The sequence below is a fragment of the Pseudonaja textilis genome, chromosome 1, assembly GCF_049901715.1.
Source record: "Pseudonaja textilis isolate UNSWEBS1 chromosome 1, rPseTex1.2, whole genome shotgun sequence".
In the NCBI taxonomy this organism is placed as follows: domain Eukaryota; kingdom Metazoa; phylum Chordata; class Lepidosauria; order Squamata; family Elapidae; genus Pseudonaja; species Pseudonaja textilis.
This window is the reverse complement of record NC_141990.1, coordinates 21,679,528-21,803,228: the sequence shown is the minus strand read 5'-3', so window position 1 is coordinate 21,803,228 and position 123,701 is coordinate 21,679,528. Positions and strand designations below refer to the sequence as shown.

Genomic DNA, 123,701 nt, shown 5'->3' with positions numbered 1-123,701 from the left:
TTGCAGCAGAAGTAGCTTGCAATACTCCACTCTAACCACTGCACCAGAGGCCCCTTAACTTAATAACTGCTGACATCAAAAAGACACAGATATTCGATAAGTGATGTGAGCTGCAACTTACAAAAGTCTATGCCTTTCATGTACCACTTTTTGGTTAAGTTGGAAAAGGAAATGACATGGAAATGACCAGACTCCTAACGCATTTAAGTGCAATTTTCTTCTAGACAGTTTTTTTGCAGAGAAGTACAGGTAGTCCTCAACTTACAACCTCAATTGAGCCCAACATTTCTGTTGTTAAGTGAGACATTCGTTAAATTGAGCTTTGCCCCGTTTTACAACCTTCCTTGCCACCATTGTTAACTGAATCCACTGCCATTGGCAAGTTAGTCACCCGGTTGTTAAGTGGATCCAGCTTCCCCATTGACTTTGCTTCTCAGAAGGTCACAAAAGGGGATCCCATGACCTTGGAGTCAACAGGAAAGGTCATAAGTATGAACCGGTTGCCAAGCATCTGAATTTTAATCACATGCTGCAAGGGTTGTAAGTGTGAAAAACAGTCAGAAGTCACTTTTTTTTTCAGTGCCTTTGTAACGCTGAACAGTCACTAAGTGAACTGTTGTAAGTCGAGGACTACCTGTTTATTTTCTTTTTCATGATATAAACCAGGGATCTCCAAACTCGGCAACTTTAAGACTTGTGGACTTCAACTCCCAGAATTCCCTAGCTAGCCATGCTGGCTGGGGAATTCTGGGAATTGAAATCCACAAGTCTTAAAGTTACCCAGTTTGGGGGCCCCTGATATGAACTATAGATTGTTCCATCTCATGTTATATATTAACTCCTCCTCAACTGTGACAGAATGCCTCTCTTACTGGCAGTGTCTTCTTTCACTCTCTTGCTGCCTGTGCTATTCCCAATTGCTCTAAATATTCTGCTAGTCTGAAGTTTTATTTCGAAAGGTTCTTCTTTAGCACGATTTTTATATACTGCCTCTTCATATATAGAGGATCCATTTGATAGCCTGATACATTTTTACCATGTCTTATTCTTATCTAATCCAGCATTCTACTGTACTTCCCAATCATGGCCAGCCAGAAAGTCCACAAGACAAAAAAAACCTTATCAGTTCCCACCATCAGATATGCTACCCTAAAACATGTGGTTCCAATTACTTATAATGCCTCTTAGTCATTATAAACACCTTCACTTCACATGTGTACTTTATCTGTGCTATTTTTAAAATCTTTGTTCAAAGATAAGACAGGCATGAGACACCGCCGTGGCTGGATTTGTATTAAAAGAAAGATTACTGGAAACACAATGACTATATTTGCTCAGTGTGTGCATGTATGTTAACATTTATTCATTTGAGAAATGTATATGCCTCCCCACACTTGAACACCGCAATTCTGGGGTGGTGTACAATAAACAAGATACAAAAATGAAATAATTTCAGTTAAAATTGGCATACAACCATTGATAGTGATTAAGGAATGACATTTATCATGATCCTGCAGGCATGAACTCATTCTGGCCCCAACACCTGAGCCAAAAAAATGCTCTGTTATATCCTGTCTCTTTGGTTAGGTTTTGGCACAGTACATTCTGCTAACCCAGAACATGCATTGTTCGATAATCGGCTAAACATGCTCTAACACATGTAGAGTAATTTACTCTAATAAGAAGTATTCAGATACAGGTAGTCCACAACTTATAACGGTTTGTTTAGTGACCGTTTGAAGTTACAATGGCAGTGAAAAAAGCAACTTAAGACCGTTTTTCACACTTAGCGACCATTGCAAGTCCCAGTGGTGGGATACAAATAATTTAACAATCGCTTTTCTGCCCTAATGATTTCTTCCAACAACCAGCTACCGTACACTCTTGAATGTGAATTATCAAATAAAATCAGCCACTATAAATGATAAATATTAGATGGGTGGTTTTTGCTTTGTTTAAGACCAAGGACAAAACATAGCCTGAGAGTTGCTGGAGCAACTGCACCCAAGGAGCCTCGGTGGCACAGTGGTTAGAGTGCAGTACTGCAAGCTACTCCTACTGCAATTTGGCAGTTCAAATCCCACCAGGCTCAAGGTTGACTCAGCCTTCCATCCTTCCGAGGTGGATAAAATGAGGAGCCAGATTGTTGGGGACAATAGTAAACCTGTAAACCACTTTGAGGGGGCTGAAAGCACTATGAAGCAGTATATAAGTCTAAGTGCTATTGCTATCCTGCTATCGAGGCTCCTGGGAAACTTGATCCAGATCTGATCAGGTCAGTCAGTTGAAAAATATACAGATAGTCCATATGATCACCACCACAGAGGCCAATTTCCATTGCTAAGCAAGGTGTTGGTTAATCCCTGATTTTACTACCATTTTTTTGCCACAGTTACTAAGTGAGCCCAACTTCCCCCATTGACTTTGCTTGTTGGAAGCTGGCTAGAAAGACTGCAGATAGCAGTCACAGCAACCACCTGTTGGCTGCTGCAACCCTCGTAAATACCTGCAGGTTGTCCAGCACCCCAATTTGGATCACGTGACCCTGGAGATGCTGCTATGGTTGCAAGTGTGAGAGGACCGGTTGTAAGTAGCTTTTTTGGGTGCTGTTGTAACTTTGAACAGTCCCTGGACAAATGGATGTAAGTCAAGGACTACTATATCTTTACTGAAAATAGCAACGAGAGAGAGAGATTACCTTTAAAACATTATTTATTAGTCAGGTTTTATTTATTTTATTTTTTTTGGAAAGCAGTTATTGTTCTTCTTTATAAAAAGTGTCCCATCCCAGTTACATCGAAGTGATTAAACATGGAAGATGTGGAGCAGGTTGGCTGGTCATGTACAGGGGTCCCTGGCCAGCCCGTTCATTGGGAGCTGGACGATGTCATGCCGGCGTCCACGTTAGGGATGGTACGGATGCTGTGGCCTGGCCGTGCTAATCCACCCGAGCCTGGCAGCCAGCAGAAGCTCCAGGATTAAGGCTAATCCCATTGGCACTGACAGCTTGGCCTGAACTGCTCCCCTCCAAACAGAGGCAGTGTGTTCAGGGGGAAGGGAAGGATGGCCTGGCATGGGGCTCACGGCAAAACAAGGGGTGTCCTCCCCCCCCACACTTAGATCCAGAGAGAGACCAGGGAAGAAGCAGGGCCAGCTGGCCGACGGCTCCTGGCCCCCCCTCCCGCTTGTGGGGGCAGGGCTCAGGAGTGGGTTTAAAGTGCTCAGGCCGCCCCCTCTGAAAGCAGCCCTCCTAGGCTGCAGCACCAAAGGGCCCCAGGGAGCTGAAGGCAGGGACGCTCCCTGTGGGATGGTTGTAGCACCAGTGAGAGGGAGGGGGGCCAGCCGGGGGGGGGGTGGCAAGGCATGGGGCTGTGTTGGCAGCGGCGGTGGTGGAATCTCTGCTTTTCTCAGGGGTGGGCTGGGGTGAGGGTACATTCGAGACCAGGCAGTAGCACCAAAGTTCATGAGGTGAATGGTAGGCTGTCGGTCTGGGCTACTTCCTCTTCCGGCCGACTCCTCCTGAAATCAGAAGAGAGAGAGAGAGAAAGACAGAATGACCAAACCGTCCAGCAGGTGGCTGATAGGGACCAAGGAGACTTGCCAATCCAGAAACAGGCCTGGGGATTCTGACCTCGGCTTGGGTGGATGCAACATTCTTAACCGGGTTTGTTGAAGGCCTTGCTCTTTTATTTGGACACGTTCGACTTCCAATAGAAGAAAAATTATCTGTAGCTCAAGGCTGAACTGTGGCATTCTTGGTGCTCTCTGAACTTGGTTATTTGTTTTCAGGTATTTCCTTACCCAACTAAGTAGCTTCATCAGTGCCATAACCAAGCAACCGACCAAGCTAAGAGCACCAAGAACTTCATGCATCCAGCTTTAATAACATCAATGTCCTTGGTTGTGTAGGTAGGTTAGTGTGATTTGTACAAACCCAACCCAGGCGATTTAGTTAACTGATGATTCTGGAATTTAAATAGCAAAACCACTAGGTACAAAGAGGAAGTTTGGGTTTCAGATTTTGGTATTGAAACCTGTAGTAGACAGCTTTTATGTCATGGAATAGTACCTGGTAGAATCTGTTCTGGGCTTGGAAACTAAGCAGGGTCAAACTCCCACCAGCTACTCCTGGACCTCTACTGAGGATCCCCAACAACTTCCTTCACTGATTCAGATGACCATTACTGTTTTGGGAACAGGCTGCAGGTGGTGGTCAGGCGTTCTCCAGCTAACTGGACAGGAGCACCAAATCCGTCCTGCGAGAATCAGATCAGCCAATCAGCTGCCCTGACATCTTGTTTCTGACTGGGAGATTCTGTCAAGGGCATGTTGAGTATTAGTCTTCTTCTTTCAACTCAGGGTCAAATTGTTGGAGGCAGACTATCTCTGAGCATGGCAGTTTTGGAAATAAAAAGAAGCAGTAGCTCTCAGTCAAGTTATCTTTCCAAACTATGGTGCCACTTACTTTTGTAGCCGAGTGCCCCCAGGCCTCCATAGGGCTTGGGAGGTTTACCTGTGTGTAGAGAGAGAAAAAAAGAGGGAGGGTCATTCAAAGCTGGATAACCAGTTAACTTGTGGACAATCCTTTGCTCCCCTTCCTCCCCCTAAAGTACTGCTCTTACCTCCATAGCCAGGTACACCTCCACCTGTGAATCCTAAATGAGAGAGAAAATCTTGTTAGCATTGCCCCTTTTAGTCACACACACCCCTTTCCCACTATGCTAAGAATTGCTCAGAGAAATGGGCCCATCTAAGACACTTCTTTGTCAGTGGCTGGATTCATGCATTGCAGTAAGCCATCATTTGCTGAACCATGGTGTGAAAAAGCAAATGGCTGGTTCATACAGCAAGAAAAAAAAAAGGAGAAATTGCAACATGTGCTCAATGAAAATGAAGTAGTTTCTGGCCCTATGAATTGAGGGGATGTAGCCAATTCTCTGGGATGAACTAGCCATGGGTTTAAGAGAACATGATATGAATACAGTAGTTGTTTCATTAACCCAGGTTTAATAGATTACGAGAAACCTGGCCATTATGCTTTGAGTGTTATATCGACTGGGCCAGTCTATTTTCTCTATTAATAACTCCTGGAAGCATTTTGAAGGGGCACTGCTCTGTTAATAGCAAAAGATAATGAGATTGAAGTAGTACACACACTGGGTGAAAACCATCATTGAGTAATTGTTGCCTTCAGGACACAGGCTTGCTACTCTGGCCAGACAAAGATTATTCAGCCCAGAGCCCCTTCCTGCAATTGGGTCTGCCAGGACTTGAGGCTTTCCCTGGACAACATACCTGGGTAAATAGGAGATAATCCAAAGCCAGTGCCAGTTGCTGCAATAGAGGGGAACGGTTGGGAGAAAGCATAAAAAGACTTTGAGAGGACAAGCACAGAGGACACTTGATCCACACAGTTAAATGAAGTATTGGAGGACTGAGGCAGCCAATGATTATGCACATGTGTAAAGAGGACCTTTGCAGTTAGAATACCAAAAGCAGTATTCTAACAACCTACAGAAAGCTATGACTGACTGCGTTTCAGCTTTGTAGGCTGGTTTTATCCTTCCATGGGGTTAGTTTAGGCTACAGTTGTTTAGTGTGATTCCAAAAGCTTGGATTAGCTGAATAAATTGTGGTTAAGATAAGCTATAGATGAGCACATGCAAACCCAGCCAGTGTGCCCCCTGTCATCTTTGTGGAGTTTTTCCAGCCCACTCAACATCATGCAAGTGCAGCTGTGGGCCTGTCAAAGCTTCGGATCCCACTATCTAACATGCTATCTTTCGGTAAAACATTGACTCTTGAGTTCCGTTTCACTATTCTCTCCACTCTCTGGCATATTATTTTATATAAACTTGGATATTTTTTTCTCCTTCTAGTTAAAAGGAAAAAAGAGAGAGAAGTGCAGGAATTTGCTGGCCCTTAAGGAAACAATACACAAGATAATCCACTGTGTTGGAACAAATGTGGGAAGAGTTTGCAGGGTTTCTGAAGAGGCTCAGTCTTTTTATCTCCATGGCTGAGAGTTGGTAGGAAGGAAAGACTCAATAATTTGCTCAATAATAGGAAAGAATGGTATTTTTCCTTTCTTGACTCAACAGCAATTAGAATACCAGCACTGGAATCCACAGAAATAATAAATTAACTTTAATGTTTCTCAACTGTGACAATTTTAAGATGGGTGGACTTCCACTCCCAGAATCCCCCAGCCAGCAATCTTTAAGATGGGTGGGCTTCGGCTCCCAGAATTCTCCAGCCACCATGTTTTAAGATGAGTGGACTTTAACTGCCAGAATTCCTGCCTGACTGGGGAATTCTGGGAACTGAAGTCTACCCATTCTGAAGTGGCTAAGGTTGAGAAATGCTGACTTAAAATAAGTACATTTCCAACTATCCATGCCTAGTAGAATGATTTATCCAGTTATAGAAGTGTAGGGTGAGGATAAATAAAAATGAGCTATTCTTGCAAAACCTCACATCTTTTGTGAACTTTGAACATGGACAACTTCTATGAGAAGAAAGTCATTTATGAGGATATTTCATTTTCTGTTGTTTGGAGATTTGGGAGTCACTTGAACTCTGACCCTCCTTTCTCTTCTGTACCCCATGCCTCCTCCCCTGTTGGTAGAAGCCCTATTTTCTTATTGTCTGGTTCAGGAGTTTACACCCTGGATACTGCAATCTTGGGCAACAGAATGAGAGAAAGGAGAATCATTCCCCGCATGGCCATTTGGTTTAACTACCATAAGGTATTTTATTTGGGGCTGTTTTTGGAGAGCATTCAGAAACTACAACTGGTCCAAAACGCAGTTGTCCAAATCCTTTTAAACTCTCAGTACTGGGAGCAAATGGTTTTGCTGACCTTGCATTGATTGCCAGTTGGTTTCCAGGTCCAATTTAAAATGCGACCTATAAATCCCTTTACGGCTTGGTGCCTGGGTACCTCAAGGACCCCCTTCTCCCATCAGAATTGACCCATCCAATCAGATCTCCCATTTTCAGGAGACTTTTGTGTGTGTGTGTATGAGAGAGGAAGGTGGGGGAAGGAAGGAGGGAGGGAGGGAGGGAGAGAGAGACAGAGAGAGAGAGAGAGAGAGAGGGAGGGAGGGAGGGAGAGGGACAGAGAGAGAAGATAGGAGAGGCAGGCAGTGCTGCTTCTTTGTGGCAGTCCCAGCCTTGTGGATTGGCTCTATGTATATTGGTCTTTTGGAAACTTTTAAAAACTGAATTGTTTCAGAAAACTTTCCCTTGATGTAAACTTTGCCATCTTTATTTCTATTTATGCTATTTGGAGGATAAAACATATGAAGGAATTGGGTATGTCAAGTTTAATGGGGGGAAAAGACTGTGATTAACATGACAACAGTGTTCCATTATCTCAAGGGTTGCCACAAGGCAGAGGGGGTCAGCTTATTCTCCAAAACAGCTGGAAGTAGAACAAGAAGCATTGGACAGAAATTAATCAAGGAGGGAATGACCTAGAAATAAGGAGAAATTTCCTGACATTTCAAACGATTAATCAGTGGAACAACTGGTATAAAGTCTCCAATTTGAGCAGGGGGTTGGATTATAACACCTCCAAGATCCCTTCCAACTCTTATTCTGGTATTTAGTTTTATTGTGTTTGTAGTTGTTTTATTCTATCCTGGATGTCTGTAATCTGAATGTGTTCTATTTAAGCCTCCTAGAGTCTCCTAGGATTGTAGCGTCATAGAAATAGGTTAAATAAATAAAGATATTGTCACTTGAGGCTGGAGGCAGAGGTGAGCTCTACCTATGAGTGGATTATGGCTGAAAGGTGATAGGGAGAAAGATACTTTCCTCATTTGCTTAATAGTATTGCTCCAATTATTTTAGCTGGCTGAAAACCAGTTATGACTTGGCTGATCTTAGAAAACTGGTCAGCATGTGGATGGCAATTTCTTATTAATACCACATTTATTCACTTGACCGGATTTTTTTTTTAAAAGCAACTCTAGACAAGGCAGTGGCAAAACCATTTTATCACACTAAAAAAACTGCAAGGATATAATCATGAAGAACTGGACTTTTTTTTAAAAAAAACCTTTGAATTGGTTTGTACGGGTGCATGAGGGTTAAGGTATTATGAAGGGGGAAAAATTATAGCCCTTAATGGTCATTCAGATTTCCTTCCTACATCCCGAACTAATATTTTTCTATTTTGCATTACAAGGAGCAAAGTTTAAGATCAGTCAAGGATAGATCTAAGCTTACAATGACCCTAAAATTGATAGCAGTGTTTAAAATATAGGGCATGCTAGCTGGGGAATTCTTGGGGTTGAAGTCCGCGCATCTTAAAATTGTTAAGGTTGAGAAACACTGATATAGAATATTTCTACAAATTATTAATTAATGAATTAATTTATAATGATGGACCAAGTTGGAACAGGTGCATCCTCACATTTCCAATTTTGAAAGGATTCGACTGAGTTTCAGGATGACGCAGATGTGGCCACAATTCCCACCCTGAATTGCCCTCCCGCTGCATCCCATCAGATGCATCTTTGCCCACTGGGGATCAGACCTCCAGCTCCGGCACCAGCTCCGTAACCAGGCACGCCCAGTCCAGGGACTCCGTATCCTCCTCCTCCTCCAAAAAAAAAAAGCAGGAAAAAAAGAAAACCTCCATCAGAATCAAACCATATATCTAGTTGAAATGCAATATGGAATATTTGTCTTTCGGACTGACTGCACTTGCATCTAACCAGGAAGGATTGCAGAGAATTGATGCTATTTTGTGTGTGTGTGTAAAAAGGGATTGTGAATTTAAGCTATATGAAGAATTGCCAAACACTCAGTTTAAATCTTGGTGAATTAATCCAGAACTGAATGTAAATTTTTTAAGATTAATATGAATTGAAGAAGCCCACAAAGGACTACAATACAAATATTATAAAAGGCATAAATTTTCCTGACCCTTCAGATGATTTGGATTTAAATTCCCATGTATTTCTTCCAGCAAAGCCAATGACAAAGACATGGGAATGTTGTAGTCCAAAATATCAAAGAGTTCCAGGTTAGGCCTTCTCAGGTCAGTACAGCTAGTCCTAGCCTTACAACAGTTCATTAGTGACTGTTCAAAGTTACAACGGCACTGAAAAAAGTGAACTGATAATTATCAAAGCCTTATAGAAATCCTGAATGTGGCCTACCCACTTGTTGCTAGTTTTGAACATCCTAAAACCCAGTCTGCAGTGCAAGCGTGTCTTAAGAGAGGCCTCTTTTGGCCTTGGCTAATCCTAATTTAGATAGCAGAGTACTGGGCCCACTGTTCTATGGGATCGATTTGGTGATCCATTCTAGATGATCTGAGAAGAGCTACAGGGCAGTCTAAGAAACAATAGTTAACTTAATGGTGCAAAACAGAAATGTTGCAAATAATGGGAAATGATGAAGTCAAGGTCAGGGAGGTGATCAATACTCAAGATCAGGGGTGGGATGCTACCGGTACTGCCTGGTTCTAAAGAACCGGTAGCTCTGAAGAGCAGCAGACACTGAACCGGTTCTGTGTTTGATGCTGTTTGGCCCACCCGCCCGCCTGGGCTCCTACCGGTCCTTTATTTCCTGCTTTTTCAACCTCAGCTGCTTTGCGCGGCACAGCTGAGGTTGAAGAAGCAGGAAAAAAGTGGCTTTTCAAATGCTGCGCACCTGCATGCAGCGCTTTTCAGCTGTTTGGGCGGCACAGCTTAAGGTTTTTTTTACACGCGTGCGCAGCAAAACATAGTCACCGAACTGGTAGTAACACTGGTTGAATCCCACCCCTGCTCAAGATGATCATTTAAGTACCAAAGCAAGACATTTGGCTCTGCCTCTACTTTGGGAATCGGTTCCTCCAATTAAAGAACAGACTTCCAGGATAGAGTTTGGGGAATAACCTGGGGAATAACACTGGGCCTTGCAGATCAGCTGGCAGACAGCTCAGCTGGGCCTAGAAAGCATTCTTCAAGTTTATAACAACAGAACCTGATAGAGCAGGGTTGTGAAACTCGCAGCCCATGGGCCAGATGTGTCATGCGCTGGCCACGCCCACACCTGGTTTAGCAAAGGGGAAAAGAGTTCTGATAGTCACGTGATGCCACCATGACGACGCGAGTTTCACACCCCTGTGATAGAGCCTAAGTGCTTTCATTCATCACACCCTGCCAAACATCACCGTGTTGCATCCTTTTCACATATCAAGACAACTCTGCATATTCTGGAGTGTGAGAAAAGGAAACACGGTCAGGAAGAATCCAGGCCCAGCCCCTATAGCTAAAGACGGAGCCATATACCTAGCTCAGCTCCAGCAGTTCCATACTCTGAACTTACCTGCCACACCAGTTCCACCCAAGCCAGTACCTGGGACACCTGTCAAAGACAGGGAGCAAGTTTCAATGGTGAATCTATAGCAGTTCTTTTCTCTCCCTGCAGACTGGAAGCTTCCCTCTACATCCACTTTCCCATTTTATTTTTCCACTCAAGGAGATGTTTTGTCCAGTTTGCTTTCCCTAATGCAGTTTTTCTTAACCTTGGAAATTTAAACTGTGTGGACTTCAGCTCCCAGAATTCTCTGGGAGCCTTGGCCAGGGAATTCTGGGAGTTGAAGTCCATTCAGCTTAACGATGAGAAAATCTGCCCTAATGGTCATTCTGAGACAGTACAAGAAATTGGAGAACAACTATTTGGGAAGGTAAAGCCTTTGGCCTTTTGAGTCATGAGAATTGCCTCCAGATACATAAGAAAACAAAAAGCTGGGCAGGAACAGAAGGGGTTCTCTGGTGTGGCTTCCATTTGTTTCAGTGGGGCCTGTATCAGGTGAATATGTCAGTGGATAAGAAGTGCCATTTTGGATCAGCCCCATGCAGTTAATGTATGCAGAAATTGCATAAGCCAAAAATTACTTTATTCTAATCTAGTTCTAAGTAACAGCAAAACAAAAAATAATTATTTTGCATCATCCTTTCGCCCTTTGTGCTCCTTGGCCTTCTCGTAGTTAAATGTGCCACTCACTCCCAAATGGTTGTTTCTCTGGGATGATTCATTTTGTACTCTCCCTCTCATTCTCTCTTTTTGTTGTGGTCCACTGGCGGCCTGTAGAGCTGGCAGCAGAATTGGACAGTGGGGAGGAACATGGGTGAGTCCTGGAGTCTGGGGAAGACTTGGACGAGGGATGTGCATCCAACACAGAGATGGAGCCAGGGCCACCTGAGAGTTATGTGCGGATTCTGGGGCCTCCAGAATCTGACATCAGTGAGGCAGAGGAATAGGGGGAACCAGTGTGCGCAGAGCTGCCAGAAGCTGCCAGAACAGTTAAGACAAAAGGGGCGACTTGGGAGTAAGGCTTGGAGATGATTGGCACCTCCCATAAGACATAAAGGAGGAGCAAAGAGACATGAACCATTCTGGTCGGTTTAAAATCTGAAGCTCCATGTTGACTTTGTGCTCTGTTTGGCCTTGTACAGCTAATTGGCAATTAGACGTTGGTAGTATTTCAAGGCAGGTGAAGGTAGGTGCTTATCAGCAATTCTCCCAAAAGACTGTGGCAGACTTCTGTTGGACTATTCATAAACTGTTTGGGACTCATTATGGGCTGTGAATTTTATTTTAACAGTGGTTGAAATCAAACAAAAGGTTTTGGGGAACAGCGTGTGATTGTTACTGTCTCAGGAAGCCTTGGTCAGAACACTCTTTCTCTCTCTTTCATTTTTTTCTTCCTTCCATAGTCATATCGGTCTATACCTATTTCGAGGAGTTAACGTGATGAATTACAAGCATTTTTTAAAAAAATTCTGCAGAGATACCGTATTTAGGTGGTTTGCCTCCTCCTTGTCCTCCAATTATGGGAATGCCTGTGAGAGAAGAGGAAATAATTCCCATCAGAAACCCATTGCCAGAGATAATTTTTGCCTGTCAAAATGGGAAATTGTGAGCAGGGCTGATTCTCTATGTCTAGGAAATTACTCCTGTCTCGGGAAAATCGGAGGATTACAGGTAGTCCTTGATTTATAACCATTTTTTAACAACGATTCAAAGTTGGAACCGTCTAAGATAATGTTACTTACAACCCATTCTCAAAATTATGACTTTCCCACTAGCCCTGCATTCATATAATTACAACTTGGATATGTGGCAACTGACTCTAATTTACAATGGTTGCAGTCTTGCAATCACACGATCCTGCTGTAAACTTTTCAACCAGTTTCTGACAAGCAGAGTCAATTGGGGAAGCCAAATTGGTTTAAAAACCTTGTCATTTGCTTAATGACCTTGTCCTTCATTTAACAACCATGATAAAAATGGTCCTAAATTTAGGTTTGGTCACATGATGACTCACTGAATAACTGCATCACTGAAATTCTAACTCCAATTGTGGTCAGAACCATGGTGGTGCAGTGGTTAGAATGCAATATTGCAGGCTAATTCTGTCGACTGCCACCAGTTTGATTTGGACTGGCTCGAGGTTGACTCAGCCTTCCATACTTTCAGGGTTGGTAAAATGAGGACCCAGGATGTTGGGGGCAATATGCTGACTCTCTAAACCTCTTAGAGAGGGTAGTAAAGCACTCTGAAGAGGTATATAAGTCAAAATGCTATTGCTATAAGTTGAGGACAACCTGTACTCAAGGAAGAACAGACCTGCACCAGGAAGTCTGCCCCCAGGGATGACGCCACCTCCAGGCACAACACCACCTCCAGGCACAACGCCACCTCCAGGCACAACGCCACCTCCAGGAAGGACGCCACCTCCAGGCACAACACCACCTCCAGGCACAACGCCACCTCCAGGAAGGACGCCACCTCCAGGTACAACACCACCTCCAGGAAGGACACCACCTCCGGGCCTGAGACCTGTTGTACCACATATAATGAGTTGTATCTATTTATTTTTAAATTGAGGTGCAGACAGTGTTAAATAAGAAAAAAGACAAGATCAAATATTTCCCATTCTGTCCTTTCACCTGGTTTCACACAGGGGTGGGCTTCAAAAGTTTCAGCAACGGGTTCTCTGCCTGGTTACTGGGTGGGTGTGGTCATGATGGGTGTGGCCTAGTCAGCCTCCTGCACCGTGGTAGCGGGGGGCATTTTCACCATCCCCAGGCTCTGGAGGCTTTCATCAAGCCTCTGGGATGGTGAAAACTGCCTTCCCTGGGCTCTGGAAGCCAGAAATGGGCCCGTTTCCAGACTTCTGAAATTTCCGGGATGCCCGTTTTTCCGCCTCCCGAAGCCTCTATGTGGGCCCTGCACTTACCTTGCATCCAAAATGGGTTGCGTGGAGACTCCTGGAAGGGGTGGGGTGGGCGGAGCTAGCCAGGGGTGGGATTTGATGGTTCACTGAACCAGCCATAATGTTAGCTACGGGTCCACCTGAACCCGGGCAATCTGGTATGGCATAGGTGTTCTATTCCTGTTGGTCCCAGCTTAATAAGGATAATTTTTTTAAAAAATCCTAAAATGGCAGTATATCTCCCTTGCTCTTGCTTTTAATTTCTTTGTGCCTTATCCCTCTGTGTAACTGATTCATACACGAATACTGATACTGTGTTAAAAAGCTGTGCTTTTCATGCAATCATATTTCTGAAAGTTTTCTTTGCCTCATTTCATTCTGACTCAGACAGGCTGTCACTTGACATGGGCATTATCAGTGGGTTTGGTGTTTGTGCAAACCAGATTTTCCCACCTTTTCCTCCGCCAATGAAATATTGATCAACGAGAAACTTTCTGAGTGATGTAATACAGCTATCCCAAATCTAAAATATTCAAGGGCAAGATATACAAGAGAGTGACTCCATACAAAATTTAAATTAAATTGACATTTAATTTCAATAAAATAACATGAATTAATTACCATTACAATTAATAATGTTCCCTGCCAGTCACTTCCAAAAGTAATAATTCAGTTGCAATTTTTAGATGGTTCTGGGAACCGCAGAAGTCACACGTAGCCATGTAAGAAATAGCCTTAAGGTATAGGGTATCAAACTAAGTTCCTAATTTCTGCCTTGCCCAACTCAGAAATGGCACTGTGGAATAGAGCAGGGGTTGCCAACCTTTTGGACCTCAGGGAACACTAAACTCATAATTTTATATCCCGCAGACCAGTGACCCTGGGAAAATCCCCCCAAAAGACTGCAGGAAAATTCCCCACCCTGTTTTCCTACTGATCGATCATTGTTTATTTGGGATTGCAGGATACCGTCTCCAGCTCCGTTCTCAGGGGGAGAGAGAGAGAAAGAGAGACTTTTGGCTTCATGCAAGGAAAGCAGCAGAAGCAGCAAAAGCCTTTCTTTCTCTCCCCCAAACTCCACCAGAAATGAGTCTTTGTGAGATCTGTTGCATTGGCGCAGCCTCTTGGAGGAGGATGCCTTGCAGGGTCCCAAAGACTCATTTCTGGCGGAGTTTGGGGGAGAGAAAGAAAGACTTTTGCTGCTTTCCTTGTGTGCAGCCAAAAGCAGAAGAAAGAAAAAAAGCAGAAAGAAGCAGCCCGGTAGTCAGGCCAGGCACTTGGGGCAAAGTGGGGCAAGTCCCCCCCTCCGCCCTTTCCCCCCTCCCCTCACTACTTCATGTTGTGTGCAATGCAAGAGACACAAGCCTTGTGTTCCCATGGGCCATGTGGGCGGCACAGCCTTGTGTTCCCACGCAGCCTGGATTAATTGCTTTGGGGTGTATGTGCTTTGGGGGTGACATTTCTCTGCAGACCATCAAAATTTTATTGCGGACCACCAGTGGTCCCCAGCCCACTGGTTGGCTACCACTGGAATAGAGGAACCCATAACTGATCTTGGTAATTTGGCATTTATCCTGAAAAGGCACAGAGCCTTTTGTTAAATGGGCTTCGAAGAGAGAACATTATTTTTCCCAAGAAAAGCTAGCTTGGGTAAGGATAGATGCAGATCAAACTCACCATATTTGGCTGCTTTAGCAGCTGCTTTTGCTGCTGCAGCTGCCCCAGGTACTAGGAGAAAGAAGAACAAAAGAATTAAGCGGTCAGAATGGGAGCAAAGTTCAGACCTCTAATGTCTCATTAAGCAGCATTTCTCTCTTTTAATATAAGTTTTTATTTTATTTTTTAACAACAGATCCATCTTCCATTTAAACAGTGTGTCGACTGGATACAAACATTTTGTGCAATAATCAGTACGTAACAATTATAATTATCCTACTATAATATCAATAACTATATTTTTGCTCATTGACAATGGTGATTGAGTGAACTGTTGGAAGATCTGGAAGAACCACATCTGTGTGGTTGCTAACAGTTGATACCAACTTGATGGCACATAATCAGTCAAAGCTGGCTTGGAATAGCTGCAGAAGGCAGCATCTGGAAGCATCTTATGGAATATGCACAATGGCTTTAGGGCAGGCAACTTGATATTCTTTTCCTCCCAAGTAGTAAAAACAGTAGGAAGCGTGGCTATGTAAAAACACAGCAGAAGCAGCAGAGAACTTTTAATGCATTCATTTGGGACAGAATCGGCACTAAAACTCTGTCCCACTTTAAACAGACTGGTGGCTATGTTTTTGTCTTGACTTTTGTTTTGTCCTGTCTTGGTTTGATTTTGCTTTGTTTTGCTTTGGATTTCATTTTGTTTGGTTTTGTCAGGCAGATCCACCGGTCTTTTGAAACACCACGGAGCATGTATTTCATAACAACACTGAAAAAAGGCTGAAAACAGGATCTTTGTCACTGATGGATCCCCGATTTTTTTCCTTATAAACCAGCGTTTCTAATTTCCCACAACACTTAAGAGACGCGGACTTCAAACTGGCTTGCTGGCTGGGAATTTCTGGAGGTTGAAGCCCGTACATTTTAAAATTGCTGAATGGACTAACAGTGCTATAAACAATCCCTCCCTTTCCTGGATTTCCTGCAGCAGTATTTGAAAATCAAAAGGTAATACAGAATATCGCTGCTTTGACGTGCAATGCAGCTTGCCAAATACCCGAATAGGGTTTGCATTTCAGCATTTCTGAACAGGAAAATCGAAACAATCTTGGAGGGGGGGGGGGTCAGTTGTGGAACTCTTTGCTCTTGAAGGCTTTCTTGACCCTCCACTGCTAGCTCTGAGGAGGGTAGGCAAATGTTTGCTTATCGCCGGAAGTATTTCTGCTGCTGGGGAACTCATTGTTTTGTTCCTTGCCATTGTTAATTAAATTTGTAAGTGCATTTCAGTGATTTAGCTTAGTTGCCTTGCATTATGAACTGATTAGAAATTCTGCGGTGTTCCCAAAGAAATACTAATTTGTCTGGGAATAATAAAATAAATATACCGTGTTTCTCCAAAAAGACAACCCACCTTGAAAAGAAGCCCTATCACTTTTTGAGCGCATGAGATCAAATTAAGCCACAAAATTAGCCCTAATTAAGACCCTGCCCACCCCAGGGTGCAGGGAGTGGGGTGAAGCATACAGGTAAAAAGATAAGCTAGGGTGGGGATGGTGGGTGGTGGAGCTGCCCTACTTACCAGGCCTCGCACACCCCGACACATGCCTCACCTTGTTCTGTGGCCGCTTGCAGCCATTCAATCCAGAGCTCTGTTAGCGGCTGCAGAGAGCTTCCGGCAGGCATCTGAAGGTGAAACAGAGGCCGGAACGATGGGGTGCAAGTGGGGTCAAGCGGCCACAGAAGAAGTGGGCCAGCAGTGGGGTCCTGCCGGGAGGGGCTGTCGGTGCCACTGCCGCGAGGTGAGTCAATAATTAGAATCAGGGGTGGGATCTGACCGGAATAACAACTGGTTCAGGGAGCGCATGCATGTGCGTGCACACTACCAGCTCCGGCAAGCATTTACCTTCTCCAGCTGACGAGCGGCACTCAGCTGTGCCATACAAAGCAGCTGAGGAGGAAAATGCAGCCACTAAAGGACAGCCTAGAGCCCAGGCAGCAGGTGGGCCAAACAGCAGACCAAAACCTTGTCCCAGCGAACCGGTTCGGTGTCAACTGCTCTTCGGAGCTACCGGTTCTATAGAGCCGGACCGAAATGGTAGGATCCCACCCCTAGCCTAGCCCCTAGCCTAGCTGTTTTTTCGGGAGATCAAAAGAAAATAAGACCCGACTTTCTTTTTGGAGAAATACGGGTAGCTGGTATTAAATGTTGGCATATACAGTAGCATTACTAACCTCCACCTCCTGGGATTCCTCCAATGCCAGTCACAAGTCCATTAACAGGACTAAGTACTAGGCTGCCAACTCCTCCTCCAGGCACAAGTCCTCTTCCTCTACCTGCTCCTGCTTGGGCAAAGCAAACGTTGTAAGAAAGAGATGGTTTTCTGTTCCACTATGTAAGAGTTGAAGTTCTCCAAGGATGATATTCAGTTCAAAACATGAAGCCTGGGTGCTTTGTGTTTTCTCCTACACCACCACCCTTTTTCACTGTTTGCAGAGGGCTACTTGTATTCTTATTACGATGGTTTTTTTTTTTTTCATTTGCAAAATGAGGCCACTCAATGATGCAGCATTTTTCTGCAATTGTTTGTCCCCCCCCCCCCCTCCCGGCCTCCAGAACTGTGCTGCTAAATGACGCAGTGGTATTCTCACGGGCAATTGCAGGCCTGTGTATTGAAGTAGGTATTTTTGCCCTTCTGCTATCGCACCATCTTATGCAATTTCTCCAGCTGCAAAGGAAAGCCAGATCAAAAGTTGGGCACATCAACTATGCCCCAAACAATGCTTGAGGTGTGATCCTTACAAATAAACCTATTATTTGCCACTTAAACCACTTGTGCTGTATTCCTGAAAATTCTACAGCAGAGGTCCCCAAACTTGGCAACTTTAAGACTGGTGGACTTCAACTCCCAGAATTCTCCAGCCAGCTGGGAGATTTCTGGGAATTGAAGTCCACCAGTCTTAAAGTTGCCAAGTTTGGTGACCCCTGTTCTACAGTGTAGGCCTAGAGCTTTTTATTTATAGCAGAAGAAAGCAGGTATAGTGATGAAGGTTTTGGGCTAGGACAGGTTCAAATCCACCAAGAGCAGGTGATTTTGCCCTGGTGACTCAGACTAACCCTCTTCGGGGTTGTTGTTATGGCAATAAAATAAAGGGAGTTCCCCATGTAGCTTCCTTGAGCAATTGGAGGAAAGGGGGAATAAAAATCTTACTGGTTCGAGCAGTAATAATAACATGCATCAACTTATTTGCTGGTTTCATCATCTTGTTTTTGTCCCCTGGTAAAGTCCCAACTTTTGAGAAAGGTTTGGTGAATGTAGCTACACTTCTATGGCTGTATTCACACACACACACACTTTTTAAAGCCTGTGGTTCTGCATGATATGCGGAGCCACCAATGATCAATTACTAAACAATGTTTAAAGAGAACCAAGGCCATGGATGGTTAGAGACTAAAAATAAAAATGTGAAGCACCTTTTCTGACTCATTGTTCTGACCCAAACCCTTTTCCAATAAAACAAACACGAACCAAAGGGAACAGAAACCTCTTAATGATTTTTATGAATCCCTGGTTAAAAGGCTGCTGCAAATTAATTAACTTTGATAAGCACAAGCCTCGCCAAAACTGTGCGAGGCTGCCAAGAATAACAGATAAGAAATACTTTACAACACAAGAGTCTTCGAATACCAACTTAGGATACTGCAATGTCCACGAGGCTGGAGTTTCAAAACGTTTTTGCTTCCTACAAAGTCTGATTCACAGCTGGCTTTTATCTTCTTGAAGGAGGGGCCATTATCTTGCAGCCTTACTCCCGAGTTGCCCATACTGCTGCAGCTGCTCTTTCCTGCGAGCAATCCTGTGCGCACAAGCACTTGGCACAGGCTCCTCGGAATCTCCTCATCGCTGCTGCCAGTCCCTACAATCTCTGATGGTAACAGCCCACTTCCTAATAGTCCTAGTCCCTCATCTGAGTCCTCACTTTCCTCAGCCATCTGCACCTGCTGCCAGCTAACCACAACACTCATACAGTTTATTCGCAGGTACAAGCTCTTGTGAACTGCATCAAAGGCTCTGTGCCTCTGATAATGTGCACGGCCATTCACAAAAGCCTATGCCTGTTAATAAACTTATTCAGAAAAGGTGCTACCGGATTCATCCTGATTCCTCCCCCCCCCCACCCCCAAAACATAAACTAACATTCATACTGACGTGTATAACAGGAGACAGGAGAGGGATCCAGGACAGAGAACTCTCTTCAGATGCTATGTTCTCTCCAAAGGACACAGTCTCCTTAGAGTAGCAGCCCCCAACCTTTTGGGCACCAGGGACCGGTTCCATGGGGAGAGGTTTTCTCCACGGACCGGAGGGGTGTGGTTTTCCATGCTGCCTGCATCCCATGGATGGGGCTTTGCTTGTTTGTGCAGCCCAGTTTCTGACATGCCATGGCTCATTGCTGGTCCACAGACTGGGGGTTGGGGACCCCAGCCTTAAAGCACAGAGCTGAGTGGTCCCTTAGCCCCAGTACTTCTAACTCAGTGAACAGATTTTCCCCTTAAGTGAGGAATGGACCGAGGCCCAGAAATATGGACTCTTTCATTTCTCCTTGTGTTTAGTGCTCCATTTGCTGTTTATTAATACTGTGCAGAATCAATATAAAAGTGAAAAGGGGACTTTTGGGGTATATTAGCACTCATGTGGCATCTGCTTGCAACTCTGCAAAGTTTAGGTGATGCCCTCTGTAGCTGCAGCAGGACTCTAAGGAAAGACACATTTGGTTTAAAGCAGGGGTGTCAAACTCGATTTCATTGAGGGCTGCATGAGGGTTGTGTTTGCCGTCGGGGAGGGGAGGCGTGAGTGGGTGTGGCTGTGGTGGGCATGGCCAACTTGACGTCATTCATGTCGAAGGCATCTGTGGTGGCCCAAGTGCTCTGCCGGTGAAAATGGGCTCCTGAGCTCTGTTTTCAGCTGCGACGGCCTCCTGCCGCCCTCTGCCAATGAAAATGGAGCTCGGCCCCGCTCCCCCGGAGCTCATTTTTACTGGCAGAGGGAGGCAGGAGGCCGTTGCAGCTGAAAACATAGCCGTGTGTGGCTCTCCTGAACTCATTTTTGCTGGCAGAGGCACCGCGGGCTAGTCCTTTGCTGTTTTTAGGATGGCCCCATGGCCCAGATCTAAGCATCTTGTGGGCTGGCTCTGGGCCTTGAGTTTGACACCCCTGGTTTAAGGAGATGCAGACAAGTACTACAACATGCTTCTGTGTTTCCTAATGTATCTTGTTGCCTCCAAATCTGAAATGCTGCAAAGCCCCAGTAGAAACCATTAGTTGCCTATATTTACAACGCTGCTCTAAATTGTTGGATTGAAGCGACCTTACCATATTTTGCTGCCTTGGCAGCTGCTTTTAGAGCGGCTGCAGGACTTCCTGGAACTGCAAATATAAGAAAAATAAAGATGAGGTCTTTGGATCATCAACCCTTATTTTGCATAGTTCCCCAGTTCATGGCAGGATTGGGAATCACCTCAACGGTAGCCTAACTTCAGCTAAATAACCATGAAACCACACTGCAAACGGAATATGAGTCAGCAGGGTGGTGTAGCTGCCAAAAAGCCAAACAATTTTAGGCTTCATTAGTAAAGGTACAGTATCCAATATGTGGGAATAATACTCAGCTGTACCAATTGTAGGCACCAAAATTTAAGGAATCAGAGGATTCAGAATAGTTTCCTAAAAGGTCAACTAAGATAATAACCTGAAACAAAGAGAGATTGAAGTAGTTAGACATGTTTAAGTCTTGTGAAAAAGAGCCTAGAGAGAAATATGGTACCATGCTTCAAATATCTAAAAAGCGACCCCATAGAAGAAAATTGGTAAAACTTATTCTTTTATCATTACAGACTGAAGAGACATGGAATCATAAAGGAAGTCAGTTTCCAATTGAATATTGGAAAAACTTCCTAAGGGTAAGAACAGTTGAAGTGTGAAATGCGGGTAGGCGTCCCTTCCCTGGATATATTCATCCAGAAACTGGATGCCCACCTTTTAAGAGACGCCTTAACTTGAATTTTTGCACTGAACAAGGATTATTTCATTCATGTATGGGAAAAACTTACATAGCTGCTCATCTGCCAGAATGAATTCTGGGTGGCAAACAGGGTACAATGCAATTCCAATACAACACCCCGCTCCAATTTAACCTAAATGTTGATATGATCAAACCTGCATCCATAAATCCACCACCCCATGTTAGCTCCATTGGATCGTAGCTACAAAGCCTAGGGGGAAAGCCAGGTCTTCACTTCTTTCCTGAACCTGTATCTCTGGGGAAGGGGGTTCCATAAAACAGGCATCATGACAGAGAAGGCATACTTCCAAATTCCCATCAAATCGCACTGTCTCACTAAGGGTCAGGAGCTGGACTGAATGGCCTAAATATACAGAATGTTCCCCACTGTTGAGTTAAACTGCTAAACACCCATTCTAGAGCTGACACAAAATTGGTTGGTTGTGCTGGGTTGTAAGCCGCCTAGAGATGGCTCTTGGCAAGAGGATGGGCAGCATAAAAATTCAATTGGCAGTAATGCTGTGCTTTTATGTTTCCTACATACACAAGAACTTACCTAGTCCGCCAGGTACAACTCCACCAGGTACAACTCCACCAGGTACAACTCCGCCAGGCACAACTCCGCCAGGCACAACTCCGCCAGGCACAACTCCACCAGGCACAACTCCACCAGGTACAACTCCGCCCGGCACAACTCCACCAGGCACAACTCCACCAGGTACAACTCCACCCGGCACAACTCCACCAGGCACAACTCCGCCAGGCACAACACCTCCAGGCACAACTCCGCCAGGCACAACTCCGCCAGGCCTAACTCCACCTGAGGAAAAAAAATATTGAAACAAATAGTCCGATTATATGGACCAATTTGTGTTTTTATCTTCTTTAGTAATATTTGTTGGATTAGGATGAGGTATCAAGTTTATAACTGATGAGTATTATTTCCTCATAAATGACTTAAATGAGGGAATAGAAGGGGAACTCATCAAATTTGCAGATGATGCTAAACTAGCAGGAATATCAAACACCTCAGAAGATAAACTCAGGATCCAAAAATATCTTGACAAACTTGAACAATGGGTCCTATCCAACAACATGAATTTTAATGTGGAGAAAAGCAAAGTTTTACATTCAGGCAGGAAAAGCCAAAGATATAAGTACAGATTAGGTGAGACCTGGCTCAGAAACAGTAACTGTGAGAGGGACACTGGAGTCCTTGGTGGATGATCACTTGAATAAGAGCCAGCAGTGTGCAGCAGCTGCCAAAAAAGCTAATACAATCCTGGGTTGTATAAACAGTATCATAGAATCAAAATCACGTGAAGTATTAGTACTGCTTTATAAAACCCTAGTAAGACTACACCTGAAATACTGCAACCAATTTTGGTCACCATACTACAAAAAAGATGTTGAGACCTTGGAAAAAGTTAAGAGAATAGCAACTAAGATGATCAAAGGCTTGGAGACTAAAACCAGGGGTGGGATTCAATTTTTTTAACAACTGGTTCTGTGGGCGTGGCTTAGTTGGTGGGCATGGCTTGGTGGTCATGTGACTGGGTGAACATGGCTTGGTAGTCATGTTATTGGCTGGGCATGGCCAACTCAATATCACTCACATCGAGGCACCATCTCCTTGCCTGGCCTCTCATGACTGTGGGGATGCTGCAGAAGTCGTAAGTGTGAAAAACAGTAATAAGTCACTTTTTTCAGTGCCATTGTAACTTTGAATGGTCACTCCACATAAGCAAAGTACCAGCAAAGGAGGGGAAAAAAGCTCCAGAGAAATTCCAGAGACAGGAAGTCTAGTTCTGCCAAGAATGTAATAAGGGTTAACGGAGAGGCAGTTTCTGTAAGCAACACCAGAATGTTTCCTTCCTGCCTTCCTTACAGGATTAGGCCAATAATTTCTTCTAACAACCAGTTCTCTGAACTGCTTAGAATGTTAACAACTGGTTCTAGCGAATAGGTGCAAATGGGTAGAATCCCACCCTTGACTAAAACATGAAGAACGGCTGCAGGATTTGTATTTGGCTAGCTTAAGGAAAAGAAGAATTAGAGGCGACATGATAGCAGTATTGTTAGGAATGTAAGTCACGTAACAGTTATTTGGGTTGGAAATATATAAACTAGGATAGACATTTTAATACTATGTCTTTAAGAGAATGCTAAAACTGTAATTGGGTGTGGTTTCTCAAATGGTCATAAGATGGAGCCAGAAACCTGGGTTGTTGAAGAGTGTCTCAGAAAGTCTCAGTGAGTATCTGTTCCTGTTCTGGTGTTTTCTGGAGAGTGTTGCCGTTCCTGTATTGACTGTTATTCTTGGATTTGATGTAAGTCTGTTACTGAACTGTTTTTGATACTGGACTTCATTACTGGATTATCCCTGGACTGAAAAATGACTGCTTTAACCGTGAATGACTTGGACTGTGTTGAACTTTGCTTAACCGTTTTACTGGAACATTTTACTATACAGTGTATCTGTGTGCTAGTTGTGTGTTATTCTTCACCACTCTCACTACGTCTCCCTGTGTGCGCTCATTCTCGTAAGAGGGAATTACCTCAACAAGTATTCCAGTATTAGAAGGGCTGTCATGATGAAGTGGGGGTCAAATTATTCTACAAAGTACCAGAGGGCAGGGCAAGAAACAAAGGTTGGAAATGAACCAAAGAGAGATGCAAGATGGAATTAAGGAAAAGCTTCCTAACAATGAGGACAATTAACCAGTGGAATAGCTTCCCTTCAGAAATCGTGGGCGCTCCATCACTGGAGGTTTTAAGAAAAGACTTATCTGAAATAGTATAGGTTATCCTGCTTGAGCAGGGGGCTGGACTAGAAGACCTCTAAAGTCCCTTCCAGATTCTATTCTATTCTATTCTATTCTATTCTATTCTATTCTATTCATTTGCAAATTATCTCTGTCTCTACCTCTAAAGAGAAAAAAGGAATGGAATGTTCAAGAATTGAAAAACCTCATTGAAGTGCCCCCCTCTGCCCAATTCCTTTTGCTGTGGGAGCAGAGTGCAATTCAGCAACCCAGAAGAATCTTGTATTATCTCCACAAAGATGCTGAGTTTGGTTTTGTGTGTCTGACAAATTTGATTCAGTATAAATGAGAAATACTGAATGAGAAATAATCAGAAGGCAAGATCCTAAAATCCACAACAGTGGATTTCAACTCCCAGAATTCCCCAGCCAGTGTGCTGGCTGGAGATTTGTGGGAGTTGAAGTTTTCACATCTTAAAAGTTGCCAAGTTTGAAGAACATTAATCTACAAGGATGATAATTTTGGTTTAGGAACAAAAACGGGATAAGGGCAGTGATAAACCGAGGGGGAAATTTGAGTGATAAATCTTTTTGATTATGCTTGAAGGATTGTTTTAGTGGGAAGAAGGTGAATGCATTTTGAAGCAATGACCTGGACTCTCAGACAGGTGGGGGATGGAATGAATAAACTTGATTCAGTAAAAGAATTATCTAATGACACAACATGTATATTAATGGTTTATATTAGGTCCAATGAAGATCTTGATTTTCAAAATAATTTAACATATATTTGTCCTACAGAGAGGCTTGCTTTTAAAATTAATATCTATGGATTTTTTATAATATTACATATAGAATATTTTACCAGGCTCAAGGTATATAATTTAATTTGCCTCAGTCAGCAATTTATTTTGCATGCCATTCTGTATGTTTGCTGATGTCTGGCATTTTGAAGTAGATTGTCATATCTTGCTATTCACAAACTCTGTTGCAATGAGAAAAGAAATAGGTTGCATTTTTACCATATGCTGCTGCTTTTGCTGCTGCCTTAGCTGCTGCTGCTGCTGCCGCCGCTCCTGCTAACCCAGTTCCTAATGTGCATAAAAACACAGTTAAGTTACAGGACAGAATCCATACTGGCATGGAGGTCTTCTGCATCTGGGACTACTGGAACCCCAGAAACCCCACCAATACCTGGGATGTTACTGACACTACCTGGGACAATGCCGCCACCACCAGGGACAATGCCACCAGGGCCAACGCCACCAGGGACGACGCCACCAGGGACGACGCCTCCTGGGCCAACGCCACCAGGGATGATGCCTCCAGGGCCAACGCCACCAGGGATGACGCCACCAGGGCCAACGCCACCAGGGATGACACCACCAGGGCCAACGCCACCAGGGATGACGCCACCAGGGCCAACGCCACCTGGAACCCGCCCTAGAAAAGAAATTATGAAATGGGAGTGGGAACTTGGTGGAAACTGAGTTCAATTGCATTGGAAACATAGCAGAAACTCAACTGGACGAGAACTTAGTGGGAACTCAAAGAAGATTCACCAAAGTCCTTGCTGCCTACCAGTCATACATTGGTTTTTGGTTTTTCACTGATTCAAAAGATGTGTTCTATTCCTCAAGATTTTCACTGATCTCATTTTGCTGCCCTTCTATATAGTGTATGTGTCTGTTTGATGTATGAGCCTATTTGATACAGTGATTTAAACCAGTCACTTTCTCTCTGTCCTGGGGAGGTGTTGTGGAGGTTCCTAGATAAAAATCCACACAATACCCCCAGACCACAGAAGTATCTCTGCGTATATAGCAACTACTTCCTGTGCAAGTAGACATAGGATATATTTGGGCATTCAATCAATCCCCGTTTTGCCTTGAAAGCCTGAATCTTGCAACTTGCACATGTTAAGAAAGTCAATTTGATTTTCTAAATTTTCTTTTGCATAATTTATGGTTATAGGGAGGGAAATTTCAAAGTATAATTTCTAGTTTTGTTTCGGCTAGATAACTAGGGGAAGTGTTAAGAAATACGTAATCAATTGAAAACTTTCCTGATTTCAAACATACTCTAAGGCAGGAGTGAACAACCTTTTGGACCTCGGAGATCACCAAACTCATAATTTTAAATCCCACGGACCACTAATATGAATTTTGACTGACGGTGGTTTGTTGACATTGGTGGGAAAGTTAGTTCCATATTCCAGAGCTGCAGTAGTCACAGGACTGGCCCTTTGGTCATCCTGGAGTAGCTGCTCCTCCATCTGGATGCACTGGCCTGCCATGGACTGGAGGAGCAGCTCCGGGATGACCAAAGGGCCAGTCTTGTGACTACTGAAGCTCTGGAATATGGGACCAACTTTCCCACCAACCTCAGCAAGCTACCTGGGGCGGATTTCCCTCCCCCGCCATTGGTCTTACCTTCTAGTTCCAGCTCGTGTGGCTCTACTCAAGGTAAGGTTTGCGCTTGGCCGAAGGGTGGGGCCAGCGGGTAGGTGGGCCATGTGGGCAACAGAGCCTTGTGTTCTCACGCAGCCTGGATTAATTGCTTTGGGGGGAGTGCTTTGAGGGGGACATTTCTCTGCAGACCAGCAAAATTTACTCGCGGACCACCAGTGGTCCCCAGACCTTTGCTCTAAGGCACCAGCCATGCTGTGTTAAATCTTGCTGCTGTCAGAAAGCAGAAACTCAAAATCTCCTATTTTCCCCCACCAAAATATCGCAAATTTCTTTGCTCTATACTGTGCTGTACAGATTGACATTTCTCAACCTCGTCATCTAAGATACATGGATTTCAACTGCCAGAATTCACATCAGAGAGGGTGGAAAAACTGTATGTACGACAACATTGTTGTTTTCAGTAGTAGTTGTAACTTCATGCTGGGTTTACCCGCCTGTCCTCTAGTTTCTGAGAGGTCACTAAGCACACTTACTAAGTGCAACTTTGTCCATCCCAGGGAAGTACTTTAATGGTAAGGGGGAAAGGGGGAGGGAGAAAGGAAGGGAGAGAAGAATGGAGGGCCCAATCCTACAATGCGCACTGCAATGATATCTACCTGCCTTGAGTTTGCTACAAATACCCCTCCCCCGCCAAAATAAAGATGTTTCAAATAATTGGGAGACATACCGTATTTTGCTGCTTTAGCGGCAGCAGCTGCTGCTACTGCTGGACTCACTCCTTGAAGATTCAAGCAAGAGAAGAAACAGGAGGTAGAGCTTAATAATAGAAACGTAATGCATTTCAAATATAGTCTTGCTGTGATAATAATGCAAAACTGCCATTATCCTCATTACAATCTTACCCTAATTTTAAGAAATGGTGGAAATGAACCTCTGGGGCCCAAGGGAAGGTGAGGAAACGATTTATTTTGAATTTTTTGCTGGCATCAGCAAAAGGTTAGTTGGTGATAGGCAATTAAACCAGCCTGGCTTGGTTAAAACTGGAAGCTGTTCAGTTGCGTAAGGGAGTTGAGACCTTCCCCGCCTCTGCTTCTGATCAAGTTTAGCAATAGCAATTAGACTTATATACTGCTTCACAGTGCTTCACAGTCTCTCTAAGCCAGGGGTGGGCAAACTACGGCCCGGGGGCCACATCCGGCCCGTTGGTCTTTTTAATCCGGCCCGCCGAAGATTGGTACAGAATTAAGGTTTGATGTGAATGATTGAATGTTTGCATTCATTTGATTTTGACTTGTAATGACAGGCATTTCGACACCAGGTGGCGGCCCGTCTGTCAAATTTTAAAAGTCAATGAGCCCCCCCCCCGAGCCAAAAAGTTTGCCCACCCCTGCTCTAAGCAGTTTACAGAGTCAACATTTTGCCCCCAACAATCCGAGACCCTATTTTACCAAACTTGGAAGGATGGAAGGCCGAATCAACCTTCAGCCGGTCAGGATTGAGGGAATCGAACTCCTGGCAACGTGAGCAGAGCTATCCTGCAATGCTGCATTCTAACCACTGCACCACCATGGCTCTTTACTTCATGTCCAGAGCAAAGGTGGTATTCAGCAGGTTCTGACCAGTTCTGGAGAACCGGTAGCGGAAATTTTGAATAGTTCGGAGAACTGGCAAATACCACCTCCGACTGGCCCCCATCCCCATCTATTCTCTGCCTCCCGAGTCCCAGCTGATCGGCTGGGTCTTCTTTTGTTGCCCTGTACAGGAGAACGGAGCTGGAAAGCAGGTTAGGGAGGTAATGGGGATTTTGCAGTATCCTTCCCTAGCCACTCCCCCCAAGCCATGCCACGCGCACCAAGCCATGCCCATAGAAAACTAGTAATTTTTTTTTGAATCCCAGCACTGGTCCAGGAACTCTCTTCATCAGACACCCAGTGAAAAGGAGGGAATGGCAAAAGAGGAAGATGAGTTCCCTGGCTCATTTTGGTTCTGGCCACCCATAACCACCAGATGATTCCCCAAAGGCTACATAGTCTCCCCCACCCTTAGCATAGAACCTTAGCACTGGAGAGAAAAAAATCCCATACATGCTTTAAATTAAGGTGACCAACTTTTTTACAATGAGAAGGAGGACACAAATAAATTGAAGAAAAAAAATAATAAAGCCACTTGCGCGCGGCACACTCTCTGAAAACAATTCTACTGTGTGGAGCGCATGCGTCTCATAATTGTGTCTCGCTGCACTGTACCGAGCCTTGACGAATCGCCATGTCAAATACAAATACGTCACATCACACACAATGGATCGGATCAGCATCGATCAAATACGGAGATTTACAGATTAGCCTTCAAATAGGAGGACATGTAGGAGGACACTTTTTGAGAGAGGACAGAACTTACAAAAGGAGGACTGTCCTCCCTAAAGGAGGACGGTTGGTCACCTCATTTAAATAAAATACAGCATTGTAATAAGTCAGGGATGTCAAATTCAAGGCCCAGGGCCTGGATCTGGCCTGCGGGATGCTTAGATTTGGCCTGTGGGGCCACCCTGAAAATGACAAAAGCTCATGGTGTCTCTGCTATGGAAAACAGAGCTCGGGAGGGCCATCCGTGGCCTTCCTGAGCTCCATTTTCACTGGCAGAGGATTGCAGGAGGCCATCGCAACCCAAAACAGAGTTTGGAAGCCCATTTTTACTGGCAGAGCGCTTGGCCCACCAGAGGTGCCCCTGACATGACTGATGTTGAGCTGGCCATGCCCCTTGCCCACGCCCCCCATGCCCCCCCCGATGATCAAACACAACCCTGATGTGGCCCTCAATGAAATCAGGTTTGACACCCCTGTAATAAGGTAAGCTTTTTACCGGTATCTTATTATTCTCTTTAGTGGCTATGGAATACAAGTAGTCCTCAACTTACAACAGTTCATTTAGTGACCGTTCGAAGTTACAACCATTGCAGCATGCCCATCGGTCACCTGATCAAAATTTGGAAGCTTGGCAACTAACTCATATTTATGGCGGTTGCAGTATGGTGGGGTTCAGAGGTGGTATTCAGCAGGTTCTGACCAGTTCTGGAGAACCGGTAGCGGAAATTTTGATTAGTTCGGAGAACCGGCAAATCCCACCTCTGACGAGATTTTACAGTATCCTTCCCCTGCCACGCCCACCAAGCCACGCCCACAGAACAGGTAGTAAAAAAAATTGAATCCCACTACTGGTAGGGTTCTGTGATCCCCTTTTGTGACCTTTTAGCAAGCAAAGTCAATGGGAAAGCCAGATTCACTTAGCAACTGGGTGACTAATTTAACAATTGCAGCAATTCACTTAAGAACTGTGGCAAGAAAGGTCATAAAATGGGGCAAAAAGTCACTGAATAGATGTCTCATTTAGCCACAGAAATTTTGGGCTCAGTTGTGGTTGTAAGTCGAGGACTACCTATATACAAATTCTCAAAGCTGTTCTATTTACTTCATTCAAGTGCGATTTCATTCTTTCCTAGAAAATCACTGCTTCATGCATGTATTCTATATGCTGTGGTAGTTGTTCTGACCAAGGCTTCCTGAGACCGTAATTAAGCACACACTTAGTCCCAAACAGTCCCTCGAGATAAGCATCCACCTTTATCCTTTGAATTGCTGCTGAACGAACTATAAAAAACCAACCAAAGTACAAAATCCACACAGAGCTTCAAGGTTCAATCCAAACAGAGGGAACAACTTTGCTTCCTGCAAAGGTTTCTCTACCTTTGCACTTCCTTTATACCTTAGGGGAGGGGAAATCATCTCCAAGCCTTACTCCCAAGTTGCCCCTTTTGTCTTAGCTGCTCTTGCCTTCTGGCAGCTCTGCGCACATGCGCACTGGGAACAGGCTCCCCTTGTTCCTCGGCCTCGCTGCTGCCAGACTCTGGAGGCTCCGGAGTCAGCACATAACTCCCAGATGGCCCGGGCCTCATCTCTGCATCGGACGCAGGACCCTTGTCCGAGTCCTCCCAGACTCCCAGACTGGTCCCTGTTCTTCCCCACTGTCTGATTCCGCTGCTGTCTGCACAGGCTGCTGGCGAATCACAACAGTAATGAACAAATGTGATCATTCCAAAACGTGGTTTGTCATTTCCTTCTGATTCATTTGCTGTTACCTCATACGGGGACTTAGGTAAAGGTATCTTTCAAGTGTGCTGTATGTGAGTGTATACACTTCAGAGACACTAACAGGAAGCAAACCAGACGCTAATCTTAAAATGAGGGACTGCTGCCGGTACTGCATTGCATGGAAATGGAATAATACAGAAAACGGGTGAGGTGTAATTTTAGCATTAAAACAAGAACAGGTAGGAGCAGAATGCCCTGTCATTCAATCCATCGCGTCGAAATGTTTTTAATTCTGTTCAACTTCATTTTCCACCCCCACCCCCCCAGAACTGGATTCAGAGGAAGGTCTTCCCACGCAGTCTGCTGTGTTTGCCAGCTGAGCCAATTAATTTCACACTCAGCTGCAGCCCATTTCAAAGCATAGATCTGCCAGCCCTTCCTTTTGCTGCCCACTTTTAAGGCATGAGCAGGAGGTTTTCCAATTGGTGAAACTCTTCGCCTCACCTTGCCTCCCCACATAGGAACTAGAGTCAACAAAGCTTTCTGTCTGCAAATTTTATTTTATTTTTTAAAGCATCTTCAATTTAGCTCCCTCTAATATTGAGGTTGTTCAACTGGGCATATCCTGTGGTTTATGGAGCAATTTGCTTGCTTCTGAGTGGAAGGCTCCATTTGGGATACTGCTACCTCCCTTCTTGCGTAAAATATAGTTTCTGTTTTTGGGGGGAGCGGGGGTGTTAATGACATGATTTGAGACTGGGAAAAAAATTGGTAATTGGGTCAAACAGTTTAAGAACATTGTTCTTGTATCCAATGCTCAGGTATTTTTGCGTAAACTTGGGCAAAGACACACAACCTTCGATGCGTGATCCTATTGTAAAATACAGCATGGACCAATTGCACTGTTTCCAAATAGAGGGGGGCAGTATTTATATAGTATCCACAGCAAAAAATATATGATGATAATTTATACTATTATTGTATTAGTTAAAGTTGAAGCTACAACTGCCAAAACATCTTAGGCAGATATTTACGCAAGCGAGATTCGAACAGCTCGACACAATGGCCAGATATGGGAGATTCCATTCTATACCCTAAATGGACATATCTGCATTTGTGGAGCGGCAGAGGTCGAAGACCTAGCTCACATCCTATTTGATTGTTGCCTGTATAAAAGTGTGAGAGACAGGTACCTTGGTGTATATACTAAATGAATGACCCATTGGGATCCCCATATCAAAACAACTTACCTTATGTGCAGCCAGAATCTGAAAATAACATTTAACACAGCACAAGATTTAAGCAAAATGGTTCGGTTGAGATCTGCATATGCAGGGACTGATTGGGGTAGAATGTAGGGGCGATACCGAAATATAATTTTATCATATTTTATCTATATCTTAAATTATTGTTATTTTATTCCAATTTCATTTTAGACTGTATTTTATTCCAATTTCATTTCAAACTGTATTTTATCTAATTCCATTTTAAATTGCTTTTATCAAATTTTAGTAATAATTTGTTTCTGGAACTCTGCACTTCGATATAGCCCAAGGGCAAATCAATCAATCAGTCAATGTATTCCTTAAAGTAGTATTTCTTAATTTATTTTGATACAATTAATGTTCAGGAGTCAAAAAACAATCTGAAACTTCACGAAGGGGATAAGATGCTGAAGAGTTTGGTGACCCTCCGCTTACACACTCGCTGCATTTGAGGGAAGGAGTTGAGGATGTCTGACTTTTCTGCTTTGGACTGAAAGGCTGCACAGCTCTACCTCCGAGAGTTTCCAATTCTTATCTGCCTATAGCAACGCAGGAAAAGGAAGTCCAAACGATTAAGAGTTCAACTGTTTTGCTCTTTTTTTTTATTCCACTCAATGGGTTCCTGGCCAAGACAATCTGACTCCCCCCCTCCTTTTTGCAAAGTATGGGGATATGGGAAGGGACTTTTATTACTCCAGTACCCATGGCATTGTGAAGCCAAACAATGTTCTTTGCACTCTCTTACTCAGCACCTGGAGAGAGAATCCAGATGGGTCATGGGCTTTTCGAAAAGCTCCTTCTCAGCTTTTTAAGATCAGCTGATAAACAACAGTCCCAAACTACTTTTGAAGAGATGAGGAGCAGGGACTGAAGCAGGATGGAACTGACTTTGGTGTCAGATTGGAGGAAGGATAAATAAGGGGCAGGAGGGTTCAGGTCTTCTCCCTGTGTGGATGTTAAAATTAGGTTTCTGCTCCAGTTACTGTGACTGTGATTACATGGTGTTGTTTGAGATTGATACTGCTGTTTGAGCAGATAGTCCCTGCCCTTGGTTCACACAGGCCACACAGGATGTATGTGTCTGCTAGTATTCTAGGAGCCGTGGTGGTGTAGTGGTTAGAATGCAGTATTGCAGGCAAACTCTGCTCATAACCAGCAGTTTGTTCCTGACTGGCTCAAGGTTGACTCAGCCTTCCATCCTTCCAAGATCCCAGATTGTTGGGGGCAATATGCTGACTCTGTAAACTGTTTAGAGAGGGCTGTAAAAGCACTATGAAGTGGTATATAAATCTAAGTGCTATTGCTATTGCTGTTCTGCCCATTGGACCCCTACTTGGTGATATAACCAAAAAGCAGTGAATAGATATTAGTATGTTTGAAGCCAGTGAACAAGTATATAACTGAGAGCTGTTGGACTAAATGGGATTGACTATTTGGGATACGGAAGCAAACCCTGATTTCATCTTCTCCTCCTCCTCTTTCTTGTCCCCATAACAACTTACCTCCCGCTGGGCCAACTCCTCCTGGGCCTACTGCAACTCCCGGAAGTCCACCAACACCAGGAAGACCAACACCACCAACTCCAGTTCCAGGGAATCCTGGAAAGCCAACGCCGACACCACCCACTCCAGTTCCAGGGATAGCTCTGCCACCTGCAATGAGAAAGAAAGTCATAAAGGGCACAAGCAAAACAGGCTGGAATTGAGAGAAGGGAGTCATGAATCTCTTGAATGTTGGCCAACATTGGTCAAATACTGACCAATAGTTAGTATTAATTTATTAGAACAGCAGAGGAGCACAGAAAACATTAATTGCAGAAAAGTGCTTTTTTCAGAATCTTCCATTGATGGACAATAAAGAAATAAATACACACAAGCATATACACATACAATTAGCTATGAAAGGCTGGAAGGGTATAGTGATGGTAATCTCTATGGGTAGTTTACTAGTTTTGCAATCCTCAAATAAGAAAGAAATGGAAGGATTTGTGGGTGGAAGGCTAGAATAGCACAGTGGCTAAGATACTAACCTGTGATTTAGGAAATTTCCAGTTCACCTAAATTCAGAACTTTAGCCACTTGTTCATTAGGTCATTCTTCCTGAGGCTGACATCATAACATATGCATAACTTTTAGAATAAGTTTAATTCCATTCATCCATATTAACATATTTACTATTAGCTGGGATTAATAGAGATTGTAGTCCAGCATATTCAGATTACATCAGGTTAACAAAGGCTATGCAGAACAAAAATAAAATCAAAACTTTCCTTAGAGCAGCCATTTAAAGAAGCTCCAGGGGAGGAACTAAGACTCTATCAGGGACCTCATATTGAAGAATAGTATGGAATAGAATAGAAATATTCTTTATTGGCCTAGTGTGATTGGACACACAAGGAATTTGTCTCCGGTGCATAAGCTCTCAATGTACATACAAGCAGCAAGTGATAAATCATGATCATAATCATAAAATATGATCATCATAATCATAAGATATAACGTTCAGTGATAGCCATAGTGTACTAATTAAGCAATCAACATAAATCATGAGGAGTGATTGATCATTGTATTGATCATATAATATATGGGGGTATGGGGGTATATGCATATTTTTTGTCATGTTTATGTAGTATATATTGGAGGAGATGACCCTTTGAGGGCTGTATACAATAAATTTCATTTTAATGAATGCTGTACATTTAAAGTGACAATAATGTTATTCTAACTCTAAATCTATTGTACCCTCAAGCACCACACCCTGTGACTACCACAAGCCTATTCGTCTATTTTCTTCTATTTTCCTCTGAGGAGCTGCCACAAAGAAGAGGGAGTCAATCTGTTTTCCAGAGTATCAGAAGGCAGGATAAGAAACAATGGATGGAAACTAATCAAGAAGAGAAGCAACGTAGAATTAAGGATAAATTTTCTAACAGTGAGGGTAATTAACCAGTGGAATGGCTTGTCCTCAGAAGTTATTGGTGCTCCATCACGGGAGGATTTTAAGAAGAATTCAAACAGCCACTGGTGTGGAATGTTATAGGGTTTCCTGCTTGAGTAAGGGGTTGGACTAGAAGATCTCAAAGGTCCCTTCCAACTCTGTTATTATTCTATTCTGTTATTTTAGGAAGTTCAAAAACATTGCATGGAATGACATGCATGTTGTAGCCAGGATGATCCACTAGATGGCAGCCTCTTTCCTAGATGGCTCTATCACTGACAGGGGCCTGGATCATAGACATGGAAAAGAAAAGAGTGATGTTCAAGGTAAACTTCTGCTTTCAACTCATTTCATCCATCCCACCCATGCCTCACCTCCACTTCTAAAGAGAAACAAAGGTTGCCCATAGAAATCAATGGAAAAATCCAGACTTTTACTGCAACTGCCGCTGGGTAGTTGAAAGTGAATGGTTTCAACCAAAAAAACCCTTTCCCATTCATTCTGACACAGATCTTGGTTCATGTGTTTAAAAAAAAACATTAAGAAATGCAGTGAATCTGTGTGTAAAATAATGGAACAAAAGATGAGCACTATTTCATTCTCCCAGGTCTACACTAGAAATTATGGTTCTGCCTTTCTTGTAAAAACGATGTATCAAAATCCAATGGAGAAATCAAGGGTGCTATTGTAACTAGGCAGCAGGACCTATCTAACAACAACTCCCTCACTAAAAAAAAAAAAAATCCTTTCTTCTTTCTCCCAACATGTAAATAAAGGCCATATTCTTTCACTTCTTTCCCCAAAGGATAGTCCATAGAAAGAATGAAATTATACAGTATTGTAAGCTAACCTAAAAATATAATAATCTAACTTAAAAACCTAAAATTGGAAATCACTCCTTTCTTCGCACTCTTTTCCATTAATGTATTGCTTTTCTTTACTTTTCTACCTTTCAAAATGTAATGTTGTTTTTATTCTTTTCAATATTTAAGAAAAAAAGTATATGCAGTTAAAAAAAAGAATAGACATGCACTGTGCCTGGAACATTCAACTTGTGTCTCTAATCAAGCCTTGATAATTCATCCTTTGTAAGAATAGCAACTGCAGAGGCAGTAAAATCAGGGAAGGGAAGGAAGACTTTCTAAGCCAGGGGTCTCCAATCTTGGCAACTTTAAGCCTGGAGGACTTCAACTCCCAGACTTCCCCAGCCAGCTGGCTGGGGGAATTCTGGGAATTGAAGTCTGCCAGGCTTAAAGTTGCCAAGTTTGGAGACCCCTGTTCTAAGCCAACATGTTGGATTTCGAGATAATTCAGAACCCATCTTACACAATTGCTTCTGGCTTCTACTGGGAGCCCAGAAGCCACAGATGAGGCGCATCAAAGGAAAAACACATCAGAACTGGTGCCCCTGCCCCTTGATTTTAATGCAGGATGGAGGTTTGGGCAGAAATTCAGGGACTGGAAAATAGTGCACAGTCTCACTATCTTGCTTGGTGAAACCAGACAGTGCTGTGGTTTCCTTAAATCCCTTCAACTGCTTGGCTCCCCATTGCCAGCTCGCTTCTTCAATAAAAAACAGATGGCAGGCTAAGGCAGTCCAGGAAAAAGTGGTAGCAAGCAATATACTACAATTCCTAAAGCTCTCTCTGGAGAGCAGATCAGGGCACCTGGGTAAGATGCTGTATTTAGAATCTAAAGAGGAGACGCTCAAAATCCATCCTATTTGATCCTACACTTTCTTATTTGAAGCTATTCATGTGATTTTCCTTCATCTCCCAGATTCTCCTCCTCTTCCTTTTTTGGAGAACACAAGAAGCATCCATCATCCTGGTCCCATACAGACGAGAGCAAAATTTCCCACCCAAAACCCAACAATCATATGAGATCACTCAGAGAGAGAGAGAGAGATTAGCTAGCTATTAAGTCTAAATAGAGAATTTGGAAGAGTTAACATGGTTTCTCCAGTATCTAAAAAAGGAGAACAGAGGTACATTTTTGAGGAAGAAGCAAGGGCTGAAGGCGGAATAAGAATTCCTTCTTCCTGTGCCTAGTTCCTCCATTTGCCACCTTATCCCCTGTATGGAGGCATTGTTACAGTCAATTCACAAAGCATCAGGTGAAAAGACTACAAAAGAGACACAGAAGAATTGGGAATCTCTCCATAATTACTCTGTCCAAACCGCACCTTTCTGCCAGTTTTTGTTAAAGCAGATGGCAGCATTTGGTTGACCTCAGCCAATCTCAATTGAGGCCTTTGAATTATGGTGCTGGAGAAGACTCCTGCAAGTCCCTTGGACTGCAAAAGCGATCAAACTGGTCAGTCCTAGAGGAGATCAACCCTGACTGCTCTTTAAAAGGCCAGATCCTGAAGATGAAACTCAAATATTTTGGCCACCTAATGAGAAGGAAGGACTCACAGGAGAAGAGCCTAATGCTGGGAAAGATTGAGGGCAACAGAAGAACAGGACGACAGAGAATGAGGTGGCTGGATGGAGTCACTGAAGCAGTCAGTGTGAGCTAAAATGGATTCCGAGGGATGGTAAAGGACAGGATAGGCCTGGAGGAACGTTGTCCACAGGGTCGTGATGGGTCGGACACAGTTTTGTGACTAACAACAACAAGCCAATCTCAAACAGGGTTGGGCCTGGTAAGAACTTAGATGGCCTGTCACAAGGAAATCCCAAAGTTGAAGATTGGACTAGGAAGTAAAAAGTCTCTTTGAGGGAGAATGGGCTGCTCAGAAATGTGAGAAAAAAGAAGAAGAAAAGAAAAAAAAAGTACCACTGGAAGATAAATGGTACATCATTTTCATTCTGTTTCCCAGATGCGTCCATGTAGTCAAAATGCGTGAAGTCATGGATGTGTCCCTGAAGTCAAATTTAAGTTCAAAGCGAAGGAGAATTTCTTCGCCTCTCTCTGCCAATTCTAAGTTATTCCACAAAAGATTCCTGGTGCTTTATTTAATTTAGTCTGTACATTCTTTATCCTCCTAAATTTACTTCATCTTGAGTTCCAGTTTCAGTTCTAGTTCAAGCTCATCTAAAGAAGATGAAGCAACTCACCGTAAGCTGCTGCTTTGGCAGCTGCTTTGGCAGCTATTGCTGCAGCTACTGGTCCACCGGCACCTGAAGGAAAGAAAAAGATGAGAGAAGTATACTTGTCTTATTACCTTTGGGGTGCTGATGCCAATAAGAACAGATGTTCCTACTATATCTGGATCATGGAGGGGTGGATTTCAGAAAGCCATGGCTGTGATAGTTGAAGTAACATGGTTGTGGGAGAGCACATTTAGTTGGGCTAAATGAGTCTTAAGTCTGCTTATCTTCCCATAGCCATATAAAACAGAGAGGTACCCAAAGTGTTGTTGGACCTTCAAATCCGATGACATAGAGTCCTCAGTGCTCCATACCCTACTGACCATAAGGGTCATAGAATCGAGAGGGAGAGTTAACGTTTAATGTGTCCCCCTCTTTATCACTTCATCTTCTCCTTGTTAATCTGCAGTCACTTCCATCTAACCTTTCTCCCAGGGACACAGGCATTACCTAGGACTTCTGTCCTAGTAGGATGCAGCTAGATAGGTACTAGGCCTGGCCTATCCTTATCATGTACTTCCTGTAGTTTCAGTTATAATACCTGAGTCACTAATCATTGATCACATCATCTTGGGGCTCAGGAATGCCCCTGTGCACTCACAGAATACTTCAACCACCACAAGGTTTATGAATCCAGGATCTTTCTGCTGAGCTCTGACATCCAAGTCTATCGATGAGCTTATCCACTTCTGTGACTGGAACTTCAAGGCAAGGTGAGGATGGCTCCTAATGACTAGCTAGTCCTGGATCAGTTCAGATGCACTCTACTTTTTAAGGTCAGGGAAAGAGAAGCAATGGCCCTCTGGTTTTGCTGGACATGCATCAGCCCCAGCCAAGGATAATGAAAGTTGGACGTGGCCATCTTCTCCATAACTGACTTATAATATCTGGGAGTCAATAGGCCTCTGATAGAGAGAGGCTATATAGATCTTAGTTTCATTTGTCTTAGTTTTATTGACATCATGGTAGCCCATAATGAACTGTCCTTATTCTCAGGCAGTTATCCAGCAAGACAGATTTGATATATCATTCCATTTTACCTATTCCTCCTGGACCACCACCAGCACCAGGCAACAACCCTCCTTGACCAAGGGACCCAGCTCCAGGCAAAAGTCCAGCGCCTTGTGAGAGAAAAGTAGAAATGCATATTGGCCAAAGTTCCTTGTACTTAGACACCCAGCAGAATGGAGGGCAAATATTTCTAATCCCATGACAATCCATCTAAGACATTTGATCCCCAACCTCCAGTTTCTGTGGATCTCAAGGCCTGGGGGAAAAAAAAGTTCTCTGCAGGATTGAACTTCATAGAAGCAACATCTCCATTTCTATAGACAAAAAAGTACTGTTAAGACACTTTATTCCAAACATGTTAATAATTAGAGCAAATATCCTTTAGGGGATGGAAGTTCAGTGACTTGTTTAATAGTGGATACCCTTGTATGATATTGTAAGTTCAAGAAAGTAAAACAAGAATAAAAAATAAAAATAATTTTAAAATGGCTAAACTCATGAGATTCCATGGGATAACCTACAGATATTTGAGATTTAGCCATGTTTTTTTTTAAAGTTGTAATTTAACAATTATGATTAGGAGCTCTGCGGACTACAGAGGCTGCATAGGTTCTAAAACTATTTATTCACCCTGGAAATCCTGCAGAGTGGATTTTGAGCACATACTGCAAGAATGCTGGTGGTTCTTTTTGGCTTGTTACTTACCATATTTTGCAGCTGCCTTAGCAGCAGCAGCCTGAGCTCCTACACCTGCAGAAGAAAGCAGAAGGACATTGTTGTGGGGTTTGCTTTCATTTTATATTCTAGTGGCTTTCCCTGTCTGGTGCCCTGTCAGTAGAATATAAAATGAGAGCAAAACCTACTTCCTACTAGCACTGACGCATTACTAGTTTGGCAATGAAACGTCTGCAAGAAAACCATCAAGCTTAAAGAGCACCAAGGACACCTCAGTTCCTCTCTGTCCTGTCTTCTGATAAACAAAATCAAGACAGAGTCATCTGAATTTTTTCTCTCCTGCTGGCTTCAATCTCTCGACTGTGAAATTGCTTCACCGAGTCCATCCTTAACTATTCTTTCATACCTTCTAAGGCAGAGGTCCCCAAATTTGGCAACTTTAAGACTTGTGGATTTCAACTCCCAGGATTCTCCAGTCTTCTGGGAGCTGAAGTCCACAAATTGCCAAGTTTGAGGACCTCTGTTCTAAGGTCATCTTGAAATTCCTTTACAGATACAGTGGAAAACACCGTCATTCAGCAAAATCTAGAGGACCACGGGCTCCCTGAACCCCTGACATTCTCTGACTATGTCACAGTGCCAAATCTTCCCTGAGCTGCAAGACAGGAAGACTGGAAGGGCTTTCATAACACTCTAGTCTGACCTTCAGCCAAACACACCACAAAGAGACTTACCTGTACCCGTTGGATAGCCAGGTTTCCCTCCAAGTCCTCCAGCATATGCCCCACCTGCCCCGCCTGAAACCACATAGAGAAGGCAGACTCTGTATGAGAATAGATATTCATATTTTTGCCTAATACAAAATATAAAGAAGATTGGAGGAAAACATCTCACTGGGGCTCTTCTTGGTAAATACACCTACCACATACAGGTAGTTCTTAACTTACAACCATTCATTGAGTGACTGCTCAAAGTTACAACGGCATTGAAAAAAGTGACATAGTGGTTGTTTTTCACACAGCATCTCCATGACCACCTGATCAAAATTCATTTGCTTGGCAAGCGATTCATACTTATGACAGTTGCAGTGTCCTGGGATCATGTGATCAGAATTTTGCGACCTTCTAACAAGCAAAGTCAAGGGAGAATCCGGATTCACTTAACAACTGTGTTACTCAGGGGTGGGATGCTACCGGTTCTGTCCGGCTCTATAGAATCGGTAGCTCTGAAGAGCAGCAGACACAGAACCGGTTCTGTGTTTGATGCTATTTGGCCCACCCACCTGCCCGGGCTCTTACCTGTCCTTTATTTCCTGTTTTTTCAACCTCAGCTGCTTTGCGCGGCACAGCTGTGGTTGAAAAAGCAGGGAAAAAGAGGCTTTTCAAATGCTGTGCACCTGCGATCAGCGCTTTTCAGCTCTCTGGGTGGCACAGCCTAAGGTCATTTACACATGTGCGCAGTGCGCATGCACGCACAAATTGTAGTCACTGTACCAGTCGTAACACTGGTTGAATCCCACCCCTGGTGTTACTAATGTAACAAATGCAATGAGTCACTTAACAGCCGTGGCAAGAAAAACGGGCAAACTCACTTAATCAATATTTTACTTTGCAACATAAATTTTGGGCTCAATTGTGGTCGTAACTCGAGGACTACCTGTATTTATATGTGGGATTATATCTCCTTTAACTCATCCCTGTTATGTTTTAGAGAGACAGAGATCCCTTAATTCCTAATATTTATACAGCTTCTCCAACCCACTGCTTTCCGTATGTGTTAAGACTTCTGCAACCACAATCTCAAATCATGTTGGAAGGTACAGGATGGGGAAAGGCTGTTCTACATCTAATTATGGAACTAGATCCAATTTCATTCCACTCTTATGCTTGTCATTCTATAGGCAGCAGGCTCAGAAGATTTGCAAATAATTTTCAATTTGGCCTCCTATCCAAAACCACAATTCCAATCAAAGCCATGAGACTTAAAACTTAGATTCAAACCAAATGACAGAAATCAGTAAGGAAGACTTGCTCACATTCTCAGGCTTACTGTGAAGCCCGGTGCCAAGCTTCACAAACCTTCCTTTTAAATGGCTGGCTCACCTGGTCTGTTATTAATTCCTTATTTACAATGGTTATATAGGCGCCCATTTTAAAAACCAGATCTGGGAGGCTTACAACTGGCAAAACAATATATAAAACAGTAAAAAAAATGGTAATAAAAACAGAAGTAATGCTCTGATGCGCCCACATTATTGTCCTATCTTGACCTCATCCTATTCCAATGTCTGTTCCTGGGCAAAGAATCAGGTTTTAATGCTCCCTGAAAGGCTAGAGGCCCACCAGTTGTTAAGGCAGAGGCTGCAATGGAAAAGGCACACTTCCTCGGTCCCATAAGATGGCAATGTTTAACTCTGGTGGGATGGACACATATCCACAGAGAGAAGCAGTTCTGCAAATGACCTGGTCGCACATCATGTAGGGTTTTAAAAGTAAAAAGCACCCTGAAGAAAACTGAAAGCCAGTACAGCTCCTGCACAGGGGAGTAATATCAGTGAAACTAGGGACACTCAACACAATATGCATTGCTGCATTCTGGGCCAGTTGTAATTTCTGGCTGGACTTCATGGATAGAGCATGTCACAGTAATCCAAACTGGAAGTGAGCAAAATGTGAGTGACTGTGAGCAAGGCCTTCTTGTCCAGGAAAGGGCACAATTGGCACACACCAAGACAGATTTGTGCAATCTGGAATCCAGTTGATAATTTAGTTGATTTTAGGTCTCAAGCTGTGCCCATTTCTATCAAGCCCCAGGCTGCACAACTACTCAGCAAAGGATTTATAGAATGGAAGACATGTCAACAGGACTCACCGAAAGTCAGCTTGCCAGCACCATAAGGCTTACCATAATAACTACCTGGAAAGAGAACCGTTTGATCAGAACATGCTCGCAGGAAGCTGGTACTTAGTGAGACAGACCCATTGCTCCAATCAGGATAAAGTACATTTTTTGTGGGCGGCTAGGAATGTTTCTGAATTTTGCAACTCTAAAACTGTGGGCTTCAACTTTCAGAATTCCACAATCAGTTATGGCTGGCTGGGGAATTCTAGAAGTTGAAGTCCACACATGTCGCCCACTATGCTAGGCCAAACCTATAATTTACAAGGCACAATTGTTTCACACCACAAACTTTACTTTTGGCTTGCAATGTTTTGTAAATTGAGAGAAAAAGAGACAAAGAGACAAAGGGATGGGGGGAGAGAGAAAAATGTTTCAGGGACGTGTAAAACAATTTGTTAAATTCTGGATTAAGAATCACCTGGGAGTTTTGGTGCCTTGATGGGATAACCTAGAGGTAGGCCTGGTTGCTGTCCACCTCCAATTCCTCCAAGTCCTGTAACATCAAGAAAAGGGCTGAGAAGAGAAAGGTCACAAACTAACAATGACCTAATAGATTTTCCTTCTGCACTTTGTAGCCAGTAACTGGAATAGATCAGTCTCTTCCTCACCTATCCTGGAAGGTGATATATATGGTGCATGCACCAAACTCAGGCCTCATTTTTTTCTTTCTTTTTTTAAGCATCCAACCTACCAGGGATTCCAGCAAAGGCTCCTGCTCCAGCTCCTGAAAGAGGAGAAGGGGAAAGTTTGTTAGAAATGGCTTCTGATATGGACATAGCAGTATGAATATGCCAAGAGAAAAGGAGAAAAAAATCCCCAGTACGGTAGCTAGAGCACAGGATATTTCAGAACCTATCTGAGTGATAAAGGATCACCTGTAATGGGATTGTTTTGGGTTAATAAGCTACCCTGAGCTTCAAGTTCTTTTCATATATCAATACTGAGAGTGAAGATGTTTGCAGGTATTATTTTGCACTCCCACATGTGCATAACTATGTTTATACTTATACCTGTTATCTTATAATCACTTGACAAAATAAAATAAATAAAATCTGTGCACATGCAAATACATTGAGGCACACACATCCATGCACACCCAGAGACAGAGGTAGGTAGATCACAGTGTGAATTAGAATGGCACTTCTTAAAGTGTAGTCTAGGGAATGCAGTGTCATGTCAAATGAATAAATATTTTACAACTCTTCCATTTTATTTTCTAATACGGTAAACATCAAGAGATACAATCCACATAAACCAAATCTCTGGAGTCTTCAATCAATTTTAAGACCGTAAAGGGGCCCTGAGACCCAAATGTTTGAGAATCAGTGAATTATAGGTGCCCAACAAAACCTTGCTATAAACAATAGGATTTGAGGTGGAGATGTCACTTACCTGGGGCTTTCTGTTTGACACCTGTTCCAGATGGCACTCCTGGCAAGACTCCTACACCTGGATAACGGATTCCTGACATATATAGAAACAGCAGCTTTAAGATTTTAGTTTAACAAAATAACAGAGTTGGAAGGGACCTTGGAGGTCTTCTAGCCCAACCCCCTGCTCAAGCAGAAAACCCTATACCACTTCAGACAAATGGCTGTCCAATCCCTTCTTAAAAGCCTCCAGTGTTGGAGCATTCAAACTTCTGGAGGCAAGTCATTCCATTGATTAACTGTTCTAACTGTCAGGAAATTTGAGCCCCGATGTAAAATTACAAGCATCCCATTTTTTGGTTTGTTGAAATCTGCTAAATTAACACCTATGCATTCAATACCATGTTGCTGAAAGGAGGGAGGGATGCGCCTGTATGAAGGCCAAACTCACCTGTGCCAGGAAGTACGCCTCCAGGGAAGACTCCTGGAATTCCAACACCTGTCAAACATAGAGCAGAGATGCTGCCATTCTTCCTTCCATGACTTTCTCCAACTGGGGCAATATATTTAGTTCAAATGCCTTAGGTAGAAGAATTCTCTCACTCGTTCTGGAAGCCAATTTAATTGTCTCAGCAGATGGCAGCACAAAACTGATCTTAGAAGCTAAGCAAAATCAGCCTAATACTTTACTTGGACCGAGAACCACCTGCTAATTTGGGATGTTGTCTTGGGAAGCTGAAATAACATCCCAGAAGAAGACCGTAGCAAACATCTTCTGTAATGCTAAGAGGCTTTGTGAGTTCAAAAGCTCTGGGCAAGAATTTTAACTAGGTGAGATTCAAAGTCTCTAGGTCAATTTGTTTCTATTAGGTTGAAAACACCTGCTGAATTGATTTTAGCCTCCTTTCTTGAACGCTTTTATTTTTGTTTACCTGTTGTGCAGAATTAAAAAGCTTCCAAGCAAGTCCAAAAGAAGTTTAGTCTCAATAAGCATTTTCTCTTTAAATTATCCATCAGTTAGTCCCTCTATTTCTCACTAAGACAGCAAGGCAAGACCATTTTATGCCAATCAATGTTTGTGCAGGGACTTCAAGTTCCAGAATTCTCAGTGTTTATTTTACTTTGGAATTCTGCAAAATGTGAACACATCTGGAGAGCATCAAATCAACCAAGGCTGATGTTAAATGTATTTATTTATTTATGCATTTATGCATTCAATCAACTTGTATAGATGAACAATAACAGCAAAAAAAGTAAAAAGCTCTAATGATTACGAAGAACAAACTCAATTATACCCAATGACATCTCACAGGCCATCTACCTGCCTGACCCCCATTGTCCTGGAGCACCGCCCTCCCCCAGGTCTTCTGCACTTTCCCAAAGGCCAGCATTGCAATAGAATAGATCCCATTAGATGACATTCTTTAATTGAGGGGACCCAAATTGATTCCTCTTGGATCAAATGGGATGGGTAGAAACAGTGGGGGAAGGTAGTCCTGCAAAGACCTGTCTCATGACATGGAACTGCAAATAAAGTTCATGTCAAATAAAGTTTGAAGGGGTCTGTTGTCAACAATCAGTGCCTTGAATTCATCCAAAAATACACTGAGAGTCAGTACAGGTTGGGAGTAGAGGCATAGCATGAATATACCGAAATGTGCTCCTAATAATTCACATTGCTGCATTCTGAAACATCTGCATTGTGATAATTCACCTGGGAGATAACAGTGAAAGTGATTGTGAGCAGTGCCTCCTGGCCCAGGAAAGCTGCAACTGACACACAAATAAAGTTGTAAGAAACCTCTTCTTGTCAAGGTTGTTATCTTCTCTTCAAGGAGGAGATCCAGGAGAACTCCAGATTGCATTCCAGTTCTGTTTGGAGAAGTGCAATCCCATGCAGAAGTAAACATGGAAAACCACCAGAGCCAGAGGCCCTAAAATTCAAGCCACTCAAGAGTTGCTTGGATTGGGCAGAAGCTTAAATTGTGCAATACTCTTAATCAAGTCAGTTAATGGCTAAGTAATTTTACTGTGCCTTGATATGTAGCCCAATCTGTTTAACTAGTTTGTGGTTGCAAACCTAGAAAATGGATTAATTCAGTGGACAAGTTAAATATGTAGTAGGAAATCAGAGTTAGGAATAAGGCCCACAAAACTGCGTGAGACCGCCTTTTGACCAAATACAAGTCAGTTCATACTATTCAAGGGGGTTGTTTTTGATCCATGAAGATTGTTGATTGCTGTTCTGTTTAGAATTGTGTCCTTTTGGCCTCTTTTTACTATTTTTGATGAAGAAAAGGCTGCTTATTAGCTACCAAAAGTGTTATGTCCTGAGAACTCTAGGAGTTCTCACTCAGGTCCACTCACTTTGAGTGGGCGTTCTTCCCCCTTTCCTCATTGGTTGGTTCTCCCCAGCAGCCAGCTATAAAAGCAGGCTGCGGGGTCCAACCAGTTGCTGATTGCTGCGAGCCAGTTCCAGGCTTGGCAAGCACGGTCAGCCCTTTATTATTTAATAAAGTATTGTTGCACTCATGCTCTGGTTCAGCCTCTCATTGCTCAAACATAACACTGGCGACGAGGGTGGGATGGCTACCAGTAGCACCATGCAACCGCTGAGTCACTAGCCGCCGATCCGCAGCCCAGAGAGAGCGATCGGCCGGCGATAAGGGAACGCTGATCCGCAGCCAGAGAGAGCGGTCAGCTAACAAAAAGAGCAAACAAAAAGAGCAAACGCTGATCCGCAGCCAGAGAGAGCGGTCAGAATCGAAAGTTAGAAGCGTCTGTAGCCGCTTGTTAGCCCAGCTACAGGGAAAGTGAAGCGCTGCGAGCCGCAGCCGCCCTGTATCAGGCGCGAAATTCAAACGGTTGTCATTTGAATTTCAAACCCAAAAGGTACAGCACAGCACTGTAGCCAGTCACTGACGCCCACTCAGGCGCGAACCCAAACGCCATCAACGGCTAACAGTCTAACGTGGTTAACCCAGAGAGAAAGAGAGGATTTAAAACAGCCTCTCCCGAGCTGAAATCACTTGCCCACCACGGGCCCTAAAACATTGTCTGCTGCCCCAGAGAGATTTTTTCCTCAGGTTATTCAACCGGTTCCAGCACCATGAGTTCCAATCCAGTCTTCCCGGCGTTTAAACCAGACGAGGAGTAGTGGGAATTGTATAAGAACCGCTTCAATCATTATATCGATGCAGTTGGCCTGGCGGATGCAGGGGAGCATCGGAAAAAATCGTATTTCCTAATCTACTGCGGGGCCACCGTCTACGATACGGCCGCAGCGCTCGTGGCTCCTTGTGAGTTGAAAAACGTTCCGTGGTCAGAGTTACTTGAAATTCTCACTAACCACTATTCCCCCAGGCCCTCACAGATTGCCAGAAGATTCACCTTCCGTATGAGGAAGCAATCGAGCAAGGAGACCATCAATCAATATATGGCCGCTCTCAGAACAGCAGCACTGCATTGTGGGTTTGGAACCTACCTAGAGGACATGCTCCTCGATCAATTAGTCTGCGGGGTCAAGGACCTCCACCTGCAAAGGCGACTTCTCGCAAAGAAAGACCTCAACCTCGCACAAGCAGTCGAGGAAGCCTTGGCAGCCGAGTTGGCAACAACATCAGCCACCGAAATCCAGGGCCCTAGCGCCAAGCTGACATCACTCCCAGTCCACTCCGAGGAGGTGGTAGCAGAGGAACCCATCAGTGATGAAAACGAAGTCCACCGCCTATCCAATGACAGACGGCCGCAGGTAGGAGCCAGACAAGAAAACAGCGGTCCTCCCAAGCACATCACCCTGTGCCTAGCCTGTGGGGATCTCATCAGAGGGCCACCTGCAAGTTTAAAGGAGCCACCTGCAATAACTGCCATAAAAGGGGACACATCGCGAGAGTCTGCCAAGCCCCCAAAGCGCAGCACAAAGGCACCCTCCCTCGCACTCGGGACCACAGAGGCAAGTACTGAACTGTCGCACGCACCACCTTGCCAAGCACACGTGCCACACTGTTAGTAAAATTTCTCTCTCCGTTTCCCTAGAAGGTAAACCGTGCCGCATGGAGGTTGACACAGGGTCAGCGCTCTCAATTATCTCGTGGAACACCCTTAAGAGGCTCCAACCAAGCCTATCCGCTAGCCGGCTCCAGAGATGCCAGTTCGGCCTGAAGGACTACCAGGGGAAGACCATTCCTGTAATCGGCAGAGGCAAGTTCCTTGTCAGTTTTAAAGCTTTTAAAGGCCACCTACCTCTAGTGGTAGTTAACGGTAATCTACCCACCTTATTGGGGCTCGATTGGTTTCCCCATCTCGGCCTAGGGCTAACAGGAGTCCATGCTGTCTCAACCTCAGACACTGACTCCTTATTCGCTGATTACTCAGACGTATTCAGCGAAGAGCTGGGGTGTTATAATGGTACCCCCATCTCATTCTCGGTTGACCCCCAAGCAGTCCCAATCAGACTAAAACCGCGTAGGGTCCCATTCGCTATTCGGCCAAAACTAGATGCAGAATTGGATAAACTATTAAAACAAGGGGTCATTGAGCCAACAGATTTCGCCAAGTGGGAGCGCCCATTGTCACACCCCTCAAAAAGACGGTAGCCTGAGAATTTGCTCGGACTACAAGACGACAATCAATAAATTTCTACAAGTTAGCGCTTATCCTGTGCCCGTCATCCAACACTTATTACACACATTTGAACCAGGCACCATTTTTGCTAAATTGGACATGTCTCAAGCATATCAGCAGTTCCCTGTAGATAACCAAACAGCGGAACTCCAGACAATTGTCACTCACAGGGGTGCCTTCCGATGCAAGCGTCTCCAATTTGGCGTAAGTGTGGCCCCGGGTATTTTTCAATCCCTCATGGAGCGGATTTTGCAGGGCCTCCCTGGTGTAGTACCCTACTTCGACAACATCTTAGTCTCGGCCAGGGACCCCAACTCTTCCTAAGAGTTCGAGCTGTGTTAGAGAGGTTCAGACAGCATGGCCTCAAGTTGAAAAAAGAAAAATGTACCATTGCCACTAGACAGGTGGACTTTCTGGGTTATAAAATTGACGCCTCTGGCATTCATCCCCTGGAGTCCAAGGTTAAAGCAATCCACGAGGCACCCACTCCAACCTCCAAAACAGAACTGCAGGCGTTCTTGGGGCTATTGAACTTTTACGCATCCTTTTTGCCCCATAAAGCATCAGTAGCTGAACCCCTACACAGATTACTGGATAAAAAGTCACCATGGCACTGGGGGGACAAGGAAGACCATGCCTTTAACGCCGTCAAATCACTAATCACGTCTGAGGCGGTACTTATTCAATTCGACCCTAGCCTCCCTTTAGTACTGGCAGCTGACGCCTCCCCTTTTGGAATCGGGCGGTACTAAGTCACAGGCTTCCCAATGGCGCCGAAGCTCCCATCGCCTTTTTCTCAAGGACGCTCTCTACCACGGAGCGCAATTATAGCCAGATTGATAAGGAAGCCCTAGCAGCTGTTGCAGCCGTGAAAAAAATTCACGAATTCCTTTTCGGCCATTTTTTTGAGCTGGTCACTGACCACAAACCCCTCCTGGGACTCCTAGCCGGGGACAAGCAGACCCCTCAAGTCCTCTCCCCTAGGATGACAAGGTGGACTCTCTTCCTAGCAGCCTACTCCTACAGACTGGTACACCGCCCGGGCAAAACACTGTCCCACGCTGGCGCCCTCAGTCGCTGCCCCTTGCCGGCCCCGGCTGAAGACCCTGCTCCTGTCCACGCTATTTTCGAAATCACCCAGTTGGACCTACCCATCACGGCCATGGACATTGCTGCTAAAACCAACACAGACCGAACACTCGCCCAGGTGCTCGACTGGGTGAGGAGGGGGTGGCCGGGTGGCAATGTTGATAACAAATTCACACCTTTTAAGACTCGCATGCAGGAATTGTCAAGTCTGCAGGGCTGTCTACTATGGGGCACTCGAGTGGTCATCCCGGCCTCACTGCGTACCCGAATTCTGGAAGCGTTGCACGAGGGACATCCTGGCATCGTGAGAATGAAAGCGTTAGCACGCAGCTACGTGTGGTGGCCGGGTCTAGACGAGGACATTGTCAATTGGGTAAGTTCCTGCAACATTTGCCAGGAATCCCGTCCTGCTCCCCCCATTGCCACCCCTGCTAGATGGGAAAACGCCAGCGCTCCTTGGTCTAGAATCCACATCGACCTAGCGGGTCCTCTGCATGGGAAGATGTTCCTGGTGGTCGTGGACGCTTATTCCAAGTGGATTGACGTAGCACAGCTATCCACGACCACCACACTAGCAATCACCAACGTGTTGACACGCCTGTTCGTTACGCACGGCTACCCGACTCCATCGTCTCCGATAATGGCCCACAGTTCGCATCGACTGAGTTCAGCCGCTTCGCTGCCAACCTGGGTATCCACCACATTTTCACAGCCCCATTTCACCCTGCCAGTAACGGGCTGACTGAAAGGGCCGTCAGGACCACTAAAGAAGCCCTGGCAAGGTTCAACAAAGATGACTGGCACCACAAACTCTCGCGGTTCCTGATGAGCCAGCACTCAACTCCTTGTTCAGTCACCAATAAGTCCCCAGCTGAGCTCCTGATGGGCAGGCGCCTGAGGACTGTATTGGACAGACTACACCCACAATACTGCCCTGACTCTCCCCTCGCTTCCTCATCGGGGGTCAGACATTTTATCTTACAGGAGCCAGTTTTCGCGAGGAACTTCGCTGGAGACCCCCTGTGGATCCCGGGCGAGATCATAGCCATCACCGGGCCGCGGTCGTATCGGGTCAGACTGGAGGATGGCCGCGTCTGGAGAAGGCACATAGACCAACTGCACAGACGCCTCAGCACCATCGCCAGCAGGGACCCAGAGACCCTAGACGAGGGGAGGCTTCATCCTCAGCCTCACATCCACATCACGCCCGGCGATCAGTTCACACCTACAACCGGTTCCGAAAGCCCGAGCACAGACAGCAGCGCCCAGACAGTTGACCAGCCCGATCCAGCCTTCGAGAGCACATCCCCTGTGAGCAACCCTACGAGCTCAGGGCAGGCCCAACCCGAGGGGCACACTGGTGACACTTTGCCGACTCTGCCTGCCCAGGCAGACCCCGGACGGACAGACAATGTTCCAGAACTACGCCGTTCCGGGCGCCAACATAAACCTCCTGCCTACCTCAAAGACTATGCATGTTCACAGCTGGGGGGTAGGGGTGTTATGTCCTGAGAACTCTAGGAGTTCTCACTCAGGTCCACTCACTTTGAGTGGGCGTTCTTCCCCCTTTCCTCATTGGTTGGTTCTCCCCAGCAGCCAGCTATAAAAGCAGGCTGCGGGGTCCAACCAGTTGCTGATTGCTGCGAGCCAGTTCCAGGCTTGGCAAGCACGGTCAGCCCTTTATTATTTAATAAAGTATTGTTGCACTCATGCTCTGGTTCAGCCTCTCATTGCTCAAACATAACAAAAAGCATCCCCCATGTCGAAAAAATGGGTAAGTCAAAATATTATCCCTAAACAAAATGTATTGTTGTTTTACACCAAAGCACTACCCATATTCTGCTATTTTTATGATGATGTTAGGTTCTTCTATCTGTATGAAAAGACTGGAGTGGAAGTAATGTTTTAAACGAAAGACAAAACATTGTTCATCTAGAGCCCACTGTGATTAGCCACCTAATCCTATAAGTCAGAGAGCAAAAGATGAACCCCACATTATGCCTTCAGTTTTCATAGCCCACTTATTCTCCCAGCTAATTAACGTGTTATTAAAATTCAGAGCACTCATCCTTATTTGAGCTGAAGTTTCTTGGAGCAACTGCTGACCTACCAGGGATTTTCCCAGGCTTGGCTCCAGTACCAGCACCTGTGGGTGCAAAAAAACCCAGTTGACATAGTGCAAAAGCTCAGTCCAGCATAAATATTTGTCAATCTTTTTGCTGTGGTCCCCCCCCAAACCACCCCAGATTCAATAAATATTGTTAAGTAGTAGTGGAAAGGTGCTTTCTGTTGGATCGTGCAGTCTTTGTGAGAGTTTTTGCAAGTCAAAATCAGGAAAAGTATTTCAAGGGTTACTTAGAAAGTATTAATTTATTTTGGCCCAAACAAATTAAAACATGACGGGCTATGGAGCAGAATTTAACAGGCCATGATTCCAATGGGTATTTAATAGGCAATTTCATTTCTTTATTAAATGTATATACTGCCCATGTCATTCTGAAAAGTGACTCTGGGTGGCTTACAGTTAAAACCATAAATATTAAAAACATCAAATACAACCCTAAATACAAAGGCAAGAAGCAAAAAGGGCAAAATTAATACGCTTCTCGGTTAAGCCACCAACCAATTCCAACGTTGAATGACCCCCAATGCTATTGTTCTTTTATTATTAAACTCTTAAGATGAGTTTACATTAAAAAAATTAATGCAGTTTGCATAAACTTATTAAACCAGGGGTCTCCAACCTTGGCAACATTAAGCCTGGCGGACTTAAAGCAAAGCTGGCTGGGGAATTCTGGGAGTTGAAGTCCGCCAAGCTTAACGTTGCCAAGGTTGGAGACCCCTGTATTAAACAACTTTGTGTTTGGTCATCTGCCAGGAGGAACAAGAGATGAAACCTACAATCCTTGTGACTATCAGGTTTGCATTTGTTGGTTGAGCATTAACCTTGGTTGTGTGAATTTAGCTTGTTTACGATTCTGAGTATTCTGTGAATTCGAAACAAAACATGTTATAAAACCACAACCATTCTCTTCCCAACTGAGCAAATAAAAGGTTGGTAGACTGAGATGCACGGGAAGAATTCAGGAACATGATAAGATTGCCATCATCATGGCCTCATCTGTAATCACTGATTATTAGTTTTCTGAAATGGTTTTTTTAATAAAAGCTCTCTAAAAATGGCACATTAACACCATCAAGTTAGTGATGCTTGCCATATGTCTTCTGTCTATTTGCTCCACTGGAAGATGAGAAATTTCAGAGGAGTTGGCACTTAACATCAATCCAATTGATACCATAGAAAAGCCACCCATCTCCAATTACAATACTTCTTTTAAAAGAAGTAATTGGAGATAGGTGGCTTTTCTAGGGTATCATGATTATTTACACATAAAAGCTAGCTTCAAATAACATGCTTAACCAAGTCACTTTGAGCTCTAATGGCAGCTTAGATAGTGTCTATTTTCATAAGTTCTTTGGTGATTTAGTGTGTTTTGTGAACCCAGCCCTTTTGATTAGTTTATAGAATAGAATTCTTTATTGGTCAAGTGTGATTGGACACACAAGGAATTTGTCTTGGTGCAAATGCTTTCAGTGTACATAAAAGAAAAGACACATTTGTCAAGAATCAAGAATATAACTTAATATATTGTTCTATTGTGGAAAGGTTCTTTATTTAAATGGCCATTTTCCCCACAAAATAAAAAAATGGAAAATTCAGCCACCAAATTTACAAAGGCATCGGGTGCAAAGCACCACAATGCCATGATTGCACAATGACCCAAAATAATGCAAGTAGATATTTTATATTACAGCATTTCCACAATGGTATCATCATGCACCCAACACCAGTTGCTGTCCTTGTCCATGACCAAGACAAGTACTGTACGTGGGAGAATGAAGCTATAATGGAGAAGTTTTGTTTCATTTTTTCTACCACACCATAAACTGCTTCTGTAATTTGATAAGCAAGGTCAAGAGACTGTCCCTCCAACTTTCTCCTAGTTTGAATCATGTGATTGGAAGAAGTTGACATTGGACTTATTGAACAACCATTCTTATTCAGAGCTAAGAATTTTTGGGTGCAGAAAGGCTGATAATATAATTACTCCATATTAATAGACCTACCAGGTAATCCGCCCACACCACCTCCAGGTAGTCCACCTATGCCGCCTCCAGGTAGTCCGCCCACACCACCTCCAGGTAGTCCGCCTACACCACCTCCAGGTAGTCCGCCCACACCACCTCCAGGTAGTCCACCTATGCCGCCTCCAGGTAGTCCGCCTACTCCACCTCCAGGTAGTCCACCAAAGCCAGCTCCAGGTACACCAAGTCCTGAAGATGATAAAACACATACTTATTGAGGTTTGAGGACTAGGTTGGTGTTGGGATGAGGTTAATGATTCCCTTATACCTAGACATCTTATATCTAAGAGGAGTGATATGGTTTAGAAATAGGAAATATAAATAAATAAAATATAAATAAGATAAAAAATTTATTTAGGATGACAGAAAATAAAATTTGCTGCTCCCACAGGAGTACTCTTTTCACGGATGCCCGCTCACACAAAAACAAAGAAGAGTTTTGTGAGAAGGGATAAAGGAAAATGAAAAATCAAGTTCTAGGGCATTATTTGAAGGAATTAAATAATAAAGATTGTTAGAAGTAAAAGGGGGGAATATAAAATTGGTTTATTTCATCAAGGCTAAAATGCTGTATCTCTGTTAACCTTTAATGGAATTTTGCTAACATCAGAAATGAAATAATGAGGTGGGATATGGGAAGAAAAGATCATTTCTTGTATTTTAAGAGAAGGTGATAAGTTATTATAATTGTTTATACATGTTATAATGAAGGGGGAAGTCTCTTCTTTATATATTTTTTCTTTTAATTATATTCTAATTTTTCCTTCCTTTCTATTTTTCTTTCAAGTTTTTCCTTTACTGCATCTTCTATTTTTTCTTTTTTTCTTGTTTTGGATTAGGGTTTTTTTTTAATTACAAATGATCATCTGAAGAAGCAGAAGCAGAGGAAGAGGCAAGAGGAAGAGGGAGAGGGAGGAGGAAGAGGAAGAGGAGAAGGGGGACAGTACCATTCATAGGGAGTAATCATAGGATGGCTCCTCTAAGGGCAGGAAACACAATGCAATGACTTCTGTACAGGTAGTCCTTGACTTATGACTACAATGGAGCCTGCCCAATACAATTCATGACATTCATAAAGTGGGTCATCATATGAACGGAGCCAATTTTACAACCACTTTCGAGGCAGTTGCTAAGTAAATGCCACGAATGTTAAGCAAACTCATTGGTCCCCCAGGAGCATTTTGGCTGAAAACTGCAAATAAAGTCTGGTTTTTCACAAAATTGTCATAATCCTGGTCATATGACCACAAGATTTGGCAAGTGGCTATAAGCGCAGGCCAGTTGCCAAGCACCCAAAAGGTGTTTATGTGATCACAAGGGGGAAGTTTGGAATCAAGTTGTAAATACCTTTGAGGGTGTGGGTGTGGGGTCTGTTGCAACTTTAACCAGTTGCTAAGCGACTGTTCATAAATTAAGGATTAATTATATCAGGAATCACTAAGAGTTAGTTACCATCTATATGCCAAGATGGGGAAAAGGCAGGTAAAGAGATGGCCTTATAAGAACAAGAGAATGACACATACATGGTTAGAAAAAATGATAAAACAATATATTGATTTAAAACCAGAAATATTTTTGTTGGGTATTCTACCAGAACAATATAATAAAGTGAACATAAAGGGAATATAATAAAGGGAATATAGATCTAATTTTACACATGTTAACAGCAGCAAGAAGTTTTTTTTGCACAACAGTGAGAAAATGAAGAGATCCCTACAGATGTAAGTATTATAAAAAATATTAGAATGCGCAGAGATAGACAGATTAACACTCAAAATAAAGGAGAAGGAAGAAACAGAATACTTTTTAACATGGGACTTGTTTTACCAATGGCTAAATAACAAAAACAGAGGTTAGAAACTAAAAAGATTAAGAAAATGATTAATTATATAAGGAAGGTTTACTGGTATGGATATGTTAATATTATTATTACTATGTGATTATTATTAATGATATATACTGTATATTATTATTATCTTTTTTTTGTTCTAAAAACTACTCAGACAACATGCTGTTCATATAGATATTGAGTTTTTATGTCTACTCAAGAAAAATTTATTATACACATACACACACACACATACATCTACACATATCTATATCTATCTATCTATCTATCTATCTATCTATCTATCTATCTATCAAGAGAATGATATAGGACTTGGCATCAAATACCAAAAAAGCCAGTAAAGGCAAAGAGGAATTGAAAATCATGACTTCATCCATGATTTTTGTCCAAGTCCGATCTATGGCAAGATGAAATGGAATCAGAATACTGAACATAAAGTCAACGGGGAACAGCAACTTCGACTCACCAGCTTTAGCGGCGGCTTTATAGGCTGCAGCAGCAGATCCAGCAGGATAGGCACCTCCTGGATATAGGCCACCTATAAAAAAGAAATGCACCATTCCTTTTTGATGGGAACAGTTGTGTGTGTCAATTGTTAACTGGGAAACCCCAGTTGAGTTGAGACTCTATCTAAGCTATGGGTTATTTAACTGTGGCTTACTGACTAAACCCATCGTTTCAGAAATATTTCCTTATCAGATTCCTCAATGCCTTCAATGATGGCAAAGCTTCTAATGCAGGGGTCGCCAACCTTTTGGACCTCAGGGACCACCAAACTCATAATTTTAAATCTCAGCGACCACTAACTAGTTCTGTGGGTGTGGCTTAATTTGTGGGTGTGGCTTGGTGGTCATGTGACTGGCTGGGCATAGCTTGTACGTAAATATTATAAATATTTATATGAATATTGATTTTTTTTTTATAAAAAAAGAGCAACTTTTACCCAAAATCAGGCAAAGCAGGCAAGCAGATTGAGTTGCTCACAGAATCATTCAGTGATCTATCTATCTGCCATCGGCTAGCTCAGTCTGTCACATTAAATTTGCTTGCTGTGAGTCTGCACTGAATAATAGAACCTTCAGTCCTAAGGGAGGTTCAGCTGTGCTTAAAAGCAGAGCCGAAATCTAAAGACTAGCTAGAAAGCAAGAAATCCAACCATTTCCTGCTTCCTAGCTAATCTAAATCTCCTGGCACAGCAAAACAGATGATGCTCAGAAAAAGGAAAAACAGCAATTTAGAAGGCAAGTTTGCTGGGTAAGGCGGGAAGGGTTCCTGCGGGCCATGTGGGCAGTGCAGACTTTGTGTTTCTGTGGAGCCTGGATTAATTGCTTTGGGGGGGTGCTCTGGGGGTGAGCTTTCTCTGCGGCCCACCAAAATTTTCTAGAGGCCCACCAGTAGGCCGCGGCCCACCAGTTGGCGACCGCTGTTCTAATGTACTTGAAAAGTTGTTAAAAATTCAGGGAGATGTATCTGCCTTGAAAGTAGCCCATGTTGAACTGTATAGCTCAGTCATACATCGGCAGCTGAGCACAGAATATGTTTCATGACCTTTTGTATTATATTTTTTTTTATAATTTTTATGTCATGTTTTATAAAATTTGTCCAAATTTCATTTCCATGGCAGTCATGGGTCCCAAGACCTGGACACTTTCTGTTAGCTATTTGAGGTACTTTTGGTGGAAAACATTTTGCCCTATGACATACCATTTAAAGGATATGGGGACCGTATAGGTCAGTGGTGGGTAATCTTTTGGGGCTCCTGTGCCAAAAATTGCACGCACACCAGCATGTGCACACTTGCATGCCAGCACCCAGAATGCAATGCAACCCCCCTCCCCATGCCCCCTGCGCATGTGCACATAATCCACCCCAGCCACCCCCTTACCTGCACTGCGCCTCACAGCTGATTTTTCAGCTGATTTTGGCCGGTTTTACAGGAAGTGACAAAATGGGCCTATAATTCGACCTGAAAAGCCCTGCAGGGGCTTTTTCCAAGCCTTTGGGAGAAAAAGGCCTCAAACCAACCAAAAAAATCAGCTATGAGGCATGCGCATGTGCAGCGAGGTAAGTTTGCCTGAGGCTTGCATGCCAGCACTAATGGCTCTGCGTACCACTTGTGGCACACGTGCCATAGGTTTGCCATCACAGGTATAGGTAATATAATACAATATAATGCATAAGTACATATACAGAATATACTGTATGCAGTATATTATATGCTCTTTGTGTTATATCACTATAATATTGTTCTTCTGATAGGAGAAGACCCCTACTGGAATTCACAGAAGCTGGGAATTCTGGAAGTTGTAATCACAATACACTTACAGATTGTGTGTGTGGAGAGACTTTCCTCCTTTAAATTCTTGGGAGTCTACCTCAGTGAAGATCTTACCAGGAAAACCAGCACAACCCAGGTGGCCAGAAAGGCCCAACAGAGACTCCATTTCCTTAGGGTCTTGCGAAAGAGTAAAGTGGAACAACAGCTGATGACCCCCTTTTATCGGTCCACAATAGAAAGCGTCCTCACATATTGCACTACGGTGTGGTATGCTGGCTTGACAGCCACGGATAGAAACACATTACAGAGGGTGGTGAGCACAGCACTAAAAATCGTGGGCTGTTCCCTGATACCACGAGATGACATCGCTAGGGCTCGCTGCCACAAAAGAGTGAGGAAAATTCTCAGGGACGACTCATATCCTGGTCAGCACTTCTTCACTCTCCTACCATCGGGTAGGAGATATAGAAGCATAGCCAGCCGCACCAACAGGCTGAAGAACACTTTCTACCCATGGGCTGTCAGACTTCTGAACGGAAAATAACTTCATGTCAACATAGTATGATAGACTTGCAGGGCTGATGCATTTTGCAACAAGGTCACATAGTGTAATAAGATTGGGACTGGGTTAGGGACTTCTGTCCTCACTGTGAGTTGTGTTGGGGCGGGGGGGTTGCATGAAGGGAGTCTCAGCCAATCTCATTGTACACATGCTGTACTCTGACAATAAAGGTAATAATAAGGCAGGTGAAGATAGGTAAAAATTTATTTCATAGTGGGTTTGACTCCTGTTGAATTCATATCTGTGTCTTTTCTTGCAACAGTATGGAATTAATTTGCTTTTGCCTTTTTTTAGAATGAGTTTTCAACTTCCTGATCTAAGCCAGAGCCCTGTTGATTTTTGCTTAGCTATTTGGGTTCAGCTACAGTTGGCTAGATGCAGGTTGAGCAACCTGTGAGGTTGAAGTGAAGTCTAGTTAGTTGAGACAATGACTCACCTGCTCCTCCAAGTCCAGCTCCAAAGCCAGTTCCTGTGGAAGAACATCAAAAAAGAAGCCATTTTTCCAGATAAATTGTGTACCCAGAAATGTGACACTTGTGGGTGAATTAGGCAGATGTTCACTTTGTAATGTCAGTTTAGAAGAAAGAGTAGAAGAAAGAAAAGGATGCATGATTGCAAGTGTGGTCTTCTGTTTGTATAAAGCTGAGCAGGCAATGCTCTCATGCCCCTTCATGAAGGCCTTTATGGCAGGTTCCTCAGGATGTACACCCCTTTGGAAAGCCACAGCCTAATAAGGATAGCCCTTGTGTGAGAAAAATATCTCTGCTGGCCTTAACTCAGCAGTGCAGCAGAAGAAATCCTGGGATAGCAGCAGTTACCCCAGTGACAAACTTTTTTCTCCGGCACATAAACATGTGCGTGCACATGCAACACATGGATACAATTCCTTTTTTAAAAAAAATGTCTGTCTATTCTAGAGACCACCTGCAGTTCTGGAAAACAGATTAGGCTGGGAAACCTTGCCTGGGAGTATTTCTATAATATTTTATTTCCATCCACCATTTCTTCAAAAGCCAACTTAAAAAATGTCTGCAACGCTCTTTGTGACTGCCAAGTTCAAAATGAAAAAAAAAAAAAAAGCCAAAACCACTTTTCTGCCCCGATTTGCCTTCTCTCTCACCTCCCTTGTGGTTACAGCACTGTACACAAAGGAATCTGGCAATTTCACTTACAGGTGGTATTCAGCAGGTTCTGACCAGTTCTGGAGAACCGGTAGTGGAAAATTTAAGTAGTTCAGAGAACCGGCAAATCCCACCTCTGGCTGGCCCCGCCCCCATCTATTCTCTGCCTCCCAGTGACTCCCAGCTGATTGGCTGGGTCTTCTTTGGTTGCCCTGCACAGGAGAACCGAGCTGGAAAGCAGGTTAGTGGGGTGGGGTGGGAATGGAGATTTGACAGGATCCTTCCCCTGCCATACACACCAAGCCACGCCCACAGAACCGGTAGTAAATTTTTTGAATGCCACCACTGATTATCAGGGAGGAAGAAGAGATGCTCATTTGCTCCACTGTATGTATTATTTTTCAAAATAATTATTACTTTGTAAGCAAATCAACAAGGAATCTTGTTCTAATCCATTAGGGGCTTACCTATGCTGCCAAGTCCTCCGTTGCCAGCTGTTCCTGCAGAAAGCAAGGATTTTAAACAATTCTTAGTCATTTCAATAAAGCATATAAAACACTAGCCCCAACCATGATATTATATTAGTTGTCCCCCCCTCCTCAAGTACCTAGGAGTTCTGAGCCAAGTATGTTCATATCTGTATTATGCACTTTAAAGGAATTTGACAAAGCACTCTGAAAAATGTTTTTTTTTAAACAAATGGGCATACAAAGATTCATTTAGCCACTAATGACATCCCTAATTTTGTGAAGAAAAGAAATAGCACAATAGGGTAATAACTAAGGCAAGGAAGGAAATGAGCTTGCAGATGGTTTTTGAATAAAATGATAAGGGCAACAAATTGCCAATGAAAGCAAGATAAGATACACAGTGATTTACATTTTTAAAATTTTTCCCTAATGATCTTTTCAAACTCTCCTAAGTGAAGAAATAAGAAGGCAGAATCTGTCTGGAGGGGTCCCCAAACTTGGCAACTTAAGACTTGTGGACTTCAACACTCCCAGAATTCCTCAGCCAGATTCCCTACTTTGACCCTATATGAAATACCAACATTGTTAGGAACCTATTTTATAAATGCATATTTGGTGCAAGGTGAAGATCTATCTAGGGAATATCCCCTATATTCTAAGGTAGATATGGAAAAAGGCATCCTTGAAATATTACACATATGGACTTCAACTCCCAGAATTGCCTAGCCAGTGATGCTGGCTCAAGAAATCTGGGAGCTGAAGACTACACATCAGAAAGCTGTCAAAGCTTTCACTGATCAAGAGGACAGACAGCACACTCTGAAACACCAGTCCCCACACTGAACTATGTGATATATTTTTTCATAATATCGGAAAATGCCTGAGATATTATTATTTGTTCTGGCATCTGCTGCAACATGTAGAAATATACTATTCTAAAGTTCCCATCCTGTTTCTTGTAGTGTAAAACTAAGAAAAATAGTTGTGTTACTCATGTTATAGGTATAAGGTACTCGTGTAAATTAATGTTTTCCCCATTCACAGAGAAGAAGAAAACTCTGAATATTCCATTCTCACCTTCCCCAAATAATGTCATTATGCAAAATAAATAAGCAAATGAATTAATAAGGGTCTTCTCCTGGCTGCTTCTTTTCAAGCTCAATGTTTGAGTTTGATTGAAATTGGTATTGTGAGCAGGCACACACAAGGCATCACCAGTGTTGCACAATTATGGCATCTCTAACACTTAGTTGGGATGGTGCTAATTCTTACCTGGGTAGAACCCTGCTCCTGGAATTCCAGCTCCAGCACCTGGAACCCCTATCAGTAAAATAAGAGAGAGAGGAAAGTGGTTTTTGGATTGCATGGAAAGCATGGATGGAACCCAGTCTAGTCATGTTCATTAACTTCATCTCAGTGGCCAACCAAAAGATTAAGCAGTTTTGGGATAAAGCCAGCCTCCCTCCCCCTTTCCTGTCTGTTGTTTTTTCCCCCCCACCTCTTCCTTGTTCATGGATGTTGACAGGGAGGAGGCAAAAAAGCCAAGACAGTGATTACAACCAAATGATCAAAGGACCAGAAGTCAAGAAAGCAATAGCAATAGCACTTATATACCGCTTCATAGTGCTTTACAGCCCTCTCTAAGCGGTTTACATAGTCAGCATCTTGACCCCAACACTCTGGGTCCTCATTTTACTCACTTTGGAAGGATGGAAGGCTGAATCAGTCTTGAGCCTGGTGAGAGTTGAACTGCCAAATTGCAGATTCATGGTGGCTCACAACCTTCAGTAGAAGTCTGCTCTGTTTTACATGTGTTGTGTTGTGCTATTTACTCTTTCCTGGCTACACCCAGCCTCATAAGTTAAATGAATCAAATGGGTCTGATTCACTCAACAGGCTAAACCACTAAACAGAACACAACAAAACAATAATAATCTGATTTTGTTGTATGCTGCCCCGAGTCACCTGTATGCGAAATGAGCAGCTATATACATTTGACAAGTAAATAAAATACCGCAACCAAAATGAAAACGAAGCAAGTTTATTAAGTCTTATAAATGCCACTAGATTATTAACTTAAACTCTTGTGCAAACATAGCTCATGAGTTCAATAGGATTAAGACAAATAATTGATTTTATAAACACATGCACACATATTTATGCATGTAATCTCATCATTCAAAACTAATATAAAACTGTTACCAAAGTCACCTGCATAATGGCAGAAATGCAGATGGCATAAATGCAGTTTGAATTTCTTGTAAATGTATGATTATTTAAACATACCTCCAAAGGTAAATATAAGCATACATGAATCCAGCACCTGTCTTGTTATTCAACTCCAAGGACTAGCATTAGTTAGAACATAGAATAATAGGGACCTCAGAAGTCTTCTAGTCCAGGGGTCTCCAATTTTGGCAACTTTAAGACTTGTGGACTTCAACTCCCAGAATTCTGGGAGTTGAAGTCCACAAGTCTTAAAGTTGCCAAAATTGGAGACCCCTGCTCTTGTCCAATTCCCTGCTCAAGCAGGAGGCCCTATCAGACAAATGGTTTTCCAGTCTCTCTTTGAAAGCCTCCAGTGATGGAGCATCCACAACATCTGAAGGCAAGCTATTTCATTGGTTGTTCCTTCCCATAAAACTTTAATTTCTTCTAGCCACCTGTGCACATTGCATGGCAGAGCCTAACTCGCTTGTTACCACATGTTCTCCAGCCCCTCCTGTTTCTTGATGACACTGTGCCATTATGGCTTCTTTCCCCTTAAATAAACACTTGTGTTTGTGTTTAAATGCAGCATATTTTGCCTTGGGATTCAAACAATGGGCTGACCTCTTTCAGCCAAGAGAATGCCGCAATGGCAGAAGCAGCTTTTATGGCCAAAGAACAATTAGTGTGTGTTTAGATGTGCAGGCACGCATTAGAACTACCACAGCCAGGCTGCAAATATTCAGATGACCACTAGATGTAACAAACGGATGCTTTAATTCTTTTTGCCACTCCATCTTTTTCAGATGTTTCTAGCCCAGTTTCAGTAGCCTTCACACAAACATATGGATGCAGATTTTATGGGGAAGGGAAAAAATAGAAGGAATAGTCAGCAGAAAATGTAATTATTGATAGAAACTGGATTGACTAAACACAGGGTTTTCACTAGACTCAGCATTATACAAATTCAGGCTCACAATATTTTTCTGGTGCTCAGTCCAGCTGCAGCAAATATGAAGTAAATATATGATTCCAAGCATATGCAAAATGCATTTGTCTAAGCATAAAACCAGAGGCATTCATCAAATTATAAATGTAACTTGCAGAACCACTGACACTCCACATTCTATAAATAAGAAAAGCCAATTTCTGGAACTGCTAAAACAGACTAGAGGAAGATGTTATTTGGGGTTGGAAACACATCTGAATGTAGCCAAAGAATAACACTGTGGTGTCAGTGATAAGACAGGGCTACCAGGCAGGGGTGGGATTCAACTGGTGATACTACCAGTTTGTTGACTATGTTTTGTGCGGATGTAAAAAACCTTAAGTTGTGCCACGGGGACAGCTGAAAAGCGCTGCACGCAGGTGTACAGCATATGATTTTTTCCTGCTTTTTCAACCTCAGCTGTGCCATGCAAAGCAGCTGAGGTTGAAAAAGCAGGAAATAAAGGACAGGTAAGAGCCCAGGCGGGTGGGTGGGCCAAACAGCAGCAGACACCGAACCGGTTTGGTGTCTGCTGCTCTTCAGAGCTACCCGTTCTATAGAGCCAGGTAGAACCGGTAGTATCCCACCCCTGCTAGCAGAGCACAGGAAGCTTATGCAGAGAATCCCAAAGGTGCTTTTTCAAAAGGCAACTGGATTTTGTTTTTCACTGAAGATGTTTCACTTCTCATACAAGGAGCTTCTTCAGTTCTGACTAAATGGTGGTGGATGGATAAAAAGAAGTTTTTTTTAATGAGAAGTGAAACTTCTTTAAGGAACAACAAAGTCCAGTTGTCTTTTGAAAAAGCACCTTTGGGACCACCATGATCTGGGTGACTGAGAATCTCCATTGACACTTACACAGAGAAATTGTTCTGACACCCCACAGGGACAAAAAGGGTAGGCCCTTTCTCACATAAAAGAGTGCTCCATATTTGCCACCACCACTGAATAGAGTAGAATAGAATAAAATAGGAATAGGAATAGAATAGCAGATTTGGAAGGGACCTTGGAGATCTTCTAGACCAACCCCCTGCTTAGGCAGGAAACCCTGCACCACTTCAGACAAATGAGTATCCAATCTCCTCTTAAAAACTTGCAGGATTGGAGCATTCACAACTCCTGGAGGCATGTTGTTCCACTGATTAATTGTTCTAACTGTAAGGAAATTTCTCCTTAGTTCTAAGTTGCTTCTCTCCTGGATTAGTTTCCACCCATTGCTTCTTGTCCTGCCCTCAGGTGCTTTGGAGAATGTCACCCCTAGTCCTACTTTTCATCAAACTAGATTTATATTACATGTTGCCAGAAAGTCTCCTCCTTCAGACAGAGAAGACATTTTTTACTTAGCCTGTCCTGGAAAGAGTATTAGTTAACTGAGGCTAACAGTTATAGAGCAACAATTGCTGAGAATCTTTTTTTAAAAAAATAATCTAATCCAGATCTAGTTACTTACAGCACAGCAATGACTCAGCCACATTTGCTCTCTTGATAAGTAGTTATGGCAGGTTTCCTCAAACCTGCCATCCTCCCGCTGTCTTTGATTACAAGGCACACTACTTCCAACCAGCGTAGCCAACGGCCGGGTTGATAGTAGCTACAATCCAGCACATCTGGAGAATGTCAGGATGGGGAAGACTGGTTTCTAGGCTGAGATTGAGGACAAGAAAGGAAACTATCACAGCGCACTAATATTTAGCATCTACGCATGTGCATTGAAGGCTTGGAAGACAAACTGAATAGGGTCACAGGGCAAAACAGAAACCGTGCTTTATCCAGAGCTGTTGGAGAAATTAAATTGTAGGCAACTCCTGCAGAGGTTGAAACTGGATGCTGGTTAGTCAAAAAGCCCCAGTAACTGGATATCAACACCATACTAAACCATGTTATCTTAAACAATAACTAAACCACAATTGTTTGAGTTTGCACACCATACTAAAGTTGATTCTTTTTTTAACTGCAGAAACCCAGCCTGTTTGTTGTTAGTCACAAAGTTGTGCCCGACCCATTGTGACCCCATGGGCAATGTTCCTCCAGGCCTTCCTGTCCTCTGCCATCTCCCAGAGTCCATTTAAGCTCATGCCAACTGCTTCAGTGATTCCATCCAGCCACCTCATTCTCTGTCGTCCCGTTCTTCTTTTGCCCTCAATAATTCCTAGCATTAGGCTCTTCTCTAGTGAGTCCTTCCTTCTCATTAGGTGACCAAAGTATTTGAGTTTCATCTTCAGGATCTGTCTTTCTAAAGAGCAGTCAGGGTTGATCTCCTCTGGGACTGACTGGTTTGATTGCCTTGCAGTTCATCCGCATCAAGAGGCTCTATAGTTCCTCTTCACTTTCTGCCATTAGAGTGGCATCATGTGCATATTTGAGGTTGTTGATATTTCTCCTGGCAATCTTAATTCCAACTTGGGATTCATCTAGCCCCACCTTTCTCATGATGTGCTCTGCATATAATTCAAATAGGCAGGACGACAGTATACAGCCTTGCCGAACTCCTTTCTCAATTTTAAACCAATCAGTGGTCCACAGTGTCCAGTTCTCACTGTTGCTTCTTGATCTGCATATAAAAAAAGGCAAATAAGATGGTCCGGTACTCCCATCTCTTTTAGAACTTGCCACAATTGGTTGTGATCCACACAATCAAAGGCTTTAGCATAGTTAATGAAACAGAAGTAGAAGTTTTTCTGGAACTCCCTAGCTTTTTCCATGATCCAGCGTATGTTGGCAATTTGATCTCTAGTTCCTCTGCCTCTTTGAAATCCTGCCTGTATTTCTGGTAGTTCTCAGTCCACATACTGCTGGAGCCTAGCTTGCAGGATTTTGAGCATAACTTTGCTAGCATGTGAAATGAGTGCAATGATATGGTAGTTTGAACATTCTTTGGCATTCTTTGGCCTGCTTGTTTAGCCTAACCCTAACAAATCTAGCAACTTAGCATGTTGAAGAAATGTGTTTATTCTGTATCCTGCACAGTTCTTCTTTAATGACCAATTCTTTGTATATCAGTCTTATAGGTAAAACAATGGTTTATCTCCTATCCTTTTTCTCCCATCTTGTAATGATAGAAGTAAAACAGTTATCATGAGTCCATGAGTTCAGCCAAGAGTGAGGAAAACTCCCCCAACCGATTGAGAGTCAATTTAGTGACCAATTAGGATTACAGATGTGGTGACGTGACATGGACTACATTTCCCAGGATACCTCAACTACATTTACCATGATGCATTCCCCCTCACAATTGCTACCTAACTATCCAATTCCCATACACTGGCTGGACAGCACAGTGTTCAAAGAGAAATCCTGGGGTTGGCTTATGTACAGTTCTCTTCTCAGGAACTGGACTGAATGTTATTTTTTTTAAAAAAACCCAATGATTTAACTACCTCCTCAAAGGAGTCCAAATTCATAAGACAAAGTTCAATACACAATACGCCCTTTGAATATTTAACAAAAAGCACCATCTTCCTGACTGCCCTTACTCTACAAATTGGCCTCCTTCAATCTAGGTCTCTGCGTGTCTATTAAATTACAATTTCCACGATTCCTACTAAGACCCTGCTGAGCGGCTGGCAGCAAATCAATCAGGGGTGTTATGGTTTAACATATGTGGAAGGCCTCTGATTGAAGAGAGCTATTTTGCAGTTCAAACGTATTTGGTGGCAAATATTTACAATCTGGATAAACAGCGAGAAGAGTGGAAGAGGAGTTGACATCTGCAGCCTGTGCATGCTCATTAACAGATGTGCAGGATGTACATGTCACCCCATTCCAGCAATTTAAGGTCAAGAAAATAAGATTTGAGATGGCTGATGAAGCATCTTCACTATAGGGCATTAGCTCAGCAATGCATATTTTGTTTGTTCAAAACTCTCCCCAACAACCCTCTTAACTGAGAGCAGCGCAAGTACTGTAGGACAAAATGCATTGCTCCTTATCTGGAGATAAAAGCATACTTTTTTTTTTCTCCCCCAGGCAACTTATTACTTTGCACCCAATTCCAGTGAGGCACCTGCTTCCAGCTGGCTGTCTTTTCTACACTCTTTCCTTACCTAATGCATGTACTGTACACATTCAAGATTGGACCAAGGTATACATACCCAGCACTCTCACAGTTCAGGGGAAAGCCGAAAGATGACAGAAGTTGCCATAACATCACAGAAACACACTCCAGATCAGTGTTTCTCAATCTCAACAACTTTAATATGTTTGTACTTCTACTCCCAGAATTCCACAGCCAGCCACGGAAGTTGAAGTCCATACATCTTAAATTTGTGGAGGTTGAGAAACACTGCTCCAGACAGTTACATCCAGGAACTTCCCTGGATTTCTGCAGGGAGGGAAGGAGGGAGGAAGGAAGGAAGGAATTCTGACAATTGCAGTTACTGTTCTGAATTGGGGATGCAGAGAAGGATCTGAGAGTTTAGATGGGATGGGGATGGGGGAAGGAGACAGAGTCTTACAGGGTCTTGGAAAAACTGGGCAGTGAGAATACCAAAATAAAAGAAACCACACAGGCAATGCAGTGAGTTAAGTATATTAAAGATAATGTGCTCCCCACAGTACCTAGGGATTAGGGAACCACACTATCCCCACCTAACGATGTTCCCTTCTCTACATACATAGTACTCCATTTCCTGCAAGCACTGGTGATTTCAATAGACCCTTAACACAGTGTGTGTGTGTGTGTGTTTTAAACCAGCCCAAACTCTTCTGTTTCTTGTGGCTTCAAAATATGATCAAAGCTCCAGTTGTGAAAAGTTTTCCTGACCAGCAGGAGCAGGTTTGGGATTGCTATCTGACAAGCAAAGATTTAAGCCACAAAGGTATACCCTTTCCCTGGAGCCGCTGCCTGCAGAGAATTGCCCACTGATACAAAAAGTTGTGCCTGCCACCTGTTTCCCAGCTGTTTCCCCTTTCCCCTCTGCTTGAGTTATGTGTGAGAACAAGGCCAGATTAAATATTAACACCTGAGAAGAAAGCTAGGGCCAAACTGGAGAATGTTTTTTTCTTTAAGCAAGCTGGAAGACAATGAAAGAAAGAGACAGCTGATCCCCAGATCAGTTAAAAAACAACAACGGTCCAGTTGGTATTTTTCAACCAGCTTAGCTTCCTCCCAAGACAGACTTAAAACTGGTTTAAATTCCAGCATTCCAGCTTAATTAGTTGATGGACGGCAGCCAAAGTTAAGTCAACACAAGACAGAAACCCCCAGACAAATGAGCCAGAGCCAACTGAAAAAACCAATTGGATGGTTAGTGGAAGCAGATTGAGAAACACAATGAAAAATAAGGAATGATATAATAAACGCAGACACAACGCAAAAGATGGGAGGGGAAGAAGAGACAAGAGATCATGGATTTCCAGGGCAGGGCTGGAAGATTGTCCAAACTGATCCCTTGTAAAACCAGATATGTAAACTTTCATAAGTCAAATCAACATTAACAATGAAAAGAAAGGAAACTACTAAGCAGCTGGATATCAAAGATCAGCCAAAAATCTGGAAGTCCACTAATAATATAGAATTAAGATACTTAAACAGTACTAACTTACTTTATTTATCTGGCCAAGTGTGGTTAGACACACAAGGAATTTGTCTCTTGCACTCAGAAGCACTCAGTGTACTTTCAAAACAACAGAATATATTAATCATGTTTGATAAACCACCCAGAGTCATTCGCTTGTGAGATGGGCAGCATATAAATTTAATAAATAAAATAAGAAACATTGTTTGGGTCAGAGGTGGTATTCAGCAGGTTCTGACCAGTTCTGGAGAACCGGTAGCGGAAATTTTGAGTAGTTCAGAGAACTGGCAAATACCACCTCTGACTGGAGATTTTACAGTATCCTTCCCCTGCCACGCCTACCAAGCCACGCCCACAGAACCGGTAGTAAAAAAAAAATTGAATCCCACCACTGGTTTGGGTTCATAGGATATCCTAAATCTGATTTTAGATTAAGAAAATACAATTACTGTGTTAAAATAATATGTGCCTAAATAAACCAGCTCAAGGGATGATCTGGCTCATATAACATACTAAAACGAAGGCTGCGTTTTCAAAATTCACTACGTCACAATTTATCTAATATGTTGTATGGTTTTCAGCTAATACATCTGTAAAGATAGTTTTCCTATATACTACACAAAAGATACTCAAATGTATAAACTTAAGGCTCTGTAGAGCAATGTTTAGTTTAGTTTTAAGATATTTGGACTTCAAGGACCAGAATCCCCCTGCCCCACTCCCATCACCAGAGCAACTCTAAAATGCAGACAAAGTAACAGCAATAACTCATCAAAGTGCAGTGTCCTTCCCTTGGCTCCCTCTCCCTCTCTGGGGTTTTAACAGGCTGAAGTAAAGGATGGGCTGTTTGGCTCAGAAAATATGGTGGAATCTTGGCTGTCATTTTAAACAGGGTTAAGCAATTGGAGATGGAGACAGCAGTTGGACGCGGCTGCATCATATGTTTGAGTATGTTTTGAATCTTCCTTTTATTTTTATTTTTTTGGCCAAGGAAGGAAAGCTTTTAAAAAGGCGTATTTTATTTATTTAATTTTTTTAATCCTGCCTTTTATAAATAGCTTAAGGCAGCGAACATTCCTAATATTCTTTCCTCTTCCTCCTATTTTTCTTACAACAACCCTGTGAGGTTGGGCTGAGAGAAAGTCATTGGCCCAGAGTCACCCATCTAGCTTTCATGCCTAAAGCGAGACTAGAACTCACAGTCTTGTGGTTTCTAGGCTGGTGTTTTAATCCAGGGGCCCCATCTCCTGGTCCACGGACTGACACTGGTCTGCTCCAGAAACTGGGCCATGCAAACAAGCAAAGTCCCATCCACTCTTGAAAGATTATAAAAAGGAGCGAGCCAATTATTCATATAGGAGAATCTTTCCCTATTTACACCTAAGCTCAGCAGAAATACGTCTTAGCTACGTATATTCATGCCTTTGACTTCATTATGTCCCTGGTTCTTAAGAAAGAGAGATTTAATTCATCCTTACATACTTTTATTAATGTAAAAGTAGTACTTTTTCATTCTTTTGGTATCATACCAAGGCAAGATACCTAAAAGCTCTTAGGACCGTTACTTATGATGCTGGAGGTCTGTAGTGATTTATGGAAAAGACTTTGATTCAGCAACAGGAAAAGGTCTTAAGACAGTGATGGTAAACAGTGGTGGGATTCCACATTTTTTCCTACTGGTTTTATGAGAGGTTTTATGAGAGAGCACTTCACACGTGCTCAGCTCTCAAAAACCGCCCTCTGTGTCAGCGCTAGTGAGGTGACCTGTGTTTTTTAGCTCAGCTGAAAAAACAAGGGAATATAGGACATGAAAGGGCGGGGGCAGGTGGGCAGGGCCATCCAGAGGTGGTATTTGCCGGTTCTCTGAACTACTCAAAATTTCCGCTACCGGTGCACGAGAACCGGTCCGAACCGGCTGTCTACCACCTCTGATGGTAAATCTATGTCAGGCAGGCCTCTAGACTTCCTGGGAGAAGGCCTTGCTCTCGCACAGTCTCTGGGGCATCTAAAAATTGCATGAGCATTCTTTGAGGCTCCAAGGGAACCTCATGACTTCCAGAAAGGAGAATCAGGAGAAGAGGAAAGGCCAAAGAGAAGGTCTAGATAGATTTCTTTTGTCTGGGGGTGGGGAGAGATGACATACCAGCAGAGACATTTTCTAAAGGGGTTGCCATCACTTCCTTAAGATTTTGATTTGGGGGTTCTGAAATATAATCTGAAATCCTTGCAGGCCATCAGTAGAAACAAGACGACGATCTTGTGGCCAGATATTTCAGTTCCAGTTCCAGTTCAAACAAAGCGGGGATCTTGGGAGAAGAAGCTCCATTCTCACTCAGAACCTTTTTGACTTGAACCAGTGGAAGCTAACAAGAAATGGTTGCGAAACGCAGTTGCATATTACTTTTCTTTAGCCTATGGGGAGCCAGGGTTTTATTTTGTTGTTTTTGAGATGGAGGCCCTCATATGTTTCCCAGATTACAGATAAAGGGGCATATGTGCCAAATTAAAACAAACTGGGGTGTTACCCTTGGGAACATTTTCTTTTTAGAATGTGCATAAGATGTGCCAGTGATGAGTAAAACTGTTGGGAAACTTGAAAGAACAGGTTAGGGATAGATCACCATGGGAAATATCTGTGTCGTTGCTGAATGATTTGATGGTACATTTAAAAAAAAAAGCTTTCAAAAAAAGCCCAACCTGTTGAGTCTCTGCATGATTTGGTGGATACACCTGTTTCAAAGGAGGAAAATTTAGAGAATTTAGAGAAGGCAGGTACTTATTCTTGATGCAAGCCAAACTTGTGTTTGCAGTGGGATTGACTCAATACAATGATGACACTTGACTAGCAGACATTAAGGATTTGGTGGTGCCACCCAAAGTACCATTGAAGCAAGTACCATTGATCACAAAGGGTAACAGAACAATAGAGTCAAAAGAGACCTTGAAGGTCTTCTGGCCCAACCCAGGAAACCTTATACCATTTCAGACAAATGGTTATCCAATCTCTTCTTAAAAACCTCCAGTGTTGGAGCACCCACAACCTCTAGAGGCAAGTTATGCCATCGATTACTTGATTAACTGTTAGGAAATGTCTCCTTAGTTCTAGGTTGGTTCTCTGCTTGATTCCATTCCATTCATTGCTTCTTCTCCTGGCTTCTGGTGCTTTGGAAAATAGGTTGGACCCCTCTTCTTTGTGACTGCCACTTAGATATCAGAACACTATCATGTCACCGCTCGTCCTTCTTGTCATTAAAGTAGACATACCCAATTCCTGTAACTGTTCTTCATATGTTTTAGCCTCCTGTCCCCTAATCATCTTTGTTGCTGTTCTTGCACTCTTTCTAAAGTCTCAACATTTTTTTTACATCGTGGCAACCAAAACTAGATGCAGTATTCCAAGTGTGGCCTTCCCAAGGCATTATAAAGTGATATTAACACTTCACGTGATCTTAATTCCATCCCTCTGTCTATGCAGCCTAGAACTGTGTTGGCTTTTTTGGGCAGCTGCAGCACACGGCTGGCTCATATTTAAGTGATTGTCCACTAGGATTCCAAGATCCCTCTTGCAGTTACAGCTCTTGAACCAGGTATCACCTATTCTGTACCTGTACATTTGTTTTTCCTTGCCTAAATGTAGAGCCTTACTTTTTTCACTACTGAATTACATTGTTTTAGGTAGGGCCCAGTGTTCCAGTCTGTCAAGCTCCTTTTTGACAAAGATTTAGGGGACCCCTTCCTCCAAAATAGATCTTAAGATTCACGAGCTTTTACATGAGTTAATGAACTTGTTTCTCACATTAAGGTCCCCTGATAAAATCTAGATTTACGAAGCACAGTGATGCCAAGCACCGGACTGTCTGCCTCCCAAGAAATACTTTCAGAGGTCACGACTGCTATTGGTTTCTAATGCAAATCTTACTTGGAGACAGCCAAATGTTATAAAACAAACAATAACAATGGAACCCAAAGAAAACACAGAGCTGTATAAAGTTAAGATTGGGTAAACTTTTTCAGCAAGGCTCACAGTGAAATTTGACTTGAGAAATTCCAGCCCAGCGCTGATCTAGCAGCTGTTTCCCAAGCAGCCTTGATGCTGGATGCAGGCAGTTTGAGCTAGAAATTCAGTTTCCTGGCATTTGTCTGCATCCTCATAGTTTGTCCAGCAGAGGGTGCTGAGGTGCCAGTCTGACCAGAAACAGGTTTAGAGCATAGCTTGAGTGTACTTTATAAAGAAAAAGTTTCTTTCTTTTCTAAATTGGATGGTGGCCCCAGGCCTGCCTCTCTCCTGGGCCTTGTCATGGATCAGAGCAAGCCTCTTCCTGGGCTGCGGAGAAGGGAAGGATGAAAAAAAGCTTCAAATCCAGCATCTTGAGAAATGTTCATTTAACTGAGGGCTCATGATGATTCTTAACTTAGCACTAGAACTGATGTTTCAACATACAAATCAACCTTAAGAGAAAACTTGAGCCTGGATGTGCAAAAAAATGAGGGTTTTTTTTGTCCAAGCAAGACTCACAGGATAAAGGAAGACTTGTAAAGTTAAAATTATATAGTATTCTCATGCTCATGTGCAACCTGAATTTGCGCCACCAAAGAGTAATCCAGTTGGATGGAGGCTTCTGTAATATAGCCTAGAGCAGTGCATTTCAACCCCAGCCACTGTAAGATGCATGAATTTAAACCCTATATTGCACCCAGCAGCAAAAATGCTCCCGGCTGATTACAGATTAGATTCTTGCAGGTAGTCCTTGACTTATGAATACAATTAGTACTGGAATTGAGATAGCTAAGTGAGGCGCTCATTAATAAGCAATGACATGACCAGACTTGATTTTATGATCATTTTTACGGTGATCATTAAGCAAATCACATGGTCATTAAGTGAATTGCACAGTCATTAAGGGAAGCCAAAGTCCCTAGTTGACTTGGGTTCTCGAAAGTTGGCTGGAAAAATCACAAGTTGCAATCACGTGATTGTAAGATACTACAACTGTCATGAGATGGGTGGCAAATAAATTTTATACATAAATAAAATAAATAAATAAAAAATAAATAAATGCGAGTTGGTTGCCAAGTGCCTGAATTGTGAACATGTGATGGGAGAGAGGGATGCAATGGTCATAATTTTGAGAATAGCTGGAAGTCATTTTTTCTGAGATATAAGTTTGAAACATCATTAAACAAATGATTGTAGGTTGAGAGCTATCTGCACCCTATTTTCTGGATTCACATCATATCCTGAACCAAACCCTAAAATTAGGGTTTGCAGAACACACAAAACCTTGAAAAAAACCCAAAGCTTGCAATGCTGATTTAGCTTAGCCTATTGTGCAAACTGCAGATAACTTTGACCTGGTTAAACATGATGTGCGAACATTACGTCTGTCAGAGTTTACAGCCAGCTTCATTTAATCCTTTAGCATCAGCAGCAGTTCATTCTAAGCTAAGACCAAGCAAACCACAAAGTTATGATTTAGCAAATACGGGAGCCAACTAATGTCAAGCCTTCGTTGTGCTCTGTCCACTAAATCAAAGACACAAATGACAGAAAAAATATGAAACTGCTGCATTGGCATCCATAAACAGTCAGTGGCAGCTGGAAAGGGAAGCAAAATAGCTTTAAAAACATTTGACATTAGCCATTTATGCCATTGTGGCATAGTGGTTAGAATGCAGTATTGCAGGCAAACTCTACCCATAGCCAAGAGTTCGATCCTGATTGGTAAAGCCTTCCATCCTTCCGAGGTTGGTAAAACTAAGACTCAGATTGTTGGATGACTCATTATGCTAACCTCTGTAAACCATTTACAGAGTCCTGTAAAGCACTGTGAAGTGGTATATAAGTCTAAATGCTATTACTATTGCTATATAGTAGAGTAGTAGTAGTAGTAGTAGTAGTAGTAGTAGTAGTAGTAATGAAAGAAATTGTACATCTTTAGATGAATCAATATGGTGCTTATGAATTCCTTTTGACAGTAGGCCAATGTGGACATTCCCCTGTCAGGTAGCATTGGGTACGATTAAGCAACCTTGCTCTCTCAAAAAATTGGGGTATAACTCCCACAATCTGTTGCCATTGGCCACACTGGCTGGAGCTGAGGGGAATTTATATTCTGACCTCTTTGAGAATAACTTTCATCTGGCACAGCCCAGCTCAAGTTAGGAAATCACTAAAAGGAAAGGAGGGCTGCAAAGTTAGCACCAGGACAGCAGGTAAAGCCATCTTGCTAAGCAAGTATATGCTGGACTGCAGACTTACAACATTACGATATCTGAAGCCTGATTTTTTTTTTGGGGGGCAGGGGGAGGAGACACATTATTAATCCCTCTATATTTGTTAGGACCTATTCCTAGGTAAGCATGCATAGGATCAAGCTTTTTTCTAGGCTACAAAAAAGCCTCCAGGCATTTGCTTTACCACATATGTTTTAATAATTAACATTATCATATCTCAAACAGATGTTGTGCTAACGAGTTGGATTTTAACTCTCATATTCCCCAGCCGGCATGCACAGCCAATAGCTGGTTGGGAATTATGGGACCTGACATTTACTTTGCCTGAAAGTCACCAGCCTAGGGAACTTTCTTGCTTTAATATAGTCATTTTTATCTCAGTTTCCTGCCAAAGGCTCTGTGGTTTGGACCATTACTGTCATTATAACTACTGTTCTCAGTTTCAGCCTCGTGGGGCAATGTGCGATGCCAAAGGAAGAGAGGCAACTTATATCCACCCCAAAGCAGGAGTCTATTCTATTCTCTCTCTTATGGAAAGGAGGATAGGAAAAGGAAGGTAAGATGGGTGGATGATATCCTCAGCAGCAGGAAATTTTTTGAAATATTACCATCTGCTTGCACCTTTTGTTGCTGTTCTTCAAGAACTATTTTAGACTTCAGAGCAAAACATTTGAGATCTTTTACTGTCTCATCTAATTATACATAGGTCTTTAGCATTCACAATTTGCTGACACCACTGAGAACCGGTTCCCTGGCTTGAATAAAACCGCCCCTCCCCTTTTAAAATTCTGATCAGGAGAGAAAGGCAAATGAGCATTTTTGCTAGGTGAGATCTGGGATCAGACAGAGCGTTGAGGCAAAAAGGAAAGAGGCCAGATGTGGCAAGGGAAGATCCTGATGCAAGGCATGAGATTTCAAAGGTATCTTAGCAGCCATTGTAACTGGAAGCAGATTCCTAGAGAATTTTATGACCTTCTCAGCACTGGGAATGAGAAAATAAGACAACTCAGACAAGCAAAGAAAGTAAGCAGGCCTGTCGGTAAGGGCATGTAGAAATGGTAAAGTTACAACACATGTACACAAACACAAACAGACACACATTTTAGTGACTCAGGAATGGGCAGCCAGAAAGTGCAATTCCAGGAAGCAAGGAAACTTCAAGCGGGAGACTTGGCAAGGTTGGATGTAACCGTCTCCTAATCCTAATTTATTGTTCAGTTTATATCTTGTTTTTCAGCTGAAACCCATCTACAAGAGCTGTGTTTGGCCTCACAAAGCAACAATTCAATCCTAGGAGAGGTGTTTTCATTTTATAATATAATTCTTCTACCTTGTTCATGGAATTAGTTGAGGGAAGAAAGAATTCTAGAGGAATGAACTAGGGAACTGCTTCTACATGTAGGGAAGTAAACAGTGGGTTACTCCAGGTTCGGTCTTGGGCCCAATACTCTTTAACATCTCTATAAATTGTCTGGATGAGAAGATAGAAGGGGAACTCATCAAACCTGCAGGTGACACCTGGCTGGGGGGAATTGCTAACCCTTTGGAAGATAGGCTCAAGATCCAGAAGGGTCCTGGCACATGAACACTTGGTCTCAAATATGCAGTTCAGTGGTAAGAAAAGTAAGGTCCTGCATTTAGGCAAGAAGAAACAAATGTGTAGGTACAGAATAGGTGGTGGCTGGCTCAACAGTAGTAAGTGTGAAAGAGATCGAAGCTCTCTAATGGACCATCACTTAAGTATGAGCCAGCAGTGTACTTCAGATACCAAAAAAGCCAGTGCAGTCCTAGGCTGCATCAACCGAGAGATAGTGTCAAGACAATGAGAAGTAATGTTGTTGTTGTTAGTTGCGAAGTCAATGTCCAACCCATGGACAATATTCCTCCAAGCCTTCCGGTCCTCTAACATCCTCCAGAGTCTACTTAAGCTCACGCTTACTGCTTCAGTGACTCCATCCAGCCACGTCATTCTCTGTCGTCCCCTTCTTCTATTGCCCTCAATTGTTCCAGCATAAGGCTCTTCTCCAGTGAGTCCCTCCATCTCATTAGGTGGCCAAAGTATTTGAGCTTCATATGAGAAGTAATAATACCATTTTACACTGCACTAGTGGGATCGCTCTTGAAATACTTGGTCCAGTTCTGGTCACCATGGTACAAAAATATGTTGAGACCCTTGAAAATGTGAAGAGAAGAGCATCAAAGACGATAAAGACTCTTGAGGCTAAATCATATGATGAATGGTTGAGGGAGCTAGGTATGTTTAGTCTATCAAAGAGAAAGATAAGGGGCGACATGGTAACTGTCTTCCAGTACCTGAAGGGCTGTGACAAAGAAGTGGGGATTGACTTCTTTTTAAAAGGCACCAGAGGGCAGGACAAGAATCAATGGGTAGTAGCTTGTCAAAGAGAAATCCAACCTAGAAGCAAGGAGAAATTTTCTGACTGTGGGTCAGAAAACGGAGTAGCTTGCTTCCTGAGATTGTGGGTGCTCTGCCACCAGAAGTTTTCAAAAATAGACTGGGCAGTAATTTGACCAAGATACTATAAGGCTCTTGTCTTGAGCAGAAGGTTGGAATAGAAGACCTCTAAGCTCCCTTCCAGCCTATGTTTCTGTGTTTCCATGAATGGCTGAGAGAATTATGTATGTCTAAGTCTAACAAAGAGAAGGACTAGGGTGACATGATAGCAGTCTTCCAGTACTTGAGGAACTCTCACTGAGAAGAAAGGCCAACCTATTCTCCAAAGCACCCGAGGAGAGGACAAGAAGTCATGGGTGGGAGAGAGAGATCCAACCTAGAAGTAAGAAGAAATTTCCTGTCAGAAAGAAGAATTAATCTGTGGAATGGCTTGCCTCCAGAAATTGTGGGTGCTCTGTCACTGGAGCCCTTCAAGAAGAGATTGGACATCCATTTGTTTGGAATGATATAAGGTCTCCTGCTTGGACTAGAAAACTTCCAAAGTCTTTTCCAACTTTCTTATTCTATGTTCTCTTGCTGCCTGCCATTTGTCACACTGTGTTTTTCCAACACAACTGCTGCCATTTTGCCCTTTTACCAGACAAGCAGAATTGCTGCATTCCGATTGCAGACTGGCCAGGGCCAGTTTGGTGAAGTGGTTAAGATGCTGGCTTAGAAACCAGAAAACCGTGAGTTCTAGTCCCACCTTAGGCATGAAAGCCACCTGCGTGACTTTGGACCAGTCACTTGTTCTCAGCCGAACTCACCTCACAAATTTGTTGCTGTGGGGAAAATAGGGGAAGGAAGTAGTATGATGTATGTTTGCCACTTTGAATTTGTTATAAAGTAATAAATATGGGATAAATGTAATAAATAAATAAGTATGAGCAGATGCTGATCCATGAACAGACTTTCCCAAGAAGACCCTGCCAGGGTCAGTGAATGACTTGACAGAGGATGCACTCTGAATTACAGGAAAATCTTTTAATGAGGAAGCCCTCCAGGCCCAGGGGCTTCAGCCTCCAATTTAAAGGCTTTAGGATTCAGGTGGCAGAACTGGGAAAGTTTTCGTCCTCCCTGAGATCCTGCACTACTCAACAAGACAAACAGTAGGGAGATCAGAGGTGTGGTATTCAGCAGGTTCTGACAGGTTCTGGAGAACTGGTAGCGGACATTTTGAGTAGTTCAGAGAACCAGAAAATACCACCTCTGACTGGCCCCTGACTGGTCTATTCTCTGCCTCCCGAGTCCCAGCTGATTGGCTGGGTCTTCTTTTGTTGCCCTGCACAAGAGAACGGAGCTGGATAGCAGGTTAGTGGGGTGGGGAGGGGATTTTGCAGTAACCTTCCCCTGCCACGCCCACCAAGCCACGCCCACAGAACCAGTAGTAAAAAAAATTGAATCCCACCACTGAGGGAGATGCCTCGGTTTAAGGGAGGGTAGAGCAGCGCCTTGCCTCTGACTGTTTTTTTTTCTTTTTTTGCTAATGAGCAAAACCAGTAGCATGGTTTCCCAGCCATGGTTCCTCATCTTGCAGGGTTTCTCTCTGGAGCTAAGAAAAATACTCTAGATGTGATCAGAAGCACTTCTGATGCAGTCTAGAATCTATGGGCCAGCATAGAAATTACAACCCAAACCTTGATTAAATCCTTTCCTTTTATTTGGATTAGCAAGGGGTAAGGGAGGGAGGGGGGGATACATAGCCACTTGATTGCATTGTTGCAATATTAATTCCCAGAAAAATAAATCAACTTTTGGAAAGCCTTCTTCTCTCCCCAATCTCCACCCCCACTTTCCATGATTTGGTATGGACAACAAAGAGGTGATGGGGAAAAAAAAACCCTCTTTCCTAAACACAAGAATTCATTTTTGTTACAAATATGAGTGTTTGTGTGTGCGGGGGACAAAAATAACATTGTTTTTGCCCATTATTTCCATCCCAAAGGATTAGAGCAAACTTGGGAGAGAACAGAAAACCAACCCTGGAGTTGAAAAATTTCACCACTTCTTTTTTTTTTTTTTACAATGTTTACACATCTTCCCTTTGTTTAAGGAAATATTTTTCTTCCACCAGAAATGTCACGGCTGGAGACAGACTGACAAAGAATTGATCGGAAATGTTAGTGTAACCAAAGACGCCTTGATTTGTTTTTGAATTTTTTTCATCAACAACAAGATGCCAGCTTTTGCAACCAAGAACCAATGCCAGGATCAAGCTATAAATAAAACAATTGAACATAGGATCACATCAGGTAAAAACCCTGCAGATACAATTGTATAACAGGCTAAACTTGGTCAGTGTTAGCCATAGTTCCCCCTCCCCCTTGCTGCCTTATCTTCTCATGTGAAGTAGCCACATGTGCCCAGAAAAACGAATTAATTCAGTAACCAGTCTTAAGTGTGTCATGTGAAATCAAATGAAACCCTGAGGCCAACTTGCACTTAAAGGGTAGAATTGGCTCAGTTTTATCCCATGAATATTGTACCTTCCTCTGCTGAATTCTGGGAATTGCTGGCTTGGTTTGTACACCTTAAAAATAGTTAGCTTCCTCCTTTTACACAACTTTAGCTCCCAGGGCGCTTGTATGATGAGGCAAAATAAATATGAACCAGATTAAGTCTGTAGCCAGGATAAATAAGAACAGAATAAACTCACTGTTGGCTTCCAGTCATTCTATCTAATCTAGCGCTTTGTATCCATAGTGACCAAGTGGATGCGTCCAAGAAGCTCAGTCAGGGCAACAGTTTTGTTGTTTGCACTACCCCAGCAGCGATGCTCCTTGTCATGAAGACTCTTTTCAGCATTAATTCTGATAGCTGTTAGCTATTAATTCCCACCATGAATCGGCTTCATTTTCAGGCCATGTATGTCCTACATATTATTTGGGTATCCCATCCGTGCATATCCGTGTTTGTGGATCTGCAGCATGTATAAAAAGGTCAAAGTCCCTGGTGCAATTGCAGCACCCTTGCCAGACTCATCACTGGCATGGTCTCGTCTTCCCAGGATGGCCTCCTTGGCAGTCTGTTTATGGCTGCAGACTTCTGCATCGCCAGTTGTCTGCAGGCCCTATCTGCTAGGGCTTAAAAGAGGTCAAGATGGGTGGGCTGTCTGGGACAAGGATGCTATGGGTTGTGTGTTGCAGCCTCCTTGGGGATCTGAAGGCGCCTGTGTGCTGGCTGGCTGCAACTCATCAGGGGAGATGGGAGCTGCCTCTTCCCTGGTGTTCCCCCCATTACCCCACCCAGCAGCGTTTCAGAGATATGTGGTGCCCTGTTGACTGAACACAGCTTTCCCCAAACCTCCAGAGGAACTGATTCACAAAATGGGCAGAAGAACTGGAGCTTCTCTGCTAGATTCCCTATCGCCTGCTAATCTTGATCGGGCTTCAAGGTGGCAGAACCTCCTTGAAATGTCACTAAGAGAAAGTGGCAATTCTAGCCTCAGTAACAGCGACTCTGGTTGAAGTCATCCATTATGCTACATCTGAGTCAATTAAACCTTCAATGAAATCTGGAACGTGTGATTGGAAGCCAAATGCATTCAGCACATACCCTGAAACTTGCTTTTCATTAATGCAAGCTATCACATTCCAGGGTGAATCCAACATTTGGAGGAGTCCCTGGGGGCTTAAGTCATAGGAGCAGAGGAAAGGTGGAGAACCGTCCATTGCCAAATTACTGTTAGCACATCTGAAAGATGGAGGATGCTTGGACGATCAACCAAGTGAGGTAAAAATCTAGCAGATCCATTTGTCTGCAGGCTAAACTTGGGTAGTGTTAAATGGGTTACTTTTCTGTGGTTTAATATATTGTATACACACTGCTCATTCTGTTATGGTTCAAATATTGTGCAAACCCCAAAATGAGTAAATCCAGTAGCTAGATTAAAGAGGTTGAATTGTAGCTCACAGAACTGAAAAGAACTTTTTAGACTATTGGGTCCAATCCCCATTACCAGCCATTCTTATAAGTTTCAACAACAATTAGAGTCCACTCAAAATAATATTTCCTCAGAATTAAATGCCTTACAGAATTCCAGATTTAGATTTTTCACCCTTTGCATCAGTTTTACTTTTCACTGTTTTCTTCTCTGGACTGCTTTAGATTTCTTAGAGCTTTTTCTTTGTAGTTTCTAAAGCATCATAAGCAAAATTTCTTCCAGAATCCACATGTAGATATTGTATTTACCTCAGAGGAAATCCCACCCCCGCCCCTTAAATAATGCATGTTTGAGGTTCATTTTAGATTTACTGGAATTCTGGAAATGGAGGCAGATACTTTGGGGAATAAGATCATGAACTAAACTGTGGCTTATCTTCCTTTTTGGCAAAGGAATTGTTATTTAAATCAACCTCCCTTTTGATATTCTGGAAAGCCCTCAAGACATGTGAGCTGGAGACATGTTTAGATGGCATCATTGTTGAGGCAGCATTCTATCCTCTTTTTGCCTATGATTTGTATATCTGTTTTTAATGGCATTTAGTAATATGATTTTTTAAATACTTTTATCTCTTGTTTTTACATTTTCTGTTTTATCTGACTGTTCTATGCCACCTTTTATGCGAATCACTTTTGGTGAATTGGGAAGCCACTGGTATATAAATTTGCTAAATAAATAGATAGATGAGAGAGATAGATAGATAGATAGACAGACAGACAGACAACAGATAGATAGATGTAAAGTTTATTCAGTATTGTCCAGCTCTAGGGGATGGTGCTCATCTCTGTATCATAGCCTGCACTATCCAAAGACATTTCTGTGGTCACATGGCCAACATAAGTATACACTGAGGCATGTGGAACACTGTTATCTTCCCACCTGTTTATCAACTGTACTTGCATTTGCATACTTTCAAACTGTTAGGTGCGCAGGGGTTGGGGCAAGTAATGGGAGTTTGTCCTGTTGCACAACACCCAGGTCTTGAACCTGGACTGTCAGCTTTCCAAATGAGAAGCTCAGCATCTTTAACTGCTGAGCCATTGCACCGAGATTAGCTAACTAGCTAATAACTAGCTAGTTAGATGATAGATAGATAGATAGATAGATAGATAGATAGATAGATAGATAGATAGATAGATAGATAGATCTAAATTCTTCTAAATAGGGCAAATTTCACATACTTGTTACTTTGGAGTAATTATATTCCTGTTATTTTAAAGTGAAAACCAACGTTGTTATTTTGCTGACTGTTTGCTTAGAGGCAAGAAGGGAGAGTAGATCCACCACATTATGTAGCTTAATACAGAGGTGTCAAAAGTGTTGCTATGCCGGTTCTGCCATATGTCTCTAAACCTACCCAGAATATTCTAAAAGCATCTTGCATGATGATCAGTGGTATGATCCAGAACATTGTTTCTCAACGTTAGCCATATTAAGATGTGTGGACTTCAACTCCCAGAATTCCCCAGCTCGCATGCTGGTTGGGGAATTCTGGAAGTTGAAATCCACACACCTTAAGATGGCGAAAGTAGAGAATGCTGGGAGTGACCAAGGTTGGGAGTTCTGGGAGTTGAACTCCCCCCCCCCCATTTTAAATTGATTGAGGTTGAGAAACGCTGTCTAAAAGTCTTCCTAGAAGTCCAGGAATACTCACTTTGCTGTGATTGCTTCTTTGTAAACCACTACACAGTGTAGCCAGAGTAAATCCCATATGACTGGCCACAGCCTTCTATCACAAATGACGAATAATAGGCCGCGCACATGGAGGCTGAAGAAATCAGATGGTGGGATTATTGCAAATGATTTATGAAGGGACAAGAATACAACATTCTGGGCCAGGATATTAATTTGTCTAGTGCTTCTGGAGAAGGGCCAGAATTCTTCACATATATTACATCTTTGTAACCTTGCGTAAGGTGCTCCAGGAATTCATTATTATCACCATATGGTTGATCTTTGTTTTGGGGAAAGGGAGGATACTAAGCCTGATAGATTGCAGCTTAGCTGTTGGTGAGTCTGTGAGAGAGTTGAACTGGGGTCTTCCTGGCACTGCACTCACACACTTCCAGGCGTTTGGCTGTCAGAATGCAAGGAGGGAAGCTTCTTTGGCGCATGAATGCTAGTATGATTGATGGCACACAGCACACTTTAGAAGTGGAGTGCAGATGGTGCCTAGATGCACATAACTACTTGTGCATGATGTCCGCCAAATGTGTAGATGTGCAAGAGAGACTCCAGGGTGAAATGGCCAAATGAGAGATGGTGGTGCTTACAGCTTCTGTTCATCTGAATTAATGACTAAGGGCTGAGTAAGATCATATTTTCTGTCATGTGCTTGGGCTGAGTTTACACAACATATCAGACCTGGGTTAAAATGGAGTTGTGTAGTTTTGGGAGCCCAGCTATGGTCTGGGTTGTGTGTGAACGAGACCATAACTTTAAACCATGATATGAATCTTCATTTGGGCATACCATGCAAACAACAAAATGTTGTTTTTTAAACCCAAATTCCGCATGTTTTATAATCTAACTTAGGTGCTCAACTCATCAAAACAGTGGGGGTGGGGGTGGTATTACTTTATGAAGGCTCACTGGTACGTTTATCTTGTCACTGACTAAAGGTCTTTTTTCTTTTTTCAAGCTGAATACAGTGGCTTTTCATATACACTGGGGGGGGGCAGATACTCTGAGCTCTAGGATAGTATTTCTCAAGTTCAGAAACTTTAAGTTGTGCAGACTTCAACTCCCGAATTCCACAGCCAGCCATACTCAGGAGCCCATCCAAGACCCTTTTCTTTGATCCTTGAAGTCCCTCTGATCACTGTGGGTAGAAATCAGATACTGTTTTCTATCTTGAGACAGGAAAGGGAAATAAAAGTTAGCTTTAGCAACTTTTATTGGCTCTTCTCTGGAAGTCTTCTCTACTAAGCATTCCTGATGGATTCAACTCCTTCCTGCATTTTTGAAGTTGGATTGGATCTCATGGTCCACCTATTCTGCCCTTTTTGTTGGAAGATGAACCTGATGTTTTGTGTTCTGCATTCTTCTTAGCCACAGCTGGATATAAAATCTGTCCTGGTTGGTGTAACTAGAGTCTTTATTGGGAGACAACACAATAAAATTCCTGATCTCAAGTGAGAGGGTGTTGATGATGACAGGAAGTAAACATGGAGCAGAGGCTGCTGGATCAGATTGGGGATTATTAAGGAAGTAATTTGGCTAACCTATTTTACCCATCATAACGCTGCCATTGGCTGATGTCAGAATAGGTGGGGGCAAATCATATTGATATGGCTACGGTTCACTGAGGATAGCCTGACTCATGAGCTGGGGATAGCAAGATGAAAGCAAAGGAACAGGGGAATGGTCAAAGAAAGAAGTTGATAGCCAGGATATTTTGAAGTTTGGGCCTCCAACTTTTTTCTTTTGATCCTCTCCTTGTGGTCACCCCCAATTGTAAGATAAATATGTGTTTATCCAAGTTAATTGTAGGGAAGTAGGTTTTGATGATGTAGAAGAAAAACATACTAGGTTACTTGTCTGATCAGAAAAAATATTCCCTATTGCCACACTCCTCCCCATTCCAAAGATGCCAAATTGATGTTTAGAGAACATTGCTGGATGATCAATGCGATAATTTTTAAGGCAGATGTTAGTGAAATTTTTTTGGACTTGGTAAAGATATCAAGACCTAGAAAATGTGCGTTCTTATTTTTTTTTTCTTTGTGTACCAAAATTTATTATTTGGATTCTGGACAATTTTCACACCATCTTCAAGCTTTGGATCTTCAGTTTGCAGCATGTAAATCAAAAGAACAATCAGTAAGTGTTTAGGAAATTAGGCATTTCCCCTCTCAAAACTGGCCTGGGGTTTTTGATTTCATCATTTCATAGTTGCTAGATCCTATTGCCGAAATCCAGATTTGAGGGGGGGCGGTGTCAACAAATAATTCTTAGCCCACTGGATGGGAGACACTGCTGGAAAGAATTTTCAGGCAACTTGTTAAAGACCCACCAAAGAGTTTTCAGGCAACTTGTTAAAGCTCCACTAAAGCACTTGCAGAATCTGGATTTGCATTGCTTTTTCCCCATAATCCTTTTTCTTCTAAGACTGATGAAACTGCCAAACAGGCCATAAATCTGTAATCTAGGTTTTTTCCAACCTGGTGACCACATTAGTTTCAGCTCCTAAAACCTCCAGACTGAAACCAGATTTGTAAATGCTATCTGTTGTCCCATATACTGCCCCGGGTCTCTCTCTCCCTTTTAATTTAGTGGCATTATAAATTTAAATTATAACAATGAAAAAAAGACTTGCAAATAGAAGTAGAACGACTGTGGCAAAAGAAGGCAAAGAAAGTACCAATAACAATAGGTGCCTTGGGTACATTTTCAAAACATCTGGAGCCTGAGCATCACTGGCATTGACAAAATCACCATCAGTCAATAGGCTAAGCTTTACTTAGAACAGATAACATCCTGCAAAAATATCCTTAGTATTATTAAACAATGACACCTGCCTATCCCAGATCCTTGGGAATGACTCAATAGGTAGACAAACATGACAAATACAGACTCAACATATGGCTGACTGTGTGATCAATCATAATAATATCCAAGTAATATTAATACAATAATTTTTTAAAAGATTAGGAAGCCCCATGTACCACCAAAGAAAAATATCTGGAATTTATTTATTTATTAAATTAATATGGAGCCCATCTCCCTGATAAGGCGAATCTAGGAGGCTCACAAATTGTAAAAATATAGATAGAAAAATTAAAAATTAAATAGAAATTAGATAAATAGAAATTATCTATCTTAGATAGAAATTAAAAAAATTAAACTATGCAAAAACCCAAAACCATAGAGACAGACAGCATGGGGATGAGGTCTTCTTACCCTGTCAATCAACTCCAGTGATGAGTTGGAATTAAACAAAGTCACTGACCTCCTTTCCTCCAATCCACTCCAGCTTTAGGGTGTCTTTCTTCTACCCACCCTTCTGTTTTAAGCCAGATGTTCTCAAGAGCATTAAAAAAATATGACAACCATAGATATTGTTCATTCTATGCACTTGTCATCCTATGTACTTCTGTAGTAAAAGCAGTTTGGATTTGAGGCCCAGTCAAGACAAAAATGAAGAACAATATTGTCAGCAAATTCTATTTAAAAAAATAGTCACAGACCAAAAGATGGGGAAAAAAAATTGACCGCATGTGTCTATTTGGTCTGGAGCCTATTGTGTCTGTTAAACAGATCCCCCCATTTTCTTGGAAGTGGTCAATGCTTAAAACCGCCTCCTAAACTACTTATGTCATGGAGTGCTCTGTCCTGAAATGTACTATTGGTAAGAATCCAAGCTTTGCCTGAAGAAAATACATTGATATGATATCGTTTGTTCAGTAATAACTAGTAAAATTGTGTGTTTTCAGATCACACAGAGCATACAAATAGAAATCAAAATCCATCTGCTTCTTTCTGATTTTTTTTCAGTGAAAAATATTTTGAGAAACATCATTTTACAATTCAGCACTGTGTGTTTGCAAGATGCACAGACTGAGGGTTACTCTTAAGCATGATGGTGGGATTAACTTCCCTGCCATCCAAAAGCAATCAAGTTACTTATCCTGACAACAGTGACTGCCTAATCATAGAGTTGCAATATTCCAGCAAACTTTGTGCTGATTGGCATTTCTTTAAGATCCACAACAGCAAGAATGCTCATAGCTTTCAAGACAATGGGTGACTCAGTGGGGATAGGAGCCACTAATGCTTACACCTGCGAATTTATTTTAAAAAGTAGTATCTATGCATCTATGAAGGATAAAAAATAAAATAAGAACAGAAGAAAAAGGGGCAAGAGTGGCCTTAGGATTTGTTTGTTTGTTCCATTATTCCTGGTGAAATCTTTATATAATTTTAAGATGTTCTCCTATTCTTAGACATATAATTTTTTTAAAGAGTGGCCTTGTTCAATTTCAATCCAATTCTAGCCCTTTGGATTCCTATTCAATATATGGGCCTGAGTTAATTTCTTGTCAGTGCACACAAGGAATGATAGTACAACAACTGAAGGAGTTAAAGATGGGGGAATGTTTTCTCCTGCCCAAGCAAATCAATGTTGTCTTTTCCCATTCCATACTCAAAGTGGATAATAAAGGATTCTTCCAATGTCTTCATATCCTATGAATTTATACTGAGAATGTCCCTCTGCTTTGCCTGCTTAATATCACTGTGGAAGAATGATAACAGAAGTGCATGGAAATTAAGGAATTACGTTGTTTTTTCCCATTTTTATTCTCTGCATTCCTTCCCTGATTTTGCAAAAATGAGCCAAAAGTTCTCCAAAGCCTTTTTTAAATACGTGATATTCTTTACTTATTTTTTTTCTTTTTGCAGTTGACTGGAAAAAAAGGAGATTCTTTGCAGAATTTTCTTGAAATATGTGGCAGCTGTCATTTTCTTCTTTTTCCTACAATGTTTTCCAACAAAATAAAAACAAGAGCGTTCTGGAGAAGGACAGGCTGCAAATGATGGAGGGGACAAAAGATATTTGGGAAATAATTAACAAACCAAGTTCCTTTAATGGGGAGGCCTGTCCCTGAGAAACATTCACTAAAATGATTCTTCATGTCCTCTGCTTGTAAATAGAAGAATTTTAAGAGTCTGAATGGGAGAGCTCTGCATGCTAAATGAAAAATCAGTTCTTTATTTCAACTGTATGAAGTAAACTTTCCTTCCTTGTCAGTTTTGGAGCCTGTAGTCTCTCAGAACCTAACCTTTTGCCAAGGACTCTTGATGATGATCTGCCTGAGGGAAATGTCTAAAGAAATAGATCATCTCCGATTTCCCAATTGAGTTTTGCAGTTTCTTGGTTTGGGGGATGCAAAGAGGTCCTGTGATTATCTGGGATACTGCTGTTTCAAATCCACCAATGAGAAAAGCCAAAGAGGAGTAATCCATCCTAGGAAACATCTTCTATCTTGGCCTTCTGACAGCTCGATTCATTGGCCCTTGGCAGCCACGTGCCATACACAATAAGAGTAGAAACCTCATGTAAAAACTCATCCCATAATAAATTTTGCCCAATCTACAGGTAGTCCTCACAACGGTTTATTTAACAATGGTTTGAAGTTATGACATCCTCAGAAAAATGACTTATAACCATTCCCTGAAGTTCCAGTATGGTTCACTTAATGATCACATGATTTATTTAATGAACATGTGATTTGCTTAAAGTCCATGGTAAAAATGATTTTAAAATCAGGTCTAGTCACATGATGACTCACTTAATGTCTACATCACTTAGAAATTGAAATTGCAATCCCAATTCTATCCCAAAATCAAGGACTACCTGAAATGCTGGTTAGATGCTGTATGATTGGGCTGGTGTTATCTAACAGGAAGGGAGATGTTGGAGAGATTACTTGGAGAGGAAAAAAATTAGAAGGCCTTCCCCCATTACCTTTGACCTGAGAATATCCCTGCACAGAGAGGGGGACTTCAGTAAGTGATATTTTTGGTATGAAGGGTACAATGTAAAGACATCATTTATGCCAGTTACCAATATTTTTATTCATTTGATGGACACATTAGGAATTGTTTCTCCAACACCCATTCTCAATGGTCATGTGCTTCCTTCTTAAAACATGGAGCCTGGAGCAGAATGTGCAGGCACAATTAATTTCCCCCCAATGTGTGTGTGCTTAATGCTCAGTCAGAACAAGGCCATACGGAGAAGGTATTGAAAATGGATTTATAACTGAGCTATGAGAATGACTTAGAAAATGATGTCTCACTGAGTCCAGAAAGGAAACTGGCTGAGATTGTAAATTTTAAAGAGAAATATAAATGAAAAACCAAGAAAGTGACCAGGTAATTTGTTATTTGTTGTAGATTTACAAAAGAGACTTGTTAAGGCCTTGATGAATGTGATGAGATACAGAAAAAGAAATGAAAAGGAATAAAATCCTATGATAATATTTGAATGAAATAAAGATTAAGACTGTTAGAGGAAAAGGAAGGAATATGAAGTTGACTTATTTGATCAACGTTAAAACAAGATATGTTGTTACTTTATGGACTTTGACTCACTGGGTAATCATTTGAAATATATGTTCTTACCTAAACAGAAATGGAATTAGCATGATGGTCAAAAAAGCAGTGCAAGTGGGAGTGACTTCTGACTTCTACCTGCTTTCCTAGGGAATGTTGTAAGTAACAATCATGTGACTGTGGCTGACTACAACGGTGTGACAGCACAGCAACACTGAAGTGGCCACAACCTTGTCAAATCATGGGTCTCAGATTTTGAATGCATTATGTAAGTTAGTCCAACTGAGATATATTGATTGAAAAAGTGTTGCCATATGATGCACCATTTCGCACATTTGAAGGTTACAAACAATCAAACAGACACGAAAGTTTTAGTAGGATAGATTTCAATAAAGTGGAGAAGCTTTGCTTTCCAATAGCAATGTGAGCAGTAATCCATCCAGAGAACAGCTCAGTGAAGATAATGCTATTTCAATAAGTAGCACTGATCTCACAAAGTCTAGGTATAGGATAGGTTGTGAGTGAGGAACTTTTGAACTTGGACGGTGTTATGGTTTCCCACCAAAGCTTACCTGCCCATTCACATCTTGTTATGTATGGGTAGTGCTCAAATTACGACAAGTCACTTAGTAATGTTTGAGGTTATGATAGACCCTTCCCCCCCATCCAGAAGGCACAACATGATTCTGAGGTTCCTATGCCTGGTTTCTTGATGAGGTCATGTGACCATATTTTGGGCACTCAGTAACTGGCCTGCATTTATTGTTATTAGGAGCATCTCACAGTCACGTGATCATGATTTATGATGCTTTGCTGAAAGCCAACACTGATTTGCGGTTTCTGGCAAAAACGCCCCATAGGGAACAATGGGTTCACTTAATGACCATGACGTTTGCTTAATGACTGTCACAAAAATGGTCAAAAAATTGGGTCAGTCATGCAATGATCCATATAACCATAACGACTTATGACCATAATGGGCAGGCTCCATTATGGTTGTAAGTAGAGAATGTCATTATACAATCTTACCCCTCTACATAACTACAAAACACTCTCTTGCACTTGCACACACACATAAGCACACATTCTTCACACACCTCTGTACACCTCCCATGCTTTTATTATGCAGAATTTGTTTCTTACAATAGCCATCACTAAATTCCAAAAGTTAAAATACAGAAGAATCACCAGATTGGCTTTCCATGAAAACTGCCTACAGCAGGGCTGTAAAATTTCCCGCCCGCAGGCCAGATGTGTCACGTGCTGGCCATGCCCACACCTGGTTTAGTGAAGCAGGAAAAAGTCCCAATACGTCACGTGACACCACTGTGATGACGTGAGTTTGACACCCCTGGCCTACAGGCAGGGGTGGGCTGCTGAGGGTTCGCAGGGGTTCAGGAAATCCTCTAGCTAAGATTTTGCACAGTTTGAAGAACCCGCAAATCCCATTCTTGGCTGGCCCCGCCCACCCCTCCCCTCCCAGGAGTCGCCACACGGCCGGTTTTGGATGCAGGTGGAGGCTTGGGGAGGGCGAAAAAGGGCCCTCCCAGAAGTTCAGGAAGGCCAGAAATGGGCTTGTTTCCAGCTTCCAGAAAGCCTCCGGAGCCCAGGGAGGACGTTTTCACCCTCCCAGAGGGTCGAGGGAAGCCTCCAGAGCCTGGGGAGTGCAAAAACACCCTCCCAGGCATGGTGCAGGAGACCAACTAGGCCACGCCTACCCAGCAACTGGGCAGAGACCCCCTTGCTAAAAATTTTTTGAAGCCCACCCTTGCCTACAGGATGTAGCTGAAGTGGTGGTTCCACTGGAGATGCAGGCCAAGTCAAGCACATAATATTATCACACTGTAGTCCTGCCTGAATCTACTTCATAATACCTGCTTCAAAATAAGTAAAATAGTCCAAGAAAAAGCTGGGAACAGAAGTTAACTTTTTTAGGCTGTGCATTTCTGAAAAACTCAAATAATTTTTACTTGGATAGGTCAGACCTCAGCACCTGCTTCGAGGCAGGATTATAGGCTTCAGCCAGAATTAAAGACGGCCTACGCCTTACCACTTGGCAGCCATATGTGGGCACCCCACATATGACCATTAGTGGTCCGGCAGTGGGATTCTCTCCCAAGGATGTGGTTGGACTGACTTTTTTTTTTTCATACAACAGCAGCCACAGCTTTGAGTCCAAAGTTCAAATCACGGAGACAGGCAGAAACTGTAATGAATGTTGGCAGCTTATGCCTAGCCTGAAAAGAGTATCCAAGAGCTGCAAAGCTAATCAGCTTAATACTGAGACACGGTGAGGCACCAGCCTGAGGCAGGGTTCAAGAATACAAAAACTACACCTTCAAAGAAATGGGCTTCCTATCCACTGCGCAGCGACAGACTCAAGAATTCTTCTAGGCCAGAGGTCTCCAAACTTGGCAGAATTCTGGGAGTTGAAGTCCACAAGTCTTAATGTTGCCAAGTTTGGGGACCCCTGTTCTAGGCAAAAGGACTGGATGATTGAAAAAAATAAAATAAAATGGAGAGAAGCACAAGTGCTTCTGGATATTTCATGAATGCCTGTATTCAATTATGACTGTTCGCTTAATGACCATTCGAACTTCCAACGGGCCTACTATGGTTCTACTTGCAATCCGGATTCAAAGTTTTGACAATTAGGCTCCCTTCAAGAGCTCAGCAACAAAGCCACATTTAACAGTATTAACAGATTAACAGAGTTGGAAGGGACCTTGTAGGTCATCTAGTCCAACTCCCCCGCCCAATCAGGAAACCCTACACCATTTCTGACAGATGGCAGTCCAATCTCTTCTTGAAAGTCTCAAATGATGGTGCTCCCACAACTTCCGAGGGCAAGCTGTTCCATTGGTTGATTGTTCTCACTGACAGAAAGTTTCTTCCTATTTCCAGATTGAATCTCTCCTTGTTCAGTTTCCATCCATTATTCCTTGTCTGGCCTACAGGCGCTTTAGAAAATAGCTTGACCCCTTCCTCTCTGTGGCAGCCCCTCAAATATTGGAAGACCACTATCATGTCTCCCCTGATCCTTCTCTTCACTAGACTAGCCAAGCCCAGTTCCTGTAACCATTCTTTATATATTTTAGTCTCCAGTCCCCTAATCATCCTGGTTGATTGGCTGTTTACAGCATCCTGTGGTGATGTGACTGTGTTTTAAAATAGTTAAAATGGTTTTGCCATTTACTGAGTTACTTCTGGTTTTCAGTAAAACCAGGCCCACTGGTTCCCTTAACACCCATGGCATTTGCTTAATGATCATTGCAAACCAGGGTTGGTCACGTGATTGTCACAACCTATGATTGGCAGGCTCCACTATGGTCATAACTTAAGGGCTATCTGTACTCATTTCTTTGTTTTCAAAGTCATCCTGCCAATTTTCAAATATTTACAAGAACAGGCCAGAAGATGTAGTAAGATAGGTTGGAGTGACAGAAATGTTGAATACCCAGATCATAAGCATAAGCGCACAATCGTGCCTACCGTCCCTATCCTATTGTTCCCAATTATTAGTTCCTATTTCTTGTATTTAAACTTATGTTTATTCTTGTTTCTGTTATATTGTAAGCTTTTGACAAATAAATAAATAATAAAATAAATAAATAAATCATGAATGAAGAAAACCAGCCTTAGATATCTCTAGAACCTTCTATCCATTTTTTATGAAAAGCCATACAACTGACTTGAGGAACTGTGAGAGAAATCACACAAGCACACCATAGTTTACATAGTTTTTGATAGTGTCAACTTGTGGTTCTGTTGTATGTCTGGGGGTCAGGGGTCAAGTTAGCAAATTATATGAATCCATGCCATTTAGTTGGGTTAGAGTTCAGTGGATTATATGTGTGAACACAGAAAATGGATTAATTCAGAAACCAGGGTTAAATCTAAATGTAACAAATGAGGGAAAAAAGGGATAGATATCTAGTCTAATGAAAAAAAGGACTAGAGGAGACATGATAGCAGTATTCCAATATCTCAGGGGCTGCCACAAAGAAGAGGGAGTCAAGCTATTCTCCAAAGCACCTGAAGGCAGTACAAGAAGCAATGGGTGGAAACTAATCCAGGAGAGAAGCAACTTAGAACTAAGGAGAAATTCCTGGCAGTTAGAACAATTAATCAGTGGAACAACTTGCCTCCAGAGGTAGTGAATGCTCCAACACTTTTAAGAAGGGATTGGATAACCATTTGTCTGAAGTGGTGTAGGGTTTCCTGCCTAGGCAGGGGGTTGGACTAGAAGACCTCCAAGGTCCCTTCCAACTCTGTTATTCTATTCTGTTCTGTTCTGTTCTGTTCTGTTCTGTTCTGTTCTATTCTATAAATAAGGAATGGGATCATGGGAAGTCCTTATGCAATTACACAAACAAAACAGAATAACAACATAATATTGTGTGAGAAAGAAGACACTATTACTTAATTTGCACATCTACACTGCCTCGTATGCTTAACCCTGATTGGCTGAATAAGTTATCACTGGTTGGATTTGCTTGATAAAAGCCATAACAATCATGCTTCAAGGAAACCTGACTGAACTGACAAAGATTCTGATCTTAAACCTCTATGCAAACACTAGATTAGCATGATGTGAGTTCTAATCCCATTTTAGCCATGAAAGCCAATGGGGTGATCTTGGGACAGTCACACTTCTTCACCCCCAACTCTTCTCACAGAGTTGTTGTTGTAGGGAAAATTGGAGGAGGGAAGTTATGTTGCATATGTTCACCTCCTTGAGTTATTTGTAAAAATAATAAAGGCAGGCTACAAACACACAACCAAGTAACGTGTAAACCCAATTTGTTCACAAATGCCTCTAATCTAAACCCGTTGTGGCGCAGTGGTTAGAATGCAGTATTACAGGCTAACTCTGCCCACAGCCAGCAGTTCAATCATGACTGGCTCAAGGTTGACCCATCCTTCCATCCTTCTGAGATCAGTAAAACGAGGACCCAGATTGTTGGGGGCAATATGCTGACTCTGTAAACTGCTTAGAGAGGGCTGTAAAGCACTGTAAAGCGGTATATAAGCCTAAGTGCTATTGCTATTGCTAATCTTTCAGGGGGAGGGGAGATTAAAAGTGTTGTAGCAAATCCTGCTTCCAGATCAGGACACAAGACCACGAAGGGCAGGAGAATACAGGTTTATTTGCGCAAAAGGTCCAGAGCATTAGCATGGCAAATTCTGAACCCCCGGCTATTCCTGAGGGGTTGCTTTTATGCAGCTCACAATCTCAGCTTTTCCCAGGGCGTTTTTCTTATCAGGCTATATACTACAACATATGTACTACAAAAGGGGGAAATGTCTAATTAGTCATTTCGCACAATTCAGCATGTACGTACTTATCTTACTTACACCATCCATACCCACCCTTGCCACCCTTGCCATTTAGCCGTTTACAGAAAATATTTAGTTCATAGGTCATTATACTTAGACTTAGATTCAGCAGATTTCCTGATTTTCCACAATATCATATTAGGCAGCGTCTATAATGTCTGCAATATAAACTAAGGAACTTCTGCTAATGATAAGAATATTTTTCTGGTAACTTTCCACGCTGCTTCAGAAGTAATTAATGGAGTGCTTGAGAATCAACTAGCCTATCCCTCTATTTGCCTGACTTAATTTCTCACTTCGAGGAAAGGGACAAAATGATTCGGCGGCTTAAGCAGAGCTCTGCCAATTCCAAAAAAGCCACCAAGCTTCTACACGCCATTATCTCTATAGAATCCAGGAAGGGATTCCTTTTTTTTTTTTTTTTTCTTTCCACACATACCCTCTTTCATGCAAGCCTCAAGTGTCTCCCCTTTATATTTTCAGGTCTCTCCGTTTTTGTATTTTATAGATGGAAGAACAAGAATAAACCACAGCAAGAGCTGTAATCTTATCTCACAGGCCCATTTTAACAAAAGAGGTTTCACAAGGACACAGTTCAAAACGAAAACAAAAAAAAAAAACACTCCATAAAGTCGAAAGCCAAACATCTTCACTAATTTGCCCCAGCTTACTTCCAACAGCTGCTCAGTCTCTGGCCCCCTTTGGAAGGGACCGGATTACACCGAGAAAGCAAGTGTTGGTGTTGCCAGGTTTATGAAATTATGAGGTTGGCATGGACTGAGGAACATTTTTCTTTTTCTCTCCTGCTCTGTCCAGCATCCTGTTTTCCACTCATGTGCCTCGAAAAAAAACCCCAAGCAGCAAGAGGGTCTTTCAAGGGAGCAGAATCAAAAACTGTCTAAAGGGCAGACTCTCGGACGTGATTTCAAGCCGGGTTCTTTTTTACGTGTATTGTATATAAATACCACTGCTCTTCTCTAGGGATTGTCCCCAGAATCCGGCTCCCAAATATAGACTCGATCCATACAAAGATTTCTCTTCTTAGACTCCCTGGTAAATAGTATTAATTGGGGATCTAGCAACCACCCACTTGTCTTACCCCTCAGCAGGGCCCTTCTGGTAGACATCAAACAAGCCATTTTTTCCCCCCTACTGTTAGCTTTAAAATACATATACAGCCAATTTCAGTGTGTGATTTAAGCCGTTCTCAATGATCACACAAACTCTTCTAAACTGCTCCCTCTGTTCTATATATAGTTATAAAAACAATCATGTTCCATGATCCATAGATATTTTTTTTTAAGGAGTAAATCTTCCAAGCACCTTAGTTTTGCCCTACTGAAATCCTGATTGCATTAATATAACGTCACTTTTCTATGATTCTCCCTGTTTGTCAGGACATTTCAAACTTTGGTATATATCCTTTTACGGCCACCTGAAAACACAATGGCTTGATTTGCAGAATAAAAATGAACTCTCGTTAATTTCCGGATGCCATGTTTTAGGCATCCAACAGAACTGGAATTTTTTTTTTTTAAAGATGCCTTTTGGAGTGCATAAATATAATTGTCTTCAGCATTTCTGTGTCTGCAAGGGAACACATTGGTTTAGAAATGATTGTGGGCATGTTTTTGAGCCTCCCCCTTATCTGTCTGATTGCCACTTTTTGCACTGTTTGGTGTCTGCACTGTTCTCCCAATCTCTTAAAAGATCATTTTAAAAAAATGGTTCATTTAAAAAAAAAATTTGGTGAGGTTGTTTGGCATAATATGTTGTTGAAGCTGAAGTCATCGTTTTGTTTCTTTGGTTTAACTTGATGCATGGCCTCAGAAGTTGGAGGAATTGGAGGCTGTAATTTATAGTTTCTGGTACTGGTGTGCAATTAGCATCTATATTCACCTTCCATACCCTTTTCCCACTGACCCCCCGATTCTTCAAAATTGCACCACTGAAAATGGCTGTGCTGCAGTAGTGCAATGATCCAGTTTTAAAAGAGAAAATAAGCAGTAAAATAAGTGAAGCTTCCAGTGTGGTTCACGCTTGTAAATTATATTTACTATTACTATCAATAATAAATAATAGAAACCAATTATCTGGGCTGCTGAGATGCAGATTTAAAAGAAGAGCGCCCTCCAGTGGCAGAAAGGATGCTCAGCTGGTCTTTACGAGGTAGGATAATGTGTGAACATTGTGTTTTATTTGGCAAATAATCAGAACCCCGCATTTTTTTTTTTTAAGGGTGAGGCTTCAGTCATACATTCCTGGCTGCCCTCTTAATTTCTTTTATTCCCTTCCCCCCAATCCATGGTCACTCCTGCAATCAATAATTGAAACTTAGAGCTTAAACAAAATATGTGAGCCTAGCCAATATTTTGCTGAGAAAAGCAAACACTGGGACAAAGAAACACGGGGGTTTCTTCTCCTTCTATTTGTCCTTTTCCTTCCCCTATTCATCATTCAGTAGATATATCCTGAATTCTTTCTGAATTCTTATAAGTCTTTGGCAGCATTTTATTTCCCAAGGTTTTTGCATTTCAGCAAATGTTAAGCATCGAGAAGATACTGAGCATCTGGCCAATTCAACATTCATTCCTAAAATTTGAAATTTCAGCATTTTGCAAAAAAAAAAAAAAAAGGCTTTCAAGTACGATACTGTATTGAGAATGAAAGTAGACATCCAGAAAAAAGCCAGTTCCAACACCGAAAAAACCAAACACACTCAAAACCCTTCTGAAGCCTTCCCCTTCTGCCACTTTCCACCCGTAAGTCCTTCCTTTTTTGGATCTACTTTCTACATGTTCTGAATGGCTCCAGAAAAAACAATGAGGAAAAAAAGTACCAGGAGAAGTGGGATCAAGTGATTTCTTCAGAGAAACCATGAATAGATAGAGATGAAGCAACAACCCCTGCTTTCTACTTCTATTAATGTTCCCCTCAATGCACGCACGCGCGCGCGCACACACACACACACACACACACCAAATCACTCTGTAGCTTGTTAGTCTGAAAGCAGACCTATTGCATTCCAAGTTTCTGTGCATGGCTTATGTCACAACAGATGCTACCACCTGGATGACTTGGCTCATCTTGAAAAAGCTAACCTCCGTTGAACCTGGCTACTCTTTGAATATGAGACCACCAGAAATTCACCCGTTCCAGAAGAAAGTGACACCAAGGCACTTTTCTACTATCCTCAACAAAATTGCATGGATGGGTCCATATAGCCAGCAAGAATTTTGCTCCTCTCAAGAGAGATTTTCCTTTCTTCTACAGGTCCTACATTTGAGATACTTTAACAATAATGTAATAATTGCGTTCTTTGGAATCTTGGGTAACTAGACCCAAATTTGAAGCGCTGCCAAATGTGGTATGCATCCTGTTTTTCTAAAGCCATTCTCTGCAGTCCGTTGCATGCTTACTTGGGAGTAAGTCCAATTTAACCAAGTGGGAGTTGTTTCCAGGGAAACACACACAAAAAATTGGCTTGCAAGGGATTGCTTTTTAAGGGAATTTTTCGAGCTCGGGTACCTGCTATGTTGTTCCTCTGTTACATTCTTCTTTACAAACCCAAACATTCAGGGACCTTATTCCAGATTGCATTGCCACTCTAGAACACAGTGGAGTGATAACAGAAATGCAAAAATGCTTTGAGGGGATAAGAAAAAGTGTCTCTGTGTGTCTGTGCATATGAATCCAGTTTCTTTTATGTTTTATCGCTACAACCTGCACATGCAACTTAGGAAACCCTGGTATAAATTTCCAGCTCCCTCTGCAACTTTCCCTGCCAAAGGCTAGTCTAAATTAATCCACAAATAGCATGAAAACTGTCCTGTGTTAGTTCTTAGCAAAGAATTTACAAGCCTCTTAGGAATTCATGGCACTCGGACACACTCAAAGACAAAAAAAAGTCAACTCTGCTCTGGTCAATCAGAGCAGAATAGAAGTGTAAGCAAAGGGAGGATTGAGAGGGTGAGTTCTGGTTGTCTGAAGCCAGTTTTGGACAGAGTATTTATAACAGGTGGCATTACCAAGCTGATCTTGAAAAAGTTAGCCAGGGTTAGATCTGATTAGCATCCTGATTAATTACTAGGGTTATTGAGCTGAGAGGAAAATGGAAAAGTCTTCTATAAAAAGGCAATGGTAAATTATTTCCATATTATTGCCAAGAAAACTATAGGCACCAGTAAAATCCAGAAGAAATTTTATCTTCTCATTGACTATGGTTTTCTCCTTCCAAAAAGTTAAAACTCCCAGACAGCCCCACTTTCCCCACACTCTTGGGACATTTTTTCCTACATAGTATACAGTTTGTAGAAGGAAATAACTCATACATAATTCCTCTGAATATGCTCTCAAACCTGGACAGAACTTGGGGGACATATTTCTGTGGATTTCTGATTTCCTTGTCTCCTCTAATAAATCTTTCTTGAAAAAAGTTCTTGGCTAACATTCCAGTATTCCAGCAAGAATGAGTCCTTGGTTTCTTTTCTGTATTTTTTTTTAAAAAAACTTCTATTGCAGTGTAGCCAAGACTAAGCCCTATTGAACTGATCTTGAATATTCATAGCCACTGCGCCTAAATCTGTTGTATACACACAGCTATGTCCACAACATAGCTTGAAAGCCCAATGTGGAAACCACATCACACACCCAGACATTCTCCCGAAGTAACCCCATTACAATACCTACAAGATGCCAACGAACCAGGTTCCCCTCTCTTTCAGTTGCAACAGCAAGATAGACACTGCCTATCCCCCCACCCAAAAAGTTGAAAGCAACCAAAATAAAGAATTCTTTATCATCAGTATCCTTGGCGGGGCGGTCACTCGCGTCTCCTTTTGATCATGCAAAGAGTTGGCAAGATAAAAAAAAAGAAAGGATCTGAATTTTAGACCAGACTTTCCAAAGCGATGGAGGGTGAGGATGGGTGAGAGTGGAGATGGATACACTAAAGCATGGAACGGACAACATTAAAAAAAAGTTAGACCAAGGTATGGGCAGGGTAGGGAGGATTATCAACAAGCCTGAGCTATGGTGCCTAACCTGGCCGTTTGGTGAAGTGTACTTCTGGGCACTATGAACAGACAAGTGGAGGTGCAGCCCTTGTCCACTGCTTGTAGTTTTCCTGAAAGTGTTTAGTTGGCCACTGCTGAACACAGGAACGGTCAACCAAATACTAGAAGGATCATTGCTAGAAAGATCCGGCAGATTTTTTTTTAAAAAAGAACTCAAACCAGTCTAAATGGAGATGGGTTGATCTACTCAGAAAGCAGCTGTCCATCTCACATCGCAGCCTACCACCATATGTGTACCAACAACTCCTTTTGTAAAGATGCAGAATAAGAAGTTGGGTCACTGCATTGCCCTCAGAATCCTTCAGGGCAGCAATTCAAGAGATGGGTGTGCCTCTCAAATTGGGTAACGCTGCTTATAAAAGGGATCCAGGCAGGCAAGCTGCTGCAGGTGCCATAAAGCATCATTCACTGCCTACCTGCCTAGGCAATATTTTCATGACACTGAAAAGAACAAGCCAAGCCAAACGCTCAGCCTTCCCACTGGGATCCTTAGCTAACTTTCTAGGAGAATAGCTTCTCATCACACCTAGTTCAAAACCCATCCAGTAGATCTTCTCTGTACAGTAGAGGTGTGTTTGTGTAAAAAAAATATTACTTTTATAAAGACTTTCAGATCACTACATATTCTGCTTGGAATACTGACAATTCCAAAGGGAGCAGATTGGGCATAGAGGAGAGAGAAGGGAAAATATCCCTTAGGGGCACTTGTATAGAAAGACCGCAAGGTTTACTTCTTCATCAGTATCACCAGCTACATCCTAAATCTATGGAACTGATTTGCTCCAAGACAGCAGATCTGTTACAAGGAGTCAGAATATTCAGCAGGGGAGCGAAGTTCCTAAACAAGAGAAATGTCATTAAGAGTGCGGGCGGTTCGTTCACCAAACAGCCCCATGGACGGATGCAAAATCCAAGAGGTGGAGCTGGGTTGACCCTCTGGATCCTGGGCAGCCAACATTTGCTTTGGCCCCTGAAATGGGGTAATTTTTCTGTGTTCCTACATGGAGAGTAGTGAAGAATTTTTAGCTGCCACTTACACTGAGAGGGACCCTCATACCTTGCAGGAGCCACTGCAGGTGAGGCTTTCTACCAGTGAATGCAATTCCGCTCTACAGTAACGGGAGCCAAGAAGATGTTGGGGTTCAAAAGGAACCCTCCAATTGGGTCTGCAGGTTCTGGGTCTGCTTCAGGAACCTGCTACACCTTCAGAAATGCTCTGATTCTCTTCCAGAACCTGCTTGCAGGACCCAAAGTTGAGTGCTGCATTTGGAAACACTTTTAGGGATCCACGTGAGCTCTGGTTGTCCTAGAGAGCACTCTGGATTTGTGTCTCCACATCCCACCTTCCCCCATCTCTGCCCTTCCTTCCAAATCATCCTGATTCACACAGCAGAGGTCTTGTATTATTATTATTATTATTATTATTATTATTATTATTATTATTATTATTATTATATGCAATATCGGCGCCTCTCTTGGAAGCCCTGGGTTTTGGAGACCCCCGAAAAGGGGGCTCAGAAGAGACCCGCCCTCCTCTCTGCTGCCGATGATAACCTGCAGCAGCGGGGTCCCTCGCCCCTTCCCTTCTACAAAAGGACCGGAGAGTCTTTCGCCTAGAGTGGGGTGGGGAAGGAGGAGAGCCCGGGGCTTCCCGGGTGTCCCCAAAGCTGGAGCTGGATGGAGGAGACGAGGAGGCTCCGCAGCCAGGAGGCAGACGGCCGAGCCCGGCTTTCAGGAGGAAAGCACCTCAGCGGCTGCTGGCCAAGAGGTGAAGCCGGCGCAGCCTGCCCGAGGTGCTTCTCTTACCTCCTTGCCACGAAGCCGGGAGGCTGGAAAGCAGGAGAACCAGGACTCCAGGGAGGAGGGACGAAGTCCGCAGCCTGGCCATCTCTCGATGCAATGCCCTAGTCCGCTGGCAGCCCGAGCGTTTTATCCCAGCGGTGCTGCTTAATTGTGGCTTCCAAAGATGTAAGGGGAAAGGCGGGGGAGGGGAGGGGAGGGGAAGGGCTCAGGACACGACGTCATTGGGAAAGGGCAAAGCCACGAGTCTCTCCAAACGGCTTGGGCTGGCTTCCTTTTGCAATTTTTTTCTCTTGCGCTGCTCCGCTCCAGATCGGTGCATCCCTTGCCAACAGCGAGCGCGGCTGCCAAGGAGACTTGAGCGAAGAGGAAAAGAGCGGGACTGAACTTCCTCCAGCTTGGTAGAGCAACGCGCCCCTCGGGTCCGTTCGCCCCAGCCCGAGGCCAGAGAAGAGACCCCCCCCCCCCGAGGCCGGAGGTCAGGTTGGCGGGCGGGAGAGGCACGTCGCCTGAGCGGGAAGGGATGGTTTCGGCTCGGGACGCGGTCGCCTCTTCCACTCCGGAGGCACTGGAGTTGGGGGTGGAGAGCAGGAACAGCCGAGCGGGGCTGGGGGTCCCCACTAAGAGACAAAGAAAGAAAGGGAGGCGCCGGGGAAACCGAAGCGGGAGAGTCCAGATAACTTATCTGGAGATAAGAGTTTGTTCTCTGGAGCCAACTGGCCAGATTTGGCTGTGTTCAGACACAGGGAGACACCTGGACCGGTGCTCAGCCAGACAAGAGGCAGGATTCCAGGTGGGTTAAGGTCCTGTCAGAAGGGAGAACCCGGATGCCTTTTGCAAAGTAGCCAAAGAACCCGATCAATGGTGAGGCCCCGGGATCCAGCAGTTTCAGTTTGGAGACCTCTGGCCTGTCCCACTCAGCATACTGGTTTGGGGGAATCCACCCCCGGGCCTCCGTTGCCCAGATATAATAACATTCATCCACCCTCCTGACCAAGTTGCTGGAAAGAGCTTTTTTAAAAAATGACAATACTGTAATGCCTGGTTTTTTTTGTTTTTTGTTTTTAATAAATGTGACAATTGATTGAGCACAACTCTGATTAAAATAGATGCCTGCCTTGTGCTGCAGCTTATGATTTAATGTGGGAAAGAATTGTTCGGGTTCTCAGATGTGTAAATTCAAGCTTTGTGGGGATTCAGCTGAAAACGAAGGCATTGACTTCTCAGAAAAGAAGTCAGCAAAAGCGCCCAAGAGTCCTGAACTTCTAAAGGAAAACGACACAAACTTCAGTTTGAAGAAATCTATATAATGAAACCCTTGAAGCCCCTCCGTCGAGCTTTAACTTTCTGAACAACCACTGAGGAGTAAAAAGTGATTAGAAATTGTCATAAAAGTTTCTAAGGAGATGGTAGGACTAGGGAAGATCCTAATATATGAGACTCACTAGGTGACTGGAATATATATTTCGCATATGCTCAGAAGAACACATTAAAAAAGGAGTCTCCTCTACACATTCTAAAAGGTAGGTATGATATATTAGTTACACTTATGATAACCGAAATGTGTTGGCATGTACCTTTAGCATAAATTGACACTTTTTATGGTCTGTCTTGTTAAGGAAAACTTGTGACAAACAAAGGTTTGGCAGAGAAGTCTGCAATCTGGATGCCATCACCAACAAGATCCTGCTTCTTCTCATATCACCCAATGTTCTCTGGATAGTGGAGGCTCCTAGGACAACAGCCAAAAATATCTACCTTGTCCTGGACAAAACAGATACTGTATGTTGGGAGGAAGACATGGTGCATCTGAGGATTTTAGGAGCCCTCCTTTCCAAGGATAGGGACTTCCTTCCCTACCACCTAAGAAGCCCTTTATTTTATTGACTTCTGATGCCAGAAAGTGATGCCTTTTCCAGCACTGGGAGCAAATTCACTGGCCCACTGCCATTGTTTCCAGAAAGAATGTCAACGTTTGGAAGGCACTAAGCAAATCTGTTTGATTAGATCAAAAAATATTCAGTCTGGTGCCGTAAACAAGAAAAATTGAGCTCTGCTAGCCAAAGAAGGGCATTTGGAGTGTACTTCCCCAGCCCAAAAGATGAAGGAAGGGAGAACTTCCAAATTAATGGAGAGCACAATATTATGATGTCTCTCGGAGGAGAGCAGTGCTGGCCTCAGAATGCTGTGTGAATTGACTGGAATGGAGAGATCATAATTTAATAGGACTTAATTAATATCACAGTGTTGAGAAGATGACATTTTAAATGCTTTTTAAAAGGGAATTTGCTGATGTGGCTTCCTTGCCTGGGAAGCCAAGTTGGCTCATATTGACTATAGTCCAATGATTAAGTATATGTTTTGCATGCAAGAGATCGCAAGTTCCCAAGGTCATAGTGTCTCTCTATATGAAGGATTCTACTTGGAACCTAGTCTCACAAGATCCAGTGAAAGGGGACTGAGCCAATTTATGGAGGAGGAGGAGGAGGAGGAGGAGGAGGAGGAGGAGGAGGAGGAGGAGGAGATTATATATGGACATACATGATGAAATTCCATTATTATGGGCAGCATTGTTTCTGGGCATCCAGTTGAGAAGCTGGGCATCCAGCAATAGAAAGTAGTACTGAGGGCCTTCCCGGAGGCATCAAATCGATGACTATCAGAAATATAGTCTCCTCATAGTCTATGAGAAATATAGTTTCTAGAAATATATCCCTGGTCCAACAGGGATCTTCCTGAAATTCTGATAATAGATGTCAGGGGGCAATACAAAACATTGTAGATCTGTGTCTATGGAGATTCTCAGTCATCCAGGTCATGGTTGTCCCAAAGGTGCCTTTTCAAGAGACAACTGGACTTTCTGGAAGTCCATCTTGGATGAGAAGTGAAATGTCTTCAAAGAAAAAACAGAAAGTCCAGTTGCCTCTTGAAAAAGCACCTTTGGATAGATCAGTGTTTCCATATATTTTGGGGCCAAATGGTGCATTTGGAATTTTGAAGTTGGTATAAGAGCTCTCACAAAAATGTTGCCATGGTGAGTGTGACTGATTCGTGGGTCCTCAAAGTACCCATGGAATCTTTCTTGCACTGTGAGGTTCCATGCCCCTCTTGCTGGCAGCTTCCATTGCTATTATTCCTTGAAAGTTAGATGGTCCAGTGATCAAGCTTGGGTTCTCCAGACTTCAAAGGCAGATCTTCCATCCCTCCCTGCTTGTTCAAGTGAAGGTCATTTCAAAGGAAATTTTCAGCATGTCACCGGAAACTCAGAATAATGTTTCAAGGACATTGACAAACACTTTCAACATTTCCTGCACAAATTACATTGTTTTGGCAAGACCTTGCTCAACACATGTGTCCTCAGTTTACAGTAAAAAGAAAGTCAAGATGGCAGCTATAGGTGCTATATGCAACACCCACACAAATGGCAGAACTTTTATCAAAGTGTTATGGCTTCCATCTTGGTTTCTTTCTTCAGCTCTTGGCCTGGCTATTTTTTAGCTGCCTGGTACAAAGCAATCTGACTCGGTTCCCCCAATTTTCTGGGGGAACCTGGGTTGAGTTTAGAAAGCTAAATGGGTTTATTTCCTAGGAAAAAGGAATACTAAAAGCCATAGAGAAGGAAACAATAATTCTGTATGTTATTAGAATGGAGGGGTTATTTTCTGTTCATACTGGGTTACAGGGGGAAAAGGACATATTGAAGAAGCTTCTAATCCTAAGGGCGTGTTATTATTTGCTTGTTTGTTTGCTTTGGCAGCCAACAGAATTAATATTAGCCAAGAAGTCTCACAATAACTGGATTAGGTAGGAGCTGAATGAATACCAGAACACATAACTCTGGTTAAAAAGAAAAAAGGAAAAAAAATGGCAGCACTGATGATTGAAAAATTGCCTCTGAGCATTTATAGGGACTGTGTTTTCCTCTTCTGCTCATCCTAGGCCAATTTCAGCCATGCTGCAAGATGTCAAAGGCCCAACGTGATTCCAGTGCATCGAAGCCTCTTGCATTTAAATTTCTTCAAAGCTTTCAACTTTTCTCTGGGAGCTCAAGACAGCTCATTGGGGTTTTTCTCCTCATTCTGCCTCCTCGATCTGACCCAGTGGAGATCTCTAGCTGAGCCTCCCCAATGTCAATGTTACAGGAGGAAAGACCTTTTAGTCTATGGTGGGGGGGAAAAAATCATTAGTCTGTTAGCACTTTTTCCAACCAACACATTTTTATAAAAGGCAAATGCTTTTGTGAACATGGTACAGAAACAGAAGGAAAGAATAAATGATGTCTTCAGAAGATACAGTATAGTGCCAGCATTAAAATATTAGACTAGGACAGGTAGTTCCACATTCAAGTCTACTCATAGAAATTCATTGGATCACTTATTCTCTCTTAGCCCAATAGGAGCATCTGCAGGAAGAGTCAAACACTTAGGATTATAGCTATGATTGTGCAATTGAAGCCCAATCTTTTTTTATATATAAGGTCCCACCCATTAGATTTCCCAGCCCAGCCTACCCTTCAAAACTGTCATGAGGATAAAATGAACGGAGAGATCAATGGAAGTAATTCTGGGCTCCAGGACAAAAGGCAGAATATAGACATGGTAAATAAACTTATAAATAAACCCGATGTCCTGCCTCAGCCATAGATAGTAGCTGATTTCACACAACATGTTGAACTTCAAATCAACCAATCTCCATTTTAGTCTAGACTAGTGGAATACATGAACTCAGCTCACCTCTCTCTCAACTCAAAAGCTCCCTTGTCTAAAACAGTGTTTTTAAAACTTCACAACTTTAAGATGTGTGGACTTCAGTTCCCAGAATTCTCTAGTCAGTGTGCCCATTAGGGAATTCTGGGAGTTGAGGTTCAAACATCTTAAGTTGCCAAGTTTTACTGGTCTAAAAAGCTACCCAGGATAGAAACTGGAACTCTTCTACCAATACAGTCTTTCAACTCTGAAAGCTTTTATAAGTTGAAGAGGCCATTTCTTTGGGACTGTTTAACTGGTTTTCCTACACATTGCAGCGGGTTGAACTGGAAGATCTTCAGGGCCCCTTCTTAATCTACAGTTGTATGACTCCATCATTTAAACCACTGTTTCTCAACCTTGGCAATTTCAAGATGGGTAGGCTTCCACTTCTGCTGGCTGGAAAATTGTGAGAGTTGAAATCCACACGCTTTAAAGTTGCCAAGTTTGAGAAACATTGGTATGAACTGTCCCTCCTTACTTCCAAAACTTGTACGCTGAAATTGTCAGAAAGAGAGAAATTGCATCTTAAACATTACACTTCTTATCCGTAAGATAAGCAAACATGTCCACAATGAATGCAATGCAGGCGAGTATGATTCTGTCTGTGCACATGAGCTTTGGAATTGCAACCCTCAATATCAGATGGCCTGACACTCAGCCATGGGATGTGGGTGGGGAGCATGATTGACTGATGCACTGCACTGGGAAAAATACTATCGGAGACACCCCTCTCCTCCCCTCCACACACACATACACACTTCCAGTCATTCCTATTACAGCTGAGCCTCATAACTGTAGTCGAAATGCTACATTTTTATGTACACAAAATAAGAATCCATAGTAGGAGCTTTCAAATGTTTTCATTTCAAAATTGGCTGCTAGAAAGGCAAGACACTTGACATCCTCATTTAGGAATCTGAACACTTCGTTCCTTCCAAGGCAGCCTAATTTCAAAGTGTAATCAAATCAGCTTTCAGTCAGAAACAGCATCACCATTGACAAAAGCTCTAACAATTGGGTGGCACTTCAAACGTCTCTTCAAGCTGTTTGCCTTTGCACAGCATGGTTAAACAGATCAGTTAAATGCCTAGCGGTTATATGTATAAACATGCTAAGAATGGCTACTTTTCATCTTGGCTTCCTTATTTACGGTGCCATGCTAACCAACCTGTTTGGTTAATGTAGGAGCTAATCAGTGGTGGGATTCAAAAAAATTTTCTACTGGTCCTGTGGGTGTGGTTTGGTGGGCATGGCTTGGTGGCATGTCAGGGAAGGATACTGCAAAATATCCATTCCCTCTGCACTCCAGGGGAAAGATATACTGCAAATCTCATTCCCTCCCCACCCCACTAACCTGCTTTCCAGCTCTGTTCTCCTGTGCAGGGCAACCAAAGAAGACCCAGCCGATCAGCTGGGACTCGGGAGGCAGAGAATAGATGTGGGCGGGGCCAGTCAGAGATGGCATTTGCTGGTTCTCCGAACTACTCAAAATTTCCGCTACCGGTTCTCCAGAACTGGTCAGAACCTGCTGAATACCATCTCTGGAACTAATGGGTTAATATATTGGGTTGCATGAATGCAGTAATAGAGATGGGTGCTGGGGAACTGTTTTCAAGCAATCGCAGAAGTTTTCATCTTTCTGATTGGAAAAGAGAAGAATCAACCTGACATCAGAGGACAGGAGATTTTGCTCTCTAGTTCCTGCTAAAGGTTCCTTTTTTTTTTCTTGGCAGATTAGAAAAACCATTCCTGTACTACTTGGCCTGGAAAAGGTTCGAACAAATAACGGGACACTTTGTTGAACTTCACTTCATGGCAACAAAATGGTTGCATTTGCCATTGTCTTCTGGTTTTTATTTTAAAATGTCCTTGTTGATCTTAGAACCTTAGGATTTCTCTGTGGCATTCTATTAAAATACTAGCCAAGGTTTTTTTTTTTCCTCTTCTTCTTCTTCTGAGATCAGCTAAGGTTGGTTTGATGCTGCCATCTGCTGTTACAAAAGAAGCAGCTCCTTAGGTGGGGCTGCTTCAGAAAAGTGCAGACAGGTATTATGTTCATGCTACTTTGTTCTCTAAAGCAAGCTTGGCACCTTTAAGAAGTGTGGACTTCAATTCCCAGAATTCCCCAGCTACCATTAGCCATCCCTCCCAGTTAGTGTCATCTATAAAAAATGTTAGTGTATCTTCAAGTTTCTCATTCAGGTCATTGATTAAAAAAGGACAAAGCCCAGGACTTAGCTCTGTATATCTGTACTTCATCCAGATCTTATATCTCTGGATCCAGTATATCCAGACCATCTTGCCTTGAATGGGGTTATCCCCTTCTCTAGAACAGGGGTCTCCAACCTTTTGGACCTCAGGGACCACCAAACTCATAATTTTAAATCTCAGGGACCACTAACTGGTTCTGTGGGCATGGCCTAATTTGTGGGTGTGGCTTGGTGGTCACGTGACTGGCTGAATTTGCTTTCCGTGAGTCTGCACTGAATAATAGAACCTTCAGTCCTAAGGGAAGTTCGGCTGTGCTTAAAAGCAGAGCCGAAGATCTAAAGACTAGCTAGAAAGCAAGAAATCCAACCATTTCCTGCTTCCTAGCTAATCTAAATCTCCTGGCACAGCAGAACAGATGATGGTCAGAAAAAAGGAAAAACAGCAATTTAGAAGGCAAGTTTGCTGGGTAAGGCGGGGAGGGTTCCTGCGGGCCATGTGGGCGGCGCAGCCTTTGTGTTTCTGCGCAGCCTGGATTAATTGCTTTGGGGGTGTGTTCTGGGAGTGAGATTTCTCTGCAGTCCATCAAAATTTTCTCATGGCCCACTGGTGGGCCGCGGCCCACCGGTTAGCAACCTCTGCTCTATAACAATACTCCACATTTCACCCATCTTTTGATGTGAAAGCTGTGCTCACAGAGAGCCAACGGTGAGTTTTTCCAACCTTGGCAATTTTCAAATGTGTGGACTTCAACTCCCCAAACTCCCCAGCCAGCTCAATTCAGGGAGTTGAAGTCCACATCTCTTAAAGTTGCCAAAGTTGAAAAACACTAAAGCACTTTTTTGAAATCAGATCTGAAATTCTACACGCATGCCTACTGCACCCTTTGCAAAATATTCTACACTGGACTGGCCTCCTTGTCATGTACCTGGGAGAAATTCTACCATTTCTGCAATAGAATAGAATATATTCTTTATTGGTCAAGTGTGATTGGACTCACAAGGAATTTGTCTCCAGTGTATAAGCTCTCAGTGTGCATACAAGCAACAAGTGATCAATCATGATCATAATAAAATCATCATAAATCATAACATACAACACGCAGTCATAAGATACTATATAAAAGCAATCAGCATAAATCAAAAGATGCAAACAACAAAGTTATAGTCATAAGATACTAAAGGAAGAGGTAATAAGAAAGGCGAGGAAGATAATAGTACAGCCCTACTACATGGTTTGCAGGGGTGGGATTCTACCAGTTCGCACCTATTCGCTATAACCAGTTGTTAACATTCTAAGCAGTTTGGAGAACCAGTTGTTAGAAGAAATTACTGGCCTAATCCTGTAAGGAAGGCAAGAAGGAAACATTCTGGTGTTGCTTACAGAAACTGCCTCTCTGTTAACTCTTATTACATTCTTGGCAGGACTAGACTTTCTGTCTGAGGAATGTCTCTGGAATATTTTTTTCCCCTCCTTTGCCAGTACTTTGTTTGTGTGGAGTGACCATTCAAAGTTAAAATGGCACTGAAAAAAGTGACTTATGACCATTTTTCATACTTACGACTGTTGCAGCATCCCCACAGTCATGAGAGGCCAGGAGAGGAGATGCGTGCCTCGATGTGAGTGATATTGAGTTGGCCACGCCCAGCCAATAACATGATCACCAAGCCATGCCCACCAACTAAGCCACGCCCACAGAACCGATTGTTAAAAAATTTGAATCCCACCCCTGGTGGTCTGATATTCTAAGGCATAAGACAGTATTTGGGGCATTAGTTGTTTAGCTGCATGATGGCCTGGGGAGAGGGGAACTGCCTCTGTGTCTAGTTGTTTCAACATGCATCATCATGAGGGAAGAAGTTGAAACAGTATGCCCAGGATGTGAGGGCACTGCATATATTTTCACAGCCCTCTTTCTTCCTGGCTCATGAAGGTCCAGATGCAATATACATATACAATATACAACGCAAAACCCAACTATCCTAGACTCAGAGAAAATGCCATTAATAATACCTCCCCATTGTGTTGGCTTGGGCAGAGAGGGCTTCCTTTTTTGTTTCTAGATGAATTATGACTTCACTCTTTAATTTAGTCATGTCACCATCGCTGGCTGCAGTTTGTGCCTTGAATTCATGTTCAAGTCAAGAATTCATCCACATGGCAATTTATCTATCCAAAATTTCCCTGATTTTGCTCCTCTCACAGCAGGCTAGTCTACAAAGAGGGAATGAAGCCATGCTTTGCTGCTGACTGCAGTCCTGCAATACTGTACCCTTGAACACTGATGGGGTAGTGATTGATGGTTTCCCCTGGCTAAAATTCAAATGTCACCAATGGTGGGAAAATCTGCCACCAATCACCATTACAACATGTGCCAGAACACTGTTGCATGGTGCTGGTATAGATGTGCTGTCCTATCAAAATTTTCCCTTACAATTTCCCTCAAAAAAGTGAAAGTAAAAATTCCAAAAAATTTCTTCAACCTCAGTGGAAAATTGACTCCATGGCCACCAGGTGGTAGCAAAGAGTATTCTCCAGCCCTTGAAGTTCCAGAGTGGCTAAAGACCTATTAAACTGTGGCTGCTCTCAAGTCAATCCACATAAGTTGGGAAAGTGGTTACTGACAGCCAAGATGAAGCTGCTGAATATATAAATATCCTCACTTATCAACTCTAATTGGAACCAGCAACTTTGTGGTTCAGTTAAATGGTCATTAAGCAAAGGTAAAGGTAAAGGTTCCCCTCGCACATACGTGCTAGTCGTTTCTGACTCTAGGGGGCGGTGCTCATCTCCATTACAAAGCCGAAGATCCAGCACTGTCCGAAGACGTCTCCGTGGTTGTGTGGCCGGCATGACTAAACACCAAAGGTGCAGGGACGCTGTTACCTTCCCACCAAAGTGGTCCCTATTTTTCTACTTGCATTTTTACATGTTTTCGAACTGCTAGGTTGGCAGAAGCTGGGACAAGTAATGGGAACTCACTCCGTTACATGGTGCTAGGGATTCCAACCGCCGAACTGCTGGCCTTTCTAATCGACAAGCTCAGCATCTTAGCCATTGAGCATCATTAAGCAAACATCATGGCAAAACATCATATGATTGCCCTGTTTAGTGATAACAGTTCTGGCAGCCCTAGCAGCCTCAGTTGTGGTTGTTAAGTGAATGATCTATAGTTATTAAGCAAGACATCATTGTGACAGCAACTTGCCTCCTCCTGCTGGCTTCCCTACTGACTTTGTGGGAAGGCCACAAATGATCATCCTGAGAGAGCAGGGATGCTAAAAAGGTTATGTAGGATGACTGCTTATCAGTTACTTTTTTTCAGTTTTGTCATAATTTCAGTTGCTAAACAAATGGTCATTAAGCAAGGACTATCTATATGCTTCCGAAGAGCTAGCCTTTAAGACAGGGCTTTTGCTGTGTATGTATAGACACGCAAGTCAAATTCATTTTCAAAATTCAGTAGATAAAGTGGCTGTGGAAACTGGAGTACCAGTCTCTTCTTTAGCCAGAGTGAAGGAAGGCCCTCTGCCTATTCTCCATTCCCACTAATGTGTCTGAATCAGAAGACAACAGAGTCATAAACCATCAGGAGATGGAAGGCAAAGTCAATTGATAGCTTATCTCATAAATGGAAGCTCAGCCCAGGTGGGGAGAACTCTGGGAAGAAACACCATGAACCATTTAAATAGCCAGTGCCTCTAGAGCAGGAGTCTCCAACCTTGGCAACTTTAAGACTTGGGGACTTCCACTTTCAGAGTTTCTCAGCCAGCTTTGCTCCTGTCTCTTGCAAGCAAGCTTTTTTGGGAGCCCTAAGATGGATGGCAAAAAGAAAGCTTGGCCAATATTTCCTTATCCCTTTCCTAGCCCATCTGGAGGAGGGTAGGCATCGCTGTCTGTGGTCCTTGGAGAGCAGGGGTGTCTGCAGGTCAAAAGAGTCAAGATGGTGGGATCACCAATGCAATCCAGCTTCTGCCCATTTTTTTTTAATGTGCACCCTGTTGGAATCTCCTGTAACTAAAAACAGTGTGGCGTGCTTCCTTGCCATTTCTAGATAGGAAAACATAGAAACAAAGCTGCAGTGCACCAGGATTAATGCAATTTTTCAAAGAAGGATATTTCTCCTCAGGAAATTGGGGGGAGGGGGGGTGAAAAGAGAATCTGCCCTCCTGCCTGCATAAAGATATCTCACCCATTTTGCATCAGAGCTCCGCCCACTGGGGCTCTTGAATGCATCCCCAGTATTAAGGGCAGGTAGTCCTCAACGTAACTTAGCAACTATTCAAAGTTATGATGGATCACTGGGTGGTGGTGGTGGAGGGAGGTACATAGGACCCAGTTCTCAAATTTCTACAGCTGCTCACATGACCGCATTTTAAGCACTTGGCAACTAGTCCACATTTATGGCCATTTGCAACATCCTGCGGTCACATGACTGCATTTTGTGATGTTTTTGCCAAAAAATGGCATTTGGCTCAGTCGAACAATTGATTTATTTAATAACCATGGTGTTATCTCAATGACTGCACTGTTCTCTCAACTACCATTAGGTCATATAATGACTCAGTCATTTGGAAATCCTATTTTATGATTGTTACAACTTACAGCTCAGAAAGCTCAAACTGTCCAAGGAGCTGCTGATCCAGTTCTACAGAGGAATTATTGAGTCTGTCATTTGTACCTCATCACTGTCTGGTTTGGTTCTGCAACCCAACAGGACAGACACAGAGTTCAGAGGATAATTAGGATTGCAGAAAAAAACAATTACAACCAACCTGCCTTCAACTGAGCACTATATACTGCACGAGTCAAAAAGAGGGCTGTGAATATATTTACAGACCCCTCACATCCCAGACATAAACTGTTTCAACTCCTACCCTCAAAACGACGCTATAGAGCACTGCACACCAGAACTAGACAAAAGGACAGTTTTTCCCCGAATGCCATCACTCTGCTAAACAAATAATTCCCTCAACACTGTCCAACTATTTACTAAATCTGCATTACTATCATCATTAACCTTCTCATCACTGCTTATCACCCATCCCCTCCCACTTGTGACTGTATGACTATAACTTTGTTGCTTGTATCCTTATGATCTATATTGACTGTTTCCTAGTATTATTTGATTGCCTATTTGTACCCTATGACTATATTAAGTGTTGTACTTTATGATTCTTGATGAATATATCTTTTCTTCTTATGTATACTGAGAGCATATGCACCAAGACAAATTCCTTGTGTGTCTAATCACACGCCAGTAACAAATTGATTGATTGATTGATTCATTCATTCATTCATTCATTCTATAATGGCCAGGCTCCATTATGGTTGTAAGTTGAGGTCTATTTGTAAAAAAACTTCAGTTCTAATGGAGATGTTCATACCACACACTTACCCAGCATAGATCAACATCTAGCTGATGCATTCATACAACATACTAACCTTGGTAAATGTTAACTTTAGTTTGGCTTTTTGGGGGCTCAGTACAAATTCAATTTCTTGGATTAGTTTATTGTGTGAATGCAGCCAATTTGTATTACAGCAACATCCCATCCCATCTTATAATTTCGCTCTCCTTCCTTTACACCATTAAGTTGCCTAATATTTATCTTCTTTTAATGGATTGACTTTGATTTTGTATTACTGTTTGTATATTGCTGTAAAGTATTTTCAGTTGGTATAGATAAGACATGAAATAACTATTTGATCAATGAATAACACATAATAGATGCTGATTTTTTGGTAATTATTGTCCCCTCTCTTTTGCTACTATTATTTCCATGCAGTACTCATAAGGCAAGGGTAGTGCCAAACTGGCAGCTCACCAGTAGTGGGATTCAAATTTTTTTACTACCAGTTTAGTGGGCGTGGCATGATGGGTGTGGCAGGGGAAGGATACTGCAAAATCCCATTCCCTCCCCACCCCACTACCCTGCTTTCCAGCTCCGTTCTCCTGTGCAGGGCAACAAACAAAGATCCAGCCAATCAGCTGGGACTCGGGAGGCAGAGAATAGATGGGGTCGGGGCCAGTCAGAAGTGGTACTCCAAACTATTCAAAATTTCTGCTACCAGTTCTCCAGAACTGGTAAGAACCTGCTGAATACCACCTCTGCAGCTTACGGGCTGGATGAGTCACGTGCAGGCCACACCCACTCCAGCTCCACGAAGGAAAAACATCGCAATATGTTACATGACGGCAACGTGACACCGCAAATTTGACACTCGTGTCATAAGTCAACCTTGTAGGGTTGTTGTCAGGAAAATCTAAGATATTATGACTGGCTTCAGTTTTGTGACTGAGTGGGGATCAGAACAAATCTTGGATTGCAATAAGCAAAGGAAGGGGAAATTATTGTAAAATTAACATTTCAGCAGCAAAACCACAAAATATATTATTTTCCAACAAGGGAGCTTACATTTTGGAAACAATTTACTTCTAAGCATTGTATGAAGGGAAGAAATAATAGGATGAATATTGCCTCTGGGCCCTGTCTTGAAAATATCTAATCCACCAACTAATGCCACTGGAGACAGGAGGCAGAGCTAGAGAGATTTTTGGGTTAGCTAAATGAAACCTCCATGTTTAGAGGCAATATACCTCTGAAAACCAACAGGAGGGGGGGACCACCAACAGAGCAAAACTTTATGCCTTCATAAGTTGTTTGTGGGCTTCCTGGAGGCATCTGGCTTGCAGCTGTTGGAAACAGGATGTCGGATTAGATGGACCTTGGTTTGATCCAAGAAGACATGCCAGCTCTTCTCTGGGTTTCAAAAAAAGACACTACTGCAGAGCTATTTTGGTGCATTATGAGAGGAAATATCTTCTATATTGTGCACATTATATATATAAGCCATCCTGGATTCTAGAAAGAAGTTAAACTATAAATATCAATAAATAAAATGTTGAATTCTTTTTTTCAATTTGTTGTAATCTTGGCAAAAAGAGGAACCCAAAAAACCATAAAAAAGCAGAATAAAATGTCTTCTCTGCTATGGATAAAAGCCTGGTCTATGTGTGTGTGTGTGTTTTATTTGCTTTTTATTTATTTGATTCGGTATGTTTTCTATTTTGGTTTTATTACAACAACACATATATAAATCAAAGTATAAAATCCACAATAAAACCAAATTGTGAAATTAAGACAGTATTTTTTTTAAAAAAGACCATTTTGCATCATTTTTAATGGAGGTGGCCTGGGAATTTAAGAATGAGTCTTTTCTATTAGCTATTAAGATATACCTGGCAACCCTTGCAATGATGGAACACCTTAGAATGGCCAGACCATCTAACTATGATCCCAGCACACAGGCAAACTATTGTAGGAACAGATGCTACAGCACTTTAGAAATTAACATTAATGGAATTGTAAAAGGAAAGAGATGAAAATGCACCATAATGGCAAAACTCTATCCAGCAGCAGAGTTATTTATAGGAAGAGTGAGGAAAACTGTCAAAAAAGTCAAGATGGCAATCACAATTGTTCCTGGAGGATGCCAATGTTCAATAGTAACTTTCCCCTTCCTCACAGGGTATAAACATTTTTAGTGACTTATCACCTTTGCTTACAATATAACAAATGATCTCTTCTTCCCACATCTCACCTCTTATCTATAAGCAAATACTTAAAGTCTTGTCATTCAGTTCTGGTCAACAAAAGTCTATTAAGGGTTATCAGAGATAACAACGTATCTATTTTAACTGTGATCAAATAAACCAACTGTACATTCCTTCCTTCCCTATTATTTTAACAATATCAAATATCTTCAAATAATGTCATAGAACTTGATTTCATTTCATTTGCTATTTGTCTTTTCTTATTAAATCCTTCAAATCCTTAATAGTTCTCTTTTATAAATCCAATACGTTAGTTCCTTCTGGTCCCATCTTATTAGGCCTTTTTGTTTTTTATTTGGAATTCAAAATAACAGCATTTTTCCACAGGGATTCTTATCATTAATTTAAAAAAATCTTATTTCAATTTCATCTGGACCCTTAGTTGGTTTATAACTTTTCAGAAGCAATATTCTAATCAACTTATGGTATTTATTCCACAAAAATATTTTAAAGTTATTACTCTTGTATTTAAAAACTATTATTCTATGGATTGAATGAAACCTATCTGGTGAGCGCTATAAAACTTGTTGATCCAAAGGTTGTTAATAGTTGAAAAGCAATTAAAAAGTAATTCCAAAAGCGCATAAGCAATAAGGTTTGGAAAATATCCAAACAGGCTATATTACAGCTGTGAACTTGAAATCACTCAACTCCCAGAAACTTGACTCACAATTCAACTGCAAAAACCTAAGTTCCTGCTGTTTATTCATAAGGAATAGGTGTCTGGAGTGCAGGTGGGAAATCTCATAATCTCTCCTTTTTCTGGACAGATTTCACCAGGTAGAATTCGCTGTCAGACTGCCAATCTCCACCTAATTGCTGTCCTCGCTCCCTGAGAGATGTCTAGTTCATGTCTAGATGTCTACATCCTCGATAGAAGTCCAGTAGTGATCCATTTCTGAAAAACAGCCTATTGGTTCAAAATTATCACCCAGGAGAAAAATTAACAGGATGTAAATTAGTCATGATTCTAGTTTTGCAAGCCCTCCAAATGATGCCTATCAGATCCCTTTGCCATCACATCTACTTTTTCAAAATTTTCAAGATTTACTGTATTGAAATACAATACAGTTTCCAGACTCAGTTTTGTTTCCAAGAATTTACTCTAATTCCATATTGGCTCCATAAGATTTCTTAGATAATAAAAAACACACATGCCATGATAGAGTAAACCTTAGCCATTTGCTTCCCTTCACTGGTTATCTGGATGCCTATAGCCCCATGTCATAGAGTAGATTAGCTAAAATGTTGGTGGACATATTGAAGAACAAAATGCTCGACTAGTATTTTCTGATTGACTCTATTTCAGCAATGAGCAATATAGTCTCAAGGGAACCAATATGTCCACAGATACCTGTTTTGGTACCCTACAGCCCTCCTGTGTCATCTGATTTTAATTTCTCTAATTTTGTTCAATATGTCTATGTGCATAAGTAGCATGTTAAGGAAAAGGAGCATTTTCTGCACAGGGAAGACTCTTCCAACAGTATGGATGGACACATTTAAATTAGAAAAGTCAATTTTATTGCATATAAAATCTATTTTGCTTATTTGGCCAGAAAGACTAGATGACTTGCCAAGAAGCTGTAGCGACGTGGCACTCAATGCTAGGGTCTATGGATGAATCTCCATGTTTCTGAGTGAGAGAGAGAGAGAGAGAGAGAGAGAGTGAGAGAGAGAAGCAAGGTATAACATGAAACACTAAGTTCTAGCATCCATTTTAATTGCAAGAGAGCCTCTTGAGATCCTTGTAAGCCCATTGATAAAATGATAATTATGCCAGCACAGTGCTTTGCTTAAAGTGTGCTAAGAGGATGATAAGATAAAAATTAAGGCCCTTTCTTCACACAAATTATACATTGACTTACGTAAGATCAACACTGGACCTCTATGTCCCACAGTATTTTGGAGTTTCTAGAAAACTTCATAAATGAGGCTGATTTGGAACTTCCAGCTTTAGGCTGGGAATTTTGGGAGCTGAAGTGCATTTTAAGTTGTGGAGGTTGAGAAATATTGCCTTATTGCCCGTGGGGTGATTAGACCTGGCTTGCGGGGCCGCCTTGTAAACAGTGAAGGACCAGCCTGTGTTGCCTCTGCCAGTGAAAATGGAGCTCGTGAGGGCTGTGCGTGGCCCTCCTGGGCACAGTGCTAGCAAAACAAACTACTAGCAAAAGTACCATTTGATCACACAAGCGATGCCAAACTGGCCATGCCCCCCCACCGGCCATGCCTCCCAGTCAAACACAACCCTGATGTGGCCCTCAAAGAAATTGAGTTTGACACTCCTGCCCTAGAGGAAACACCGCAGGGACAGGAGCATTGGGACAAGTACTTTTCATAGGTGGGAACCAGAGGTGGTATTCAGCAGGTTCTGACCAATTCTTGCTCTAAACCAGGGGTATCAAGGTCGATTTCATTGAAGGCTGCATCAGGGTGTGTTTGACCTCTGTGGGCTGTGGTGGGCATGGCCAGATTGACAACACTCCTGTTGGGGGCGCCTGTGGTGGCCCAAGTGCTCTGCGCTCCTCTGCTAGTGAAAACAAGAGTTCAGCTGCATGCGACCCTCACGAGCTCCGTATTTACTGACAGAGGGTTGCAGGAGGCCATGGCAGCCAAAAATGGATCTCAGGAGCTCATTTCTCTGGCAGAAACAAAACAGGCTGGTTCTTCACTGTTTCCAGGGCGGCCCTGCAGACTGGATCCTAGTAACCTACGGGCCAAATCCAGCCCCTGGGCCTTGAGTTTGACACCCCTGTTCTAAACTGCCATTTGAGGCCATAGGCTGTTTGGCAGTCCTTCATATATTGAAGATTACTATCATATTTTCCCTTAGTCATCTTTTATGCAGGCTAAAATGTACCTGAATCTTGTAATCATACCTCATAAGGTGTGGTTTCAGAACTTTCCTGTCTAAACTGGAGTGCTAAAAACAGGATTCTAAACGGGGTCAGATGAGGACAGAGTTACTTCCCCTGATCTGGACTCTCTGCTTTTGTTAATGCATCCCAAGGTACCTTTTGCTGTTTTAGCTACTGCATGATGTTGCTGGCTCATATTTAATGTGTGCTTGACAAGGGAAGACAGATCCCTTTCACATTTCCTGTTGCCAAGCCATCATTTATTTGTGCCTTACATTTTATGCTACCCAGATGTACAAACATACAATTCCTCCTTGTTAAATTCCATCCTACCCATTTGTTATCACAATGAAAGCCTGCTTAGACCTCTGTGAAACTTTCCTGTTTCACCTAAAGCAATGATTCTCAACCTTGGCAAGTCGAAAATGTGTGGACTACAACTCCCAGAAGTCCCCAGCCAGCAATGGCCACCCCTCCCAATTGGTGTCATCCAACAAAGTTTTTCAGTGTCTCTTTAACTTCTTCATTCAGATCATTGATAAAAACAGCACAAAGCCCAGGATTTAGCTCTGTGGCGTTCCAGTTGAGACTCTTAGCAGTGTGAAAACAACACTGAGTGACATGTTCCTTAGAGGGTAAATGCTTTTGTTGTCTTTTAAAAATCACTGTGGGAGTTATGTCAAATATTTATTTTGCTTCATCGTTGAATCATAGTAAAAACAAACAGTTTTTCTTTTTCTTTTTGGGGGGCAAAGCAATCATCAAATAGAAAGCTGCTGGGGTGGCTGTTGAGGACAGAGAAGGCTGGAGGAACAGGGAGAGCAGCATGTCATTATTTTTTTGGACCAGTGAGCACAGCTAGAATTTGGAAAACATGGCAAAGGTGGTCTCACCAAATGGGTGTCATGGGAAGTTTGCTTGTACACAAAATGGCAGTAGATGCCAGTTACAAAAATTGTGCCAGAAGGCACCATAGTTCCCACTAGCAGGTTCTATATCATCCCATTTGTTTTTGGTTGCTTGCCCTGCATACTTACATTGATTATTGAATTAGTTATTATCTGGGTTTGCCCAAGGCATTGAAACATAATCTAATAAACACAAACTAGATTTGAGCAATCTTTGGGGGAGTGGGGTGGCATCAATACAATACAGATGGTCCTCAACTTACAAACATTCATTTAGCAACTGTTACTATGATACCATAGTATTGACCTCACACTTACAACTATTGCAGCATCTTTATGGTCACATGATCAAAATTTGGGTGCTTGGCAACTGGCATGTATTTATAACTGTTGCTGTGTCCTGGGGTTATATGATTGCCACCATGGCACAGTGGTTAGAATGCAGTACTGCAGGCTACTTCTGCTGACTGCCAGCTGCCTGCAATTTGGCAGTTTGAATCTCACCAGACTCAGGGTTGACTCAGCCTTCCATCCTTCTGAGGTCAGTGAAATGAGGACTCAGATTGTCTTGCTTAACAATGGACATGGTCCCAATTTTGGTTTTAAGTTGAGGACTACTTCTACAGACCTCATTCCTTTTGCCTATATGTGTCCCAAAGGGGTGGATTTTGTGGCATGATGGGGACAGTGCTCTTTTGTGCAGTGGAGCATCAAACATCAGGAGCTGTGGGTGACCATGCTGGGTTCATAGGACAGGCTGAGCCGCACAGGAGAACTGTCCCCACAGCCAAGAAGGCGCTTGTGAACATGTGACTGAAGCTCTGCCTCTCCATGTTGCATGTTGAAAGAGCTGGTCTTTGATTGCTTTTTTTATGAAAAGGTTTTTTATTTATTTTAACAACAGACATTAACAAATGCAAACATAAAACATCAAATAAAACCATATTTTCAATTGTACAGTGTGTTGGTTGGTACATATCTTTTGTGCACAATATCAACAGTCTTTCCCTTCTAAATGTAAATTAAAATTCATATTATATAAGTCAACTATGCATATTATATTATTGTTAGCTCCTTATTAGACTTTAATTATAAATTCATGTCATCCTTTTCGAGCATCATCATATCATTCATTTCATAGTCATCAATTATAACATGTCATTGCATTGTTTTTGTATTGTTAAGCTGTCAACTTGACTCTTCTGATCTCCTACACACGTACGCACACACACACACACAGAGTCCAGACTGTTATATGAACAATGCAGCCATTAATGTGCTGTACTAATCTAACTCAAAGCTTTCAGTCTCCTGCCATTTTACCTTTTCTGAGCCTTTTCTATGAGGCCGACCTAGAATGAATATGCCACTGCTACAGACCTATACTTCTCTTTGTAAAATGCCACCTATCTTCCAATTTTAAAGAGCTGCTGAAAACTGAGAACTTTTCCATTTTCAAGTGGGGAATGAAGCTTGGCAGACCACAAAAGAGGTGCCAATGTGTTGTCCTTATTTGAACATTTTGTGACCCTGGCATGGGCTTGGGCCTTTTGGCTTCTCTGAAATGGAAAATGGCTGCCACACATTGCCACACCAAATATGCAAATTATCCTGAAAGGCTTCCTTCCTTCCAGCTTTAGGAATGAGATACTGTCTCTACACCCATGCAGACTTTTACAAGTTTTGAAAGGGCGAGGCGAAAGCAAACAAGTTTTGCAAAGGAAAGTACTGTACAAAGCATATTGGCTTGCTCCGTCAATAACATACAGCTTGATGGCGCACCATCTCTGAAGAGGCCAGACTGAGAGAGACCTCAGCCAGATGTTTTCACATCCAGCTGTTATGTGCTTGGCAGAACTCCTCAGGTCACTGACCAAAAAGCAACTGAAGTGCCCTCAATTAGAGGCAACCCTGCCTTTTGTGGGCCCAGCCTCGCGGGTCTCCATCTTGCTTTTCTGTCTCTCAAGTGGGTTTCTCTCTTTTTCCATTTGGCTCAGGATAGCTCCAGATGGCCTGTCTGGACGGATGTGAATTCTGCTTCTGAATGAACAGAGCCTTTCCCTCCACCTTCCACCCCCCACCCACCCCAAACCCCTTTTCTTCTTTCGGTTCTTCTGCAGCTGCAGGACAGATTTGCAAAACATGGCAACACGAGCATGCCGGGATGTGTGAGACAGGTTGAGGGGAGCCTGCGAGCGGCTGCACAAGAGGAACCACACAAGTTGCACACGAACTTGCTTTCCTCTTGAGGATGGGGTGGGGTGCGAGGGAGGAATTGGCCCAAGAAGCACGGCGGAATTTGAGGGGTGTCGAGACAGCAGGAGGCCATTTCAAGGAGGAGACGGGAGTGGCTGGCAATCAGTGACTTTTGACAGAGCAAGGAAAGGGTAACTCCACTTCTCAGAAACCGTGTCATGTCCATGAGCAAGGAATGTAGATGATAGTCCCTGTTTAGTGACCGCAATTTGGATCAGCAACTTGGTTGTTAAGTGAAGCAGTCACTAAGTGAAACCACAACTGCGCTTACAATCTTACTTCAGGTTTTCTTTGCTTTACAGACCTGCAAAGGTCATAAATGCAAGGATCGGTTTTAAAGTGACTTTTTCATCACTGCCATAACTACAAATGCTGCTATACAAGTCAGTTGTTAAATGAAGAGTACCTGTATCTTCCATCTGCCTTGTGGGGAGTGCAAAAACAACAACAACGCACCTCCCCCCCCACCCAGGCCAGTCAGCCAAGAACACATTCCTCTTGGTTTCACAGCAAGGAGGGGAAAAGGGAAAAACATAATTTGATCTTTTTGAGGGCAGAGTTATAAACTCAGGCCTTGGGAGACTGAGGAAGATGAGATGGTGGATGGTGGAAGGTCATTTGCTGCAAAAGCAGGAGAGAAATTGCAGGAGGTGACATAAGTTGGAGTTCACACTATTGTACCATCCACCAGAGGTTATATTCAGTCAGTTCTGATAGGTTCTGGAGAACCGGTAGTGGAAATTTTGAGTAGTTTGGAGAACCGACAAATATCACCTCTGACTGGCCCCGCCCTCATCTATTCTCTACCTCCTGAGTCCCAGCTGATCAGCTGGGTCTTCTTTTGTTGCCCTGCACAGGAGAACGGAGCTGGAAAGCAGGTTAGTGGGGTGGGGAGGGAATGGGGATTTTGCAGTATATCCTTCCCCTGCCACGCCCACCAAGCCACGCCCACCAAGCATGCTGTTATGATATGTACAGAATAACCCTTGAGTAACAAGGATATGCACATGGAAACATTTATGAGAGTAGTTATGAATAATTATACAGCCACACACAGATACACTAAACTGAGTTAAAGTTTACTTTAAGAAATAGCACAGTCCCATAAACTGTCCAGGTCATATACATTTAACAGTCCAAAAAATATCCAATTACAAAGTCTTCTAACCGGTTGCCTTTATCATTTACAGTAAACAAAGATATCAAAGTATAAGCACAACAGAGAACCTTAGATAGCAACAGAATGTCAGAAATACAGAATGTCAGAGATACAGAATGTCAGATAGAGCAGAATGTCAGAGAGAACAAGCCATGATCTCTAGCTCCCTCTTATGGCAATCTGCAATACAATCAACCAATCGGAGCATAGTACAAATCAATACAGTGATTTTGTCTTAAAGCTACAAAACATACATTGTTGGTTTATGTATTGCCAACACAACTAATTGGTGGACAGATTCCTAACACACACCACACACACCAAGCCACGCCACACCACGCCCACAGAACCGGTAGTAAAAACATTTGAATACCACTGATGCCATCCACCCACAGTTCGAGAAAATGTTGCCAAGCTGTGTTCACAGGAATTGACTTTAAATGTTGTTAGCCCAACTTTCCAAAGTGCCATACCACAGCATTACAGAGAAATGGGGATGGCACTGATCTGAGATTGGCATAGATCTTAGATCTGGATGTGGCTTGGAATGTGCCTACAAATTCATGGTGGTGGTTGTTTTGCAGGGTTTACAAATGTGAATGGTATTAGATTTCAGAATCATACCTTGTAAGAAGCCAGATATCTGGTACTGAATTTGGACAAATGGAATTACATCATGACCGTAACATGCATTGGCAAGACACGATTGATTGAAATGAGAACATTTAGAA

The 123,701-nt window shown here is 42.6% G+C and overlaps 1 protein-coding gene across 12 annotated transcripts; it reads right to left on the bottom strand.

The window, feature by feature from the left end:
- Positions 1-2,694: 2,694 nt before the first annotated feature.
- ELN (elastin) lies at positions 2,695-101,400 on the bottom strand. 12 transcript variants are annotated; one of them, XM_087928068.1, is made up of 33 exons: positions 101,222-101,400; positions 60,871-60,918; positions 59,596-59,628; positions 58,444-58,476; positions 55,634-55,705; positions 53,301-53,507; positions 51,283-51,318; positions 43,912-43,959; positions 43,483-43,554; positions 42,782-42,814; positions 42,509-42,583; positions 42,061-42,105; positions 39,924-39,986; positions 39,220-39,264; positions 38,544-38,624; positions 37,471-37,533; positions 32,974-33,123; positions 26,849-26,899; positions 25,052-25,153; positions 24,926-25,006; positions 24,733-24,801; positions 21,503-21,766; positions 20,259-20,312; positions 17,120-17,230; positions 14,903-14,953; positions 12,637-12,849; positions 11,802-11,849; positions 10,330-10,368; positions 8,546-8,611; positions 5,296-5,334; positions 4,623-4,655; positions 4,466-4,513; positions 2,695-3,519 (listed from the first exon to the last, which is right to left on the bottom strand). In XM_087928068.1, exons 1-33 carry the CDS (start codon positions 101,301-101,303, stop codon positions 3,494-3,496), a joined length of 2,481 nt encoding a protein of 826 aa, XP_087784194.1. In that variant the 5' UTR covers positions 101,304-101,400; the 3' UTR covers positions 2,695-3,493. The 12 variants fall into 12 exon arrangements, with proteins under 12 accessions (XP_087784194.1, XP_087784102.1, XP_087784120.1 ...); XM_087927976.1 differs by having other exon boundaries at positions 24,926-25,153; XM_087927994.1 differs by having other exon boundaries at positions 8,546-8,608; positions 24,926-25,153.
- Between the last annotated feature and the right edge of the window lie 22,301 nt (positions 101,401-123,701).

What these genes read in the sequence shown, in the direction of transcription:
- ELN (XM_087927976.1), bottom strand. Translation starts at nt 101,303, where the DNA reads ATGGCCAGGCTGCGGACTTCGTCCCTCCTCCCTGGAGTCCTGGTTCTC. An exon ending in TAAAGCCGCCGCTAAAGCTG is followed by an intron (nt 53,508 to 55,633) that starts GTGAGTCGAAGT and finishes TATCATCTTCAG; the next exon opens with GACTTGGTGTACCTGGAGCT. An exon ending in TGCCAAAGCAGCAGCTTACG is followed by an intron (nt 33,124 to 37,470) that starts GTGAGTTGCTTC and finishes TTCTCATTGCAG; the next exon opens with GTGGCAGAGCTATCCCTGGA.